The sequence below is a fragment of the Arctopsyche grandis genome, chromosome 1 (assembly GCF_051622035.1).
Source record: "Arctopsyche grandis isolate Sample6627 chromosome 1, ASM5162203v2, whole genome shotgun sequence".
Lineage (NCBI taxonomy): Eukaryota > Metazoa > Arthropoda > Insecta > Trichoptera > Hydropsychidae > Arctopsyche > Arctopsyche grandis.
In genome coordinates, this window is record NC_135355.1 from 39,429,262 (window position 1) to 39,573,440 (window position 144,179).

Consider the following 144,179-nt stretch of genomic DNA (forward strand, 5'->3'; position numbering starts at 1 on the left):
CAACGCGTACAACAAAATCAAATTGACGTTGTTGGTAAACAAACAACTGCGGACAAAACATATAGTGAAGCAGCTAAGTCCCAAGAAGACAAAAGAAAACAAGATATCGGGCAGAAAAATAAATTAACTGAACCTACCATCGGTGACATTATGCAGTTGCTATGTGACTTTCAAACTGAAATAAAACAACAATTCAACTGACTCATAACCAGAGTGGAAAAAATTGAAAATCATTCGAAATCACCAAGTAAACATAATAAAAATTCCCAACGCATATAACCAGCAGCGTGGTCTAGTGGTGAATGTTGAATTATTTCGTACTTGATGTTACGAGTTCGATTCCCCGCTAAGTCTCGTTGTTGGCCAGATCTTGATTTGTCTAGGTCGATCGTTTCTTATCAGAATTTTCCAATTTTTCTGATTTTCATTGAAACGATTCCTGTAAAATTGGCGTTTCCTTCCCAATTTTCTGTTGCGAACCTTTAGTTATTGTTATATCTTAGGTTTCGCCATATTGCTCACCATAGATGTCTCTGTGGTTGTTTATCGAATATAAAATTCGTATTGTTACATGAAAGTTATTCATCGTTATTTATCGTATTAATACGATGTTTGTAATATATGTATACTGACCATAGATGTCAGATATTTAGATTTACATGTATCTATGTAATAATTATGTGGACCAGGAAGGCGCATTTGGGGTTTACCTGTTAAGCCTTCCTGGTATATTTGTATATATGTATGTGAAAATATGTATGTAAATAAAAATAAAAAATAAAATCATGGAATGCAAACGGACTCAATCAGAGAGTCCATGATCTTGAAGTGTTTTTAAAGACAAACAACATTGATCTAGCACTAATATCAGAACCACACTTTTCACAAAAAAGTTATATAAAGATAAATGGATACTCGGCTTATTGGACAACAAAACCTAGTGAACGACCTTATCCACAAAATCAGCAAGTCACTACCTGGAAATTATTGCAAATTACTGGAATCATACTTATCCGGACGCAAATTCGGAGTTGCTCATGAGAGGGCATTCTCTAACTTTTTCACAGCCTCTGCAGGAGTACCACAGGGAAGCGTGATAGGGCCTATACTGTACCTGATATACACTCCCGACAAGCGAAGAGACATTCATTGGAACATTTGCCGATGACACAGTTATTATGTCATCGAGCGAGTCGCAAGTGGAAGCATTTGAATGCCTGCAGCGTGCACTGGATAAGATCAGTAAATGGACCAAGGATTGGAAGATGAAACTGAACGAGCTAAAATCAATGCAGATCACATTTTCACTGCGACGAAATAATATCAGCATTCAGACTTTCATAAACGGAATCTAAGTTCCACAAGTTTTGTCAGCCAAATATTTAGGACTGCATCTTGACTCAAGGCTTACATGGAGGCATCATATTAAAAAAATAGAACACATTCGTATGAAGCAGAGAGAAATGCACTGGTTAATAGGAAGACACTCCAAATTAGACCTAAACTGCAAAAAACTGATATACCAGGCAATCGTGAAGCCAATATGGACATATGGTATACGACTGTGGGGATGCAGTAAGCCATTCAACATCGAAAAAATGCAAATATGTCAAAATTAGTTTCTGAGGATTATCACCGATGCATATCGCTTCATCACAAATGAAGAGATCCACAAGGACCTTAAAATCCAAAAAGTAAAAGAAGTCATCCGAGAATGCGCTGGGAGGCACGAGTTGAGACTGCACCGTCACCCCAACATAGAAGCTTTGCAGCTACTGGACACAACTCACCAGCAGAGGCGTTTAAAGCGAAAAAAGCCTCATGAATTGGTGTTCTGAATGTGAGAGATTCAGTAGCCCAATTCACAATTTTGGGGACGGAGTGATGATTCCGTAGTGCCCGTACATGACCTGAAGAACAGCGATATCACTGGTGATGATTTATCGGGAATTGATAAGATGGCACCAAAAAAAAAAATGTATGCCAAGATTGAGACGAAAAGATTGCTCTTCATTCGATTAAACCAAAATAAAGCTTCGTCTCGATGATTACATACACTCAAAAGATGCAATTGTGAATGATGGGAATGCAGAAAATCATGGAAAGTTGGTGATTCTGCCATCAACATATACAGGAGGTCCGCGAAATATGCACAGGATGCTATCACTTACGTTCGATATGGAGGCAACCATCTTTATTTATTACGTATACGTTCAATCCAAACTGCGATAATTTGACTAACGGTCAATCGAGAACAATTTAGTTGCTAGAATTTTCCGACAGAAACTCATAAATTTTTTGAATGTTATGATCAAAGGCGAAATTTTTGGCTCGGTTAAATATCGGCTTTATTCCGTTGAGTGGCAAAAGAGAGGTCTTCCACATGCACATTTTTTGCTTTAGCTTACCAATGGACTAAGAACAAATCAAATCGACGATATCATCTTTGCTGAAATTCCCGACCCCAACATCGATAAGAAGCTTCATGACACCGTCATTAAACAAATGGTACGAGGTCCGTGTGGCAATTTTAATAGACAGTCTCCGTGCATGATGGATAATTTCTGCAGCAAAATGTTTCCGCGTCAATTTATCGAGGGCACGCAAATATTGACAAACGAATACCCTACCATGTGACGGTAGAAAATCTAGCGATGCTATTGGTCGCGTTTACCCAGTGGACATTAGAAACTTTGAATGCTACTACTTGAGGATGACTACTTGCACAAGTCAAAGGACCGACTTGCTTCAAAGATCTCCGAACAGTCGATGAAGTTGAACATGACACGTATCATGCAGCCTGCCTGGCATTGGGACTGCTAGAAAGCGACAATCAATGGAATGAAACATTGAAAGAAGCGAAAGAGTCGGACTCTCCATTAAACATTAGAACTCTCTTCGCAGTCATCCTGTCGTTTTGCGAGCCGTCATTCAAAAGCTCTTTGGGAGAGCTACAAAGATTGTATGTCTGAAAATCCGATGAAAGTCCGTTATAATTGGTTTCAAGGATTATCTCCAGACTAAGTGCAAGTAGGCTAAACAATGGCCACAGTGATTCCAAGAGGCACGATGGTTGACGAGATAAAAGCCTGCCTGAAATCGTCGCAGCTTTGGAAACATGTTAAAACTATGAAACTTACGACCAACATGAGAGTTCTTCAATCCGATAGCTCCAAACATTTTTGTGACTATTTGCTTAACATTGGCAATGGCAAAGAGGCAACAACTGCATCTGGAAAAATAAAACTCTCATTCGGGGAAATTTGTTCAACGGTTGAAGTTTTAATCGATAGAGTCTATCCAAACAAATCCAGAAAATGGCTTAAAAACCGTACAATTCTGACAACGCTTAACGTCAACGTTGAAGAAATCAACCATTTAATTCAGAATACGTTAACAACGCAATCTCGAACATTCTTCTCCATTGATAAATGCGTAAATGAAGACGAAGCGACGAGTTACCCGGTGGAATATTTGAATTCTTTAAATCCGAGTGGACTACCATCTCACAAATTGGATCATCCATCATGCTATTGAGAAATTTAGATCCACCAAAATTGTGTAACAGAACAAGACTGATAGTAAAGAATTTAAATACATATATAATATTATTGAGGCAACCGTTTTAACCGGAGTACATGAAGGGGAGCAAGTCTTCCTTCCAAGAATTCCTATACAAGCCATTTTCATTCAAAAGATTGCAATTCCCTGTACGGCCAGCGTTCGCCATGACAATAAATAAGTCACAAGGACAATCGCTCAAAGTCACGGGCTTGGATTTGACGGACGAATGCTTTTCACATGGAAAGCTACTGTATGTGGGAATGTCGAGAGCCAAGGATCCATCAGAACTATACATTAAAGCTGATAAAATAATATAAGCAGTTCAATAGAAAATGGCTTCAATAATATTAAAATTTATCCATGATAATAACTTATGCGATGTTATCGGAGAATTAACGAAGCTCTTAAAATTTTTGATTACCACTCCGATGACAACTGCATAACCTGAGCGATGCTTTTCTACATTAAATAGAATCAAAACTTACCTCAGAAACACAATGAGTCAAGAGACATTGACAGCTTTATCTATGCTTTCAATAGAGAAAATATGATGAGAAAAATAACAAATTTTAATGAAAAAAATTATAGACAAATTTGCCAATAGCAAATATAGACTGATGGATTTTGTTTTGAAATAGCTTTATCTCATTGTTGTTATTATTTTTAATAAAATATAAGTGATATGAACTTTTACTGATTTTTAATCTACCACAGCACCCCCAATTATCATATCCACGAGCCGCCACTGGATAAAAATAATCCGCCAACCGAGAAAATAAATGGATTGGCCACCAACGCCCATCACCACCATATACTCAAATTTTAAATAAATCTATATCAACATATCTATATCGCCCTTTTGAAGAACTTATATTGGAACCAATCTGCTGTTGTGAAGGTTGAAGACTTGGAAACTGAAAAAAGTAGAAATGAGTCCCATGAAGAATTGTCGCCCATGCTCTTCAATCTGTATTCGGAAATGGTGTTCAACCAGGCAGTCGATAGTCGAATAGGAGTAAAATTAGGCGGCGAAATTATAAATAATATCCGTTTCACAGATGATACGGCAATATTGACTGAGAGTGCCGAAGACCTGCAATCGTTATTGATCGCAATTGATCATTCACGTAACAAATGGGGTCTGTCTATTAATATCAACAAGACAAAATCAATGGTCATATGTAAAGAAAAAACGGATCCATTAAACCTGAGTGTGCGCGGACAAATGATTGAACAGGTCGAACAATACAAATACCTAGGAGCAATGATCAATACGGACGTCAGCTCCGAAATGGAGATAAGAAGAAGGATCGAAATAGCAAGAAATGCCTTCAGCAGTATGAAAAATGTTTTGTGTTGTCGAAGGTTGTCTATGAAATTGCGCTTAAGAGTCCTGCACTCCTATGTTTGGTCAGTTTTGCTGTACGGATGCGAAACGTGGACGCTGTTAGTGGCATCTATGAACAGGATAGTCCTTTGAAATGTGGTGTTACCGGAGGATGCTAAAGATCTCGTGGAAGGAGCATGTAAGAAACGAAACAGTCCTCCAGCTTCTTCATAAAAAGAGAGAGCTTCTTGACACGGTGAAGCGCCGTAAGATGGAATACTTTGGCCACATTATTCGCGGCCCCAAATATCGCCTTCTACAAACAATCATAGAAGGCAAACGGTGGCTTGGTAGAAAGAAGCACTCTTGGCTCCGGAACTGATCAGGTTGTAGGAATCTCGTCATCGTCATCGTCATCGAAACATTCGAGAATATTCCACAACAACAAACCACATTCCTCGCAGAACTCACCACACAACACGTGCACTTCTTGGAATCAATCGCCAGTTCCTTCGAGAATGTTCCACCCCTCACACTCGAGCGGAACGAAACCCAGACGACGCACACCTGCAGCCATTATATTAAACTCAAGCGGAACGGTGCCATATCCAACTCAAGCGGAACGGTGCCAAATCCTTCGAGAATTTTCCACCCCTCACACTCGAGCGGAACGAAACCCAGACGACGCACACCTGCAGCCATTATATTAAACTCAAGCGGAACGCCCCTACCAGTCGAGCGGAACCAAAACGGTTGAAACACGCCGCCACCATTAAACTACATCGAGCGGAACGGCGCCAATCATTCCAGAAAATTCTACCCCTCGACAAAAGCGCATTCCTCGCTTACGCATCAACAACCACCACCATTGGTCAGGTGATTCCAGAAACACTATAAAAGGAGGTACAACCCAAACAACGCCAGTCGACCCACAGCAGCAAGCGTCGACACACAGCAGCAGACCAGAGACCTTCTGAACATAGCCGAACGACGAGCCAACAACACACTGCCGCATCCAGAGACCTTCTGAACATTGCCGAACGACGAGCCAACAACACACTGCCGCATCCAGAGACCTTCTGAACATAAACGAATGCCGAGCCAGCGACACTCTACCATATCCAGAGACCGCTGAACGCCATACTTTTGCCCAAATATAATACCTTTGTACAACCATAGGCAAACAATAAAACTTTATAAAACAAGCACAACAGTGTTTCGTTAGGCTGGGATACGGTCAACACTCCAGTACCCCGCCTACAAGGTCATGGATGGGACTCGTTCTCGAAAAGTTATTTCGGCTTGCCCATGATAGGGAAGAATTCGCACGGGCCATAAACGATGTCTGCCCATGGTAGTCGCCTACGTCCGAATACGGATTCGGCATTAGAAGAAGAAGAGGATATCAAAATAAAACTTTAATTTCTGTAGTGAATATGTGATGACCCTGATTGTATTCCGTGCGCTTTAGCGTAGTTATGGAGACGTACCGCGGAATATTGACACAATTTATTTATTCGTAAAGCCACTTCTATTATTATAACATTTCTCTGATTGAACATGAGAGCACAAATAACATTAATTTTAATAAAATATCTTGTTAAAAGGGTTTACCAATGCGAAGTCCAGAAAAATTATTTTTTTTTACTTAAAAAAGACATCCTTATTATTTGGCTGTAAGAAAATAATATGAATATATGGGGGGCGCCTGAAATTCACTTGCTTGGTTGTCGGCATCTGCTTGTCTTGTTTATCTTAATCAAATCGGTCATTTTCATGTATGTTGATGCATCATGGTCCATTATAGAAATATTGGTAATTTCCTATGTCCGGGTCAGTCTGCGTTTGACATAAGATCCAACTACTGCAAAAAAAAAAAAACTGCTTAAATTTCTCGGAAATAATATTTTTTCATTGTTACGTATTTTACATGTATGTATATTATATATAAGCCAGCAGTATGGCTCGGTGGTTGCGTTTATGTTGAGCACCAAGCTGTTACCGGGTTTGATTCCGAGCTAATTTTTAATGCTGCTGGTCAGACTTGGATATTTGTGACTCCAAGTCGATCGTTTCCTATCCGAGTTTGCCAATTTATCTGATTTCATTGTTGAAACGGTTCCTCCATCAAAATGGCAAAAACCAACCTACCCGCTATGTCACAAATATCTGAATTTGATTTGTGTACAATATGTAAAAAATTATGTACAAGCCTAAATATACAGACGTCTCTCTATGGGTTAATTAATTGTTAACCGTTTGCCCGCGGCCGTCTTCTATGGAAGCGACAAGTTTGTAGCGCGGCTGTCTTCCATAGAATTTCTGAACTTTGCACGGGATTTTGAGCCTTATGTGCGCCTATTTCAACTGTTTTAAGGTTCAAAATTGGTTGAATATATTACTGAGAGTTGAATGCCGTCTATTCAATTTGCTTAAAATGAATATATACCAGTCAAAATTAGTTTTTTGTGGAACGATACTGAAACCTCGTTTATGTGACGTCACGCCTGTTGAACAATGTCGACGATACCCTAAAACTGGTCACGAGAAAACTAATTAACCGATTTTAGGGTGTGACCAGTTTTCTCTTTTTTTTTCAATATTCTGTGGTAACTTTAATATATTTTATTTTATTTTTTACATAGATATATACCAGGAATGCCTAACAGGTAGACCCCAATGTCCCATTCCTAGACAATAAATTACAAACATTGAAGCTTTTTATAACATAAATCGCCGTATTTCGAGGCTGAAGAGCCCGAAATCAACAATTAATTAATCCATAGACATATGTGTATTTAGACTTGTCCATAAATTTTTACATATTGTATATAAATCAAATTCGGATATTTGTAACATAGCGGGTTTTTGCCAATTCGATGGAGGAACCGTTTCAACAATAAAATCAGATAAATTGGCAAACTCAGATAGGAAACGATCGACTTGGAGTCACAAATATCCACGTCTGACCAGCAGCATTAAAGATTAGCTCGGAATCAAAGCCGGTAACCTCTCGGTGCTAAACATAAATGCAATCACCGAGTCATACTGCTGTCTAATATACGCTAAATACTAGTCCACGTGGTGTTAGTTGTACCTTATATTGTGTATTTATCTACAATAACCATCAGAAGCGATTCAAACAGATATCTGGAGGGTCGAATCTGGCTCCTAAATACGTAATCTTGCAAATGCAATGCAAATGATTCGCGACTTGAGCCGACGTGACGATTCATCTTCCGTTTGGCTCGCATCAACATCATCTCAATGTTTTGCGTGTGCAATTCCCGATTATTCGGGTCCACCAAGTTGTTTTCGGCACCCATAAACGAATGCGTGTATATTCCATTCGCAATGTGCGGAATGTTTCCGTACGCTGCCCAACCGTCCGAAATTATGTTTGAACCGGGCAATATATGTCGGAGTATTTCATCTTGCAGTGTATCCGCAGCGCAGTTCGGAACCGCAACCAAGAAACGCTTTCCAACAGCGCCGTTTTCCAGTCTCTCGATTCCGCCGAACACCCAGTGACCTTCGGGCTGCTGGCTCTGTCGGTGTTCACCGCGGAAGAAGTACGACTCGCCGATCTCTACAATCACCGGTTGAAAGTTCTCGTCTATCCCTCCGATTGCACCGGCACGTCTTTGATTCTTCTCGAACTCCTCCCGAATAACGTTGCATATATCAGCGGAATCCTCTTCGCTGACACCTAATTGAGTCACTGTTTCGTTTTGCAGATCTTCGCACCAATAATGCATTACAACTATGATTGTACGCAGCGGCAAATCCCTCCCGTCGAAAAATGACTCGGATCGGATGGACTTTCGAAAGTTGCACTCTTGCAAGTTGCATTCCCATCTGTAGCCGTCAATAATTTGAGCACATTCCAACAATGATGCGGGTTCACCGCATACGCTGCAGAGACGACTGTTCTTAATCAGTCCGCGTTTCGCCAACCACTCTATGCACATTCCACTTTCGCCTAAAACCACACATAATTCAGGCGATGACCACTTCTCGTACAATATGTCTTTCCTATCCATAAGCTTGTTCACTATTTTATTACAGAGTTTCCATACACTTGTCATGTTAATTCTTTTAGGTTATATTCAATTTCAAAAAGGGCCTGAGTCGAGAAATTCTAAAGCCTAGTCGCGAACAAGAAGGCCTCGAGGGTTTTCTTTTGGTTTATGTGTCAAAACAGCGTGTGCTTTGACGTAAGATTCAACGTATTTGACATATCAGTGTAGCCAGTGTTAAAAAAAAAACGGTTAAATTTCTCGAGAATAATAATTTGGTAATTGGATTGGAGCGCACATTGTGATCGCTCAAAAGACAATTTTTGGCCCTCGAGTTCTCGTTAGTATGATAGTTATTTGTTTTATCTTTTTTCAAGATCGCAAGTTTGTCTCAGCGCATAGGGGTTTCTGATTTGTTTTGTTTTATACTGAACGTTTGTTTTATACAAGATTGCTAATGGTATTGTAAGGCAGGGAAGGTATGTTGACCGTATCCCAGCCTAACGAAACACATGTTGTGTAGTTTGAAAGAGGATCGTTTATTTTCGTTAAATTGGTACAATGGTTATTGTGGTGACCATTGAAGTATAATGTATAAAATAGTCATTCCTAACAAAAGTATCGCTTAAAAGCGAACCATCGAAGAGAGAGACGGAAAGTCAGAAGAGAGACAAAAGAGTGAGGAAAAAAAATTCGTGGAAGTGATCGTCCCTTACAACAACTGGACAAAACAGCTGACATCTCCGGGCACACGGATTTTTTGTGGCAACATTTTTAGGGGCTGAGAGCAATTCTATGCATACTACTTCAATGTAGATAAAGTAATAATTAGTTTTAAAAAATAATACGGTGTACGGCTCTGTTTTTCAATGAGTGAGGCTGGTCCGAACATCTAGCACGTGCACATACAGATGTTCGGACTTTGTCGAACTAATACTACCACACAATTTCACTAGTAGAGCCTATTTCAAAGAGATCCTACTGCTACAGAGCTTAACAAACAACTGAGCAAAACAGCCGAAATCTCCGTCTGCACGGAGTTTTTGTAGCAACATTTTTGGAAGCTGAGAGTGCTTCTACCCATTCTACTTCAATGGTGGTGACACGACAACTCGTTCACAGATTTTCCATAAGCCGATGATGCGCTCCAGGCATTACGTAAACGGCCATCTCTTTCTCACCCCGTCTGTTCACCATGATCTCGTTTACTCTGCCATTACGTATGCAGCCATCTCTTTCACAGACCATTTTTTCACCGATAACAGACGGTCTGTGAAAGAGATGGCTGCATACGTAATGGCATAGTAAACAAGATCATGGTGAACAGACGGGGTGAGACAGAAATGGCCGTATACGTAATGCCTGGAGCGCATCATCGGTTTACGGAAAATCTGTGAACGAGTTGTCGGGTAACCGGTTATTGTATGTACGAAGAGGTTTCTTCGGAGATGTGATCTAGTTGAACTCCAGAGGTTCACTCTGGTGTTGGGACTGGCGTATCACTTTATATACCTTCTGGCTTGAAGCGTGTCGTGTGCATATCTTTTGTTCTTCGGTTCCCGGATACACGTGTTTGACCTTATGGAGAGCAGGCGATTGATTGAAACGCGGTGTTCGGCTTCGGAAAACAATGTTTATTGGTTCAGGTACAGCGAGTGTGGGAGACGAGAGAGGTGTTGTCGGTTGCGAGGTCCGAAGGGAAGAGATAGCTTCCCGTGACGCGCTGACCGCCCTCGGGGCGAAAACACCTCCGTTTACGGCCAGCCTTTGGGGTTGCCACAATACTCCCCCCTTAGCCTTGGCGATACCACTTAGCTGGTACCCCAGCGTTACAGACGAAATAATGTCTTACAGTCACAGAAGCAAAATAATATTACAGTTACTTCCGACCTCTCTCGTGTTCTTTCTCTTGGTATCATACAAGTGTATCAAAAAATGCATGTGGACCACGAATGTACACACATAAGTAAACTAAAATACACATCAGTACAACATAAGTAAATCGAATACACATCAGTACAACATAAGTAAACTAAAATACACATCAGTACAACATAAGTAAACTAAAATACACATCAGTACAACATAAGTAAACTAAAATACACATCAGTACAACATAAGTAAATCGAATACCCATACTTTCCACGGAAAGGTAAACATAGAACAGTAAGGAATGAAAGTTTTGGAATTTCGCTTCCCGGAGCTACAGCGTATGTGGAGGATCGTACAATTCATAACAGCCATCATTAGTTATAAAAACTGACAGTCTAATGTACACACGGAATGAGATCTAATAGCAGCGACTCCACGCTAGGCACACAAAAATAATAATATACTCATTACATATGGTAAGGAAAAAAATCGGGATACATAGATAGACGAGAACACAATCATCTAAGGCTATTGCAATTAAAGCATTAAACTATAACAATATTTGAATAACTGATTATTCTAGGTAGAAATGCATTCCTGAAACTTCCGTGAGGTTATGGGCATTTCATGAGAAGCTAACATGTCATCATAATTGGGGTAGATACTAATACATATGCGAGTGCTTAATTACTAGTCCCTAAATCGAGCAGGAATTTGCGTGGTTCTTCCAGTGCGGGTCGTTGATGATGTAGGCATTGGTACTGACGGTGGTAGAGATTGCTCTGGAGGTGATGGTGATTGCTCCGACGAGGTCGGGGGTGGTCCAGGTGATAGCGGGGGCCGGGGCGAGGGCGGAGGCTTGGTGTCGGGGGTCACCAGTATGGAAGATGAACGAATGAGACGACTGGCATGTTGAAATTGATCGAGGCTGCGTGGCTCGATGTCGGGGGTCACCAGTATGGAGGATGAACGAATGAGACGACTGGCATGTTAATGCACGTGTTTATTATATGACAGCTGAAGACAGAGTGAGTAGCAGCTATCCGAACCCAGCCGGGTTGGTCCCCACTCGCAGGAAGGCAACCAAACTCGACCATGTCGTATAAGCGAGCCGCCACAACCTATATTCGAGGCGCGTGCTCGGGGTCAGCGTGCCAGGACATCGTGGTTTTATGGGTTCATGCGCCAGGACGTGGTTCGTTTGAGCGTGTGCCATGCCTTAATGACTTTTCACGTGTATATTTGGGGCACGTGTATTTGATGCAAGCTATGACCTATTTACGAGGCGAGCGTGCTACACGTGCTGTTTATGGGGGGGAAGCGTGTTCTTCCTTTGTTCTTCGGGCACGGTCACAGGGGTCGTTGCCCTTGAGTTTATGCGTGTTTGGACAGGATCGATGATGAGATCGCTGGTGTTGATATAATATAGCATGAGTTGTACTATATTCCTACAGTATTGATAAAACAAATAACTATGGTAAATGGTATTGTTAATGGCCCTTGATGGGTGACCGTGAAAAAGTCGACATACATATAAAAACCGGCTAGTATATATTGTACGGACGCCAGGGGTTCTCAATCGAGATGCCACCTGATGTCGTGATGTTTGTATAGCTAGTGGTAAAGCGTCGGCGTGGTTTTCCCCCAATGGTGCCTGCTGATCGTCGTCTGTGGTCTGGTCTCTGCTAATGTCTGCTCTGCTCTCTGTCTCCCCCTCTCGTACCGTGTGCGTATGTAAACGTGATGTTGGGAGATGGAAATGGAAGGAGATTGTATACAATGACAACAGGTCGTAAATCTGTTTTTTATACAACTATATTTCAAGTTAAATGTACAGAGAGCAAGCAGGGGGGAAGGGGGGGGGGAGTTCGTGTACAAAGAACACGTGTTGTGTGGATTTAGGTTATGCACCAAGAACGCGTGTCTGAGTGGCCTGCCTTCGGGATGAAGACAGACCAGGCTTCCTCAATACACCCGGACGAATACTGGAGCTGGTCTCCAAGTATCGTCAAACATCACCAGTCTCGAACTGGTGATTCGGGATCGAGGAAACGCGCCGCTTAGAAGCAGTGTTCAAGCGGCGGCGGTTGGAGTGGGAGTGTGTGCGCTGGCTGACCAGGGCGGCCAGCACCAAAAAAACATAGGGCAGCTCGTGGGTCGTAAGGCCACGAAAGCCGACCAACAGACAATTGGTCTGAACATATATATTAGTGGCGTGCGGTAAAACTTTCTCTCCCCCCGTCGTACATACTTACTTAATTTGCACGAGCAGGATACAACAGGAATAGGCTTTTCCTCGTGTATCTGCGCGCGCACATTAAATAAGGCTGTATAACAAAAAGAGAGATAATTTCACCGCATGCCACTAATATATATTATATGCACATAGTACCGTTTACCATGCACCCTTTTTTTTGATCTTTCGATTTTCGATCTTTGCCTTCCAATATTTGCTTTTTCGGCCTTTTCACTTTCGGTCCCGTGAGGTAGACCCATTTGCTTCTTCACCTTAGCCCTAAAAGTACTGAAAGAGTCAGTAAAAAAGTCGGGACAAACATCCATACCATTTTAAAGACGCCATATACGCTCATTGTGACGGCATATACGTGCGATTGTACTATTGAAAGAATTGTTTTTATGACAAATTGGTGGATTAAAATGATTTTTAAATCTGGTTACACATTACGTTAAATTGTACCACCATACAAAAATTATTGTATTTCTAGTTATTACAAGAACCTTGCAAACAATCTGTCTTCGATTATATGTTTAAAATGCACGAAAAGCATTCGCTGAAGAAGAGCACGAAAAATTTTATTATACAATATTGACACACCCCTAATGGTAAGACATGCATATTAGGGATGCAAAATTGTATTTCAAATTAAAATAAAATAAAAATGGAAGATTAAGAACATTAGACTGAATATGAAAGAAATTGAAATTGTTTTCATTGTAATATTTTTTTAATGTTATTTAAGAAGAGGTTTATAATACAATGCAATTAATTTATATAGTATTTATATTTTACATTGCCATCATGTTCTATGATGGGTAAATTAATTTTCAGTAAGTGAACATTCTACTCTTCATTTTAATATCTTTTTCTCGGGTAGCTTATTTACATTTTAATCATTCATAAAAATTATTCAAGCTGATACAATTATTAAATACCCATATCTAATAAGTGTCGTTTCATATGTTTTCCTAGCAAATAATTATTTGAAAAGCATTTAGAGCACATTTCACATTTCGACGGCTTCTCACCAACGTGACGTTTCATGTGAGATCTTAATTCACTCTCGTTAACGAAACGCTTCAAGCATATTGGACATTCGAATGGTTTTTCTCCGGTGTGACGTTTCATATGCACAATTAAGTTTCTATTGTTTACAAAACATTTCGAGCAAGTTTCACACTCGAATGGTGTTTTCAAAGTGTGATGTTTCATGTGTCGTCTCAGCAAAAGATTGCTTGCAAAGCGTTCAGAGCATATTTTACAATTCAGTTCTGTTTCTGAGATGTGACGTTTCATATGCTGTTCTAATTCACTTTTCCTTACGAAACATTTCGAGCATATGTCACATTCGAATGATTTTTCTCCAATGTGACGCTTTAAATGAATTTTTAACTCAATGTCTCTTACGAAGCATTTCGTGCATATTTCGCATTTAAATGGCATTTTCCCAGTGTGACGTTGCATATGTTGTTTGAACCCACCATTAGTTAAAAAACATTTCGAGCACAATTCACATTTGAATAGAGTTTCCCCAGTGTGACGCTGCATGTGTTGTTGAAGTTCGCCATTGTTTAAGAAACATTTTGAGCATATTTCACACTTGAATGGTTTTTCTCCAATGTGACGTCTCACGTGGATTCTTAATTCACTCTTACTAACAAAACGTTTTGCACACATTGCACACTCGAATGGTTTTTCTCCGGTGTGACGCTTCATATGCACATTTAAGTTACGGTTGGTTACAAAACGTTTCGAGCAGATTTCACATTTGAACGGCGTTCTCAGAGTGTGTCGTTGCATATGTTCTTTAAGTTCGTAATTGCCTAAAAAACATTTGGAGCATATTTCACATTTGAACGGTTTTTCTCCAGTGTGACGTTTTAAATGTTTTCTTAAGGCGTCGTATATTACAAAACGTTTTGAGCATATTGTACATTCGAATGGTTTTTCTCCAGTGTGACGTTTCATATGTACCTTTAAGTTTCGATTGGTTACAAAACATTTCGAGCAGATTTCACATTTGAATCGGGTTTTCAATGTGTGACGTTTCATATGTTTTCGTAACAAAACATTGCTTGAAAAACGCTCCGAGCATATGTTACAATTCGATTCTGTTTCTACAGGGTGACATTTCATATGCTCTATTAATTCACTTTTCCTTACAAAACATTTCGAACATGTTTCACACTTGAACGGCTTTTCTCCAGTGTGACGCTTCAAATGTATTTTCAGCGCATCTTCAATTACAAAACATTTCGAACATATTGTACATTCGAATGGTTTTTCTCCAGTGTGACGTTTCATATGCACGTTCAAGTTTCGATTGGTTGTGAAACATTTAGAGCAGATTTCACATTTGAATCGTGTTTCCAAACTGTGACGTTTCATATGTTGTCTCAGCAGAAGATTGCTTGTAAAACGTTCCGGGCATATTTTACAATCCAATTCTGCTTCTTCTATGTGACGTTTTACATGCTCTCTCAATTCACTTTTCCTTACAAAACACTTTGAACATATATCACATTCATATGGCTTTTCTCCAGTGTGACGTTTTAAATGGATTTTCAACGCGTTTTCAATTACAAAACGTTTTGAACATAATGTACACTGAAACGGTTTCTCTCCGTTGTGACGTTGCATATGTACATTTAAGCTTCGATTAGTTGTAAAACATTTTAGGCACATTTTACATTTGAATCGTGTTTCCAAGCCGTGACTTCTCATATGTTGTCTCAGCAGAAGATTACTTGTAAAACGTTCCGAGCATATTTTACAATTCAATTCTGTTTCCTCAGTGTGGCGTTTCATATGCTCTCCCAATTCGATTTTCCTTAGAAAGCATTTCGAGCATGTCTCGCATTTGAACGGTTTTTCTCCGGAGTGACGTTTTAAATGGATTTTCAATGCATCTTCAATCACAAAACGTTTTGGGCAAATTGTACATTCAAATGGTTTTTCGCCTGTGTGACGTTTCATATGTACATTCAAGTTTCTATTCGTTGCAAAACACTTCAAACATATTTCACATTTGAATCGTGTCTTCAAAGTGTGACATTTCATATGTTCTCTCAATAAAAGATTGCTAGTGAAATGTTCCGAGCATATTTTACAATTCAACTGCTTTTCTCCAATGTGACGTTTCATATGCTCTCCTAGTTCAATTTTCCCTACAAAACATTTCAAACACAATTCACATTTGAATGGTTTTTCTCCAATGTGGCGTTTTAAATGTTTTCTAAGTGCGTCGTAGATTACAAAACGTTTTGAACATATTGTACATTCGAATGGTTTTTCTCCAGTATGCCGTTTCATATGTACATTTAAGTTTCGATTGGTCGCAAAACATTTAGAGCAGATTTCACACTTGAAACGTGTTTCCAAACTGTGACGTTTTATATGTGTTGATAATTTTGTATTATACAAGTAGCATCCGTCTGAAGTTTTACTTATGTGGTCAGTTTTTTTATTATCCAGCTGAAACATATAAAAAGCAGGACTTGATTATTTATTATAAACTAGTGTTGTGCCCGATGAAATATCATCGCATGGGTGTTGGTGTATTAAGATATTAAATAAAAAATAAAAAAGAAATGTGTCGGTCCTGTGTTTGATCTGCATGCGGTCGAAATTTTCTCAAATACCTTTTAAATATACTTAATTTAATATTTATATTTAATTGTTAATGGTAAAAACTACCTACCTATCTACATATAAACAATATAAAATAGAGAAATTAACCGTTTGCCCGCGGCCGTCTTCTATGGAAGCTTTGCGCGACAAGTCTGTAGCGCGGCTGTCTTCCATAGAATTTCTGAACTTTGCACGGGATTTTGAGCCTTATATGCGCCTATTTCAACTGTTTTAAGGTTCAAAATTCGTTGAATATATTACTGAGAGTTGAATGCCATCTATTCAATTTGCTTAAAATGAATATATACCAGTCAAAATTAGTTTTTTGTGGAACCATACTGAAACCTCGTTTGTGTGACGTCACGTCTGTTGAACAATGGCGACGATACGTCTCAATTATATGAAGAATGATTATTTGACAATTAAGCCAAAATTACGACATATATTATGTATTTTATTGTTTAAAATAATACTTTATGTGTTAATTAACATATCTGGTTACTTGAGTAAATATTAAAATCTGTATTTAAGGTCGAAAACTCGATTGCCAACTTCGCGAAAAAGATGCCGCGTACCGGGCTTGTTCGCTATATTTATTGCCGTGGGCAATGGGTTAATGAATGAATTAATTAAATGAATTTTCAATAAACGGCAGTAAATTCTCTGCCAAGAGGAAACATTGGTAGCAAATAGTATATATATATATATATAGAAGTTTTTTATTTTGTTATTGTATTCGTATATAAGTTTTGTCAGTGTTTTAGCCGTGAAGTACATATGTATGTGGAATCGAAACGAATATAATAGTACGGCGAGCTTTATCTCAGACAGACACAATAGCCATATAATATATATGATATGATGATGATGATGGGTCAAATCTTACAATTTCGAATGGGTACTTGCTGACGGATAAAAGGAAAGGATGATTTTTTTTGCCTAATATTACTTAAATATGTATGTATTACCGTTGAATCTTTCTCTTCTTCTAGTGAAAGCTTGTCGGTATCAATACTCCTTTTCTTTAGATTACAATTCATCGATCGCACTTCACTGTCTTCGCCGAATTTGTCCTCACAAACGAAATCGTCAAGTAAAACTTCCTCCACTTTAATATCCACACATTCGATAGATTTCCGTCTCATCTTTTCATCACTCTGTTTACAAATCTTTTTAAATTGAGCGAGCAATTTCAAGTTGCATTCACAGGATGAGCACATTGCATGGGGCAGTCCATCGTGTTTTCTCACCTAGAATGGAAATATACATAGATTTGATGCAAAGAATCTAATTGGAATTTATTTTAACACATTGAGCATCTGACTTGTAGTTGACAGCAGTGTGAGATGAGTCGCTGCGCTTCCAGAGACTCTGAATTGGAATGGAAGATGGAAATGGAAGATTCAACTGGAACTGAACATAGGCAAAGTCGACAAGTCTGCGTCTCGTCTGGAACAAACTCGGCCCAGGACATGCTTAATCTTTAGTGTCAGTGACAGAACTTTGACAGCTGACGATGGGTACCAATTGTCATGTAGGGATTGTGAAACCGCAGCTCGCGAACTGCGTGCGTTCTTGGGATAGGCGCATTGTGAAAAAGAAAAGATTATAATATTAGGCAAGAGAAGTACTATAGTTGTTTGCTAAATATACATAGTTTTAAGTAAAAAATTAGAACTTCGTGAGTAAATTACAACTGATTACTTTTTGTGCCGTCTAAGGTGCTTCTGTTCACTACTAACTGATGCAATATATTAATTTACCGTAATACATTATATATATTAAGCCAGCAATATATATTTAGCACCACTACGATCACTGGATCGATTCGCCAATAAACTGCTGGTTAGGTTTGGGGGTTTTGTGACTCCAAATCGATCGTTTCTCTATCAGAGTTTGCCAATTTTATCTGATCATTGTTGAAACGGTTCCTGAAAATTGGTAACGGATCATTTACTGTTGTCACAAAAATCTATGTGTATAATTTGTAGAAATTATGCACAGAAATCTGAAATCTATAATTTCGTGTTTATTATGTGTATAAAATTGTAACAATAATTGTGCACAAAAATCTAAAAATAATCCATAGATGTCTCTATAATTATTATTTCTATACTTAATTAATTATTGTATTCTACGTATTCTGATTGTATTATATGTATTATTGTATTCTGACCGTTCTTGTACACTCGTCGCATTGGAGAGATCTGTAATGACGAGTGTACATTGATTGATTGTGTTCAGACTATTTGTCTGATGGTCGGCTTTCATGGCCTTACGACCCACGATCTGGCCGATGTTTTTGCCTTGCTAACCACCCTGACAGCGGCTAGCCCATCGAGTTGCGCGCCAACGGCTGCTGCATAAACACGCAGTTCGCTCCTTGCCACCGAATCACCAGCTCGGCCACTGGTGATGTTTGACTATACTTGGAGACCAGCTCCAGTATCCGTCCGGTGTGCACCAGAGGAAGCCTGGTCTGTCTTCGTCCAGAAGGCAGACAAATCAGACACGCTTGGTGCATAATCTCAAGCCCACGTGTTGCCATTGTTTACTCCCCCCCCTTCCCCCCTACAAACAGACTTACAACCTGTTGTTATTATATAATCTCCCACCCTTTTTCCACATCACGCATCCCACGCACACTACGAAAGAGAAGGAGATAGAGCAGAGCAGCCATCATCAGCAGAGACCAGACCGCAGACGACGAGCCGCAGGTCCCGTGGAGGAAACCTCACCGCGCTTTACCACGAGCTCTACACTTCACAAACCGACATCAGGTGGCTCTCGATTGAGAACCCCTGGCGTCCGTACAGATTGTAATAAAAATAAAAATAAATAAAATATAAAGACGGTAATCTGTGTGTGTGTGTGTCCTAACGTTAGCCGAACATAATGGCTACGTCCACACTACCGATATCTACACCCGATATTTACGAAATTTTCCAAATCCAGTTGCCATATTGCAACCTGTGGTTGCTATTTAGGAACTGGTTATGGCAAATTTGGTACGAGAAAACTGGTCACACCCTAAAATCGGTCACGAGAAAACTGATTGAACAAAAGTCGAATTCTACGGACCGCTACACTCACGAACAATGTTGTATTTCTTGACCAAAATGCAATGCGAAACTGAAACGAAATGTAACTGGCCATCGCGGTTCGAGTGGGGGGGTGGATGTGATAGCATGTACATTTTATGTAAATCTCATGCTAATATCGGTTTGAATATATTATTAAAAAAATTCAATATACTTAAATAAATTCCACATTTAATCTATTTATTCCAATTGATTTGAATGATTTTTCACTCAAGTGTCATTGGATATGAGTTTTTATTGATCCACCATCAGGGGCGTCATTTGGGGGGCTGGGATGGGCAGCCGCCCCCCCTAGATTTGAACGAGACTATCCATGTTGTTTAATGTATTATTATGAATTTAAATTACAATACTAAATCAACAAAAATAGAATATTGAAATTCTTTAGAACACTGTCAGGTATTAACTGCCAAATATATTTTTTGTTTTGTTGTTTGTCTTGCTTTGAAAGATATTTGCAGAGATCTGGAGTGGAGCAACAAGTTTTTGCACGGAGTAGGAGCAAGAAAATTTGTGGTGCTCCACTGCTCCGATATTTTGCTTTTATGTATTAGAATTTAAAAATTAAATGAATGCTTTTTTTTAATTTTTCTTTCAATTTATGATTAATTAAATATTTGATGGTGTAGGCGGGGTAGCGATGTGTTGACCGTATCCCGGCCTAACGAAACATAGCCGAACAACGAGCCAGCAACACACTGCCGCATCCAGAGACCTTCTGAACATAGCTGAATGCCGAGCCAGCGACACTCTACCATATCCAGAGACCGCTGAACGACATACTTTTGCCCACAAATACCATACCTTTGTACAACCATAGGCAAACAATAAAACTTTATAAAACTAGCACAGCAGTGTTTCGTTAGGCCGGGATACGGTCAACACATCGCTACCCCGCCTACATTGGTGACCCCGACGTGATCTACGCAACCTTCTGATCATCCAACAGCGCTGTCAACACACATGTACCCCGCCTACATTGGTGACCCCATCTTAGAACTACGCAGCCTTCATAGCAGTCAACAGCGCAGTCAACACGGCAGCCCACAGTGCAGCCTCCACAACAACCAACAGCCGCCACGACAGCAGTCAACAGCGCAGCCTACATAGCAGCCCACAGTCGACCCACAGCAGCAAGCGTCGACATACAGCTCCTGACCAGCCACCACTACACTACGCGGACTTGGAAGATCAACCAGCCGGACGAGCCAGCAACACACTGCCGTATCCAGAGACCTTCCGAACATAGCCGAACAACGAGCCAGCAACACACTGCCGCATCCAGAGACCTTCTGCACATAGCCGAACAACGAGCCAGCAACACACTGCCGCATCCAGAGACCTTCTGAACATAGCTGAATGCCGAGCCAGCGACACTCTACCATATCCAGAGACCGCTGAACGACACACTTTTGCCCACAAATACCATACCTTTGTACAACCATAGGCAAACAATAAAACTTTATAAAACTAGCACAACAGTGTTTCGTTAGGCCGGGATACGGTCAACACATCGCTACCCCGCCTACAATGGTTTATTATCCTGGAATCATTTGACATGTGGCACCAGAGAAATGTTATATTAATAGAAGTGGCTTTAGGCGTCATAAACAAACAGTATGGTTATTATCCTTGGCTATATCCTAGTGCATTCCTATTAGAGGCGTTAGGTTTCAACTCATTGGAGTCTCGTCGGAATATGTTACTGGGAAGGCACTTTTTTAAGCTGTTGAACGGGATAATACACAATCCTCAGGTTCTTAATGAATTTAGGTTTTATGCACCTAGTAAATTCAGGGACTTGAGAAATCGTGATTTGTTTGTTCCTCCTGTGGCTCGCACAAATATGTTGACAACGGCTCCTATATCTAGGGCGATATATCTGCTCAACCGGATTTCTGGTGAAATTAACCTCTTCAATATAAAATATGCTCATCTGGTTGAGTGGTTGTTGAGGAATGCCAGTGGTTGATTTTGCCTATTATAAATATGAATGATTGTTATTTTTTTTATGATTTTAATGATGTTGTGTTAATATTGTTATTATTATAAGTTATTATTACTGTTATCATGTTATTATTATTGAATGACCGGCCACAGTGACGCGTTGGAGCTCTCTGAAATGTCACTGTGGCTAATATGTTAAATAAATAAATAAAAATAAATAAATAAATATTGTTGTCAAGTGACGATTGTCCACAGACAATCCTAAATAATTTTAGCGTCTGTCGTATTTGATGCATGGTGCTCGACGTATTTCCGATAAAAACTTCTCTGTTTGTTTATATTACTCGCAAGATGGGCAAGCATCGGTAAAAATTGCACAATGCATTCAAAAACACACAATAAACAACATGGGATACATTTTTATAAGCAAATTGATCCGATTGTATTCCGTGCGTTGTATCGTATTTATAGAGACGTACCGCGAATATTGACAACAATTATTTATTCGTAAGGGCCCTTCTATTATTATTACATTTCTCTGTGTGGCAACATCATGTAGTAAGGTTATATTATTATTTTAATATATAATGAATGTCTATGTGTGTCTCGAATAGGCTCCTAAATCACTGAACCGATTACGATGGAACTTTCAGGATTTGTTGTATGCATGTCCGGGAAGATTACTGTGAACAAAAAACGGGAAATAACGGGAACGGAAACGGGTGCCATTGCAACGTTATAATTTCAAATATTTTCGCGTCGCGACCAACGTGTTCGCTGCCTGCGTTTTTCCGACAAATGGGAACGGGATAGAGAACGGGAATTACATGCGTTATTTTATAAATATTTTGTTTTATATACTTTTTTCACTTATTGTTGTTTTGTACAAATGAATGTGTGCACCCGCTTTCTTTTTTATTTTTCCATCTTGATCAAATTATATTCTTGATTATTTTATTTATTCTTGTTACTATGGTAGTTGGGACAACCATGTGCACACCGTGTAGTATAGTATAGTATAGTTATGTCTACATATGTATGTATTTTCATGATATATATTAAATATTTTAATAATAAATAAATTGTCTATAAGTAAAATTTAATAATTTTTTATCATATGTACATGAATAAAATTAATAAATAAAGATGATAAATAGTATGATTCCTATTAAAACTAATCTTAACAATTTCTATGTTTGACTTATTTAATATTAATGCTATACAAGCTAGAGTAATTATTGCAAATTTGTTTTTCGATGATTAATTTTAATGAAAATTTACGATTGTGATTATGAATTTTTATTTTGATGTATTTATTTTGTCTTTTTGTTTTTTGTTATATATTATATTTTTTTTATTATTTCATAATTTTTATCATATTATTATTCTTATTATTTTGATATTTTTATTATACTGTTATTTCTATTTTTTTTTTCTTTTTTTGTTTTCTTTAACTATCTTACTCTATTATCATTTTTGTTTCTTATTTTAAATGTTTGAGCTTTTCTTTTTTTTTACCTATATGTGAAAATTATTAATGGTTTACTTAACATAATTATATTTTTTTTTACTATCAATCTATGTAACTTAATAAACTGTAAATTTTCCAAATAAATAAATAAATAAAAACTATTCAGAGCACGGAGCGGAGTTGGAGCGAGTATTGAAGTGTCGGAGCAGAACAACTCAAAAAAGTGGTTATTCTAGATCTCTGGATATTTTTAAAACTCGTTTATCCTTTAAAATTATTTTGCTATGAATTTTATTGATAAAAATATATAAATAAAAAAATGATTAAAATAAATAGTTAAAATTCATATATAATATGTACTAATTTTTTTAATATAATACCCCCCCCCCGCCCCTAGAAAGTCATTCCTTACTAGTCAAAAATTTTGCCACCCCCCTGGGAAAAGCCGAAATGACGTTCCTGTCCACCATGCTCAAAACATTTTAAGCAAATATCACATCATATATCTTTGTTATACTTCATATATTTTTGTTATACTTCATATATCTTTGTTATGAGGGGCTGCAGTCCCCCCCAGTACAGTACAAATGCATGTTATTTTTGTCGTTTACATAGGCTGCGGGCTGCAGACCTCCCAGTATAGTACATATGCATGCTATTTTTGTTTTCATTCGATCACCGGTCAAATGTAAGCCATTGTGGCGCATTAGGTTCTTCCTGTAACGACACAATGGTCCAAAACTATAAATATATGTACATATGTAGCATGTGAATTTGAGTTGCATGTGTTTTAACGCATATGAAGTTTCATGTGTTTTATTAAAATAGCATTTCTAGAAAAATATTTTGAGCATATTTCACACTTGAATGGTTTTTCCCCGGTATGGGATTTCGCATGGATTCCCAATTCACTATTGCTTACGAAACATTTCGAGCACATTTCACATTTGAACGGCTTCTCACCCGTGTGACGTCTCATGTGAATTATGAATTTATCATTTTGTACAAAGCGTTTCGAGCATACGTCACATTGGATTGGCTTTTCTTCGGTGTGGCGATTCATATGTTCAGTCAAGCTGCCGTTGCTTATGAAAGCCTTCGAACATATTTCGCAATTGAACGGTTTTTCGCCGGTGTGGCGTCTCATATGAATCACCAATTCACTATCGCTGACGAAGCATTTGGGGCATATTTTGCACTCGAACGGCTTTACATCGGTGTGATGTTTCGTATGTAGCATTAAGCCCCTCTTGGTGAAGAAGCGCTTGGGGCATATCTCACATTTGAACGGCTTTTCCCCAGTGTGGCGGCTCATGTGGGTTGTTAGTTCGTTATTGTTAATGAAACATTTGGAGCATACTTCACATTTGAATTCCGTTTCCCCAATGTGACGTTTCATGTGAAGTACTAATTCACTGTTCTTGACAAAGAACTTGGTGCATATTTCACATTTGAATCGTTTCTCGCCGATGTGGCGTTTCATATGTGCTTTGAAGTCACAATTGCTTACGAAGCACTTGGAGCATATCTCACATATGAATGGTTTTTCCCCAGTGTGGCGTCTCGTATGAATTTTTAAGTCACTTTTTCTCACAAAACATTTTGGACATATTTTACATTTGAATGGTTTGTCACCGTTGTGACGCATCATGTGAATTTTGAATTTATCATTTTGTACGAAACATTTAGAGCATACTTCACATTGGAACGGCTTCTCTGCAGTGTGGTGCTTCATGTGAACCAACAATTCGCCGGAGCTCGTGAAAAATTTGAAGCATATATCACATTTGAATGATTTAAGACCAGTATGGCGTTTCATATGGTTTCCCAATTCACTCTTGCTTGTGTGCATTTTTGAACAGACTTCACATTTGAATGGTTTTTCTCCGGAGTGACGTCTCATATGAATGGTCAACTCTCTCTTTTGTATAAAACCTCTTAAGCATATTTCGCATTTGAACGGTGTATTCCCAGTGTGACGTTTTATATGTTCAATCAAACTATTAGATCTAGCAAAACATTTTCCGCATATTTCACACTTGAATTGTTTCTCATCGGTGTGACGTCTGACGTGAGTTTTTAATTCACCTTTGGTTACAAAACGTTTTGAGCATTCTTCACATTCGAATGGTTTTTCTCCAGTGTGACGTTCCACATGTCGCATCAAGCCTTTGTTGGTTCTTAGACATTTGGAGCAGATTTCGCATTTGAATATTTTTTTTTCATCGTGACGTCTTACATGAAGTGCCATTTCTCTATTGTTTACAAAATAGTTGGAGCAAATTTCACATTTGAATGGTGATTCCTCAGTGTGACGTTCCTTGTGTACTTTAAGGTCGCTATTTTTCATAAAACATTTTGAGCATATTTCACATTTAAAAGGTTTATCCCCGGTATGACGTTTTCTATGAATCGCTAATTCATCATTGCTTAAAAAACACTTTGAGCACGTTTTACATTCGAATAGTATTTCATTAGTGTGACGTTTCATATGTATTTCTGATTTTCTATCACTTATGAAACATTTTGAAGATTTTTTCAATTTGTCCGATTTCAAATTCTGATGAACATTTATAAGATATTTCGCACATATGTCACGTTCATGGTCACTCAATTTATTGATATAATTTATGCCCTTAATCAGTCCACTATTGCACATCAAAATGTGTGATATCAATTCAGATTTATTGATGAAAACAATTCCACAATGGTCACATTCATATTTGGAATTATTAGAGTTGCAAACATCTAAATTTGTCTTTGTTAGAAAAAGTTTCGAAGGAATTTCATCTTTCTTTATGAAGTTTTCCAGCTGGAATATATAAAAATAAAAAGATTACTATGTGATTTAATAATGCGGTGACAATAGGAAACATTTAATGTGCTGTATAGTATTATAAAGTTGCTACTCCGCTAGATTGAGCATCATAACCAACTCAAAATACGTAAGAGAATCATGGAATTTCGAAAATTTATCCTAAATTAAGACAATTTTGAACTTATGTTTGTTATCAGTTGCATATTTTGTATAATAGGCTCATTTTCAGCATGTCCCGATGATAATATGACAATTTCTTAGCTCTTGGCTAAGCAAAAATGAAATATATGGCTACATTTTACAAAAGAGTATTGAAGTTGGATTTATCAAAATAAAAAAAAGGATATTTCTATTAAAAATCTTAAAAATTTTTAATCCAACAGTTGATACTATTTTGCCTCGAAGCATTTGTTATTTGATTATTAAATTCAATACATATTAGAAAGCTGCTACTCTGCTAGATTGGACATCATAATCAATTCAAAATACGGAAGAAAATCATGGAATTTCGAAAATTTATCCTGAATCAAGATAATTTTGAACTTATGTTTGTTATTAGTTGCATATTTTGTATAATAGGCTCATTTTCAGCATGCCCCGATGATATATAAGATAATATAACAATTTCTTAGCTCTTGGCTAAGCAAAAATGAAATATATGGCTATATTTTACAAAAGAATGTTGAAGTTGGATTTATCAATATAAAAAAAAAGGATATTTCTATTAAAAATCTTAAAAATTTTCAATCCAACAGTTGATACTATTTTGCCTCGAAGCATTTGTTATTTGATTATTAAATTCAATACATATTAGAAAGCTGCTACTCTGCTAGATTGGACATCATAATCAATTCAAAATACGGAAGAGAATCATGGAATTTCGAAAATTTATCCTGAATCAAGATAATTTTGAACTTATGTTTGTTATTAGTTGCATATTTTGTATAATAGGCTCATTTTCAACATGTCCTGATGATATATTAGATTATATATCCATTTCTTAGTTTTTCGGTAAGCAAAAATGAAATATATGGCTATATTAAACAAAAGGCTTTTCAACTTGGTTTTATCAAATTACAAAAAAAAGATATTTCTATTAAAAATCTTCAATATAATGGTCGATACTATTTTGCTTCGAAGCATTCGATATTTGATTATTAACTTCAATACACATTGGAAGATTTTGAGTTTGAGACAGCGTAGCACTAAAAAAGTTGTGCAATTTCAAACAAGCAAAAGAAAAGTGCTGTGCAAGAATACGATAAAAACAAATTGCATTACTGTCAATTCTTTTCTTTCTTGCATTGAAAACTTGTCGTGGTTCGGATGTTCCTCTGGGTTATAATTCTTTGGTATTATTTCATTCTCTTCATCGTTGGCGAGATTGCATAGCTGTGAATTAGAGTCACTCTTCCAATCTAAATCGTCCAGTATCACTTCCTCCACTTTAATACCATTAAAACAATCCATGGATCTCTGTCTCGCTTTTTCGTCACTCCGTCTAGAGGTATTTTTGAACTGAGCGAACAGTGCCAAGTTGCGTTCACAAGACGAACACATTGTATGGGACAGTCTGTCATGCTCTCTCACCTGTAATGAAAATATATATCCAGTAAAATATAGTGCAATTGGAGCTCATTTTGACACATTCACTGGGTAGGAGTTTCTGACTTGCAAGTGACAGCAGTTCAAGATAAGTTCCTGTAGATTCAGAGACTCGGAATTCCCATAAATGGGAACGGAGCATTCAGCTGGAACGGAACACAGGCAAAGACGGCACGTCATCATGTCATACAATGCTTAGTTTATCTCGACCCTGGAAATAGAGCTTTGACAGCTGACAGCGGTAACCAGACCGGCTAACACAACCAAGAATACAAAATGAACACAATACAAATTGTACATACAAATTTTTTTTTTTTGGGACAAAATTAGTTTAAAAATCTCTACGCGTTCGATATTTATTGTATATAATAAATGAAATTGATTTATTACAAAAAATAATTTTTGACTCCCTAAGCATTGACCATGGTAATTGGACTTGTTTAGACCAATTGTCTGATGGTCGGCTTTCGTGGCCTTACGACCCATGAGCTGGCCGATGTTTTTTGTACTGGTGTAGGCGGGGTAGGAAGTGTTGACCGTATCCCAGCCTAACGAAACACTGTTGTGCTTGTTTTAAGTTGTTTTATTGTTTGCCTAAATATTGTACAAGTGTATTAGAATATTTGAGGAAGTTTTCTCGAAGCGGCTATTGGCTGTTGACTTGGTGTCGTGATGGCCGCTGGATCTGCAATGTGTCGTTGCTCTGGATCCGGCTATGTTCAGATGTCTCTGGATATGGCAGTGTGTTGCTGGCTCGGCATTCGGCTATGTTCAGAAGGTCTCTAGATATGGTAGAGTGTCGCTGACTTGGCATTCGTCTATGTTCAGCAAGTCTCTGGATACGGAAGGGTGTTGCTGGCTCGTTCGGCTGGTCCGCTGCTGTGTGTCGAATCTTGTTGCTGTGGGTCGACTGGTCTGCTGCTGTGTGTCGACGCTTGTTGCTGTGGGTCGACTGAAGTTGTTTGGGGTGGACCTCCTTTTATATTGTTTTTGGGCATCACGTGACTCGTCGCAGATAGTGTTTATGTGTGCGAGGAATGTGGTTTGTCGATTAGGGTGGACGTTTCTCGAATGTTTGGCGCCGTTCCACTCGATTTAGTTTAATGGCTGCAGGTGTTCTTCGATTTCGTATCGTTCCGCTCGGCTTGTTGGGGCGGAATATGCTAGAATGTTTGGCGCCGTTCCACTCGATTTAGTTTAATGGCTGCAGGTGTTCTTCGACTTCGGGTGACGTCAATGGTTGAGCGTGAGAAATGTATTCTCCGTCGCAGTAGATGTCTTGATGACGGTGACGAGATTCCTACACTGGCAACACTGGTGTGGCCAACACCTCACTCCCGCTCCAACCGTCGCCGCTTGAACACTGCTTCTAAGCGGCGCGTTTCCTCGATCCCGAATCACCAGTTCGAGACTGGTGATGTTTGACGATACTTAGAGACCAGCTCCAGTATTCGTCCGGGGTGTATTGAGGAAGCCTGGTCTGTCTTCGCCCCGAAGGCAGACAACTCAGATACGCGTGCTTGGTGCAATGTTCCTTTCCCATTTATGAGAATTCCGAGTCTCTGGAAGTGCAGGAACTCATCCCGAGCTGATTATCTTGTCCTGTGGTTCTGTGCTTCTGATACTTTAGTTCCGAATTTTGCCTTATTAAACTCGCCAGAAAGATCCTACTCAATTTTAATAATTACCATTTTAATAATTGCATCTGTGCACATCGAAAGGTTACTCGTCATCTGATGTGCAATCTATCATTCGTGAAGTCGACAATTGCGTTTAAAGCATCCATCCAGTTAATCTGTGGTTCAGTCTGTCTGGCGCTTGTCGATCGTTTGCACCGAACCCTCTTAAATTATGTCACCGAGGGTTCGATTACATAATTTTTCCGTTTGGATCGCATCCATATATTCTCAACATTTTGCGTATGCAATTCACTATAATTTGGATCCACAAATTTGTCTTGGTGAACCACAAACGAATGCGCATATCTTCGTTTGTGAGCCGAAAAATTATTATTCTCGAGAAATTTAAGCGCTATTTTTTATTTAGCACTGGCAATACTGACATGTTGGGTCTTACATCAAAACGGAAACCGTTGTTCCGAAATTGGGATAACACAACTGACTGTATAACATATCACAATGACGTGTGACTTTGTCTGTGTTCCGTTCCAGCTGAATGTTCATTCCCCATTTATGGGAATTCCGAGTCTCTGGAAGTGCAGGAACTCATCTCGAGCTGCTGTCAAATACAAGTCAAATGCTTCTATACAGTCAATGTGATAAAATGAACTTCAATTGTGCTACATTTTACTCAGTTTACATTGTCATTGCAGGTGAGAAAGCATGACAGACTGTCTCATACAATATGCTCGTCTTGTGAAAGCAACTTGGTATTGTTCGCTCAATTCAAAAAGACCTCTACACAGAGTGACGAAAAAGTGAGACAGAAATCTACTGAATGTTTGAATATTATTAAAGTAGAGGAAGTTTTACTCGACGATTTGGTTTGGGACTCTGATGATGATTATCTGCCACTGTGTAATTCCCGTAATGATGACAAGGATAGTGAAATATGACTAAGGAATTGTAACCTGGAGAAAAAGAGTCAGGACTATCAGGACAAGCTATTATTGAGAGAAGGAGAAGATTCAACGGTAATATATATTTTTTTGCCCATCACACTTTTATGAAATTTGACCTTTTTTCATTTTTATTTAGCATTAAACTGTCTCAATCTCAAAAACTTTCTATTCTTGAAAAGTTGATATAATATCATATTTTATTTCAGCTGAATGACTTCACAAATAATAATGAAATTTCTTCGAAAGTATTTCTAGCAAAGAATAATTCATATGGCTGTTACTCCAATGATTCCAAATTTGATTGTGACTATTGTGGAATTACACTCAATGATAAATCTAAATTGATATTACACAAAATGATTAAACACATAAATCCTGTCAGTAGACAGATTGCTAATAGCAAAAAAATTAAGCAACACCCTGATTATAAAAAATCGAAAAGACTAATAAAACACGACATCAAAAGAATCTTCAAATTGGATATAACATATAACGAAAAATTGGGAATGACAAGAAAGTTGGTGCGTGGCTTTCCGTGATAGTAGAACCAGACTAATAATTTCGCGGAAATAACCATTAGAATTTTTAAGGATATTTGTTACAGAGATACAAATCCTACAATGCTGTATCACTTGTCGATTCTATTTGGACTGAAATGCAAAAATATTGTGTAGATAAATATACAGATTATGCTTACGGTAGAATCCATTTACAATTTGAATTTGATAAAGTAAAATATCCAAAGAAAAACACGATAGTAAAATTGGATGATGATAAATATCAAGTGAAACCAATCCGGAAAAAATGTATGAGGTTGATTTAACTCTCGGGCACCGTACATGTGAAAAGGGACATTTGGGAAAAATATGCAAACATCAGACCGGTGTTTATTCATTGTATTTGAATATATCGGAAGAAGATACCATAGATGAAAGATATTCATGGGCTGAATTAGCCTTGGGAAAAAATGTTTCCAAAAAAGATTTTTATAGACCAATAAGATCTATAAAACCTATTATATTGTAGATACAAGTCACCCATCTTCAAATATAAGTATAGTGGAAAGTACGGAAAATATTGAAAGCAAGATTGCCGGAATAAAAGTAGAAGGTGGTGAAGAAATAAATAAAAATTTATGTGAATCAGTTTACAAGAAATTAGAGCGGCGATATGATGTCGTGGGTTGTGGATCCCGAGCTCCTAATTATAGAGGTGGAGTCTCGTCCACTTTTATATGCAAAAGCATTGCCAGATTACTCAAATAAGATTATGAAGAATAATGCCTGGGAGGACATAACTAAAAAACTCTCAGAGGACTGGGAAACCCTCACCAATGGCGAAAAAAATAATCGATGTAAGTATATAATAACAAACTTTATTTATTTTTATCAAATATGTAGGTACATATGTAGTTATTTTGTCTTAGTCACCATTTTGTCTATTGATGACTTGATATTGCCACGGGATAGAACCTTGTGGCGATGTAAAATATCTAGCGAAATAATCACGTATTTCCAGACCAGTATGGTTACTTCTTAGACCTCTCGGTTGGAGACCTTGTATTGGACTGTCAAATAAAGTATTGTTGCGTAGGGGTGGGTGGAGGATCCAAGTAAAAGGCCAACAGTTGTTTCACAGCATTTATTGATGATTAAGGAGATACACGCACTGGCAGTGCTCAGTCCAGAATGACATGATATCGCCTACGTACCGCCTTATAAAGGGTAGATCTCTCAGGACGTCTAATCTGTTTACCTGTTGTATAGTCACGTAATCGGATATGTATTTCCACGACATTGGGTCTCCCCGTACCGATTCTGAGAAAGGACTAATAACGGTCATTGTTTAGCCTAAATGCACTTAGAGTCCAGATATTTATTTTTAATTTTCATACAAGGAAGGCATTACAGGTAAACCCCAATGCGCCTTCCTGGCCAATTACAAACAATACAGGATTTTTTATTATATAAGTCGCTAAATTACGAGACACTGACTTAAACTCGATAATTAACGAGATATCTATGAATTGTACATACATTTTTTATCATACTCAAATACTGGTGACATAGTGGGTAGGTAGCGCTGAGATAAGAGTGGTGATGAGTGAATCCGTGGTAAGTTTCACTCTATAAAATGTCACACAACACTATGACGGTCTCAGGTCAGCGGCGAGTAAGTGCCGCCGCTTAACAAAAGCACAACCCGGTTTTGAAAGGTACCGTAACACCTTTCATAGAGAAGGAAACTCCATAAAAAAATTCCCTGGCAGTGGGCAGCAGCTCTGTCAGTACCATCCACGGCGGAAGTATATGCAATATACTAAAACGGCAAAAGATGGAAGATTCAAAGCGACGTGGCAGCCACTCAATCGGTTTGAATTCTGCGGAGCAGAAGGTTTGGGGAAAACTACTGTGCTCTCATATCCCTAGTATAACCACCATGAAGAGAAAACCTAAAACCACGGCCCCGAGTCTCCGGCGTCCCTTCAATGGGACAGGGGTGCTAAGAATCCCCGGACTCAAAGTGGTGAACATACGAAAAATTGGTACATGGAACGTTAGGACCATGTATCAAGCAGGTAAAATTGAAAATCTGCAAATAGAAATGAAAAAAAACCAAATACAGATGCTCGGCATAAGCGAAGCTAGATGGCCTGGAGCAGGAAAAACGATGCATTGCAATGGATATACGACTTACTACTCGGGATCGCTTGACGGCACTCATAAGAATGGTGTTGCTGTGATTCTGGAAGACGACATCAGTAAAAGTGTGAGAAACTTTATTCCGTTATCTGAACGAGTCATGATGATACAATTAGCAGGAAAACCTATAAATGTTAACATAATACAAGTGTATGCCCCCACTTTTGATAAAGAAGAAAATGAGATTGAAGAATTTTATCAACAAATCAAAGAATTGATGACATATACGAAAAAACATGATGTTAACATTATAATGGGAGATTTCAACGCCAAAGTTGGAGACGAAGAAACAATGGGTATAACTGGTCGCTTCGGACTTGGAGAAAGAAATGAGAGAGGAGACAGACTAGTTCAGTTTTGCCAGGAAGAGCAGTATGTTATCTTGAATACTTTCTTTAAGCTACCTAAAAGAAGATTATACACATGGAAATCCCCAATGGACTGTCCTGATAATATTGTGCGAAACCAAATTGACTTTATTTTGATAAACAGTAGATTTAAAAATAGTATAAAATCGGTGAAAACCTACCCTGGTGCAGACGTGGCATCCGATCATAATCTACTTTGTGGGAAATTGAAGATAAGACTGAAAAAGATTTTAAGAGCATCAAAACCTAAACCAAGATTGGATTTAGAGCTGCTTAAAAATCTTACGATCCACGAACAATTTACAAAAGATCTCAATAAAAATTTTAAACAAAAATGTATTGAAGAAAATAGTAATGTAAACATAAAGTGGGAAGGTATGAAATCAGCAATGACCCAATCTGGGAAAAAGTTTCTTGAAACAAATCAAATAATTAATAAAAAACAACCTTGGATGACGGATGAAATTATACATTTAATGGAAGAACGTAGAAAACACAAACATAATAATCCAACACAATATAAAAATATTCACCGCCAAATTCAAAGGAAAATTAAAGAAATCAAAGAAAAATGGATGGAAAATAAATGTAACGAAATTGAAAAATTACAAGAAAAACACGACGAATTTAACGTACATAAAAAACTAAAAGAAGCAACAGGATCATTCAGAAAAAAAGATTTCATACTCCTTAGGAATAAAGATGGAAAAATCATTTTAAATATGGATGAGAAGAAATCAGAATGGACCGAGTACACAAAATTGCTCTTTAAAGACAATAGAGAAACCGGAGGGCATATTGAAGATCCAGAAACGGGACCATATATATTGAAATCCGAAGTGGAACATGCTATAAAACTAGCAAAGAGTCGGAAAGCTACTGGACCGGATCTGATTCCTGCCGAATTTCTCAAGTTATTGGACGACGATAACATAGAAAATCTAACAAAACTCTATAATAAAATATATTTATCAGGCGAAGTACCTAGCGATTGGTTACAATCCATATTTATCCCGTTGCCCAAAAAGAGTAACGCGAGGACGTGTAGCGACTTCAGAATAATTAGCCTAATGAGTCACACATTGAAGATCCTACTAAAGATAATACAGGGCAGAATTTACTCACGGTGTGAAGAGGCGATTAGCAGAGAGCAGTTTGGGTTCAGACAAGGCTTGGGTACCCGAGAGGCCCTTTTCTGTATGAAAACACTACTCCAAAGATGCAGAGAAGTCCGTAAACCTGTGTACATCTGCTTTATAGACTTTGAAAAGGCCTTTGACCGTGTCCAACACGCTCGCCTGATGGAAACATTAAAAAATATTGGCCTGGATGACAGAGATGTCAGATTGCTACGAAATATTTATTGGAATCAGACTGCAGTAGTACGTGTCGATGATCAATTCACTGATGAGATTCCTATAGAACGGGGCGTCAGGCAAGGATGCATCCTATCACCTACTCTTTTTAACACCTACACCGAATCCATCTTCCACGATGCTCTCCAAGAGGCGGAGGGCATCAAGGTGGGCGGCGAGACGATCACCAATATAAGATATGCTGATGACACGGCACTAGTCGCTGAAAATTTAGCAGACCTGCAAAGATCTCTAGACCGTGTACATCAAGAAAGCAATCGAAGAGGTCTGCGCATAAATCTAAAGAAAACAAAATTTATGATAGTAGATAGAATGCAAACAGACACCGGGAATCTAACCTTGGATGGAGAGGTGATAGAAAGAGTAAAAAGATTCAAATACCTGGGTACCTGGCTGAATGAAGAGATGGACCCAGATGAAGATCTAAAAATCCGCATCGAGATGGCTAGAACATCATTTGTACAAATGAAGGCGGCCCTTACAAACAAGCATCTCAATCTTCATACGCGGTTGAGATTCGCGAAGAGCTACGTCTGGACAGTATTACTACACGGATGTGAGACGTGGACTCTGAAAACCAAGATGATCAGCCGCATTGAAGCTTTTGAGATGTGGGTCTATAGGCGTATGCTGAAGATTCCGTGGACCAAAAAGATATCAAACGAAGCTGTCCTCGGCATGATGGGGAGAGGCAGGGAACTTGTTTCTGTCATCAAGCGGAGAAAGATGGAGTACCTCGGACACATGATACGGGGTCCAAAATACGAATTTCTCCGTTTGATAACCATGGGGAAAATAGAAGGAAAAAAATGGATTGGCAGGAAAAAGTTATCTTGGCTTCGAAACATGCGCATGTGGACCGATATGAGCGCCGAAGAGCTGTTCCGAGCCGCTGAAGACCGATGCGGATATATTCAAATAATCGACGAGGTGGTCGCCAACGTCCGGATGCGGACAAGGCATTAACAAGAAGAAGAAGTGGGTAGGAAGGATTTTTAGCCAATTTTTAATCAGGAATCGTTTCAACAATGAAATCAGAGAAAATTGACAAACTCTGATAGAAAATGATCGACCAGGAGTCACAAATCCTGGTCTGACCAGCAGCATTACAGATAGGAATCGAACCCGGCGCCTCTCAGTGTTAAGCAGAAGCTTAACGACCGAGCCACGCTACTGGCTATATAATAAGATATAATCCTGGAAGTAAGTGCAAGCACTTAGTTAATCCGATAACAGATATCCGTTGGTCTAAGTGCAAGAACTTAGTTAATCCGTTAACAGATAACCCTTGAACGGTCACATAGTCTCTGGGATTCTATTCGCTTAATCCGCGGCGTACGTAACAGTATCATCAAATTGGAATCCATCTTTGAATCTTTCAAAATTATGTAGAATGCAACATGCTTTAACCACCGATATCGTGCGAACGGGTTGAAGTTCTATAGCTCTCGTTAAAATCCTCCACTTGTTTGATAGAATACCAAAACTGCATTCAATCATTCTTCGTGCTCGCGTTAGTCGATAATTATAAATACGTTGTTGCACAGTCAAGTTGCGGTTCGGATATGGTCGTAAAACATGTCTAGATAGGGCAAAGGCTTCATCGCCAATTAATGGCACAAATGGCATATTTTTCCCATTTGGATCATTCGGTTAAGTTTTCGGTTCTGGTAAATCGATTTGGCCCGATTCTAATTGTCTGTTAAATGATGTATTTTCGAGTAAAGACGTTCGAGTCAGTAGAAACGCCGTAAGCTCCTACTTCAATGCAAGTAAAACAATAGTTTGCATTACAAATTGCCATTAAAATTATAGAAAAATAATTTTTACAATTATAGTACAGTGAACCGCTTTGATTGGGGTTTGTTATTTCAATGTGTTTGCCATCTACAGCCCCAATCACATTGGGGAAATTAGTGCGGTGGTAAAATTCTTCGGATATTTTCTTAAAGTCATCCTTTGTTTTTTCTGGCATATACATACATAGGCTTTAAACAATCCCATATTTCGTCACAGACTTGTTTAATAATGTAATGTATAGTAGATACTCCAAGTAAAAACTGGTAATGTGAATCATGAAAAGTGTTGCCTGATGCTAAAAATCTGTAACAAATGAATGGCTCATTAATACATATATTTTCTTTTTAGGCAAAGATGTACAATCAAAGTGGAAACACGTAAGGGACAACTTCCGACGAGAATATCAAGCCCAAAAAGATGTTACATTAGGCCAAGGTGCAAAAAAGAGAAAGAAATACAGATATTACGATTGTAACGCGACGTTCTCCCCATCGTCCCATAGGGCAACACTCGCCCTTTATTTCGAGTGGCCACACAGGAAAAAGCCTTATAGGCGCGCGCGCATGGAGAGCGAGTCTCTCACCCGGCATTCACCGAGGAAGAAAGATCTCTCCTGTGCACGTCTCCAGGGGGAGACGGGGCCCAGAGATCCACCATTTTGCTGAAGAACCGCTGTGAGGTCGAGTGCAGCATCACTCCCTCCCCTGAGTTCCAGCACAACGCCTCCGGTATTCCTCACGCCGTTTCCGGAGAAACATCAGTCGTGAGAGGACCCGACCACGAGGAAGCTGTTATCAACGAGACGATTTGCAGTCAGGAACCTCCCCGACTATATATATATATATATGTAACTGTATCCCAAGGTTAGTCCACGTTTCCCTATAACCCGACCCTTGGAAGAAGAACGACCTAAACGCCCTCTGCATCACCCATCCACTTCAAAAGATGGACGATGATAATAAAATGTTCAGTCAGCCTAACCAATCACCAAACATTGAACCATATTTCAGTTACCCAAATTCTATCCCTTCGCTTCAATCAACACCTATCTGTACTCAGATCACACAACAGCAGCACTCACAGCCAACATTCACTCAAGTCCATAATATGTATCAGCAGCACTCAGAGTCACACCCAACACTGTCCTTGCATCAATCTTCATCCGTTAATCCTGTACATCCATCTAAGGTAATTACGATTCTAGAGAATCGTCAATATCACCCCGCTAATTCAACGGCACGAAGTTCTAGGCCTCACTCCGTACAAAGCTTTTTTACCACTTTCAACCCAAATATTTGCCCATCTCCATCCAACACTGACCAATCAAGTTCAATAACTGTTCAGAGCCCCTTGACCAATATAAGTTCATCAGAAGAATTTTACTTATCTCCAGATGATTGTTAAATTTAATACCTAAGTTTTTAATAAATATAAATTGTTTTGTAATTTTTGTTTTATTTACCTCAGTGTAACAGCTAGTCGTTGTACAGGTGGTATCGCCAAACGCATGTTGGTATCTTGAAGTGTTATTCGAGGCCCCACTATCGTCAACAGTTGTAATAGACATTCGAAATATGTATTTTAAAATTAAATGTGTGCTATAAATTTCTTCCCAAAATGATTATGAAAAAATTCAAGTCCATCTATGTAACTGCTGTATGTATGTGCTGTCTGAGCATCTTGATATTTTCACTGGTGTTAATAGTATTGTAGCGTATGCTAAAAGGAGCCGCAGTTATAATTGGTTGTCGAGGATTGTCTCCAGACTAAGTGCAAGTAAGCTAAACAATGACCACCGAATTGGCTTAGTAACGGCACCCAGTCCCTTCTCAGAATTGACAGCGATAGCGTGGGATTGACGGTCGTGGGAATACATATCTAGTACGTGACTATAACAATAGGTAAAAAAATCGGACGTCGAAGATTCCCTGAGCGACCTTCATAAGGAGGTACTTAGTCGATATCAAGACATTCTGGACGGAGCACTGCCAGTGTGTGTATCTCCTGAATCACCAATAAATGCTGTGAAACGATTTTGGCCTTTTACTTGGATCCTCCACCCACCTCTACGCAACAGTATGTATTTACTTGATGAGGAAGTCATAGAAAAAAAAGAAAAATTTAAAAATCATGACTAACATCAAAATGAGAAAGCTAATTTTGATAATTTTTTATATGCTTTTTATTATTCATGAATTATTCTCACAATAAACTTAGGTCTATTGTAATAAATAATAGTAGTACTTATAGTGTGGATGCAAGAATTGTAAATAGGTTTTTGAGTTATTTTTCCGATTATGCTGTACATTAACATTAGAATAATATAAAACTATGATTACTAACAAAATTAAATTAAAATTGTAAAATAGAAAATGATCAATAGATCATTAGCTATTAAAAAAGATACAAGATGCATTGTGAACATAATTTAGTAATAATAAAAAACATTTTAAAATCAAATAGTGAGGATGCATGTGTAGGTTAGTAAGATAAAAGATCGGCTGAGAGCAGTAGATCGCATTTATTCAGGTATTTATTTATTTTTTAAAATCTATATAAAAAGGTATTACAGGAATACATATGTACATAGTTTATAGAACAGGGATTTATTTAAAATGTAATATTAAAAGATTACGGAGGGATCCGATTGGACATTGGAATGGGATCTTACTTAATAAATAAGGATTATCAATTATATGTATAATTCGAAAGATTAAACATAAATCGTTAATTTTTCTCTTAGATTGCAAGGAAATAAAACGACTACTGTGAAGAAAAATGTTTTTTTTTTTTTTATTTATTCGTTCTAGATTATAAATATTATTACTACTATAACCATCAACATAGCTCAGTGATCATCGTATTGTAATGCTTTCATGGTGATGGGTTCATTCCGTGGCTCGGTGTTGCTGGCCAGATCTTGGGCATGTGACTCTAGGTCGATCGTTTCCTATCAGAGTTCGCCAATTTATCTGATTTTCATTGAAACGGTTCCAAAAATTGGCAACCTTACACATTTTCTCGCAAATCTCGAGTTTTCATCAATCTCGAATTGTATAAAATGCTGTAAATTTACAAATTTGACCATAGATGTCTCTGTGGGTGTTAATTGATATGTATTTACTTTGTATAATACAAATAGGAGCAGTCGGATATTATACGCTGTCTAAAGTGCATTCGGAAGTGGACAATGGAGACCCTCGGATTAGGCCGAGCGGCACTTCCCGCTTTTATTTCAGAATCCAAATGGAGCGTGAGATTGTTTGTGCCTGAGAACGTGAGACTGTACGTGCCTAAACAATGGAGAAGTAAACGGATAGTGGAAGATGCAGTGAGCGATCTGCCCTCTATAAGGAGGTACTTAGACCAAATCAGATCATTCTGGGACGAGCGCTGGCTGCGCGTGGACCTCCTTAATCACCCAATAAATACTGTGAAGCGACTTTGGCCTTTCATTTGGATCCTCCACCCACCCCTACGCAACAATACTATTAATACTTGTATCAGATGTATAATGTTTCTGGCCAGGAAGGCGCATTGGGGTTACCTGTCGTTAGGGCCGGGCCGCACCGCTCAACTCGCGAACAACTTGGTTGACGCGACGTGTCGTTCTGAAGTTGCAAAATTACCGATCCCATACACATTGTATGGGTTCACATTTCATCGGGCCGCACCCTTATAATAAAGCCCGACGACGGTTGATATCAGTTGAAGCCGTTGGGTCTGGTCGCATGGATTTTATGACCTGAACGACCGACATGCAGGACCCATCAACAAAACTCCATACAAAAAAAACACGTCAACAACCGCAGGAGCAATCTACGACATGCCTCTATTGTATGAATGATCAATCTATGAGATAATTTCTCAATTAATTGCTCAATATATGAGGTAATTGAACTAAAATTTGATTAAGATATCATTTATTGCACGTAATAAGTTTGTTAAATCTATCGAGTATAATAAACATTAATTTGAAATAACAACAACATAACAATGGAATTTGCCGGAGATCGAGGAAGAAGAGACGAAATACAATTAGTTAGAGAAAATTAAAAAAAAAATGTGGTCTACAAATTATGTGGATAATGTAAATAACAGTGTCCTTGTGTATTTAACAATAGACAGCGGTTTTGGAGGAATTTCGACACGTGCAACATTTGCATAGAGCTGCTGCAATAAATCTTCTGAACAATGATTTCTAAACAGGCCCCGTACTGTATCGTCTTTACTCATTGTATCATATTGAAATCTCCAATATATATTATTTTAAATGGACAGGTAGTGCCTGTGTCGTGTAAAATTAACATTTGAAATAATAAAGATGTTGAAAACCCTAATAAATTACAATAGATAATACTGAACGGTAAGTAAGACTTTTTCGACTTGCTTACGACGACAATAAAGCATGAGTCCAACTTCTTCTACGTCCATCTTGAAAATGAGCGGAATCTTGGTCGCTTTTGCTCTCTATAGTGAGTCTACAAATTATGTGTATAATATAAATTATATGTATATGTATATTAAAGATCTTGGTGTAATACTCAATAATAAACTAGATTTCTCTGAACATATTTCTTTTATTACCAACAAAGCATTTAAATCTCTTGGATTCCTACTCCGCTCAACAAAACCCTTTAATGATCCTTATGTACTAAAATTACTTTATTTTTCCTTTGTAAGGTCTCACCTTGAATTTGCCTCAATTATCTGGTCACCTTTTTATTTATCCCATATTAATTGTATTGAGAAAGTTCAACTTAAATTTATTAAATCCTTACGCTACCTTTTTCCTACCTATACCCATTCTACTGTTTCCGACATTTTAAAAATCCTTTCTTTTAACAATCTTTCTGTCAGGCGACGACATACTGATGCTATATTCTTCTTTAAGCTCATAAATGGTTTCCTTGATTGTTCTGATTTACTGAATAAGGTTAATTTCAGAATCCCAGTTCGATACTCTAGACGCGTTGCACTCTTTTCACTTGATCCTTTCAATACTAATTCCCAAAAATATTTTTATCTGCAGCGCGTTTATCGTATGTTTAACGGAGAGCTGAATGAGGTTGATCTGTTTGGTATTTCCCTACATCAATTCAGGTCTAACATCAAGAGAATCTTGACCGATTGATTCATTTTTTCTCCTATTCTATTTTTCTAATATTTCCATTATTTTTATACTTTAGTTTATTTATGTAATGTGCTATTTAATCATATTATAGCTTTCATTCTTTTCCTTTTCATTTGTTTATTTTGTATTTACCTTTTTCATTTGTTTTATATTTGTAAATTTCAATTTCTTCTTATATTTTTCTTATAACCATTTCCAAATATTTTAATACTATAGTTTAATTATGCAATGTACTACATATTTTGTCATGCCTTTATTCTTTACTTTTTAATTTGTTTTCCTTATATTTATCTTTTTCATTTTTGTAAAAATCTATTATTGGACTCGGATGTTACATATATTATTTATTTACTTTTTGTTTTTTTTATACCTATCTCTGTACATCCTGTCTGTTGATTTTTCAATTAATAAAATAAATAAAAATAAATAAATAAATAATAGTATCCTTGTGTATTTAAAAATAGACAATATATCTAATACATATATGTATTTTATTATTATTTTTATATTATTTTAAATGGACAGGGTGTGTCGTGTAAAATTAACAATTGAAATAATAGAGATGTTGAAAATCCTAATAAATTACAATAGATGTAAAAAACTAGTAGCACGTGCGACCGTCTCAGGTCGTCCCCGAGTTGAAAGGAAGGCCGCACTCGCAGACTTTCCAGCAACAAAACTCGTCAACAAAGTTGTTCGCGAGTTGAGGCTTTGCTGCTATAAATTAAAATAAATATTCAAATGAATGAATGACTTCTTACAAATGAATTGAAAAGCAAAGCAACAGTACTATGGGATTTAAAAGGCTTGGGTAGTGTAGCCGGCTACGGATCTGGATGCCAAGACAAACGATCATTTAAAGCTATTTGTAGTGTGAAAGTTTCATATGTAAGCCCAAGCCGCAGATGCTTCCAAAATACTTATGACATATTTCACATTTGATTTTTGTTTCTACTTTGTAACATCTTACGTGATCTTTCAGCACACGATCGCTCTTGAAACATTTCGAGCACGTTTCACACTCAAACGGTCTCTCACTAATATGATATTTCATATGAACTTCTAATGCGTCGTTACTCGTAAAACGTTCCAGACACGTTTTACATTCAAACGAATTGGCATGCCTTTCCATGTGAATTTTGAACGCGCTATCTTTAATATAACACTTTGAGCATATTTCACATTTGTACGTTTGTCGTTCGACGTGCTGTTTCATATGAATTTCCAACTCATCATTGGTCACGAAGGATCTCGGGCATTTTTCACATTTGAAGTGGGTTTCTCCAGTGTGCCGTTTCATATGTAGATTCAAACCGCAATTGCTTTCGAAATATTTGGGACATATTTCGCATTTGATTGTTGTCTCTACCGAGTAGCATCTTAAGTGATCTTTTGATAAACGTTTGGTTACAAAGTATTTCGGGCATGTTTCACACTTGAACGGTGTTACATTCATTCTACAATCGCATGGAAAATGCTTCCAGTATATTTGGGTACTGCCTAAACATTTTGAGCACGGTTTGTTTTGTTTGCCCTCGTGAATAATCATATGCTTTTTTAATTCACTTCTAGTTACGAAACATTTTGCACACGTGTCGCATTTGAATGGTTTTTCACCAGTGTGAAGTTTCATGTGTAGATTTAATTCGGTGTTTCTGACGAAGCTCTTTGAGCATATTGTACACTTGAATGGTTTCTCACTAGAGTGGCGTTTCGTGTGTACCTTCAGCTCTTTAATGCATACAAAATATTTTGGACAGAGTTTACATTTGAATGGTTTCTCGCCCTTGTGACGCCTCATGTGAGTTTCTACTTCTTCACTTTTTACGAAATACTTTGGGCATATTTCACACTTGAACGGGGTTTCTCCGGTGTGACGTCTCATGTGCTCTTTTAAGCCACGTTTGGTTACTAAATGTTTCGAACACATGTCACATTTGAAAGGCTCGTCAGCTTTTTTCATATCCTGCTGAAACGCAAGCAAAAAATTTGTATAAATATTAACATCATTAGACTAAACATCCGACAATTCAATCTCCATTTTGGTCAAATAAAACTTAATACAACATAAAGTGGCAACTTCAATACGTAATATTTGTACATTATTATTATTTATTTAAGAACCCTTTGCCCGCGGCAATAAATATAGCGAACAAGCCCTGTACGCGGCGGCACCTTTTTCGCGAATTTGGCAATCGAGTTTTCGACCTTAAATACAGATTTTAATATTTACTCAAGTAACCAGATATGTTAATTAACACATAAAGTATTATTTTAAACAATAAAATACATAATATATCTCGTAGTTTTGGCTTAATTGTCAAATAATCATTCTTCATACAATTGAGACATATCGTCGACATTGTTCAACAGACGTGACGTCACATAAACGAGGTTTCAGTATGGTTCCACAAAAAACTAATTTTGACTGGTATATATCCATTTTAAGTAAATTGAATAGATGGCATTCAACTCTCAGTAATATATTCAACCAATTTTGAACCTTAAAACAGTTGAAATAGGCGCATATAAGACTCAAAGTCCCGTGCAAAGTTCAGAAATTCTATGGAAGACAGCCGCGCTACAGACTTATCGCGCAAAGCTTCCATAGAAGACGGCCGCGGGCAAACGGTTAAGTTTGGACCATTGTGGCATCACAAGTCTCTAATGCGCCACAATGTTCGAAAAAATACAGAAAGATGCATTTATACATAATCATAAAAAACAATATCATTATAATAATAGCAGATACAGTAAAAATATCAAATAATAAAATAAAAAGTGGTGAATATCTTGCATTTACGGCCAGCACCAATATATAAGAACTAGCCGCAAATACAAAACATCCCTGCGAGCACCAAATGGAAGAGAGAAGATCAAAATTCCACGAATACATCACATTAAATTATAAAAAGATAATGATGAGCGCAGGCTATCAGCCAAAAATAGGTTACATGTATTACCGTATCATTATTTTCTTCGTTCAATGAAGGCTCATCAACGTCTGCAGTCTTTTCCTCTGGATTACAATCACTCGCTAGCATTTTACTATCCCCGTCATCGTCGGAGAGGTTACATAGCTGTGAATCAGGTTCGTTCTCCCACATTAAGTCATCCAGTAAAACTTCCTCGGTTTTGATATCCAAACATTTAGATTTCTGTCTCGACTGTTCATCACTCTGTGTACAAATCTTTTTAAACTGAGCAAACAGTGTCAAGTTGTGTTCACAAGATGAGCACATTGTATGGGACAATCTGTCATGCTTTCTCACCTGCAATGGTAAATAAATCGGGAATAATATAATCTAATCGGAACATATTGTGACATTTCGACTTTATACGAGTGTCTCACTTGTAGTTGACAGCAGTCCGAGATGAGTTCCTGCAATTTCAGGGATTCAGAATACCCGTAGATGGGAATGGAAGATTTATCTGGTGTCGAACACAGGCAAAGTCGACACGTCATTGCACTATTGAATCTTTAGTTTATTGATTTCAGTTACTTTATACATCCTCGCGGGTTGGTTACAATATTAATATTTCGAATTGTACAAATGCAGAATATTTGAACGATGGGCGTACCCAAGTATCTGACAGAACGTTGACAACTGACATTCATATATACCAACTGAATGATTTCTTAATGGATATACCAAATTCTCGTCTTTAGAAACTGAATTATTATCCTTGTCGTTAACTTTCCACAACTGAAACTTTTACCACATAAACGTATTATGTATTTTATTATCATCATCATTTACAGCCATTCACCATCAACTCCTGGATGAAGGCCTCTCCAGCACGCTTCCAATCGTCTCTGTTTTGCGCAACTCTCATCCATCTCACCCTCACATTTTCCTAATTTCGTCTACCAATCTTCCCTGCGGTCTTACTTTTACCCTTTTGCATTCTCTCGGGTACCATTCAATCACTTCTTTAGTCCACCTTTCGTCCATTCTCCTAGCCACGTGGCCCGCCCATTGCCATTTCAATCTCTTTACTCTATCCACTATGTCTACTACCTTTGTCATGCTTCTCACCCACGTGTTCCGCTTCCCGTCTTTCCTCGTTATGCCAAGCATACATCGTTCCATACTTCTTTGAGTGCATTGTATTTTGTGTAGCATCTTGGCGTTCAGTGTCCACGTTTCACATCCATACGTCAATACTGGCAAAACGCGTTGATCGAAGATCTTTTTCTTCAGGCAGAGTGGCATTTTTGATTTAAAAGCAGCATTCATCCGTCCAAATGCACTCCATCCTAATTTCATACGTCTCTTTATCTATTCATCTTTACTACCAGACATGTCAATTATTTGACCTAAATAAAAATAATTATTTACTAATTCTACTGGTTTATCATCTAAAAGGATGCTATCAGGCATGCAATAACTATTGAACATTAGTTTGGTCTTATCTACGTTAATTTTTAATCCTACTTTTCTACTTTCCCTGTCCAGCTGTGTTAGTCTGTTAAGTAGGTCAGCTGAATCTCGAGCTATTAAAACTATATCGTCTGCGAACCGAAGGTGACTCAAGAAGCGACCGTTGATGCTTACATATTTTATTATAATGTGCAAATAATTCTTTCCGAGAAGCAAAGCTATTTTTTCGGTAAACGGATTATTTCGCACATTGTGATAGCGCACACGACAATCGTTGACATGGAAATCGCCAATATAGAATATCTGGAATTCGAATTATCGTTAGTATAATAGTTGGTGTGGGTAACTCTAAAATTAATGGAATTTTTGGGTGCCAGACGTTCCGTGATCGAAATTTTAGTGACGTGCGCGAGATCGCTTCGTGCCCAATAATCACCGAATCATTTGTAGGTGGGATTAACGGATGTTGACCGTATCCCGGCTTAACGAAACACGGTTGTGTTTTGTTGGAATAAATTGTTTTTATTATATAGTTTCGAGTATACAAGTGTATAAGAGGTTATGTTGATGAAGCGGGTATATTCTGGAAGTTCTCGAAGCGGCTGGATTCGGCTGTGTTCTGGAGCGGTTTTTCTGTGTTGGTTATTGCAGGTTGAGTGAGTCTGGCTCTGTTGCTGGTCGGCTGCTTCTAGCTGACTGGTTGTTGGTGTAGTTTCGTCTGCTGCTGACTGTTGAGCCCGCTGTGCTGGTTTATATAGTAGTCCGCTGTGTGCGGCTCGTGTGCAAGGAATGCGGTTCGTTCCGTTTAATTTGTTAGGGTGGAACATTCTCGAATACGTGGCGTCGTTCCACTCAATTTAGTTTTTATCACCCTTTGTTCCAGGGAGTCTGGATGTTTGTTCAATGGGTTACAATGTAGCCGTTGTTTGTTCAGCTGCGCTTTAATTGATGCAGGTGTTCTTCGACTTCGAGTCGTTCCGCTTGATTTGTTAGAGTGGAAGTTTCCCGACTCGAGATGACGTCAATGGTTGAGCGTGGGAAATGTATCCTCCGTCGGAATAGATGTTTCGATTGGGGTGACGGGATTCCTACACATTTTTCAATGCCTTTTTGATACCCTTGAATTTTTATTTTGATCGCGTGACTCTACGCTAATCGCGTATGCTCAGGGTCTGCTCTGTCAAAAGGTGAACAACCTTAAAATAAATACATATGTGACGAACCAGGTTTACGCCCGGGAATGTCTCCCACGTTGGGATGCGCATGTTGAACAGGTGTCCTCCAGGAACACGTTCTAAAGGGAAACCATGGCATGACCTGGACGTGTCGTAGGGTCTTAAGAGTTCTTCTGGTTCTATGCTTGCCGAAGCGCAGCCAGCTGTACGAGCTGGCGGGAGAAAGGCTGGAGACCCGGTCACGAGGTCCTTCCTCTACGTAGACGGCTTCTAACTGTTTCGCAAACAGCTGCGTATGAAGAGGGCGAGAGCTCCAGGAACTGTACAGCTACTACTGAGACTCAACCGCACGTGGATCGCTCGGCTCTCGGGATGCAGGGAGACACACGACTGTGTTTCTGAAGGTCTGGTGACAAGAAAAGGCGTCTGGGACGGGAGATCCGAGTTCGATCGTCTCCGAAGAAAGTCCGATGGCAAGAGAGCACTTCTGTGCTTGCACGTCTGGAAGCTACGTCTGGGGAGTGGGGGTAGAGGATGCCAACTTAACCCTTGGCATTGCTACCAACTGAAGGGACGATGTAGTGTTACAAATATTATGAATTTCAAAATCATAGGACTTTTGTAGAGTTTTGTATTATTTTATTTTATGTCGCCAACGATTTCCCTATGTTTCTAAGATACATTGAAAAGTGCGCAGTTGCAAAAAAATAAATATAGTGTAGGAATATAGCACAAAATGTGCTATCCCGAATCGAAATCAGTGATCTCAACAACACAAGTAGTACGATGGCATCATTGCAAACATGCAGAGCTAACCTCGCTCGGAATTGTCTTCGCTACCCAAGGGCAACGACCGAGCAACCTTGAGGCATAGCTGCACACTGACTCGACCTCCATGCCCGTGGATACTTCCAGAAGTATGATCTCGTCACCTGGACACAAAGCATAACTTAGAGCTCCCTAAAGCAGGATGACAGGATAACCAGTATATAATCCAGAGCAGCAGACTCAGATGCCAGTTCAGCCAGCCCTTCCACTGTAGTGGGCAGTTAGCCCACTTCCCCGCGAATATACTATACTTCATGTGGAAACTCAGTTGGGTTTTTACGAGGATCCTTTATTACAAGTTGATTCGGGATGGCACGAGTTGCGCTATATTCCTACAATTCCATAATAATAATTTAAATTGAACGCCAAAACAGAAAGATGATGGAGGTGAAGTTTTTTTTTATATACCTGTAGGCTATGTATGGAGTGGCATTACAACTTGTTACAATACAATATTATGAAGTGTTTCATCACCTTTGTAAATAAATATTTATTTGTTTTACCATTATTACATTTTTAATACTTCATAGAGATTTTTATACTTCTGCGGTTGTAAATCGATGTTCTGCAAGAAAAATCTCGATATTTTAAAATATTTTATTAATAATAAAACAAAAATAATACTCCCAATATTTTCAATAATAATAAATATAAGACAATTTATATTCCCAATAACAATTTTTGCCTTTATTTTGTCACAGCAATTAAAATTTAGTACTGGTCTCAGCATGGAATAAAAATGTTATTCGGAAAAATTTAAAAGGTTACGTCAACAAGAATAAATATCACGCTAAAAATGAGTAATACTTAAATAAGCTACAATTATCTTGTAATAATTAAACCAGCTTTAATAATTTATTACATTTAAAAAAAAAATGAAGATATTAGAATACGCATTTGGTATATGGAATACTCATTTAAAAAAATATGTTATATGTATGTATTGAAAGGGTAAAAAGGAGAATTACAAAGATTCTTTCTGAACTTAAATCACTTTCTTATAACGAAAGGTTGAAAAGAATGAATCTCACTACACTGGAGACGAGATGAATAAGAGGCGACTTAATCAAAGTCTTTGAAATAATAAACAATCATTATAATTGTCATGTCCAAACTTATTATGTTTAATGAAAACACTGATCTCAGAGATCACACTTTCAGACGCCAAAAAGAAAAATCTAATAAATTGATCAGAGATTTCTTCTTTTCAAACAGAGGGGTTTCAGCTTGGAAAAGTCTTCCCAACAAAGTAGTAAATTCTGAAAACTTTAATATTTTTTAAACAATGTAGATGTCTTTCTTAAATTTAAAGAATTTTTGTAATTTCTTCTTTTTCCAATACCTTTCTTTATCTTCGTTTTCTTTTAGTTATTATGTTACCATTTCATATATTTGATTTTTCTTTTTTTGGTATTTTATTTTATTTTATGTTTACTTTTTCTTCTATCTTATTATTGCTATGAATATTTGTGTTTTTATTTTATTATTTGTATAATTCAAACCCCGTGGGTCTATCGGCTTTACCCCCTTCCCCATCTATTTTACATATGTAAATAAATAGAAATATTGATATGATTAAATAAGCATTTATAATTTTGTTATAGTGAAATAAGTGTTCATAATTTTGTTATATAGAATAAGTGCATTTTTTATAAGTTCTGTGACCATCATTTTACAAATGTTTATCTTTTATAAAAAAATCATAACTTAGTGGTCTGAAAGGTTAAGTGACTTCTGCTTTAAATATTTTTATTACATATTTTTATTTTCATATTACATATTTTTCATTTTCATACACTCGTGTCATATATAAAATTTAATAAAAAAATATTTTAATCATACTCGAATTTTATAATCGACATTTAAATATCTCATATGTGGGAACAAATACTGTGTTCTATCGAATTTTTCGTATAGATTTTCGTGTTTTTATTACGGAGCCTAATAAAATATTCTTTTATTTTTATTTATTTCTTATAAGCCTGAAATATTTCACACTATTAAGTGTTCTGCGGCCCCAAAACGGTTAAGCGCCATTGATTTACATTGTCCAGAGCGAACCATATTCCAATTAAATGGGACGCCGGTTTATCAGGTCAGCTGACTACGTGGGATGAATTCCAAGGAGTGGAAACTACTGGTAGTAACTCTTCAACGTCGCTTATTAGAGCCAGCCATTAATTTCTGTTAGACAATCAATTGAAGAGTTTCATAGTCTTCTTTGATATATTTATGTTACTCGTTCCTGGTCCCTTTCTGCAGTATTATTTTCTTTACAATGCTGCTTCTCATGCTCCTCTTAGAGCTAGCTGTGATCTAAAACATACCGTGTTTGTTAAAAATATTTCACGACTCATTGAATATCAATCGTACCAATTTTCGGTTATTGCTCACAGATTAAGAGCTATCTTACTATCTTAGGGCTAGCTTACTCTATCTTATGTTTCTCCAGTGTGATTTTTCATATGAAAGTTCAAGCCACAGATGCTTCCAAAATATCTGGAGCATATTTCACATTTGATTTTTGTTTCTATTTTGTAAGATCTTATATGAGCTTTCAGCCCATGATCGCTTACGAAACATTTTGGGCACGTTTTACATTTGAATGGTCTTTCACCAACATGATGTTTCATATGAACTTCTAAGTCAACATTGCTCACAGAACACTCCGAGCACGATTTACACGAATCGACATGCCATTTCATATGCATTTTGAATGCGTCGTGTTTTATATAGCATTTTGAGCATAGCTTACATTTGTACGGTTTCTCTTCGATGTGACGCTTCATATGAATCTTTAATTCGTCATCGATTACGAAAGTTTTCGGGCATTTTTCACATTTGATGGGTGCTTCTCCGGTATGTCGTTTCATGTGTACCTTCAGCTCGTTAATGCATGCAAAATCTTTTGGACAGACTTTACACTTGAACGGTTTCTCACCCGTGTGACGCCTCATATGAATTTCTAATTCATCACTTTTTACGAAATATTTTGGACATATTTCGCATTTGAACGGTGTTTCTCCAGTGTGACGTCTCGTGTGTTCTTTCAAGCCGCGTTTGGTTGCTAAATGTTTCGAACATATTTCACATTTGAAAGGGGCAACAGTTATTCCTATATCCTGCTGAAACATAAACAAAAAAATAATTACATAAATATTCAATAATTAATATCGTTAAATCTGCATTTTAGTCAAAGTCAAACTGAATACAACATGAAGACTAGCCAGTGGTAACTTCAACACGTTATATCACATATGGCGCTCTAGCAGAAATGGATAGGATGTGAAATTATATTATAATAACACTGAGCAAGAAATAATTTGTATATAAAATTATTATTATGAATAAAAATACCAATAATTTTATTTTACTACCGCCATCTATGTTTAAAACTAAAAACTGGATAAACGTCAGTCACTTTTCAGAAATTCAAATTTCAAACGGGTCTTACACGATATTTTTGCACCATCGTAATGGCGGAGGATCAATTTATTTAAATAAAAATATAAATAATATTTAATTATTTTGAATAAAAATACCAATAATTTTATTTTACTACCGCCATCTATGTATAAAATTAATGACTACGAGACGTCACCGAGATTAAAAATTTTCGGACTTGAATCGCCTCTTAAACGATATGTTATCTCTATCGTAATGGCGGAGGATCCATTTACTTATATTGATGACCAAAATGAGCAATATGGCAAAGTATGAAAACGATCGGATAAGAGGCAAATTATTACCTGAATTGTAATCGTAAGTGAAACGTAAAGGAGGTATGTAATAAAAATCACGTTTTTTACTTACCGGAGTGGAGATTAATGAATCTTTACAAAGTTAAGCCCACTGAATTCGAATATGACAATGATTATTGTTGGTTTTCTCTTTCTCTTGGTTAGTTTTTCATATATCTTAACCCTTTGAATGCTGACCAACGCCGATCGGCGTTTTGCCAACAAGTCCATGGGCCTAAAAAACGCCGATACGCGTTATATTTTGAGCATGTACACAGTAAACATGAATACTATCCGCTAAGCCTTTCCAGGTAGCATTGAAAAAAATGCATTGAACATGGGTCGTGTAATCCATTTGTCAGCGTTTATAAAGACTGGTTTACAATAGAATTTCTGAATTTATAACCATAGCAGAATTTCCCAATGGAAATTCCTAACTGCTGTGTATTTTAGATTGTGGCTTGGCATTTAGACTGTGAGCGTTACATTTTAACAACAATGAAGAAGATGGAACTAGTTTTGGAAAAATACATTCATTAATAGACTTATTTTGTTTATTTTATATTGTTGCAAGATATATTAGAGAGTTTGGACACACCTTTACAAAACTCGAAATCCTCGGGGGTAGTTATCTAGGGTTTGTTTGGATTAACTTCAATTTTTATACCTGCTTTCTATTGGATTTCTAAATAATTCCAATTGGAAATGTTTGCGAAATTTTCAGCGTGGTGGGCTTTCAACAGGAAAGACGTCAGCACTCAAAGGGTTTAACGAGAGTATGCCAACAAAATCACTGTCATATTCGAAATCAGTGAGTCAAACTTAGTAAAGATTGATTAGTCTCCTCTCCGGTGATTTTTTGTTGTTGTTCAATGTAATCAACGATTCTGTGCAAATGCAGAGAGAGTTCTCGAATACAAGAGCATAAATTCTTTTTTTTTTATTTTATTAATATTAATATAGTCTAAATTGACGACAAAGAATTGTAAATTGGTTTTTGAGCTCTTTTTCCTATTACGCTGTACATATTAACATTATAATAATATAATACTATGATTACTAACAAAATTAATTTAAAATTGTAAAATAGAAAATGATCAGTAGATCAGTAGCTATTAAAATAGATATAAGATGTATTGTGAACATAATTTAGTAATAATAAAAAGCATTTAAAAATCAAATTCAAATTCACGACAAAACTAAAAAAAAAAAAAACAGTCCTCATTTAATTAAAGACAGAAAGTATTTGTACACATAAACAACTCGACACATACTATTTTCTAGTAATAAAACAAACGATTTTAATAAATATTTACGACATATATGTATGTACGTACATATGAATTTATTTATTTCAAAAATTAAAATCAGACCAGAGTGACTTAACAAGTTGCCTCAAAGCGCCATTGCACCCGGAAACATGTTAACAAGAGGCATTAAAAAAATCACAAAACATAATATATAATAATAATAAGTAAGTTTTGACAATGGTATACTAAATTTTCAACCGTTATTCACGAAACAAAAAGCACTTACATACAATGCAGCATATAAAATCACGATGCGGTGCAAACGATCGACAAGCGCCAGACAGACTGAACCACAGATTAACTGTACGTGTACCTTATGCGTGCGCACTGCTCGCACTTACACTAAGCGAAATCTACCCGAAGTCCCGACATACACCTACCCTGTATACGTTATGTTCTCCTGATACTTTAGTTCCGAATTTTGCCTTATTAAACTCGCCAGAAAGATCCAACTCAATTTTAATAATTGCATCTGTGCACATCGAAAGGTTACTCGTCATCTGATGTGCAATCTATCATTCGTGAAGTCGAGAATTGCGTTTAAAGCAGCCATCCAGTTAATCTGTAGTTCAGTCTGTCTGGCGCTTGTCGATCGTTTGCACCAAACCCATAAAATCAATACTATTTCATTTCATTGTAGATTAGCGAGATGTCGCAAATATAATAATTTATTTTCAGTCTGATGGTAAGCACTCACAACACTAGCAACTTCGTTTTTGAGTCTCTTATATTTTGTGCTTCTAGTTTCTAATTGAGCCGACTTCACGTTCGTGACTGTCAACTTATGGGAAGCGAGGTCGCGTTGTATCCCATCAAACAAATACCAAATGCTGGGGTTTCTGCAGTTAAATATAGCATTCAAAGTATTGTGGAACCATTCGCAGCAGTTTGACGTTTTGGGTGACATTTCACCGGCCACTGAATAATGATTCCACGATGTAGTCGGGAATTGTGGACTATTTCCCGCTACACCCTCAATGTACGTCGAGCAAAAGTATGTTACGACTTCTTCATAGCATTCTTCTTCAGGAAAAGTAGCAGTTAATTGTAAAAATACACTCTTCACGTCTTCGTCTGGCACGAATGCCAGAGCAGGCAGTGATTTCAGGTTTAATTTGACTTCTAAATCATTTTCAAAGGCAGATTTTAACCCTGCACTGTCTATTTTTCTTATGAGGCTTTGAGTCAAGTGGAAATAGGATCCTTTCACCTCGCTTTGAGGAAAGGCGCTTCGAGCTGCGTTCATCGCGGCCTTTTCAAAGTCTAGCAAAATATTTTCAGGAGCTAAATCTGGTACCAGCTGCTTCATTATATCAAACATTCGCTCGTAGGTCGCCGTTGTTTTGTTTGGCAACAAAAAATAGGCAAATGGTGGGTAGGAGTTTCCTACGCGAGCATGCCACGTGTATAATTGGAAAGATATTTGTGGTACTTTATCGAAGGTACCATCTCCGAATATCATGTCTTTACGTAGTTCTTTGACTATCTCCGCATCTCCCAGAGCTAAAATCCTGCACGGGTCATTTTTGCCCGTGTCGTGTAGTACAATTTCTTTGTAATTTTCGGAAATGTCAAAATTAAGCGACAAACGACTGAGTTGTTTGATTTTTAAAAGGGTCCTCGATAGGGAGGATTTTTTTGGCAGGTAGGCGAGCGCTTCGTTGCTCACTTCTGATAAGACACTCCCGATCACGTTCTGGGTATTGGCACCGATTACGCGCATGGCTTGGACCATCTTCCTCTTGGCGATGTTGGCTTCTATGGTCTGAGGGCAGGAGTCATGGCAATGGGGTCTCGGGTAGCATACGATCACGTTGTTTTCGTTTATCTTCATGCTTGAATGGCAGCGCAAGGTGCGACCTTGTCTACATCTCCACGTCGAAACTCCGTTTGAGACGCGGAAGTGGAGATATTCAAAGCCTGAGTAAATCAACATTTGTTTCCCCCGCTCGGTGGTTGAATATTTGAAGTCCTCGGCACGCTGAAAAATAGTGCATAAAATAAGAATTATTAAATCATAATGAATATTCCGTTTGTTACAGACATTACTAAGAAACTAACCAGTAGATTCTATGACAGAATCACTAATAACCATACTAACACACTTGTGAAGAGTCTCGGTGATTACAACAAAATGTCTATACCCTTAAGGTATAACACTCAGATTACCTAAACACAATCTGCTTTAGGTCATCGACTTTAAAGAGTCTTTAATTAATATTATGTATTAGATGTATTATGAGCATTTATAAGAATTGTAAATAGGTTTTTGAGCTCTTTTTCCTATTATGCTGTACATTAACATTAGAATAATATAATACTATGATTACTAACCAAATTAAATAAAATTGTAAAATAGAAAATGATCAGTAGATCAGTAACTATTAAAATAGATATAAGATGTATTGTGAACATAGATTCGTAATAATAAAAACATTTAAAAATTAAAAAAAATTAAAAACAAACCTTACGGTCGGTTCTTTAAATTCTAAACAAATTTATAAAATAATAATAAAATAAATTTATAAAAACACGAAAAATGTGAAAAAAGCTTTAAAAAAGAATGTACATAAGTACAATCTAATATATAATTTCGATTAAGAGACTTTGTATGTAAGTATCTTTGGTTGAGAACCTCGAAAACAAAACAAAATTTCCATGACGACAATTCAATTGGTTGAATGTTATATTTTTTTCGATTCAAATAAATTCAATAAAAAGCTAGAGGGCGACGAACAGCAAAAAGATTTTTCTAAGAAAAAATCCTACTCCGATTTATTAAATTTAATGATTTTTTTTGTTATTTTCATCACATTGATGTTTAAGGGGTCGAAAAAATCGAACAAGAGTAAACTGCCACTTAAACTTATAGATATGTAATTTTAGTTCAATTCACTCAAAGGTTTCTGAGAAAAACATAAAAACCTCGATTCTCCAGAGTAAAAGTACTACTTCCGGCTGAGGTAAAAATAATTAAAAAATATTAGGGTATAAAATTTATAATTTCTATTACATGTAAAAAAATTTCAGTCTGATTCGGTTAGCGGTTTGAGAAATAGTTGAATTCAAAAACTTAAAAAAAGAGGACACCTATTATATAAGGGGAGCTACCATTTCCGGTCAACTTAGAAAATTGAAAAAAATTAACTGCGTGTCGATAAAAATTTCACTAACCGATACTAAGTTTCAGTTCGATAGGACGAACGGTGTTCAAAAAAATCCCTAAAATACACATGAAAACGTGATCAGTGATCGATTCTGAGTTCGAATCAGTCAAAATCTCGAGTTCAAGTTTTCGCACGATCACAAAACTTCATCTATTGTTACTACATACATAGATAAAAATGGGATTAACCGTATCTCGATTATTCCAGTCCCACTTCTCCATCATTGGGATGAAAATTGAAAGTACGCTGTATTGAAAATCGTCATACAAAAATATTGAGACTTGTGGGGAAAATGTGGAATAAAATAATTTGAAATGTTCAATACCTTAGGAATTGGTTTTTGAGGATCGAGCGTAGCTGATGGTTTGGTGGTGTCCACTTGACTGCTGACGGCGACATTGCAAATTGGGCGACTCTGCAAATTTTTCCGAAAATTGGGTGTTTCTGTCAATCGTAGTATATACTAGCTTTCAGGTTTAAATTTAAAGGAAACTTAGGATGAAAGAAACATCCAATTTGTTGCATCTGATCAATACCTACAACAGTGAGCCACAGTGTAGCTCACTATTGCTTACCAGTAGAGAGGTCGTGGGTTCAAGTCCCAGCCAAATACGCTGCTGGCGAGATCTTGTGGTAATTAAAACACAGATCGACCGTCTCCTGCTGGGATTTTCCGATTTATCTAGCTTAATTGTTATGACGGATCCAATAAATCAGTATCTTCCCCCTCCCCCAGTTTCTAGCAAATTCCAGTTATTATCGTCTCGAATTTGTTGAATCTTATGAAATGCTACCTACATACTTGTATTTCGAGAGGCTGAACAATTAATTATTAGTGAATTAATACTGAAGCGTATATTTAAATGAGCCGCCGTTATAATTGGTTTCGAGGATTATCTCCAGGCTTAAGTACAAGTCGGCTAACAATGAGATACCTCCGAATGCACTTAGCGGGGGTAGCGGTAGCTCGGTCGCATTCCGGTAGAGTTCTCAGAACCCACAGCGATAGCGTGGGACTGACTTCCGTGGCACATATAGTACGTGACCATAACAATAGGTAAACAAACGTGGGTAAGATCATCCAACTACCAATTTTGTACCATTTTGTGAAAAAGTGATATTTTTGTTAATACGGTTACGTACACCGCCGAGTAAGTGCAATCGGATTAGGCCGAGTAGCATCCCAGAGACTGTGTGACCGTTATAATTGGTTTCAAGGATTATCTCTGGACTAAGTGCAAGTAGGTTAAACAATGGCCACCGAATTGGCCGCTATTGGTCCCTTCTCAGAAGTGACCGATACCGTGGGACTGAGTGTCGTGGGAATACATATCCGGGTACATGCCTAAACAATGGGGAAGTAACCGGACGTCGAAAATGCCCTGAGAGACCTTTCCTTTATAAGGAGGTACTTATGCGATATCAAGACATTCTGGACGGAGCACTGCCAGTGTGTGTATCTCCTTAATCACCAATAAATGCTAAGTAATAAAAATAAGTACTCATGTACAAACTAATCTAACCATATATGTGTCGCCTTGGGGTAATTTCTATCATGGCGCCTATGGTAATAAAATAAAATAACGAGTGAAGTTGTACGTGACATGTCATCACGTTGATCTGACAGCGAATTCCCGTATATCGGTCGAGTCTAGTGGTTCGAAATTGCCTCACTTATTTAAATCCGCGAGCGGTACTTCTTGGTTATAAGGGCGCATCCTAGCATCCAGTTTAGGTGAAATTCGTAGACATATAATATTTAGGTACGTATAGTAGAATTTTTCGGGAAATGTTTGATGTAACGTCAATCACTGGCTGCATATTTTCAGTTTATGTGTTATAGGGTAAGTAAGTCCACTCACGGACATTACAATCACAGATAAATCGCTCACGCGAAATTACGCTCACGGATTTATTAAAATAACGTACAAAAACGTTTTTTTTTTTTACACAAGATTTATTCCACAACTCAATTAAACGTATCGAGACGAATTAATACACTATCATATCACAGATAAATAAATAAAAAATATATCCAAACCAGTTTAATCTCAATTTATTCACAAAGTATAGAGTTTGTTATAAGATTTTTTTAATTCTTCGTAATTGATAAGGATTTTCGTTCAGTTGCAATTATTTTTTTAATTGGTGTTAATTATCAATTCTTTTACATGTAAAATAATCAATTACATATATAATATTATGTTTTTGTAGTTGATTTATGTTCAATTCATCATCCAAGACTTCGTTTTCTTTTTAATTATTGTATCAACAGTACTATTATAAAATGATTGTAAGGTTTTTGAAATATGTAAATAGAATACAATAAAATCTATGTTCGGAACGTTTTTAATAAGTTTTCGAATCCGATATCGAGACAGGTGTTGTCAACTGACATTTATTTGGTCAACTTACTACAGAAAAGCAAATTTAATAAAAAAAAACGTTGCCTTCACAACAGTAATTGATGACGCCTCTGATATTTTTACCGATATAAATGAATTAAAAATATTTTTTGAAGATTTTAGCATATGTGGTTTTCAAGGTAAGTGTATTGTTTAATTTCAAAACGTGAAACTAAAAAACAAAAAAAAATTAATGAGTGTTGAATTTCAAAGAAATACAATGGAATACAAAAAAAAGCAAAAATTTTGTTTTGAATCAGTTTTATTTATTCGAAAACAGAACAAAACTAAAAAAATATGTAAGCATTGTTGATAATAAAAAATACATAAATGTAAATGTCAAATTGTACATTTATTAATGAATTTTCAATTATTATTTTAATTATAAAATTTTAATCTAATCATATATATGTATAATATCACTATTCCGTCTGTCTGTCTGCCTGAGATAACGCTCTCCGTACTATAATAGTATTTTCGATTCGACGTATATGTACGTCACTTTTAAAACGTATACGAAGATATAATAACAAACTAAAAAAACTTCTATATATACTAATCGATGCCAATCTTTCCACTTGGCTGAAAATTCAGCACCATCTATTGAAAATTTATTTAACTAATTAATTAATTAATTAATAAATATTAAATCATATATATTTAAAAGGTATTTGAAAAAAATTCGACCGCGTTGGGATCGAACACATGACCGACGACACATTTCTTTTAATTTTTTTATTTAATAACTTAACACTATGACGGCCGCTGACTCATATTTGTATCATGTTGGGTGTACAACGCTTACTGGCCGCTAATACATATATAATTCACGGGTCTATCTCACAGGAAGGCAAAGATCGAAAAATCTTAAGTCGCAAGATCAAAAAAAAAGGGGGGACGGTAAAGGGTACTATGTATACATATATAATATATATATTAATGGTATGCGGTGAAATTATCTCTCTTTTTGTCATACAGCCTTGTTTAATGTGCGCACGCATGATTCGGGAGGAAAAGCCTGTTCCTCTTGTTCCTGTTGTATCCTGCTCGCGCAAATTAAGTGAGGATGTACGACGGGGGGAGAGAGACTTTTACCGCACGCCACTGATATACATATATACTAACCGTTTTTCATATGTATGCATGGTACACGACTGCGCGAACTGTTTCACTCCGCTGATATATGTTTGTATCAAGTTTTCGTCATAAACGAAAACGTGATACAAAATTGTATCATCGGCTACAAACGATTGACGAAATAGTTATATACAGTTCGCGCAGTCGTGAATCATATATGTGTCAGCGGCCAGTAAGCGTTGAGCACCCAACATGATACAAATATGAGTCAGCGGCCGTCATAGTGTTAATATGCCAACACCCATGCGATGATATATCATCAGGTATAACACCAATATACATTTAACATAACTATTTGACAACTTATTTATGTACTTATTAACTATTTTATAACTTAAAACTAAAAATTAAGACACAGGCCCCTTAGATACATTTCTAAATTTGGCCTGTACGCCCAATTGTCTGTCATTTTTATCACTGTTTCAGCCAAACGCACATATTCCGGCCGATGTTTTCGTTCGAAATATCCTCCGCCAATCGATTCCTCCACCAACTTTTCAGTTTCGGCTTGCAGGCCTTGCAAGGCCTTTAAGCACCTCCACAAATTTGTAGACTGTGTTCCAATTGTGTGCGACACCTTCATGTGAAATGCTTCGACCTCACAATCGGCCCGACCGTACTGTTCCAGCGTTCCATCTCGCACGTTCCACATTTTAATGTCTGCCACCCGAGGTTCTCGCCTCACGCCTTCTACGCTCTTTCCAATAAAGCTCTCTTCAAAGTACGAAAAAAAGTCTTCTATTCTAGGTTGGATCGCTTCCGTTTGTGCCGTAACCCACGGCTGCATGATCTGACGAAGCTCTTCCCAGCTTTCGACGACGTGTTCCACGGGAACCAAAGCCAAAGCCGACACCATTTTGAATTTAACGGCGTTTTCAGCACCCTCGACATACAACAGGGACAATCCCAATTCTTGGATTTTATCATTCAGATCCTGGCACAGTCTAAAGAAGCAACACGAGACCCGTGCATTCGGCCAGTGCGTTTGAACAGCACCGATGGCTGCTCTTTCGAAGTCGACCATTATTCTCACAGGTTCCCATCCCGGAAGAATTGATTTCAGCTGTTCAAAAACCCTCATATATGTCATTTGAGTTTTATCCGGAAGCAGAAAATAAACTAACGGTATGGCCTTTCCTGGTCTTTGATCGAGGCCTTCAAGCCTCGTGCCGTATATTGTATACAGCTGGGCGAAGAGTGGTGGAGACGTTTTAAAGGTACCGTCCATTAAAACTCCTTGGCAACCTCTTAGGAAGTCTACATTCTGTTGCGTGGCAAACATTAAAATTCTCTCTTCGCCGTTGTTCAACGCAGGGCCGGAATCCCACATCAAAAATTGCTCCGATCGATTCTGGTTGCCCGTGGTTAGATATTGTGCGGGTATATTGATCTCGTTCCTCGTTGTTGGTGGAGGAGCCTGAGCTTTACTTCTCTGCCTTTGTATGTTGCGTATTAAGCTTTCGATTTTGGGCAACCTAGCCTTGGCCACGTCGGATGTGGTTATCAACGATGCTTGCAAAACATCAGTAGTGACAGCGCCGACAGTGTTCGATGCTATTTCTCGCATATTGTTTTTAATTTGGCGCATCTCACACCTTAAAATATTCGGCAGATGATTATGCTCCCGCGACAGGTGTAATTCGCGTCTATTGTTTCTGGTAATTGCACGGCCGAAACACTTTGCTTTCTGATCGCACGTCCAATATTCTGTTTCACCGTTTGTAGCCGATCTGTGACGCAAATAACAATATCCATCTTCGCTCATTAATAGCACGCCATTCCGTTGGGTCTTTTCAAATTTTAAATTTTGCATTGTGTATTTCTGTAAAGAAAAAATAAATTGTATCAATGAATAAAGTACGTATGGTTTTATATACGGTTGTGGCTATTTGCAGGTACTATATCTGAAAATTATTGGCTATTTGCAGGTACTATATCTGCGACAGGCGCAAAGCCTTCTGCGCATGCGCGTGAACTGTCACTGTCAGCGTGTTTACTGTTATAAATTTTGTTTTAAATCTCTTAAAATTTAGTTCGAACTCGTTAAGTGACGTAGAGTAAAAAATATAATCCAAATTAGTTAATATTATTAATTGTTAGAAGACTATTATCATATACAACGTATAATACTTATGTACATACAAGTACAAGCCGCGAACTAGCTAAATGATATAAATCTATTATAATAACGTGCGAAATTTATTTGCCTCATGTATAATGAACGATTGATTAAACAAGTCTAGCATACATTAAATGTAAGAAATTATAATCGGATTATAAGTGCCCGTGTGCCCGTCACAGATATAGTACCTGCAAATAGCCAATAATTCGCAGAAATAGTACCTGCAAATAGCCAATAATTCGCAGATATAGTACTTGCAAATAGCCACAACCTTTATATAATAATAACTAGCTGAATCCGGCATGCCTTGCAATGCCACAATAACGCAAGCAATTCCCGTTCCCGTTCCCATTTGTCAGAAAAACGCAGACACATTTGAAATTATTCAATTGTTTATTTTAGCCTAACGAGGCAGGTCGCGATGCGAAAACATTTAAAATTATTGCATTGCATTCCCGTTTTTGGCGATTTTTTTTTACAGAAACCATCGCGGACATGCACACAATAACTCTCGTAAGTTTCATCGCAATCGGTTCAATGGTATAGGAACGGATTCGTGACTAACAGACAAACATTGATTGGTGCTAGTTTATGTAGTATGCGGTCTACTTGCACATATCCACTTTAGTATGCGATCTACCTTCACGTTTTTACTTTAATATGCGGTCTCACTGTCTAAGTTCTCGCGTGTGACACTGAGACTGAATAATACCGACCGTAACAACCTAATCTTATATGAAAAGGGCCAACCTTAACTTAACCTAACCTATCCTGACCCTAAAAATAAATAGGTGTTGGCTGCTAAGATATTTTTTTTTAAGTTTTATTACATCATTATTTTCACAAAAAAAAAAACATATCTTAGCAGCCAACACCTATTTATTTAAGGGTCAGGATAGGTTAGTTTGAGTTAAGGTTGGCCCTATTCATTTAAGATTTAGTTAAGTGATATGTATCGTCGTTGATGTATGTACAAATAAAGTTACACGTAAAAAAGGTAGATCGCTTTCTAAGGTAGACCGCATACTAAACTAGCACCCATTGATTTTTATATATGTCACAGTGAAATTATATTTCAAATGAAAATATAAATATTTTCACTGACGTTTCAGCGAAATCATAACCAGTTACATTTTCAGGGTTGGTTTTATTAATTTAAGATTAGATTGTTGGGGTTGGTATTATTTAAGGGTTAGGATAGGTTAGGTTAAGTAAGGGTTGGCCCCATTCAGTGCCGGTTTTAGGGGGGGGCTAGGTGGGGCGGCGCCCGAGGGCGCCAAATTATTTAGGGCGCCGCTCGATGCGTCAAAGGCGCTTTAAAATTTAAAATTAGAGCGCCAAAAGCCATACAAAAAATTTAGGCCATACAAAATAAAGGCGAATTTTGTTTTCTAAGGGTGTTTAGAAAAAATTGCCCGAGGGCGCCATTGGGTGTAAGGCCGGCACTGGCCCTATTCATTTAAGATTGGGTTGTTAGGGTTAAATTTATAAAGTTAAAAGTTGTAAATTCATTGTTTGATACATGAATTCACCGCTTGAATTGGTGAAAATATATTTTCACTTGAAATATGCTTTCACTGTAACATAAACATAGACTAGTGTTGTACCCGATGACATATCATCGATGAGATGCCTCTCATCTTCAAGAATTATCACATGATTTTGGCGGTTGATTGATCGTTGAAACGATCCGTTTTATTATGTAATTAACACTGTTTTATTGAATAATTCTTTTTTAATCGTTTTTCAGTTGTATTTTATTGAAATAAAATTTATGACGACTTATATCTATTTGTTTTATCAATATTCCACTTTGTATATTCTATATCGGTCTCCGTGACGAGCCAGAATGTTAAATTACAGAAAACACAAATATCGGAAGGCAAAGATCAAAAATCGAAAGATCTTAAGTCGAAAGATCAAAAAAAAAAGGGTGCATGGTAAACGGTACAACAGGAACAAGAGGAACAGGCTTTTCCTCCCGTATTAATCTGCGCGCGCAGAATACGGGAGGAAAAGCCTGTTCCTCTTGTTCCTGTTGTGCCCTACTCGCGCAAATTAAGTGAGTATGTACCGTTTACCATGCACCCTTTTTTTTTTGATCTTTCGACTTAAGATCTTTCGATTTTCGATCTTTGCCTTCCGATATTTGTGTTTTCTGTAATTTAACATTCTGGCTCGTCACGTAGACCCATTCTATATATGTACATATGTGCATGTTCAATTTATAGAGATCAAAACATATATTATCGAAATTTGACAATATAATATACTAGTGTTGTACCCGATGAAATATCATCGCATGGGTGTTAGCATATTAAGTTATTAAATAAAAAAAAATTAAAAGAAATGTGTCGTCGGTCATGTGTTCGATCCCCACGCGGTCAAACTTTTTTCAAATACCTTTTAAATATATTTAATTGTTTAATATGAAAAAAAAACCTACCTACCTACCTACATATAAACTATATATGTAAAACACTGATAGAAAAATTAATTAATTTTCAATAGATGGCGGCAAATTCTCTACCAAGAGGGAACACTGGCAGCAAATAGTATATATAGAAGTTTTTTCTTTTGCTATTGTATTCGTATATAAGTTTTGGCAGTGGTTTAGTCGTGACGTATGTATATATGTATGACGAATCGAAACGATTATTATAGTACGGCGAGCGTTATCTCAGACAGACAGACAGACACACACACAGACAGAATAGCGATATTATATATACACATATGATAAATTATTATATCGTGGATTAAAAAAAATATTATAAAAATGATTAATTGTGGAGATTAACTAATTTATTATAATAAAGAAAACATTGAATTTAATAATTTTAAATATTATTTTTTTCATTAGGACTTCAATTTTGCCGTAATTTAAAAAGCAATTTTTTAACTTAATTTAAAAAAATTTCGATTGTTATTTTTTTCTCTATGATATTCTATTTCAGCTGCAATATTAGTTTCAACTGCTAGGTTTATTTTTTTATCGATTTTTGGACATAATTTCAATTCGATTTCAAGTGCAAATCGCATCCGGTTTGGTACACATGCATCCGGAGTGATAAAATAAAGAGAGATAGAAGAAAAATTATAAAAAAGTGAACATTGGATAGTTTTTCATCGATGCAATGACACATGTATCTAATTATATAGAATTCAAATTAACTTGTAATGATAAATTTAAAATATTCTCAGATAAATTATGATCACTGCACTCGTTTGAAAAAGTCAGATGACTTATTTGGACAAATCTGCGGATTTTCAAAAGCTTTTATTTAGTTTGTACTACCGGTAGAGTACCAAAGGCTTATTTTCGGTCAAATACCGATACCACCGGTATCGGTACTTTCGGTATTGCAATCCCTAGTGACAACAACAGAGTGTATTTACATAAGTTTCTATAACACTATACACTCAATAAACTGAAAATAGAAAGCGATTAAATGAGTCTGCCACTCTTAATCGGATACCCAATGAATGAATTAATGTTGAGATTACACCACATCACCATAAAAAATCTCAAAATGATCAATTAAAAGAAAAATTATATACATACATACATTTATTTAAAAACTGCACTGTCTAAGATGAATCCAAGGGCGGTCCAGGTTGTAGATGTGTAGCGGAAAGTCAAGTAGATAAGTCGTGAAGTGATGAATCCAAGGACGGTCCAGATCGTAGTTATTATACGTAGCGGTCGGTGCAATAGTTAAGAGTCGCGAATCAATAAAAAAGCAGGCCAGATATATGTGAAATGAAATGAAGCAGACGACGGATGATGAATGTCTCAAGCGAAAGTAGAACTAAGACTGAATGCACTTTACCTATTTTATATACCCAATGTGGAATATAAAATTACATTTACATGTACGAAAGTCTCAATCCCGAAAACCAAACAATCAAAGGGATAAGCTCTTTATGTTCATTGACTTCGTATCAAATATTGTTAACTTTTGCATATCGAATTTTGTACTTCTTTGATTCAGATGCGGGCTGTTCGATTGAACATCGTTTATAATCTTTTTTGCTATAGAAAAATAATTTAAATATTTAAAAGTCAATTGACAACACCTGCCTCGATATTCGATTCGTTTGCGGAGCATTTTTTTAAGCATTACAACTTTTCTAGTTCGTAGAAAAATGTTTTTTAGTTGAAATTTTTTAGTTGAAAACACCTGCCTCGGTATCGGATTCGATAACTTATTAAAAACCTTCCGAACATAGATTTTATTGTATTCTATTTACATATTTCAAAAACCTTACGATCATTTCATAATATTACTGTCGATACAATAATTAAAAATAAAACGAAGTCTTGGGGATGATGAATTGAACATATGTATGTTATTAAATACAAAAACATAATATTATATAGTTGCGTTGGTTATTTTACATATAAAGGAATTTATAATTATCACCAATTTAAAAAAAATACTTGTAACTGAACGAAAATCCTTATTAATACGAAGAATTAAAAAATTCTTATAATAAACTCGGTACTTTGTGAATAAATTGAGATTAAACTGGTTTGTATATGTATTTTATTTATTTATCTGTGATAGGATAGTGTATTAATTCATCACGATACGCTTAATCGAGTTGTGGAATAATTCTTGTATAAAAAAATAACGTTTCTGTACGTTAAACCCTTAACCCTTTAAACCCTTTGCCTGCGGCAATAAATATAGCGAACAAGCCTAATAAATATAGAACTGTACGTGGCACCTTTTTCGTGAATTTGGCAATCGAGTTTTCAACCTTAAATACAGATTTTAATATTTACTCAAGTAACCAGATATGTTAATAAACACCTAAAGTATTATTTTAAACAATAAAATACATAATATATCTCGTAGTTTTGGCTTAATTGTCAAATAATCATTCTTCATACAATTGAGACGTATCGTCGCCATTGTTCAACAGACGTGACGTCACATAAACGAGGTTTCACTACGGTTCCACAAAAAACTAATTTTGACTGGTATATATTCATTTTAAGCAAATTGAATAGATGGCATTCAACTCTCAGTAATATATTCAACCAATTTTGAACCTTAAAATAGTTGAAATAGGCGCATATAAGGCTCAAAATCCCGTGCAAAGTTCAGAAATTCTATAGAAGACAGCCGCGCTACAGACTTGTCGCGCAAAGCTTCCATAGAAGACGGCCGCGGGCAAACGGTTAATAATTCCGTGAGCTTTGTCGCGTGAGCGATTTGTTGAGTGAGTGAAATGACGTTGAGTGTACGGTTCGCGAGCGATTTGTTGCGTGAGTGAAATGTCGCTGAGTGTAAGGTCCGTGAGCGATTTGTCGTGACACCATAACCAATAAGTACCTAATTTTTGTACAAAAAAAAGTGAGCAGTTTTCATGTTGGGAATTTCTCACGTTGGTGATTTTCTGTGCGAGATCGATCGTCATTCGAGAGGTAATATTACCGAACCAATAAAAAACATATGTATTACCGTATCATTATTTTCTTCGTTCAATAAAGGTTCACCAATGTCTGGAGTCGTCTCCTCTGGATTACAACTACTCGGTCGCATTATGCTATCTTCATCATCGACGGGGGGGTTACGTAGCTGCGACTCTGGTTCGTCCTCCCAAACTAAGTCATCCAGTAAAACTTCTTCCAATTTAATATTCAAACATTTAGACGATTTCTGTCTCGCCTTTACATCACTCTGTGTACAGATCTTTTTAAACTGAGTAAACAACGTCAAGTTGCGTTCACACGACAAGCACATTGTATGGGACAGTCCGTCGTGCTTTCTCACCTGCAACGGTAAATAAATCGGGAATAATAGAATCTAATCGGAACATATTATAACAGATTAGATTTAGGAGAGTGTCCGACTTTTAGCTGACAGCAGTTCGAGATGCGTTCCTGCAATTCCAGAGATTCAGAACTACCGTAGATGGGAATGCTAGATTCATCTGGTACCGGACACAGGCAAAGCCGGCACGTCATTTCGCTACTCCGAATCTTCACTTTAACGCTTCTAATTAGTTAAAGCATCCTGGTGGAAGGTGAAATATAGAACATCAATATGTCAAATTGCATAATATTTGAATGAGCTATATCGTACATGGCGATCGCTTCCACGAACTCCACGATTTTAGTGGAAGCAATCGCCACGGTATTTTAAGGTAGCTATTAGCGTCCTTGGTACACACACACATACACACTCACTCATTCGCAGTTTGAATCAGAGAAGTTATAAACGGGGCCTTTTACTTATCTACAAGGGCAAAGATACAATTCAACTCGCTCCATATTAACGATCGCGAGCCCGCAGGAATCCCCGAAAGCATGATCTCATCACACGGCTACACATTGCAGTGGCGTAGCGAAGGGGGGGGTCCGGGGGGTCTGGACCCCCCTTGGCGGAGCGCAGTCGGCGGCAAAATATCCCACTCCTGTTGCAATTGATCGGTTGATTGCATCATACACTTCAGTTAGCAGTTAGCTTTACTTTATGTTTATATGTTGTGATTTTATATTAATTAAATGTAAATTATCTTGCCTTTTTTCCTGTCAAAACCCCCCCCTTGACAAAATCTTGGCTACGCCACTGACACATTGTACAACCGACCAGCAAATACCAACCGCCAGCGAGCTTCTGGAGTTCAGCCAGCCTACTCCTTATTCGCCGTACATACAATAGTTCTTGTATACTGAACATAAATAAAGATCCTTTCAAAAACTCTATATGCCAGGACACGGTTGAAACATTAAGCTTCTTTACCCATAATAACATATAAGAGGTTTTTATTTATCATTTTATTTATATATATATATATATATATATATATATATATATATATATATATATATATATATATATATATATCACTATTCTGTGTGTCTGTCTGGGATAACGCTCGCCGTATTATTATTAAAAGTCGTTTTGATTTGACTTACATATGTACGTCACAGCTAAGCCACTGCTAAAACGTATATAAGAATACAATAACAAAATAAAGCAAACTTCTACATATATATACCAATGTTTCCTCTTGGCATTGATCTTTAAAAATTAATTAATTTTTCTATTGGTGTTTTATATTGTTTACATTTACATAGGTAGGTAAATAGTTTTTACTTATTTTTTCATATTAAACAATTAAATATAAATATATTTAAAAGGTATTTGAAAAAAAATCGACCTCGTGGGGATCGAACACATGACCGACGACAAATTTCTTTTAATTTTTTATTATTTAATAACTCAATATGCCAACACCCATGTGATGATATGTCATCGGGCACAACACTAGTAATATATTATATATAATATCACTATTCTGTATGTCTGTCTGTCTGAGATAACGCTCGCCGTACTATATTAGTCGTTTCGATTCGACATACATATGTACGTCACAGCTAAACCACTGCCAAAACGTATACGAATATGTGTATGTAATAACAAAAGAAAAAACTTCTATATATACTGTTTGTTACCAATGGTTTCTCTAGCCATATAGACAGCGCTAAGTCTCTGAGCGTTTACCGCCATCTATTAAAAATGTATTTAATTAATTAATTTTACTATTGGTGTTTTATATTGTTTATATGTAGATAATATATTTATCAGGCGAACTACCTAGCGATTGGTTACAATCCATATTTATCCCGTTGCCAAAAAAGAGTAACGCGAGGACGTGTAGCGACTTCAGAATAATTAGCCTAATGAGTCACACATTGGAGATCCTACTAAGGATAATACAGGGCAGAATTTACTCACGGTGTGAAGAGGCGATTAGCAGAGAGCAGTTTGGGTTCAGACAAGGCTTGGGTACCCGAGAGGCCCTTTTCTGTATGAAAACACTACTCCAAAGATGCAGAGAAGTCCGTAAACCTGTGTACATCTGCTTTATAGACTTTGAAAAGGCCTTTGACCGTGTCCAACACGCTCGCCTGATGGAAACATTAAAAAATATTGGCCTGGATGACAGAGATGTCAGATTGCTACGAAATATTTATTGGAATCAGACTGCAGTAGTACGTGTCGATGATCAATTCACTGATGAGATTCCTATCGAACGGGGCGTCAGGCAAGGATGCATCCTATCACCTACTCTTTTTAACACCTACACCGAATCCATCTTCCACGATGCTCTCCAAGAGGCGGAGGGCATCAAGGTGGGCGGCGAGACGATCACCAATATAAGATATGCTGATGATACGGCACTAGTCGCTGAAAATTTAGCAGACCTGCAAAGATCTCTAGATCGTGTACATCAAGAAAGCAATCAAAGAGGTCTGCGCATAAATCTAAAGAAGACAAAATTTATGATAGTAGATAGAATGCAAACAGACACCGGGAATCTAACCTTGGATGGAGAGGTGATAGAAATAGTAAAAAGATTCAAATACCTGGGTACCTGGCTGAATGAAGAGATGGACCCAGATGAAGATCTAAGAATCCGCATCGAGATGGCTAGAACAGCATTTGTAAAAATGGAGGCGGCGCTTACAAACAAGCATCTCAATCTTCATACGCGATTGAGATTCGCGAAGAGCTACGTCTGGACAGTATTACTACACGGATGTGAGACGTGGACTCTGAAGACCAAGATGATCAGCCGCATCGAAGCTTTTGAGATGTGGGTCTATAGGCGTATGTTGAAGATACAGTGGACCAAAAAGATATCAAACGAAGCTGTCCTCGGCATGATGGGGAGAGGCAGGGAACTTTTTTCTGTCATCAAGCGGAGAAAGATGGAGTACCTCGGACACATGATACGGGGTCCAAAATACGAATTTCTCCGTTTGATAACCATGGGGAAAATAGAAGGAAAAAAATGGATTGGCAGGAAAAAGTTATCTTGGCTTCGAAACATGCGCATGTGGACCGATATGAGCGCCGAAGAGTTGTTCCGAGCCGCTGAAGACCGATGCGGATATCTTAAAATAATCGACGAGGTGGTCGCCAACGTCCGGATGCGGACAAGGCATTAACAAGAAGATATGTAGATAGGTAGGTAGTTTTTACCATTTTTTTTTTCATACTTAACAATTAAATGTAAATATATTTAAAAGGTATTTGAAAAAAAAAAGGTATTCGAAAAAAGTGCGGGCGGAACACAGCCGACACATTTCTTTTAATTTAATAACTTGATATGCCGATACCCATGCGATGATATGTCATCGGGTACAACACTAGTATCATATATAGGTAATATCGCTATTCTGTGTGTCTGTCTACTATCTGCCATACTATAATATTCGTTTCGATTCGACATATGTACGCCACAGTTAAAACACTGCCAACAAAATGTACGAATATAATACGAACATAATAACATATCAAGAAAAAACTTCCGTATATACTGTTTGCTACCAATGTTTACTCTAGGAAAATAGTATCAGAGTATTTAGCGCCATCTATTGAAAATTAGTTAATTAATGACCCTGGTTTTATTCTGTGCGTGTATCTGTAGTTATAGAAACGTTAGGCGTATAATTGACACAGGAAATGTATTGTTAAATTAACATTTCTCTGGGTCTATGACTATAAAACAGGTCTGTTGCTTACGTCACGCCATATAAAAAATACATAGCGAAATTCGCGTTAGATTGGAGCAAGCAAGAGCTGCATTCTTAAAATTGAAAAATGTCCTAACTAGATGAAAAATATCCTATATATGTATATGCTAAATTCGTAAAATATGCGAATAGATGCTAAAATAACAAACAAAAGTGAAATTTATAAAAATAATTGACAAATTATGTGAAGAAATTGAGGGGATAAAACAGAGCTTGCAGTTTACCATAGACGGTGTTTTTCCTGTCGAAACCAAGCAACTGCTTTTGTCTACTACTGTAATCAAAAGAAGACAGTTGGAGCTGTGTATCCAAAAGGCTGCTCATAGACTCGCACTCAAGACTAAATGAGACAAATCTATTCCTCCGAACATTGAGTAAACTATTCAATCCATCTGTGTTAGGTTCAAAATCTAATATTAATGTTAAAGAAACAGTTTTGTTTTTTAGAAACCTGCCATTGTTTAATGTATTAACAGAGGCTCAATGTTTGGAAGGATATCAGCACTTTTTAGACAATTAATAGATAATATAAAAAGTGAATCCACGCCGGATATATTGCTATTATGTATTGATGGCAACAAAAATTAAATATGAAGAGTTTGGTTGTGCCGCTCTAAAGTCTATTTGGTGTCCCGTCAATAGTGTGGATGCTGAAAGGTATTTTAGTAAATACAATATAATTGTTACCGATCGTCGCACGAATCATAAAAAAATAAACTAGAAATTTTAATTGGTATTATATTTTTATATTCATATTTTTTGTCTTTGTATTTTTATATTGATGTTTTTTTCATTGTAATTTTAATTTCAAAACATTTTTGAATTTTTCTATTATTTTTTAATTGTTGTGTTGTCTTTAAATTGTATATAAATTTTATTAAAATTCATCGAAAATTTTTATTATTTAAAATTAAACTCTTCATAAAAATAGATGCTATATACATTTTTAATGCCCTAAAATGCTAAAATGCAAAATGAAAATGCCAAAATTGACAAAAATAGATGCCCAAAATATGGGTCTCTACTAATAATCCAGGGGAAAATCGTAGGCAGTCGGAGAATCTTCGGCAGTGGTACGGCCTCAGCACCCGAGCACTATTCCGAGCAGCCGTTGACAAAGTACGAATGGGACATCTACATAGTTGCCGATGTTCTGGGAGGACATGGCACGTGAAGAAGAAGGTTATTCGATATAGAGCGGTTTTGAACCATTCTTTTTATCATATTATACATACAATTAAATATAAAGGTAATTGAAAAAAATACGACCGCGATGCGGATCGAACACAGAGCCGACATGTTTCTTTTCATTTTTTTTTTGTATTTAATATGCCATCATAGCCGGTGGCCGTAACTGCAACGAAAGTGACTCGATTGAAAGTCGAAAAACCAAGATTTTTCGCGATTTTTATGACCAATATGTGAAATAGTCCGTTTACCATGCATATATGGGGACTGATTTAATCGTGAAGGTTTTCTACACAACCAGTCTCCATGGGTTTATAGACCGGTTCGTCTGTGTTTTAGTTGTTAAAATACGGCTTTATATGGGAATTAAGTCGTTTATTTGGTTATAATATTTGTATAAGTATGATTGCGGTAGATCACTGGATACTGCCAAGTGTCGTTGGCTCGGCATCCGGCTTTGTGGAGATGTCTCTGGATACTGCTGAGTGTTGCTGGCTCGGCATCCGCCTATGTTGAGATGTCTCTGGATCCCGAGCATAGATGGACATAGACGGATCCCGAGCCAGCAACACTCTGCAGTATCCAGAGACATTTCCACATAGCCGGATCCCAAGCCAACGACACTTGGCAGTATCCTGTGATCTACCGCAATCATACTTATACAAATATTGCTTAATTCCTATATACAGCCGTATTTTAACCGTTTGCCCGCGGCCGTCTTCTATGGAAGCTTTGGGCGACAAGTATGTAGCGCGTCTGTCTTCCATAGAATTTCTAAACTTTGCACGGGATTTTGAGCCTTATATGCGCCTATTTCAACTGTTTTAAGGTTCAAAATTGGTTGAATATATTACTGAGAGTTGAATGCCATCTATTCAATTTGCTTAAAATGAATATATATCAGTCGAAATTAGTTTTTTGTGGAACCATACTGAAATCTCGTTTATGTGACGTCACGTCTGTTGAACAATAGCGATGATAAGTCTCAATTGTATGAAGAATGATTATTTGACAATTAAGCCAAAACTACGAGATATATTATATATTTTATTGTTTAAAATAATACTTTATGTGTTAATTAACATATCTGGTTACTTGAGTAAATATTAAAATCTGTATTTAAGGTCGAAAACTCGATTGCCAAATTCGCGAAAAAGGTGCAGCCGGGCGTACAGAGCTTGTTCGCTATATTTATTGCCACGGGCAAAGCGTTAATTTCGTGTTGTTAATCCGTCTATGTTGAGATGTCTCATCTCACATCTCATGAGACATCTCAACATAGACGGATCCCGAGTCAGCAACACTCAGCACTATCCAGAGACATCTCCACATAGCCGGATCCCGAGCCAACGACACTTGGCAGTATCCAGTGATCTACCGCAATCATACTTATACAAATATTATAATCAAATAAACGACTAAATTCCCATATACAGCCATATTTTAACCCTTTGCCCGCGGTAATAAATATAGCGAACAAGCCCCGTACGCGGCATCCTTTTCGCGAATTTGGCAATCGAGTTTTCGACCTTAAATACAAATTTTAATATTTACTCAAGTAACCAGATATGTTAAGTAACACATAAAGTATTATTTTAAACAATAAAATACATAATATATCTCGTAGTTTTGGCTTAATTGTCAAATAATCATTCTTCATACAATTGAGACATATCGTCGGCATTGTTCAACAGACGTGACGTCACATAAACGAGGTTTCACTACGGTTCCACAAAAAAATAATTTTGACTGGTATATTTTCATTTTAAGCAAATTGAATAGATGGCATTCAACTCTCAGTAATATATTCAACCAATTTTGAACCTTAAAACAGTTGAAATAGGCGCATATAAGGCTCAAAATCCCGTGCAAAGTCCAGAAATTCTATGGAAGACAGCCACGCTACAGACTTGTCGCCCAAAGCTTCCATAGAAGACGGCCGCGGGCAAACGGTTAACAACTAAAACACAGACGAACCGGTCTATAGACCCATGGAGACTGGTTGTGTAGAAAACCTTCACGACTAAATCAGTCCCCATACATACATATGAAGAGCGGGTAGCATTACTATACATATATAGTACCGTTTACCATGCATACATTCTTTTCGACTTTCGATGCAATGACCCAGACCCCATCACATAATCCATGCGATGATATTTCATCAGGCATAACACTAGTTTTATTGATAATATTCTAACAGACTCGAATTGCTTAAATTAATACTGCTTTGGTGTGTGTGTGTGTGTGTATGTAACTTATGTATGTAACTTAATAATTTCGGACGCTAAGAGTCAAGATGGCATTTGGGAATGCACGACTGAGACAATCGGTTTATGTTTGCTTTGTATACAGTTAGGAGAGCATTTGGGAGAGAGATGATGATGACAGATGACCCAAATGCTCTCCATGTGATTGTATGCAAAGCAAAAATACAACGACTTGTCTCCATGTCTCCATGTCGTGACTTTTGTCTGGGTCACTGGGTTCCCAAATGCTACCTTTCCCTTTGCCAACAGTTTTCGATACGCATACGATCACTGAACCATTTTGAACGTACCCAAGCATCCGAGGAACTATGACAACTGACGTTTACTTATACCAACTGTGAAATCTCTTGTAACGGTGATACCATATCCTCGCCATTAGAATACTTCGCACATTGCGATTCAGCGCGCATGCATTTAAAAGCATACCAAAATTTAGCATATAGGCTAATAAATACAGTACACAGTGGATGCAGTGTAAAATGTACATATGGTTCTTTAGGAATCTAGCACATCTTGTGCTATTACGAATCAAAACCAGTGATTTCATCGTCGCTCCTGTAAAAACATGCATAACTCAAGGGCAACGTCCCCTTCGACAATTCCAGAAGAAAGAGTTCATCGCTCGATCGTAAAACGAACGAAACCCAACAGTGATGTCATCAGGAAACTGTAAAGGTCTGTTCATACTTAGCAGCACTGCACGACTCCGTTTCAAATATGTCATTTTATTACATTTCTATTCATATCTACCTACACGTCGCGGTCACGTCATGTTTACAGCAATTTGGCCGAGTGCAAGGCAAAATCGGCTTACTTATACATTAGAGGCCATGACGATACGGCGCAATATTGCTTACGTTGTATTGTCGAGTACTTGCAATATGAATGCATACACGTGCATTCGAAGCTACGCGTCAGAATACAAGTCAGCAAAAATGTTTCGACGTTTATCGAACGAAAAATTATGTATAATCGCGCTGTTGTTGGAAGAAGAAGCTCAAGAAGGCAATAAAAAAGCACGGAGGCGTTTTGATGTGCATCCCATGTTAAAAAATAGAAAAACCGAAGGAGAGTTTTGGACACTGTATAAGGAGCTTGTGGATGATTGGACAAAATTTTTTTGAATATTTCCGTAAAAAATTAAAATTTTTTTAAAATATTTGCGCCAAAACCATGTCGAAAGATTGAACAGCTGTCAACTATCACTATCGATAATTGGTTCAAAACAGCAAAGCGGCAGACTCATGGCACGTAATTCGCGTGTATATTTCCACGATGGCCAAAAAAACGGATACGATACGTTGACGGATGTTGCTGTAAGGTATGAACAGGAAATGTCGGGTACTGCTGTAAGCCTGCCGTGGCGTAAACGTGACGGTTGGTATGAATATACCCATTCAAAATGTACCAAAGAATACTTTTCGTACGGCCGGATACCTGCTGAAGTCGGTACGTGCTGACTAGGTATGAACAGACCTTAATATGTGTCCTAAAAAGTCGTTAACGCGTGGCACACGACCCCATTCTCATCCCAGCTATAAACCACACGTGTACCGAAGACACGTGCCTCGAAAACAGGTCAGCACACGGATAACACACGTGTCCTGGAAACGAAGACAAAGCATCTGCACGCTTCAAGCCAGAACGTATATAAAGCGACGCACCAGCTCCCAACACTAGAGTGAACCCCTGGAGTTCAACCAGATCACTTCTCCGAAGCTCAACCTCTTCGTACATACAATAACAATTGTAACAATTGAACAAAAATAAACGATCCTCTTCCAAACTACACAACATGTGTTTCATTAGGCCGGGATACGGTCAACATACCTTCCCTGCCTTACCGTTCGTTATTCAGTGTTGGAATAACCGAATAATACACCCCACCCCTCCCCCCACATAAAACTTATATTGTTCTGGATCTAAAAACATAATTGTTTCACAATACATATTCTTCTGATTCGGAAAGTCCACACAGAAGAAATACTCGCTCGAGAGTTGCATCATGCATCATGAAACAGTCAATATTACTTACAATATCATCCGTATCCAGCTCCCATATAACTATATGTGGTGGCTATATGAGATCTGGATAGTCTGGATATATGCGACCTAGTCCCTATGCGATGAATTTTAGTGTGACAGGAGACTCGCACGCGCGATTTTCGTAGCGGTGGTTATCCTGGTAGCGATTCACATTTGGAATGTAGCCCGTTTACTCTACCGTCTTTGATCTATGCGATGAATTTTCGTACGACAGGAGACTCGCACGCGCGATTTTCGTAGCGGTGGTTATCCTGGTAGCGATTCACATTTGGAATGTAGCCCGTTTACTCTACCGTCATTGATACAAACAACTTTACGGGGGCAGTTGGAGTGAAACGACAGAAAATCCGTTGTAAAAACGCCGCATCGGTCGTGAAAAACCGGCCTAAGCATGTTTCGCTGTTAAGTTTAATATATTTTCCTAGTGAATATGGATAATGATCACTCTACTTTTCTCTTTCTTCCGTCACTCAAAATCACCGCAGAAATAATTACGCTTTCTCGTATTCGTGTTTGGAGATACTCGTACTAAGCAACAAATTAAAAATCAGTACTGCTTTTATGACGATTATCGCTTTTTTTTTAATTTAAAACTACGTTTGCCCCCAATACAATGACTTTAGTGTTTCTCACAAGTCACAAGGTGTGTATTGTTTATTCGAATTGAGGTGGAAAAATTGAGTGCAAATGGAAAGAAGCTAATCTGGTTGAAAAAGCTGGTTCGGTGATATATGGCGGGTTAAGGTCTTGAAAGAGGATTGAGAGTTTGAAAGAGGATCGTTTATTTTTGTTCAATTGGTACAATGGTTATTGTATGTACGAAGAGGTTTCTTCGTAGATGTGATCTCTAAAGGCTCACTCTGCTGTTTGGGGCTGGCGCGTCGCTATTTATACGATTCCAGAACACGTGTTGTGTGCGTTTTCCTTTGTTTTTCGGGCATGTGTACTTGTGACACGTGTTCAGCGCAGATGCTTTGTTTTTGGTACACGCGCTAACCTAGTTACGCTGCGAGCGTGGTTTTATGGGTTCAGCGCCTGGACGTCGTTCGTGGGGTAATGGGGTCGTGCGCCGTGTGTCTACGGTGCACCGACCTCTTTATGAGGCGATCGAGGGACACGTGCGGTTTTATAATGTTTTACGACTTTTCTGGATATGTGTCGCATTGGCCTGATGAGATAAGTGTTCGTTTGATAATGCGAGCGTTTGCCATGCGTTAATGACTTTTCAGACACGTGTTGTTTATGGAGGAAGCGGATGTGGCGGCTCGCTATACGACATGGTCGAGTTTGGTCACCTTCCTGCGAGTGGGGACCAACTCGATTGTGTTCGGAGCTAGCTACTCACTCTGCCTTCAGCTGTCATAAATAAAACACGTGCATTAAGGTCTGTTCATACCTAGTCAGCACGTACCGACTTCAGCAGGTATCCGGCCGTACGAAAAGTATTCTTTGGTACATTTTGTATGGGTATATTCATACCAACCGTCACGTTTACGCCACGGCAGGCTTACAGCAGTACCCGACATTTCCTGTTCATACTGTAGGAATCTCGTCATAGTCATCGTCATCGAAACATTCGAGAATATTCCGCAACAACAAACCACATTCCTTGCGGAACTCACATTCATCAAAGCAGTTACTGCGACGCAGAATACATTCCCGAAAACCAGACGTCGCACACCTGCAACCATTATATTAAACTCAAGCGGAACGCCCCTACCAGTCGAGTGGAACCAAAACGGTCGAAACACGCCGCCACCATTAAACTACATCGAGCGGAACGGCGCCAATCATTCCAGAAAATTCTACGCCTCGACAAAAGCAAATTCCTCGTTTACGCATCAACAAACACATGCGCTTACGCATCAACAACCACATCCATCAATCATTCCAGAAAATTCTACGCCTCGACAAAAGCAAATTCCTCTCTTACGCATCAACCAACCACCACCATCGATCAGGTGATTCCAGAAACACTATAAAAGGAGGTACAACCCAAACAACGCCAGTCTCCAAACGGTCCATACCCGTTAACCACCCACTAACACACTAACCCCGACAGTATCCCACAGATGTTGCACTAATTTTGCTTAGTGTTCCAGATCGACAAACACTCCACAAGCGAGCAGCCGCCAGCCCGCACCACAAACATCACCGAGAGTCCGATCCCATACAACTCGTTCGATAGATAGGTTAAGGGAGTGTCACTACCCTATAAACTATCGTTAAAACGCAGCCACAAAGTAAGCAACGCCAGTCGACCCACAGCAGCAAGCGTCGACACACAGCAGCAGACCAGTCAACATACAGCTCCTGACCAGCCACCACTACACTACGCGGACTTGGAAGATCAACCAGCCGGACGAGCCAGCAACACACTGCCGTATCCAGAGACCTTCCGAACATAGCCGAACAACGAGCCAGCAACACACTGCCGCATCCAGAGACCTTCTGAACATAGCTGAATGCCGAGCCAGCGACACTCTACCATATCCAGAGACCGCTGAACGACATACTTTTGCCCACAAATACCATACCTTTGTACAACCATAGGCAAACAATAAAACTTTATAAAACTAGCACAACAGTGTTTCGTTAGGCCGGGATACGGTCAACACACATGTACCCCGCCTACAATACCTTACAGCAACATCCGTCAACGTATCGTATCCGTTTTTTGGCCAACGTGGAAATATAAACGCGAATTACGTGCCATGAGTCTGCCGCTTTGCTGTTTTGGACCAATTATCGATAGTGACAGTTGACAGCTGTTCAATCTTTCGACATGGTTTTGGCGTAAATATTTAAAAAAAAATTAAATTTTTTATGGAAATATTTAAAAAAATTTGTCCATCATCCACAAGCTCTTTATACAGTGTCCAAAACTCTCCTTCGGTTTTTCTATTTTTTAACATGGGATGCACATCAAAACGCCTCCGTGATTTTTTATTGCCTTCTTGAGATTCTTCTTCCAACAACAACGCGATTATATATAATTTTTCGTTCGATAAACGCCGAAAAATTTTTGCTGACTTGTATTCTGACGCGTAGCTACGAATGCACGTGTATGCATTCATATTGTAAGTACTCGACAATACGACGTAAGCAATATTGCACCGTATCGTCATGGCCTGTAATGTATAAGTAAGCCGATTTTGCCTTGCACTCGGCCAAATTGCTGTAAACGTGACGTGAGCGCGACGTGTAGGCAGATATGAATAGAAATGTAATAAAATGACATATTTGAAACGGAGTCGTGCAGTGCTGAAGCTCTGCAGTGCTGTTAAGTATGAACAGACCTTTAACATGCCAGTCGTCTCATTCGTTCATCCCCCATACGTGTATGGTCGCAGGAGTCGTTGCCCTTGAGTTTATGCGTGTTTGGACAGGATCGATGATGAGATTGCTGGTGTTGTACTAGATTCCTACATATCCCTACAGTGATTATTCTGCAAAAAGCGATCTCGCGTACGTCACTAAAATATCGACCGTGGAACATCTGGCACCCAAAAATATCGATATTCTGCATTTGCGATTTTTGCGGCAAAGATTGTCGGCAATTTGCGCAATAATTCGTTTCAAGAAGCTAGTTTGAAGAGAATTTTCGTTAGTCTGATGGTAGGTTGGTAGCAGTGCGCCATCTGTCAGGTGTCAACCGGTATCTAACGTGGACCTCACTGACGTCTGACAGTTGGAGTGACGTCGAAGGGTGAAGAGAGCTGAAGTCCAGCTCAGTAGCAGCCTTGAAGTAGGTGAATCAGTTTCGGTGAAGGATGCTGGAGATTTCGGACACGCAGAAGATCGGCGCGGGGCTGGCGGGCTTCGGGCTGACGTTCCTCTTCCTGGGAGTGCTGCTGCTCTTCGACAAGGGTCTGCTGGCCATCGGCAACATCCTCTTCATCTGCGGCCTGGCGTGCGTCATCGGCCTCGAGCGTACCTTCCGCTTCTTCTTCCAGCGGCACAAACTGCGCGGCTCCGTCGCCTTCTTCGGGGGCATCACCGTCGTCCTCTTCGGCTGGCCCATCGTCGGCATGATCCTCGAGACTTACGGCTTCATCTTGCTCTTCAGCGGCTTCTTCCCCGTGGCCGTCAACTTCATGAGGCGACTGCCGCTCGTCGGCAACCTCCTAAACTTGCCGCTCATCAGTGGACTCGTCGACCGGATAGCCGGCGACTCCAGCAGAACTATGGTTTAGAAGTGACTATCGAATGTACAGAGTTTATGTGGCTTTCGAACACGAGTGTTTCATCAATTTTTCATTCTATTTAATCCATATTGTATTATACTATGTAATGTAAACACCAATTTTGAAACTTTCATATTACTTATGTGCGAGCTAAAACTGTCCAACTTTGAATGTTATATAGGTGTATATTCAGTGCTGTCATCTAGCAGTTTTACTAAGGCCATTGTTCCCATTGTTCAAATTTTAATTTAATTTATATATATATTTTTTAATGATTGAGCTATACAGTCGTATGCTTTTGGGTCTCAATGAAGGTTCTGAATCTTAATACTAAATTTTTCATTAATTAGACCTGAAAAATTTAATTTGTAGCCATTTTTATACAGCATAATGATCATATTTAAATTTACGACATATATAAATGTACCTGCGGTATGTATTTGAACAGTTTTTTGTTGGACATCCAATGTTACGGAAATTGGATGACACAACTGTATATACATACATACATATGTAGGTTACAAACACTTTTTTTAATTTAAATTTTTGAGTCGTATTATATCCATACCAACAATTATATATACATGTATAAAATATGAAGGTTTAAACCTATGATAATCTCAACTTGGGCAACATATATTTCAACATATATGTAAGTACAATGTACGCTTAAAATCTTTCGATATCATGATGGATCCATTTATGTATTACATATGTATGTATATTGTTTAATATACTGGTATTAACTGTTTGCCCGCGGCCGTCTTCTATGGAAGCTTTGCGCGACAAGTCTATAGTGCGGCTGTCTTCCATAGAATTTCTGAACTTTGCACGGGATTTTGAACCTTATATGCGCCTATTTCAACTGTTTTAAGGTTCAAAATTGGTTGAATATATTACTGAGAGTTGAATGCCATCTATTCAATTTGCTTAAAATGAATATATACCAGTCAAAATTAGTTTTTTGTGGAACCATAGTGAAACCTCGTTTATGTGACGTCACGTCTGTTGAACAATGGCGGCGATACGTCTCAACTGTATGAAGAATGATTATTTGACAATTAAGCCAAAACTACGAGATATATTATGTATTTTATTGTTTAAAATAATACTTTATGTGTTACTTAACATATCTGGTTACTTGAGTAAATATTAAAATCTGTATTTAAGGTTGAAAACTCGATTGCCAAATTCGCAAAAAAGGTGCCGCCGCGTACAGGGCTTGTTCGCTATATTTATTGTCGCGGGCAAACGGTTAAAACAAGTCATTGACTTGGGTTACGCCGAGTATATCTGTTGGTTGATGAGGCCAAAAATTAAATTACTATGTACTGCTCATTATCGAGTAATGATTTTGTATGTAATTTATACTCCTCTGCTCAACGGCCAGGATATGCCGAGGCATGTTTTGTATTATATATCGTCCCCCATACTGGATTGGAATCACTGTTTGAAATTGAATAACGCAATTTACTGCATACATATAAAGGTCTGTTTACACTGGCGACTGCAAGTAAACAGCAGTTCGAAAAGTATTCTGTATGGACTCATTCATATGTACATAGCGTAGACATAACAGCACTAGCCGACACGATCTATTCATATTAAACAGTAGTACATGTCACCGTAACGTATCAAGCAAAACCGGTTTTCTTTGACTACTGTGGAAATATTCTGTGACGTCATAGTAGTGAGTGCACGCGTACTAAGTACTAATATTTTCGGAAACGTCATATTGTGACAATATTGATTGGATGCAAGCAATATTGCGCCGTGTTGTCGCTCTCTGTATTGTATATGTAAGTCGATTTTGCCTTGCACTCGGCCAAAACAAGTCTGAATGTTCCGAAACGTGTGCTGCTGTATAGTATGAATAGAAGTAGTCTTTTCCGTGCACTGCTGTGCTGGGGATGTTGTTTTGCAGTGCTGGATAGAATGACTAAATCTTAATGCGTATAAAGCTGTTTGGTCAGTAGCTTTGAAAGAATTAGGTCAGTTATTGTAATAAATGGTCTGTAAATAAATTAAGCAATACATTTACAGATTTAGTAGACAAACGATCAGTAACTATCATAAATGGTCAACTATTACCAGTGCTGGATAAAGTAAATATACCTTAAAACTTCATACCAATCTCCAGTCGATATGTATTGAAAACATTCTTATGAGTGGTCATATTTTTCATATCACAATGAACAATATTTAATTTTTTAATATCATATTATATGTAGGTTTGTTTGTGATTTTCTTAAATAATTTATTCTTAATTAAATCTATATCCACATTCCCTTATTTCGCAGCTCATCACAATCTCCGATCCAATAATGCGGGTCCTATTTACATATGTATATGAGTGATTTTATCGCATTTGCTTGCCCGAAGTCATGAAATGCATATTCATAGCAATAATAAATAGATTTTATTCATAGAGCTATGTATTCATCGACAGTATGTACTTATTGTGTCATTTGACAGTTTCGTATCTGATGTTTACGACAGAAGATCGCCCGGATCTACTGGCATTTCAAATACTGATTGAATTGGCAGTACGTACTGTCTGTGATTGCATTCCGTTATCCTTATATAAGTGAAGTTCAACAAATAAAACAAATCTCGATATTTTGTATAGTTTTTTTTACTAAAATAAATAATATAATATAATTAAAATTTATAAAAGTAAGGTTGTTGTCATTTTTTTTGTAATTGTTGTTATTTTTTGATAAAGGTAGTTAGTTTTGGGAATTATGCATTTATTTCCACATTTTTATTATACATTCTGCAATAGTGGTGTGACTCTTGAATGTGTAACCTTTTCATTAATTTAATTTTTGTTGTCTTATTGTATCGTTCCATAGTTGACTCAGTTCTATAAAGATATATCTGTAAATAAATAATAAAAAAAATCATTATTTGACTATCAAAGATACTTTTTTTTTTATTCAAAACTTAAATTACATATATGACCTACCTAAAAACATTTTTTATATGCTGTTTAGCAGTCGGTAGAGTAATTGAGCTTCGACCTGTTTCTATAGCATTCAAAATGGCCGCAGCTGAATCGGCAACATCTTCTTCATCACTTCGCCTCTTTGTTCTACGCATAGCTCGAATGATATGCACATTGTTCCCTCTGTAAAGTACGTTAAACATTTATCAATATAACTCATAGTTACTGTGCGACAACAATTTGTACGGAAGATCTGTTTTATGCTTTCTCTATACATAATCTACGTAAGTATGTAATACATCTTTCTTCTTGTACAACATTAGTTTTCAATGATTGTTAGAAATTGGAATCTACATATATCTACATTTACACAGACTGAATGACCGCATTGATGTATGAAAAGATAGGTAATGTAGCATATACTAAAAAGAGCCGCCGGTTAAGTGAAATCGGATTAGGCCGAGGCGCATCCCTGACACTGTGCGACCGTTATAATTGGTTTCAAGAATTACTAAGTGCATGTAGGCTAAACAATGGCCACCGAGTTGGCCGTTGTTGGTCCCTTCTCAGAAGTGACCGAGTGGGAGTGAGTGTCGTGGGAATACATATCCGGGTACATGCCTAAACAATAGGGAAGTAACCGGACGTCGAAGATGCCCTGAGCGACTGATCCGTTATAAGGCGGTACATAGGCGATATCAACACATTCTGGACGGAGCACTGCCAGTGCGTGTATCTCCTTAATCACCAATAAATGCTGTGAAACGACTATGGCCTTTTACTTGGATCCTCCACCCACCCCTACGCAACAGTAAGATCATCCGACTACCAATTTTGGACCATTTTGTGAAAAAGCGATATTTTTGATAATACGGTTACGTACACCGCCGAGTAAGTGCAATCGGATTAGGCCGAGTAGCATCCCAGAGACTGTGTGACCGTTATAATTGGTTTCAAGGATTATCTCTAGACTAAGTGCATGTAAGCTAAACAATGGTCACCGAATTGGCCGCTATTGGTCCCTTCTCAGAAGTGACTGATACCGTGGGACTGGGTGTCGTGGGAATACATATCCGGGTACATGCCTAAACAATAGGGAAGTAACCGGACGTCGAAGATGCCCTAAGCGACCGTTATAAGGCGGTACTTAGGCGATATCAAGACATTCTGGACGGAGCACTGCCAGTGCGTGTATCTCCATAATCACCAATAAATGCCGTGAAACGACTATGGCCTTTTACTTGGATCCTCCACCCACCCCTACGCAACAATACTTTTGATTATCAGGATTCTGAACGTCTCTATTTAGTCCGCATAATCGATATTCTACTATACCAATCTTAACATTGGGCATCAATGGTGTGTGGAGTTGTCATAAGATAGATCTTGATTCAAAAATTTTCACCGCTTATGATTAGTGATGGGTTTGGGGCAAACGATCGACAAGCGCCAGACAGGCTGAACCACAGATTAACTGGATGGCTGCTTTAAACGCAATTCTCGACTTCACGAATGATAGATTGCACATCAGATGACGAGTAACCTTTCGATGTGCATAGATGCAATTATTAAAATGGTAATTATTAAAATTGAGTTGGATCTTTCTGGCGAGTTTAATAAGGCAAAATTCGGAACTAAAGTATCAGAAGCACGGAACGTATTCAGGGTAGGTATGTCGGGACTTCGGGTAGATTTCGCTTAGTGTAAGTGCGAGCAGTGCGCACGCATAAGGTACACGTGTCGTTAATCTGTGGTTCAGTCTGTCTGGCGATTGTCGATCGTTTGCACCGCATCACTTAGTGATACATACAATTGTTGAGTTATCGAGTCCGAAAGGGACATTATCGCAGATTTAGTGGCAGAGAAAGCTCCAGACACGGATACAGAAGGTTGTATCGCCACGAAGCATCCAGAACGACGTGCCAAATCCGGAACAAACTGCGATACCACCTGAAATCAAAACGTTCGCATTGTAATACTTGTGCAATGTTAATAATAATAATAAAAAAAACAAAAGTACAATCAGTACGTGAAAGTGTTCCATCAGATTGTTTTCTACAATGTTTACTACTTCATCGACAGGTTCTAAACAGGAAGTCTGCGCAATGTCAGTCGCATATACGACTATGTCAAGTTTGCCAAACTCGTCGTCGATTCTCTTGGCAAGTTTAGCTAATTGATTGGGTTTCGCTGGATTGCACGGGTAAAATGTCTCCGAAGTGTTGTTATTTATGCTCAGCAAACCAGCTCGGACCACGTGACAGCCACGTAGGGTGAACTGGTTGGACAATTCACGTTGCAGCACATCGTCTGCACCTATTATCTGGTTGTAAATTGAAGGTTACATACTCTTGATGGTGAATGTGAATGTAATTTTCAAACTTTATACAAAAACAAATTTATAGATTTTCTTTTTTAATTTTGTTCACATGAATCCGAATCTCACTTAGGGCCGGGCCGCACCATGCAACTTTGTCGGCCGACTAGTTGCGCGACACGAAAAAATGTATGGAAATGTGTGCGACGAACAAGTTGACGGGTGTGGCATGTCCCATCTACCTGCATGCATTGGTCTGCTCGCTCTCAACCAAGTCGCTCACAAGTCGCACGGTACGGCCCGGCCCTTATTATACTTTCGTCAGCATTATGACAATAATAGGGTTTACGGGCGTCCCGATTAATTAAGATTGTCACTGGTTTTAAGCCTCGAGTCCTAGTACTTCGAACGAACCTTGTAGGACACCCAAAAGTCCCAGTTTTCAAATTTCTACTATGCATACTTTTTAAGCAATTACAAAGGGACAAATTGATGGATTTAATAAATAAGTAGCAAAGTTTTATGAAACATTGACAGATTATTTGAAACAATAGACAATACCATTAAAAATAATCTGTGTTTTCCTGGATGAGCTTGGAAAAAATTACAGAATGGCTAGATAATTAAAAAATAGTTGAATATTTAAATACGAAAAATATTATAACAAATGACACACATTTGTTCAATCAATATGTTGCATTAAAATATATATTAAAAAGAGAATTACAATATCCAAATTGGAATGGAAAAAATAGCTACAGAAAGATGGGTAGTTATATTTTCGAGGTGCATGCGAGCCTTTAAGGTCTGACCGCACTATACGGCCGTCGACTGCTGCAGCACGACACAACACGGCAAAGTTGATACAAAGGCAAAAGACAAAAGTCACGTGACGCGCATTACTGGTTAAAAATTTTGTACCCCTTGGGAAAAGCTGAAATGATGCTGTGGCGGCTCGCTAAATGACATGGTCGAGTCACCTTCCTGCGAGTTGGGACCAACTCTGCCGTGTTCAGAGTTGCTACCTCACTCCGTCTTCGGCTGCCATAATAAAAACACGTGCATCAACGTTTCATTCGTTTCATCCTCTATAACCCATATAACGCCTAATATTTAAAAAAAAATTTATTCCTATGTCTACATTTTCGTTCATTTTTTACTATTTCTGTTCCAATTAATAAATAATTCATATTGAAATTTGATATTATTTTATAAATTAAAAATTAGTAATGAAGTAGAAGCTATGTACATGGCAGCCCAAGCGAGCCAAGCGGGGAGAGGGAAAAAACGAAGTGGTCTAATATTTTTAATTTTTTCGGGTGGGGGTCCTGGTTTGACTGAGAAGACATCTGGCAACCCTAGTCATTAAGTTATTTTTTTAAGACAATATCACTCGGGTGATTACAATATAAATATGTACTACTGGATGCAATAATATGCAAATATCAAACGTTTGTTTTGGAGTCTCAAAGGCAAACTTATAGTGGGATTCAGATTTATGTATGTGTTTTATAAATTTTTTAACCAACCAAAACTCGATTATCGACGAGTGATTGAGTGTAAGAGTAGGGTTTGTAGCAAATTCGTTGGGCTGCTGCTCTGACAGCTAGCCCTGCCGTGATCAATACTGCTCCAGCTAGTTCCAGGGCTCCTAAGAGCCTCTGTCCACTCTCCATTATGAGATCATTCCTGCAAACAAAAAAGGCAAACTTAAAATTGCATTAAATTTATATAAGTTTTAAAAGAGATAAACATGTAGCATTTCCTTGTCTTTGTTACTAAACAGTGTCAACAGAGTTGTATGACTTAAATTATAAAACGCAATCCATTTAAATAGTTGCAAAATCATCATCAAAGTACATACATATCTACTTTCAAAGTACAAACAGTCTTCCTAGTGGATGCTTTGATGTGTTGCCACGTTGCGTCATCTTTGTAATTTTAAGATTGTTACAACTCAATTTTATGCTCATCAAATACAAACACGAAATATCAGATAATTTTTTTTTATAAATTGCATACATTTTGTAAAAAACTTAGGCAACGTTCAATCAATGCAATTATCTTTCTAAAATTGTAACAATGTGATTTCAATATGAGATATTTCACCTTTTTTTCCGGAAACAAATTATTCTGTTTCGGTATAAATTTGGATTTTGTAACTACAAATGAAGAATTTAGAGTATGGCAAACTTTTTTTGAATATTTCAGCTTGATTAGTTTATAATATAGAGTTCGACGAGCTTTATATTGTAACGTGGGAACACTATGAGGATTATCCACTGTCAAAGTGCATTCGGGGGGTTAGCAATGGAGACCCCCGAATTGGCCTAACGGGACGCAGTAAGTGGCTGGCAGAATTCTCAGAACCTGAGAGCGTGAGACTCACTTAAACTGTACGTGGCTAAACAATGGATCGGGGAAGCTGTGGTGGGCAACTTGCCTTTTAAAAGGAGGTACACTTTGGACCCTCAACTCATCCCTATGTAACAATATTATATTTTGGCGAATTTACATATCCGGTTGGTAAAGTGTTAAATTAATCAATAAAGATATACAAGAATAATTTCCAAGATGGATAATTATATGATAGTGCAGAGTGTAAATCAACTGATTGTGTATACCAAGGATTTAAAAAAAATACAATATCATCTTCATAAGATGTCCCCCCCATGGTTGATAAAATGTTATTTTATTGCATGTTGCATTTTCGAACACGCAACGCATCGTTGCATTTTCTTTTTAAGTGATTAAGAATGAAATTTATTTATTTTTATTTTTCTATTAAACATTCTCACGATAAATAGAAAATCCATTCACGTCCTAAGATATTTGAAATGCATATCATTTCTGTATTACATATCATATTGATGAACTATGGATATACATAGCTTGGGTCGAACAAAACTGCATTGGTACAATGATATACAGTGCGATAGTAAGAGTGGACAAGTCTCTCGATAAGAGGAGAAAGTGTCTAGGTTTTCGATATCTTCCTGGTTCAGCATGGAAATGAAAAGCAGAGTTATGTAAAAGGTATGGCTATCAGGAACACATTGCAGTGGCTTTGCTCCGAATACTTCTGGTTGTTTTGCTCATATATTTGTAAGTGTGGTTGTTTTACAGCAGTGTTTGCAAAACTATATAGTAATTGCTAGGCGAATTGTCTGGTGTAGTTCGATTGGGTGAATGTTGAAAATGAAAGTAAAAATGGAACTATTTCAGAAAATCTTATAGTCTGACATAACAAATTTGGTGGTTTTAAATTTTAACATGTACATTCATATTTAAATAGTAGATTTTCTTTACATAGCATAATACATAATAAATAGCGATATATGAATAGCCATATATAATAGCCCGGGATCGAAGGACTCTCATACAAAAACGCCCTATCAATGCGTTTGTCCACTATGCAATTCCATAGTAAATATATTGTTGCGTAAGGGTGGGTGGAGGATCCAAGTAAAAGGCCAAAGTCACAGCATTTATTGATGATTAAGGAGATGCACACACTGGCAGTGCTCAGTCCAGAATGTCTTGATATCGCCTAAGTATCGCCTTATAAGGGATAGATCTCTCAGGACATCTTCGACTTCTAATTCGTTTACCTATTGTTATGGTCACGTACTCGGATGTGCAGCCCCACGCTTTGGCGTTATTAGTTCTAAGAACTCCACGGGAATGCGACCGAGTATCGCTATCGCCGCTAAGTGCAATCATTGTTTAGCCGACAGCATTTAGTGTAGATATAATCCTTGAAACCAATTATCACGGTCACACAGTCTCTGGGATGCTACCCGGCCTAATCTGATTGCGGTGCTGGAAATTTCCGATCCCGGGATCCCGGTGCTAGCACCGGGATTTCAAATGTATAAGAAAAAAAAGTTCAATTGCATGTTTTCATATTTCAAAAACGTTAAATTGCATTTTGCAAACTCTCCCAATGTTTCACGCAAAAAATATTCCCATATTGGCGTACTAATTTTGAGAGTTTGGCTACATTCTTTAAATTTTCGGTTCGCATCCATAAATTTCTAAGATTAAATAAAACACACCCAAAAATGTAATTAAATAAATAAAAAAACATCGCTTTGATTCATTGATTTGTTTTTTACAAATAGTTGAAATAATCCACCCAATATAAAAAAAACTCCAATTAAATTTACTTTATGTAAAAAATTCGGATGTGACCAACCTACGACTTTATCTATGTATTTGAGGAATATAAGAAGTATAAAATACAAAATTCGATAATCGAACATATGTGTACATACACGTTCACACATACCGGCTATGAGCATTTTCAATACAAATTGAACACAAATGTAGGAAAACTTACAGACTAAAGTTCTATTTCAGTCCGATTTGATGAGTGGTTTGGAAGATATAATTTAAATCAAAAACTTGAAAAGAAAGAGAACACCTATAAGGGGAGGTACCATTTCCGGTCAACTTAAAAATTTGAAAAAAAATAACGGTCTATCGATAAAAATTTCAGTAACCAATACTAAGTTTCAGTTCGATAGGACGAACAGTGTTCAAAAAATCCCCAAAATACACTGACACACAATAAACATACAGACACTCACACGTTTTTTCTAGATCACGAAAACGTGATCAGTGGTCGATTCTGAGTTCGAATCAGTTAAAATATACTTCAAATATCATTGCGGTTGAGTACAATATCTGCGACAAAATACAGGCCGTTCATACCATTTCGTGGAAACGGCAAGCCGGCGTCGAAACGGGTGGCAAACAAATGGACTATGACTTTGGTTCAAATGGACTATGACTATGGTTTATTATATAATGGTTCATTATTTAATGTAAAAAATAATATGTTTTTTCCATATTATTTTTGTAAAAATAATATTTTTAAAGAAATTTCTGTCAGCACCGTAATCCCGGTTTTCAGACTAGTTTCAGCACCGGGATTCACGGTGCCAGAAAACACCGGGATTCCGGGATCCCGGTGCTCGGGATCCCGGGATTGGAAGCCTTAGTAACAATATTATACATAGCTTTATCTATTGCATTTTGGAAGGTTTTTTTAGTTGTGCAATGCCCATTTAATGTTTTGCACCTACTCAATGTTCCGTCTCTGACCCAGACCCACTCAAATTACCGAAGCAATTTAAAAAATTACATAACTAGCAAACGGTACAAATTTTTCCAATTCAACTTAACAGCCATTGAGGAACATGTACATAGAAAGCTGGCGTTACGATATTGACATTGAACGGTGTCAAAATAACGCATGGCGTTATTAGAGGCATCTCAACGGCTCACCTTGACAGCTAGAACACATGGAAGTGTCTCGGAACGAGCTGTCATGATATATTACATGATTTCATTATGCAAATTCGCCATTTTTTATTGCTAATATTGTCGTAATAAAGCCGTGCGTAAACAGCGACACAAGCCGAATGCTAAAACACGATCGTAAATGTGAGCCATCGAAGTTTTGTATGAAATTAAAATTGTGCGGACACTTCCTAGTGAAATTTGATGATAACATTATTGATTGGGTGATACATCAATATTAATTACAAGGCTGACAATCGTCGGAATTTTCTTGACATTTTCTCCCATTTCTACCTGTTGCGTTGTTTTTGAACGGTTATATTATTTCCTGGTGAATAAATTAAATACGGATATTAAATACATATACAATGTATCGTAAAATATCTAATTTGTGGTATAAAATTTATAAAAAAATACTACATATACAATGCAAATACATTAAATGACAATATAATTTCGTGAAATTGAGTCGTGAATGTCAGTCATTGCAATGAGTTGTGATTTACATATGTTTGTACATATAATACAATATGTATTTACATATGTAATATTGTAGTTACATAGCGAATTGCTTGCCATTATTTAGAATGAACAAATCTTACCAAGAGATTTAAACTCATCTATAATCTATTTTGTTTATCAAATTTAGTAGTCGTATATGAAAAACTGTTGATTTGTATAGTGTGCAAACAAACAAGCACTCAACTTGAAAAGTAAATATATAAATATATATTTGTACATATTTAATTACATATAACAAAGGAGGTATGTAAAAAAAGGGCAATATTTAATTTCCCGAATAATGAAATTTTTTGTTCCTTTATATGCTAAATTTCGTATTATCGGGGTTTCTTAAGATGGCCGTACTGGAGCTCATCATTAATAATATACTAGTTGTTTTACCCGGCTTCGCTCAGTATTTGTAATATAAACAGCTTAAACATAGCAAATCTAATAGTAAATATTCATTTGTTTTTTTATTAAATTTATTTGAGTCGAAAAAAAATAATATTCCATCAATTGAATCCACGTCATAGAAACTTTTTACTTGTTTTCGATTTCCAACCAAAAATACTTACAAACTTATATACAAAGTCTCTTTCGAAATTATATACATATATGTATATTATATTATTTAATTTTTATTTACATATATTTATCATGTTTTTCTGCTTTTGCTTTTTTCTTTTTATTTTATGTATTTTATTTTTTATTTTTCTTCTCTTTTCAAATGTAGGCCATTGTGGCGCATTAGGTTCTTCCTGTAAAGCCACAATGGTTCAAAACTATACATAAATAAATAAATAAATATATTAAATTACGAGAATGATTTGATTTTTTCTGACAGTCCTGACAGGTAATAATTAATTAATTAATTAATCCATCGAGATATTTATGGATTTAGAATTTTTCACATATTGTACATAAATCAAATTCAGATATTTGTGACAGCGGGTAGGAAGATTTTTGCCAATTTGAGGAACCGTTTGAACAATGAAAATCAGATAAATTGGCAAACTCTGATAAGAAACGATCAACTTGGAGCCACAAATATCCAAGTCTAACCAGCAGTATTAAAGATTAGCACGGGATCGAACCCAGAAATCTTTTGGATGCCAAACATAAACGCAACCAGCGATCCAGACTGCTGGCTAATGTCGAATTCAGGCGTCAACTGTTAATATTCGTTTGGAATTCATCGAATATTAGAAAACTTTACACATACGAAGTGTATTAGGAATTTTAGCACACGATATACATTAGAGTAGTTGACGAACTACATATGATCGGATGATTTACAGCCTGTCTACTTTAAAAAATACTATACAGAATAAGTCTACAGACACAGTATACATATGTATTGTAAAGACGTATTTAAGTTATCTTGGGTACCTCTGATCTAATGCCTACTCGAGGTCATGAAGTACCATTTCAATTATTACTATAAAACAAAGGTACGTGTCTGCGAATCTGTACAAACTCCACAATTAAATTTCCCTTCTATAATATAATTTAATGTCTATTGCACAATCGGATAATATCCTCTAAGAAGGGACATAGTCAAAGTTTAGCAATCGTCGAACATTCTAAAACTTTTGAAACGATTATGAAACGCGAGTAATTTTTTGACAACTTGAAAAATTCGATAATAACAGTAAATGCAATGTCAGTACTGTTTCAATGAGATGGTTCGTTTTTAGCTGATTTTATTTTAAACGAGTTCATAGTCGCGTGCGCACACATATTATTAATCGTAATAAAAAATGCGCACATTACACGCTCACCTATCCAACCCATTCGAAATGATGAATGAATGTGTGTGTGTGTGTGTATGTGTATATGTCACTCGTCGCTCGGCCTGACGTTGCACATGCATGTCGTGGCTCGGCCTGACGTTGCACATGCATGTCGTGGCTCGGCCTGACGTCACATAACGTTCCACCCCCCCCCCTCACTTCTCCACTACCATGCTTCCCCGCATCTCCTCGACCAATTGACTCTGATTGGCTGTGTGTCCACGGTCTGGCACATACCCATATACCCACATCGCATCCGTTTTTACAAGTCTCTTCTACACATATTTCACTTCGCTAATATAATATATAATTTCGAAAGAGACTTCGTGTGTATGTAAGGTTTGTTGGTAATCGAAAAACAAATCAAAGTTTTTAAATTTCAAATTTCCTAGTCCCCGGTTGCTCTAGGATTTGGGGAAAGTTTTGTGAGTTTTTTTAAAGGGGTTCATTGATTTCCTTCCAAAAACCACCTAAAATTTAAGTTTGAGTACCGTGAGATATGTAGCATATCAAATTTGGTAATTGTAAATTTAAAACTGTAAATTTTCATACTAGACGAACAAAAATCCATTTTTTATATATGTATGTATGTACATAAGTAGTGTTGTGCCCGTTGACATTTCAATGACTGATTTTGGAAAATCATTGTTTAAATGAACCACACCCGAGGCTATTGTCGCTAGCACTTTCGACATGCATAGCCCGCATGCACTGCCATCTGTGTACAAATGAACATTTGTATATACATGTTCCACAGCACGATCTCTCGCATTCTTATGGTTAGACACCGGACAGTCACAGTGCTATCCATTGTTCCATTGTTGTAAATCCTTTGTAAAAAAGGTTCGGCAAAACTTTAACAATGCATTTACAACCTTTGAACAATACGCAGCACTTTGGCTATCCTACCTCTACTTATGGTCTTCTGAAAAATATTTATTTTTACATACCTCCTTTACGTTTCACTTACGATTATTTGAAATCTCCATAATTGTCCATGCAAAAAAATACATACACGTATACATATGTGTGTATGTACATCTTTTCCGTTTTATATGTATTATATATTATTATTATAGGAATAAAAATTGCCCGGCGTTGCTCGAATGGATGAAATTTTTATTTTTGTATGAAGGTTCTTTAATCATCTACCGTCTCAAGTTATCGTAAGAATACACTGAATCGTACGGCATGGACGTGCTCATAGTTTCCAGCTGTGATGGAAATCTTCATGTCCCTATTAATTCGTACGATCTTATTATTTCGAAAAGTTTCTCCTACATTTCATCAAATATGGGAATCGATGTCAAGCTTTTGTCAATATAAGGATAAAATATCACCGAAAACACTCCAGGAAGTGGGTTTTGCAAAGGATCGCGACATTATAGATTAGGCGTGCTTGTGGTAAAACTAGCGTGTCGCTTACCACTCTGTGTGTCTGCCCCTTTAGAGTACCATGACATTGCATACCAAATTCATTGGTTTTATGTAAATTGAAAACTACAGATTTGAATCCGACTGATTGTGGTTATTTTTGAGGTCTTGCTATTGCTTAGTATTCGTATTAAGCAAGTTCGACGAAATGCTATGGAAATTCAATACCATAAAAAACTTAAATCAGGAAGAATTGTTGTCGAAACGTTTTCGATGCTTTTTTAATAATAAGAAAAGTCTTTATATAATATAATATAAAACGAAAAAGAAATTAAATTGCATTTTTGTCACATCACCTTCTTGTTGGTCAATGGCGACCCATTTTAGTGTCTCTAACGTTTTGAAACAGTTTGTTGTCAAAGTGACTTTGTTGTTCAAAGAGAGGATAGGCAGTTTCCGCAATTGCAAAACCCACATTGTGTCTTAAACTCACAATTGCGCACACGCACCATTTCGCAATGTTTTCCTTCCATTATTATTAATGCACAATTGAAATTTGTCACGGTTTTTTTCTGATCATTAACATACAATGTCTCGCAAAGAATGGTATGGAAATAATTTGCAACAAAATAAAAACCCGTTTAGTCATTGTTAATTTTTTCAATAATGTTTTAAGAATGGACGCCTACTCATATAAGCAAGGATTTTATAATAGTATATTATAAAATCAACGGCGAGTTGGCACAGGCTCATTTGCAAATAATAGTGTAGGTCGTGTGATTCGTTTGCAATTAGTCGGGCAATTTATCAAGATGATTTGCCGCATCGACTAACTATTGGGTAGTAGGTTTATCAAGGGCTTAAAATATTATCAAACAATTATCATTTTAGTTTGATTTCAGTCTGGTTGATAAGAACTACATAATGGTAGCTAATGGTATCTACCTATTGGTTAAACAGGCGGGAAATTCATCAACAAGAAAATATGTAGAAGGTAGAAGATCTATCAAATGGATAATTTTCTCACACGCGGAATAGACAACATCAGAATAGAAAGACTATAAAGAAATACAAAAATCTACTCACATTCACAAAACTAGGTTGCTATCAATATTGCAATAAAACGCATTCTAAAGCTATTTGAAACTTTGAAAGCTTTTTTTTAGCTGAAGAAAAATCACAAAAACCATAATAGATTTTTTCATAAACCTCTCAGTGAAGTCTATCTTTGGTTTCTTCATTGTAATTGTAGCACTTTTCATTTACAAATATTAAAAAAAATCAATTATAAATATTCTAAATATTACCACTTCAATTGAAAATATACCTATATAAAAGTCAAAGATCTGATTTTTTTTGTGTCCCGGTTTGACTGGAATGAAATCTGACAACCCTACGTAAACAGATACAATACAATCAATCAATATATGTACATAAGGATTTTATACAATGCGAATTCATATAAACATCCACAGTGACATCTATGGAGAAATTTTTGCAGCATTTTATAATAAAATTGACGAACTTCAAGACACTAAATAGCTTGAGATTGGCAAGAGAGATAGGAAAGGAGATGCTAATTTTTATAGGAACCTTTGCAATGAAAATTAGAAAAATTGGCAAACTCTGATAAGAAACGACCGACCTGGTTACAAACCAAGGTCTGGCCAGCAGCAAGCAGTGAGACTCGAACTCATAACCACACTGACCATATGTTGATATGCTGACCACTAGTCCACAATGTCTCCGACATGAGGCTAGAGGGGTTCAATCATTAACGAACTGATTAAAATTTACATCGGAATGTTGAAGCGTTGACAGCTAGCTATCCAAACACGTCTTTCTACGGCCCCTTCACAATTCACGGGTTAAATAGTTATATATTTATTTTTTTACAATTTCGCCATAGTGACATTAAAGATTAGCTCCAGGTCGTCACTATGGCTAATTTATTACAAGACATTAAAAAATCTTAATTAACTAGACATCTAAATACATAATTATTACATACATACATACACATGTAAATCGAAACAATACCTGACATCTATGGTCAGATATTACAAACATTGTATAAATACGATTAATAACATTTTTCATGTAACAATACGAATTTTTACATTCGATAAACAACCACAGAGACATCTATGGTGAGAAACCTGGCGAAACCTGAGATATAACAATAACTCAAGGGTTGCAACAGAAAATTGGGAAGGAAAAGCCAATTTTATAGGAACCGTTTCAATGAAAATCAGAAAAATTAGCAAATTCTGATAAGAAACGATCGACCTCGACAAACCAAGGTCAAGCCAACAACGACACTCTTAGTGGGAATCGAACCCGTGACATCAAGCACGAAGGAATTCAATACTCACCACTAGACCACGCTGCTGGTTAACAGTTACTTTTTTCACTCTCATTTATTTGATTATGGTTTTAATTTAAAAAAAAAAATGAATGTATGAGGCTTATATGAAAGTTAGGGTATTGTTATGCATTATATGTAAAAGTAAAAAATAATTTTATAATAAATTTGGCATTATATGCAAGAAGTTGTGCAGAAGTTTGTTTTCACAAGCAGAGATAAATATAATAATAGAAAAAACACATTTTTTAAGTTTTAAACACGGACCTAACGATGACATGTTCTACAGGGGTAAATATTTAAAATGTACACTATTCGAATCTGCTAATTTCTCTCGATCGACTTCACCAACTAATGCAAACATTATAAAAACAGAGTTTATTGGCAATTTTACCTTGAAGAGTGGTCGAAAATTATACGCTTGAATGTTTACACGATAAAATAAAAATAAAATACGTTTTCGAACAAAGAAATAAAAATCGCAAAGGTGCGTGATTCCGTTCAAAGAGGATACTTCCGCCAAAATTAATCCAATAAACAAACGCCTTCAAAGATTTTTGTTAATTGCTCGTACATATTTAATTTTATTACATACATGCATCATATGTGCCATGACGGGAACTGCCCCAAGGTGAAACACATGGTTAGACTATATTTTACATAATTACTAACAACTCTTTACATATAATACATTAGCCAGCAGTATGGTTCGGTGATTGCGTTTATGTTTAGCACCGAGAGATTATCGGGTTTGATCCCGTGCTCAAATGCTTTAATGCTGCTGGTCAGACTTGGTTATTTGGACTCCAAGTCGATCGTTTCTTATCAGTAGAGGTCGGAATCTGAAGGGGCCGGAAACGTGCCGCCTATTGTTCAATTGTTGAAAATGCTTTGTAAAAAAGTTTCGGCAAACCTTTAACAATGCATTTACAATCTTTGAACAATAAACAGCCCCTTCAGATTCCGGCCTTTACTTATCAGAGTTTGCCAATTTATCTGATTTCATTGTTGAAACGGTTCCTCCATCGAATTGGCAAAAATCAACCTAATCGCTGTCACAAATATCTGAATTTGATTTATGTACAATATGTAAAAATGTATGTACCAGTCTAAATCCATAGATGTCTCAATGGATTAATTAATTAATTATTTAATTGTTAATTTCGTATTCTTCAGCCTCTCAAAATACAGTGATTTATGTAATAAAAGTGCTGAAATGTATATATATATATATATATATATATATATATATATATATATATATATATATATATATATATAAATCAATGTTTTTCTGTCTATCACGTATGCATTCCTATATTTTACTATAATTTAATTTGAAACTGAAACATTCACTTATCGAAACGCATCGAGAAACGAGAACGGGAACGGTAATTGCATGCGTTATTGTACGATGGAACGATGAAACTTTCAGGATATATTGTATGCATGTCCTGGAAGCTTACTGTGAAAAAAATCGGCCAAAAACGGGAACGGAAGCGGGAAAAACGGGAATGACTGGCATTGCAACGCAATAATTTCAAATGTTTTCGCGTCGCGACATGCGTTGTTAGGGTAAAATTAACAAATAATTGAATAATTTCAAATGTGTTCGCTGCCTGTGTTATTCCGACAAATGGGAACGGGAACGAGAACGAGAACGAGAACGGGAATGGGAACGGAAACGGGAATTGCATGCGTTATTGTGGCATTGCCGGGTTCAGCCAGTCTATATATATATAACGAGAACCTATAGAGCTAATTTTATAAAATATAGAGTGAATTATAGGCGTTTAAACAATTAAAATCTGATATGGCCAATTCATGGCGAAAAGGTTGGAAGACACGGGACGAACGTTTACGGGCCCCGTTTTTAAAACGCGTTGTATACGATATTTTATCTCCAACGTAATGGCAGACGATGCATTAACGTATATTGATGACCAAAATGAGCAATATGGCAAAGTATGAAAACGATCGGATAAGAGATAAGAGATATAAAAAATGACCACTAACACAAAAGCCATGTGAAATGCAAAGGAGGTATGTAAAAATATAACTTTATTTTAATTCGTGTATCAATTCCTTTCCGAAGTCACCCGTTTAAAATCAGCGGGCACAACACTAGTACCTATATACATATAAACCTCCGATTCGATTGTACATAAAATGATTAAGTTGCGTCAAGGTTTCGGATTATGTTCAGTCATCTGAAATAATACGCTCGACCGCTCCACACATCCGTGACGGAATTTCAGTTAACAAAACCAGCTCTTACGGTCTTTCGGAGCTAAACCTTGAATCAGGATTCTATTTTTAAAGAAAAAGTGTCCCTGTCGTCCTTGCAGTTGCAATTCCAGTGGCGAACCCCAGTCTTTAATCGCGCCAGAAGTGGCACGTGACCGTGAAAGCAAGGAAAGTGTCTCAAGTGCGTGCCACAGCAAACCAGTTGGAGGTTCATATTGTGAATGTGTGCTGGTGAGATGCAGACGATGGCAAAGTTGAGTGTCAAGGGCAGTTTCTCAACGATCACTCGAAACCAAACGAGTATTTTCATTCTATAATGGTGCTTACGGACTAAACCAACGACGATTTTGGGCCAACTTTTTAACTAGCAGTAGCGTACAAAATATCGAAATAAAAATTAAATTTTAAAATTGAAATTAAATATCAAAATCAAGCTAAAGAGCGAGATTGAGCTAAAATTAGATCATCGTTGACGTTTTGAATTACAACAATATTTTGAATTACGACGATACCGCATTTAAAACCAGAGAAATATTATAATTTCTCTGCGTACGAGCGAAAAAAAATATTGTTAAAGTCGTCACGAGATGTTACTGTATTTCCACTTGGATGATCGATAAAAAAAACAATTCATAAAAAAACGCGGTGTCGGATGTCGGTGATTTGTCAAAGGGTTTTTTTTCTTTCGTCGAAATAAAATTAATAATCACACATTATCCGATAAATTTTACCTCTGCAATGATTTAATTACTTGATTTATTTCGACGAGAGAAACAATTGAAGAATAAAAAAATCCGTTTGATGTGACCGACAACACCCCGGGCTAGCAAAAATCGTTGGATCACCCATACTAATACATGATATATTCTCAGTAACTGCGCATTACGGGGAAGTAAAAATAATAATTCTTTGATTTTTTTTCGATCTTAGTGCGTATCTTCGTAAGTCAAATCATCTTCGACAAACAAAAGTCGAGGATTACCTGTATGTGATTGTTGATGATCTAATTTTAGGTCAATCTCGAAAATTTATTTAAATTGTGCATGTTCTGTTTTAACTTTCAATATATAATTTTAATTTTAATATAATGATTATAATTTTATTTTGATACTTGAATTCAATTTTAATATAATAATAATAGTTTTAATTTTGATATTTAATTTCAATTTTTAAATTTAATTTTTATTTCGATATTTTGTACGCTACTGGTTTTTAAAGTTGGCCTGTGGGCCGTTCGTTGGTCTGGTGCGTACGCACCATAATACGAGTACATATTATAATACATACATACATACACAATCTGGTTGCTAAAATATCAAACTTTGAATAAAATATTCTGAAAATTAGTGGCGACTCATGGAAACTATTTGTTTAGGTAATACATGTATTCATTATTCATGTATCATTTTTCCACTAAATGGATTGTACTGTTCCGTTTGTTTTATTTATTGAACATAATATAAATAAAAACTGTGTATGTGCCAGACCGTGGAAACACAGCCAATCAAGTGGTTGAGGAGACGCGGGAAGGGGGGGGGGGGGGCGTGGAGCGCCATGTGACGTCAGGTCGAGCGACAAATTGAACGACAGATTAAGCTCGTACTAGTGTTTACACGTATTTACACGAATCCGAATTTAATTAATAGGGATAATATATTAAATTATCTTTATATGAGAATTAAATAAAATTCCACTTAGAAAAATCATATTTCGACTATTCTTGTGGATTAATAACAAAAATTCTTTTAATTTTCAGTTATCAATAGAATTTTTCTCATATAAAGATAATTTAATATATTATCCCTATTAATTCAATTCAGATTCGTGTACATACGAGTAAACACTAGTACGAGCTTTTTGGTCGCAATTTTACCGTTTTAAAATTCATCACACATCCAATTAACCCTTTTAAACGAAATCAAAAAATAGTGTGGCCAGAACATTATCCTAATAAACATGTTTCAATAGAAAATACTCAATATAATATAGTATTAACAGTGGGAAAAAATCCCAAGTGGAAATACGTCATTTTGAATTTTGATTTGAACTGGACGACTACTTAGAGAGATTTTAAAGCTGAAAAGTACTACAAATGAAAGATAAAACACTCGACTGTAGATTCCAATATTCATTTTGAACAGGAAATTAGCAGATTTTGAGAAATCGACCGAACAACACCAAGATATAGAAAAATCACGCGATTTAAAAAACACATATATCTCCGAATCTCGAGCCAATCAACACTTTTTATTACCAGATTCGTGTTCACTGGGCATAGATCTATAAGAAAAGTCATATCTCGTCTCTGTAACATTTTAAAAGTCGTCATTTGTCGAACAGTGTTATTAAAATGGTAATTATTAAAATTGAGTTGGATCTTTCAGGCGAGTTTAATAAGGCAATATTCGATAAGTTCCGAATATTGCCTTATTAAACTCGCCAGAAAGATCCAACTCAATTTTAATAATTGCATCTGTGCACATCGAAAGGTTACTCGTCATCTGATGTGCAATCTATCATTCGAGAAAACGAGAATTACGTTTAAAGCTACCGTTCTGTTAATCTGGCGGTTTTAGAGCGAATGCACCAAACCCACGACAGGCATGTGCGACGTCAGGCCGAGCGACGGGTGACACACACACACACACACACACACACACACATACACACACATTAATTCATCATTTCGAACGGGTTGAATTGGTGAGCGTGTACCTTACTTTGGATCAATTTCTTTCCGAAACAACCCGTTGAAATCATCAGGCACAACACTAGTTTATTATAATAGTTGAGCATTTGTAGTATGTAGTTACTGATCGTTTGTCTACTAAATGGAATGTAATGATTAAAGTGCGGACCCAGAGCGCGCCGTCTATTGTTCAATTATTGTAAATGCTTTGTAAAAAAGGTTCGGCAAACCTTTAACAATGCATTTGCAACACGTGAATAATGAACGGCTCGCTCTGGGTCCGCTCTTTAGTAATGATTGCTTATTTTATTTACAGACCATTTATTACAATAACTGACCTAATTATTTTAAAGCTACTGACCAAACAGTTTTATACGCTTTGAGATGTATTCATACTATTCAGCAGTGCACGTTTCGGCACATTCAGACATATTTGGCCAAGGGCAAGGCAAAATCGGCTTACATATACATTACGGAGCGCGACGATACGGCGCAATATTGCTTGCGTCGTATCAATATTGTCACAACATGACGTTCTGAAAATATTCATATGCGGATGTGCACCGGAATAATATTGTTGCGTAGGGGTGGGTGGAGGATCCAAGTAAAAGGCCAACAGTCGTGTCACAACATTTATTGATGATTAAGGAGATACACACACTGGCAGTGCTCCGTCCAGAATGTCTTGATATCGCCTAAGTACCGCCTTATAAGGGTCAGGTCTCTCAGGGCATCCGATTACTTCCCTATTGTTTAGGCATGTACCCGGATATGTATTCCCACGACACCCAGTCCCACGGTATCGGTCACTTCTGCGAAGGGTTACTTTGGTGGCCATTGTTTAGCTTACATGCACTTAGAGTCTAGAGATAATCCTTGAAACCAATTATAACGGTCACACAGTATCTGGGATGCGCCTCGGCCTAATCCGATTGCAACTACTCGGCGCTGTACGTAACAATAATATGAATAGATTGTATCAGCTCCTGCTGTTACGTCTACGCCACGCACTTACATACTACGGAGCATGTCAATGCGTCCATGTACATAGAATGTAACAAATAATATTTTACCTTTCGTACTGCTGTTTAAACATCAGTATAAACAGACCTTTAATGTTTAAAGACGTTTTTAAATAAATTATTGCATATGCGCAGTATTATTGGATATAAGAATATTTATTTTTGAATACAAGTAGGTACATGTTGAAATCGACTAAAATATGACCTTTGAATCGACTGTTTTATTACCACTGGCGTCCCTTGAAATTGAGAGCAATTTAAATTCGGAATTTCCTATAATTAAAGGGCCAAATACATAAAAGTATAATTAGCAATAAATATATACAAAAAATAGTGTTATTGAATTTTATGAATGTTTCATACACATTCGAATAAATTAAACATAAATTTCTGTTTGGCTTTTTGTGGTTTTTTTTTAATGAAAAATATTATATTTCATGGTGATTGCATTATTGTAATATGCTTTATAACAATAGAAAGTGTACATTGAAATATTGCTAAAAATATTTTATCAAAATAACAAATTATTCAAATATATTCAGTTTATATATTATACCAATTTTCAACTGTCATCTTCATTTAAAAAAAATTGTTTTTAGTTTGCAATATTTGAATGTACGTAAGTTGCAACAAAAAATGTAATGCGCAGTCGGTTTTATGCTTTTAGTTTTTTTCGATCAAATTGCCATACATTAAAATAATTATATTGATAGCTAAAATGAATACGATGAAGAATATTCTGTTTATTTTTCCAGTTGATTAGCACGAATATGTGAAAAAATATCTTGTGCATAAATGAAGCTTCATTTTTCAGAATTGGTGATGAATTTGTCCGGAGAACCAGACAATTTATAATTGAAAGTCAACCGAATACCCTTGCGATGATTTATGTATCGTCTGAGGCTAATCATTATGTCAGCATTAGTCACGACGCTTATATTGAAATAAAAACATATTCCATTATTGTTTTCAATACTTATTTAACATCCGGATGAATATAATAGAATGAATGAACTGACGTTCAATGTCACAGACAAATGTCAACTAACTTCCATTATAATCAACCACTGTTTTGAATAACATTTTCAAAAGTTAATTTATCATCAGCCTTTTATAAGATTTTTTTAAAATTGAATATTCACAAGTATTCACACACAGGATATATCGATGGCTTGGTGTACAGATATTGTATGTCAATTTTTGAATTTGTATCGAATTTCAAGTTCAAATAATTTATGTTGTATACGTAAATTACCTTGAAAGGAAAAACCTGAATTATTCCAGCATATACAAACTCAAAATTCGATACAAACTCAAAAATGGACTTACAATATCTGTGCACTATCGATATGTTGTATGTACATTAAGGCGCCCACTCACGAAGAGATTTGGCAGATTAGTGTGAAAACACATTGAAAGCACGTGTAAAAAAAACGCTAGCATGCATAATCTTTCCTGCGGCACCCTGTCCTCAAAATCTTTAAGATACTTTATTTTATTTTATTTTTATTTTTTTTATTTTATTTATTGAAAAATCAACAGACAGGATGTACATAGATATGTATAAAAAAACAAATAGTAAATAAATACTATATGTAACATCCGAGTCCAATAATACTTTATCCTTATACTGCTGCATAGTATGAATATATGTACTGCCGCATAGTATGAATAGATTTTGTCGGCTACTGCTGGTATTTGCTGTTACGTCTACTATACGTTAGACGTGAATGTGTCCATAAAAATTGTACCAAAGAATACACTTCGTATTGTTGGTTACGTTCTTGAACGTTCTGCGCTGGTATGAATAGACTTTATATCGTAAACTGAATGCATTGAATAATTCCACGAAATTCAATAAAAAAATTGCTAATATTTTTAATGCAAATTAGTTACGTTAAAAATTCTATAATTTGCTATTTAAAATCAAAAATAAAATTTTTGAAAGTGAATAAGTAATTACGCAAAATTACAGAATATCCGCTTATTTACTAATAAATTTAGCAATATTAACACCAGCATGAATTTTGCTTAACCAAATTATTGGCTGTTAATTTTTTTTAATATCATTTTTCCGATCTATTGATAAAGTCATAATATAGTGTCCTCAATATTAAAATATTTAAATACATGGTATTTGAAAAAGATGGACCTGATTTGAAATCGTTATAGCTAAAGGGTGGATAGAGAGCGTGTTTTTTCCAGAAATCGGGGTGGTTTGGCTCTATTAACAATGCTAGGGTGCAAAAAAAAATGGTTCGGCGAACCTTTAACAAAGCACGGCGAACAATTGAACAATGAACGGCGCACTTTGGGTCCACTCACTAGTTATAACTAGACATCGGATGGTCATCGGGGCAATTAAAAATAAGACCGTCCCATCAGTGTTCAAAGCAAAGGAGCAAAAAAGCTTTAAAAAAATTGTTTTCCTACCAAATAAAAAATAGCAAAACCCTTTGCCTCGATCCCTAGCTTGAGCTTTATAACTCTGCAAACAAGAAACGATTATGAATGAAACATTTGAAATGGTGAAGTATCGATTATCAAATTATTACCACTAGATGTCTCTCCCAGCGCAAATCAGCCCCTAGCCTCGGTCATTCTCAAGATGACGACTATACAACACAAATAGTACATAACATACTATTTTTGACTTTTTTTCAAGTGATTGAGGCAAAGGGCTGTTTGTGCGATGGGAAAGACATCTAGCGGTGAACATTTGATGCTTTCATTTTGAAAGAGTAAGGGCGCTGACACACAGAGTGGTATGCAGCACGTGTTTTTTTTAAAGATAATTTTGCACATGTGAAAAAAAAGCTAGTACACCTGATCTACGCCAGGCCAAAACTCACCCCTTGAAGCATTTTCAGTGATACATTTTCATTGTGTTGACATAGGATTGATAGTGATCGATAACGGCGATAATTTGAAGAAATGTGGGAGATAAAATAAGATCTTAAGGTTTGTAGTTTGGGATATAGTGATTTTAAATTAGTTCCATCTATTTAACATAAAATACACATATTTCATTTGAATTAACGACTTGTTCGACATTTGGGTTATTGCTAAAAGGGTTCAGAATGAAAAATTGCAGTCCTTAGGTGTCGATTGCCCAACGGATCAGAAGGCTAACTGGATACAATCTATGTATGTATGTCTACTATGTATACTCATCGGTTAAGGTATGTCATGGAAATGTTGGATTGGATAGTGAAAACGAGTTTCGTGTCACTATATTTATGTATAATCAATGCGAATTTTGAAACATTGAATTATATACATATATATCCGTAGATGAAATACATATTTGATGTTGAATAAACTTACATAAGAATATTACAACGAATTTGAAGGATTTTGATGCATATTTATTCAGTTGCATGAAACTACATAATTATGAAATTGGAGCATAAAGTTGTCATGTCATGTTTGTTGCAGTGAAATGTTCCGTTTCATAGTTTTGAATAGTCATCATAAAATATATAGATAAATCATTGAAATAGAGTTATGCTTAAATTGACGCTTGATCAGTGTTGTTCGCTGGCGATTTTAACTAAGTAAACTCAGGTCTCTTTTTATGCGGCATCGAGGAAGGTGGACGGTAAGCTCTACCGGCCTTGTTTTGTGCAAACCCGGCCACGGCTTGTACAATGCGGCCCAAACCAGACGAAATTCCCCCTCCTTTCCAAAACGTAATAACTAGCACATTGGGAAACATACTAATTTTTCATAAAAATTATGTAAAACGCATCTCTAATTTTTCTAGGTAAGCCAATTTTTTTTTATATGGAACGAATCTATCGCATAAAAAGAGACTTGAATGCATGCGAATGTTTCTAAAATCATGAACAGACACCAGCGTTGGATGGATGCCTTTCAAATAACAATAGACCGCTCCATTAGTGTTCAAAGCATGATTTTTGTACGAAATTGACAAAGGTGAACCATTTTTTGTGCGAAAACCATCCATCGAACGCCAATCTCAATCTCTGACCATGAACTCTTTTGAACCCTGAAAACGAATCGCTCTGTGTTTTCGTAGCAGTTTTCGAATCACCTTATTGCCAAAGAATTGTACACTTCAACCAAGTGATATAATACAAAGTATGATAGTTTACGCATGTTTGTATCTTATGATATACAATGTATAATATGTACATACCTATGGAATCCGGTTTTCTAAAATTCGAATTCAACGCACGATTGTCCATTTTGTTTGAATGTTACGCATTTTATACTGATTAATGAAATACGAAAACTTCACCTTGACATTTCCTTTTAATATAATACAATTGTAGACATTCCCGTGTTTGTGTCACCTGTATAAAATAATTGATCGTACGGTATTGAAATTTAAGGAATACGGTCGTATTTTAACCTCATGAAAACCGGTCTTCAGTTGTGTACCTATATTTTGAGGCCCTGTAAAAGTCACATGTTTTAATGTCCGTTCATCAATTAACACGTAAACTTGATAATTTGAAGTTTAAACATCGTGTTTATTTATATATATGAATGTACATATAAACTTGTACGTTTTCAAGGGAAGTTGTTGTGAAATTGAGTTTAATTGCACGATTTTATATGTATGTACATTGCAGCATCGAAAGCGTATATTTTTATTTTTCAACTTTTGTATAAAGCATTTTATTAATTCATTCGAAGTCAATCGCGAAATATAAGGTCGAGTTTTGCAACTTTAAATTGTGTGATTTTTTTTTGATTATAATATTTCATGAGAATTTATGATTGTGGTCACGAAATCAAATGGAAAACTTCAAAAAATATGTCTGTAGTAATCATTTCCCTAAACCGCAAATTAAATGTTGCTGAATATCTTGTGTATTGTATTTTTTGTAATGATTGTTCAAGCGAAGTCAATCGCAAATTTGAAAAAAAATTCTTCCAAAGTATGCACATGTATTTATGTGTTGATATTAAAAAAAATGGAATGATTCAAATAAAAAATCTGCATATCGTTGATATACAATGTAAATCCATTAACTGAATGAACCATTGTTTTTTATGTATATCATTAGCAGTGCCACAATAACGCATGCAATTCCCGTTCACGTTCCCGTTTTTGGGCAATTTTTTAAACAGAAACCATCTCGGGCATGCACACAGTAACTCATGTAAGTTTCATCGCAATCGGTTGAACGGTTGCTACAATAATACATTCTAAAGAATAGTTAAATTCCTCTAGCACCGGAGAAAAGGTAACAAAAGCCTTTAAAAAGTTTTTTAAAAACATCTATAATTTGTATATAAAATTATTATTTTGAATAAAAATACCAATAATTTAATTTTACTACCGCCATCTATGTTTAAAACTAAAAACTGGATAAACGTCAGGCACTTTTCAGAAATTCAAATTTCAAACGTGTCTTACACGATATTTTTGCACCATCGTAATGGCGGAGGATCCATTTACTTATATTGATGACCAAAATGAGCAATGCAAATTTTTTCCTGAATTGTAATCGTAAGTGAAACGTAAAGGAGGTATGTAAAAATTACATTCATAGCCTGTATAATGCATATTGGCAGTTAATGGATTTTCGCTGTTAATCGATTTATTAAATTACTAATTTTTATGCATTATTGAATCTTTTATACGATGCATGTGTTAGAATTTAATATCCAACAATAGCAAGTGTGTATTTTTTGACTTTTTTTAAATAGGAAATAGTATAATCTTTCGAAAACATGGCCACTGTAGAAATCGAAGAAATTTATATGTACATATTATATGTATGTATCATGAGATGAGAATGATGAGAATGAGTCATGAGAAATTTAATGACGTAGTACATAAATACATACATACATATATTGTATCTTCTTGCTTTGTTTCGAAATTTTGAATGAAATATTGTCGCACTTATAGAATATTATGTATGTAATTATTTTTTAAACATATATACATAAATAAATGCTAAGGAATATCCTTGAAAATACAATTGAACAAACTGTATATTTATAGTACATATATGTATGGTTAACGATAATATCAAAAAATATTAATGATACTTTAATTTTATCCTAAAAAAAATTTATTACTACAAGAAATAACTATATAAAATAACATACGATATGGAAAAATATATTTTTCGCATATGGAAAAAATACAATAAAATAACACCAATGAATAATGTAAGTAATTGGCAACGTATTATTTATGTATATATGTAAATATATAAATTCATAAATTATAACGTACATACAGTCGTAGTCATAAAAAATGCCACATGACTGCATAGTACATTCAATTTGGGTTTTTTCTTATCGATTGTTTTAATTTTTTTGTTTTTGGGTATGGCAAATTGGCAAAACGACGTATGTACATCAAATATCATAGAATTGCGTAAAAATATAACGGAAATTTGGGAGAATGATATTACGATGGAATGTTTAAATTCACTGTACGAAATCAACGCATATTGACTATTATTCTAAATCGAGGCGGCAGTACTAAATATTAAAATATAATAAGTATAACATTATCCAAAAGTAGTTTTATTCACAAAATATCTTTTCAATACCTCACAAGGAATATTAGCTTTAGAAATCTAACAACAAAAATGGTGTAAGGATAGTCTCATATATTAAATGAACTCAACTTCGGCGCAAGTACCGTTAATGACCGCTTTCCATTTCTGCATCAATTCCAAGAATATCCTGTTAACTATTTCCATTTTTTTTTTGCTTAAATTGAAGTTTACTGATAAACCTTCAAACCCCCTTTCAAGAATTGTTTGAAAATTACAATATGCATAATTTAAAAAAATGTAAAAATAGTCGAGTGCGGCATTTTTTATGTCTACAACTATACAAATGTATATATGTATGTATGTGTTGTAATAAAAAAAGGAATAAAATATATTAGACATTATTTTTTTAGATCAAAAGTAAGAAAAGATGCACACATTGACGTAAACTAAAAAAAAAAAATGAAAACTAGTCAGACATGTCCTCATATAAATTTGAATTATTAAAATAATATACAAGTAAAACGAGAATTGAGAAGGATAATTACATCAAATTATTCGTTTTTTACAGTATCTTAATTCTTTTTCCAATTTGAATACCATATTACGATAGCGCAATATTCGTATTTTGTAACAAAATTTATTCATATTTTTACATTTGTATATAAAATGTCAATGTAAATTTTAGTACTGGAGCGATAAACATGGTAACGGCAAAGTATTTTTGCTAATTTTGTCGCCAATTTTCAAATATTTACAGACAGAAATCTTGGGCAAATGTTTCGAGGTTGCCAGGGCGTTAATTACTCCACATGTGACGTCACTCATAAACAAACTGTATCCAATCCATTAATACATTGTACAAATGCGAAAAATCAATAGCAAATAATTAGAAAGTGCATACATGCTTCGAACCGGGGTTTTTTTTGTCAACTTTGAACCGAAATAAAAGTGTCCGCTTAACACAGATAACTGGTAAACACGTTTATGAATATATTTATATCATATACTCTTTTATACCAGGTAGGCTTGACAGGAAGACCCCAATGCGCCTTCCTGGACAATCAATTACAAACAATGTAGCACTTTATTATTACATAAATCACTGTATTTCCAGAAGTTGAAGAAGAACACGAAATAACAATTAATTAATTAATTATTTACTGAATTAATCCATTGAGACATCTATGGATTTAGATTTTGTTCATAATTTTTACAAATCATACACATAATAAATACAGAAGATTTGCGACAGCGGGAAAGATGATTTTTTGCCAATTTTGAGGAACCGTTTCAACAATTTTTAATATAAACCGCTTAAACATGACTAATCTAATAGTAAACATTTTATTAAATTTATTTGAATAGTATTATTTTACGAACAAACAAACATATGTATATAGTAAGTCTCTTATAAAAAAATATATATGTACACCCCCGGCGTCTGCGCCCCCTAGGGCTCCACCTCCGACGTTCCCTAGGGCTCCAACCCCGACGTCTGCACCCCCTAGGAGGCGGAGCCCTAGGGCTTCATCCCACTGGGTTCCGCCCCTGGCGGCTGCACCCCCTAGGGCTTCGCCCTCGGTGCCTACGCCCCCGAGACCTTTTTTAATTTTTAAAAAAGCGAATTATTTGTTCGATGACGTCACGGATTTCTACGAACGAAGGATACATACATCTCTTTCCAAATTATATATTAGATAATAAATAACTCTATCATTTTCAGCTAAATTGTGTCCTTGGGTTCGAGGTTGAAATTGCAGTGTTGAGTCGCAGAATGTATGTTTGCATCTTCAGAATCAGCTAATGATGATACAACAATAGACATTTCCACGTAATTTGTGTTCTTTTCACAAATTGTTCAATTAATAATGGTCAGTTGGTTTCGTCACGTTAGATTAACTTCGAAACATACATTCAACCTTGACCCTTGAGACTTTGGATAATTCGTGGTTATAAAACAATTCGAGATAAATTTCAATAGTAAGGTCGTTAAAATAATGTTCCACTGACTGGTTGAGAAGCTGTTTTGCTATCATGAGAAATATGTAAAGGCGATTTAATGGAGTTTTTGAATCTACTACTCAGTTGGAATTTCAGTAGAATAGAAAGTTTCATTGAAACTTTTCTTCTTGCAAAACTTTTTGGTGCGATTTGAACAAATGTTTTGTAAAAAACCGCAACACAGACGGTAGTTTGTATTTTCTTTGGACATTCATATGGAAATTGAGGAAAAATTCATTTTAAATCTTTGAGTGAAGTCCGTTTTACTAGATTTTATGCAAAATTAGTTCCTATATAAAGTAGTCCACACTCTATAAATATATATATATTTTTTAAATTTATATTTTACCATGATGCTATATATTATAATTTATATATTATAAATTTAAAATTATATTCAAATAGTAGGTAGGATGGCTTTGCCAATTTAACGAGGAACCGTTCCAACAATGAAATCTGAAAAATTGGCAAACTCCGAGAGGAAACGATCGACTTGGAGTAACAAATATCCAAGTCTGACCAGCAGCACTGCAGAAATACTCTGAATAATTTTTTTTCATTCGGAGCCAACCCAGGGCTCGAACTCGGAAACCTCTCGGTGGTTAGCATTATCGCAAACAACCAGCTATACTACTAGCTAAATAAGATTTTAATTTAAATAAGAATTAAGAAGGCATAATTACTATTTGCAGTAGACAAATACTAAATTTCGATTTCTATTGGTCCACTAGTGATTTTACCCGGCTTCGCTCTGTATTTGTAATGTAAACCGTTTAAACATGACTAATCTAATAGTAATATAAATTTATTTGAATACTCATATGTTTTTTTTTTTATTAAATTAACTGTCACGAACAAACAAACATATATACCAAGTCTCTTTCGAAATTATATGTATACCAGAATCCGGCGCCTTCGCCCCCAGGGACTTCGAATCATTCGAATCGAAAAAAATCGAATCGGAGCCTATGAATCGAAAAAAATAAATCGAATGTGTTGTCTACGAACTAAACAACCAAGGTTACATACATACCTACATATATATGCAAAATCTCTTTCGAAATTATATATTAGATTATGTTTGAAGTTTATATAAATTGATTATACATATAGTAGCATGACGCATTATAACAAGCAAGGGCCAATCAGATACAGCAAGTAAAGGCCAATGCCTTTGTTGATGCACCATTATAATGAAACAAGCATCACATTCATCATCAGCATCACAATTGAAACAAGTTCTTTGCAGGCAAGTACTACATACATACGTACATACACATGTGCATCAAATTCTACACATTAAATTAAATATCATTATAATACAAATATACATTTCATCAAACTTACACCGATGATATGTAATACAGAAGGACATACAAAAAATAAAATAAAATAAATCCAAACAATGACAAACTTACTGTACTTAGATGGATGCATCGAATCACTCTCAAACACCGATCAGAATAATCTGAACCAATTTGCTGTAGATGGTCATATTGAAGCACAATGTATTCAAATCACTGCTGTAATATATTTCGGTATTATCGGTATTATATATACGTATATATCACTGTTTTTAGCGTTTCGAACGGTCGCTGGTGTGAACGTGCACGCAAGTCCTCGGTCCGGACAGAACTGGCGTGGAATCGTCATAAACTTGAACAGTTAGATGAGTAACCAATCAGCCAACAACGTAACTGGAAATTAATATGTTCACGATCTAGTAAAAATATTAAAATTCAATAATAATAAACCATATAGGTTGCTTAATTTTAATTTGTATTTAAATAGTTTTCATAATGGGGCTAGTTTTTAAATGGGTTCGATTGAAAGCCAGTTTTGTTTTACCCGGCTTCGCTCATTATTTGTAATATAAACCAGGAGCAGAAAAAAAAATTGGGTGTGACCAACCCATGACTTTATCTATGTATGTATTTGAGGAATATAAGAAAGTCACAAACAAATAATATACTAATAGCGATGACAGCATTTTCGATACAAATTGAGCGCAAATGTATGGAAACTTGCACAACACAAAAAAGTTCTACTTCCGGTTGTCGGATTTTTTTTTTATTACTTAAAATCATTATCGGTATTATACACAATAAATATCAAAAAGATTAAAATAATTTAAAAGTTCAAAATAAAATAATGAAATATTGTTTTTAAAAAAATTCCGGTTTATAAATTGTATCCAAAACTGTATCAGCTATAAGTTAGTACCTAAAAAATACAAATATAAAGTTTTAGATTAATACGTTCAGGGGCGTGGACAGAGTATTGGCGACAATATTTTTGACCTTTCTAGGAAGGAAAAATACCACTTCCGGTTTATAAAATTTAATCATTTTTTTTTATTTTCATCAAATTAATACAAGAATTACACTTCAATTTTTTCGTGAAGATCACACATGTTTAAGGGCGGTCTCCGTGACGAGACAGAATGTTAAATGACAGAAAACGCAAATATCGGAAGGCAAAGATCGAAAATCGAAAGATCTTAAGTTGAAAGATCAAAAAAAATGGTGCATGGTAAACGGTACATACTCACGTACATACTCACTTAATTTGTGCGAGCAGGATACAACAGGAACAAGAGGAACAGGCTTTTCCTCCCGTATAAATGTGCGCGTGCAGAATACGGGAGGAAAAGCATGTTCCTCTTGTTCCTGTTGTATCCTGCTTGCGCAAATTAAGTGAGTATGTACCGTTTACAATGCACCTTTTTTTTTCGATCTTTCGACTTAAGATCTTTCGATTTTCAATCTTTGCCTTCCGATATTTGCGTTTTCTGTCATTTAACATTATCTCTCGTCACGTAGACCCGTTTAAGGGGTCGAAAAAAATAGTGGAAAAAAATCGAACAAGATAACTGCCACTTCCGGTTGACGGATGCTTACCAAATTTTATAAATAACTTAAGTATTAAGCTTAAACAAACAGATATGAAATTTCAGTTCATTAAACTAAAAGATTTCTGAGAAAAACATAAAAAACCTCGATTCTCCAGAGTAAAAGTACTACTTCCGGTTCAGATAAAAATATTCAAAAAACATAAGGTTATAGAAATTATAATTTCTATTACATGTAAAAATAATTCAGTCCGATTCAGTTATTGGTTTGGGAGATAAATTAATTTAAAAACTTAAAAAAAAGGACACGTATAAGGGGAGGTACAATTTCCGGTCAACTTAAAAATTTGAAAAAAAATTACGTCGTGTCGATAAAAATTTCAGAAACCAATACCTAGTTTTAGTTCGATAGGACTAACGGTGTTCAAAAAAAAACCGTCTTTGACTTCAAGATGTTCACACTATGACCTGCATGCACATTGTCGAAATGTTCTTACAACTTTGATGGTTTAAGATTGGAGTTTGAAAACATCTTGGAACAAAGATGCATTGAGAGATTTTTTTTTCTGTTGTACAAGTGAATCTGTAACCAACATAATTGTCTTTCCATTGGCGTTTTTGGACATGACGGGGCTTAAGCCCCGGATATGCCTTCGGAAACAACTGCTTTAGAGTAAGAAGTTGAAAGATATATTGAAAATTATAATGCTGACGATGAAATAAAGTACTCTTTGTTATAGAGTTGACATAATTCTAAATTACTCAGTTCTCTCACGAATAGTTGTATATAATATGTAAAAACGTAAAGGAGGTTAGTAATAAAAAATAGAAATCGATTGAAGATGTTGCCATCAATGTAGAAAAGGGCCACTGAAAGGCCCGAGGGCACCATGTGGATAACATTGAATTTATTGGTAATATAGTCGGATGTAAGAATGTTAAATAATTTTTGATGTATTCAATATTATTTTAACTTTGATGATCAGTTTATATGTTCAAGTTAACATGCCAGTGTTTGGAATTTAAATGAATTGGACAATATGAGTTTAGATGCTACAATATTAAAAGCTTTATAATGAAATGATTTTTGTATGCAATTTTTGGAAAGACTTTTAATGCGTGAGAGACTTGAATGAGCGAGCAAAATCAAAACCCATTTATTATCATTTTCATTCAAAACTAGCTGAACCCGGCATGCGTTGCAATGCCACAATAACACGTGCAATTCCCGTTCCCGTTCCAATTCTCGTTCCCAATCCACAGACATTTAATTTTATATATAGGTATACATACATATACATTTGTGGGTTTCCATGAAAAACGCTTGGTATACGATGCTGTGTTTGCGAACTCTTTGACGTATGCATCTAGCATTTGGGGTCATCGTGTCGAATTAAAGACGGTCCGTCGTACATTAAATAGTGGTCAGCGTTTTCCTCTGATCGCTCTTACCCAGGCTTATCGCACTGCGTCTATAGACTCACTACAGATTCTTGCGGGTACATTGCCACTTGACTTGGTCGTCCAAATAAGAGCTGCTCGAGAAAAACTTCGTGGTGGGTTAGATACTTCCGTCTCAGGCGTCCTTTTCCGTGCTCCTAATCAGTCACAGTGCGATGATCCTCGATTCTGGCAAAGTTTGAAGTCTGTTATTTTAAATTGTGCTATTTCGGCTTGACAACTTAGATGGGATTGTTCCTCTAAAGGTAGACAAACCTATTTGTTTTTTCCGAGGGTCACTTCGCGCCTTGAGCGTGGTTGGCTGTCGCCTAGTTTTTGGACTAGTCAATTTTTAACTGGTCATGGCCACTTTAACGGCAAGCTCGCATCTATGGGCTTGGTATCTGAATCCTTTTGTCCGTGTTCTTTTCCGGAGCAGGATGCAGATCATATTCTTTTCCGGAGCAGGATGCAGATCATATTCTGTGGTCCTGTCCTGGGATGGAGGCTGAGAGGAGGGTTCTGCTGGACAGCGTCAGGGGTTCTCTCATTGGCCCCCTACATCATGGAGATCTAATAATGAGTAAAGCATCGTTTAGAGCTTTCGAAAAGTTCGCGGAATGCTTTGGGAAGCTGTGTTCCTCTGGATGCTACTACTCCACTTAATTGCAAAAGCATTTATGTGTTGATTTATTATTATTATTATTATTATTTTTTTATATTATATTCTGTGAATGTGTGTGTGTGTGTGAGTGTGCGTTTGCTTTTTAGGTGAGTGTATGTATTTGTGGTTTATGTGTGTGTATGTGTGTGTATGTGTGTGTGTATATATATGTGTGTGTGTGTGTGTGTATGTGTGTGTGTGTGTGTGTGTGTGTGTGTGTGTGCTTGCGTGCTTATGCACGCATAATCATGCGTACATGTTTGTTTACTTGAGGTGTGCGTGCATTCGCACGGCACATCTCAGGTTTTGTTTCCTACCGCATGCGCGCTTTATGTGTTCATGCGTTGTTGTTAATTTTGTACTTGGTTATGTACAGTGTGGTTTTTTTATTAGAACAGTGATGTGCGGTTGTTCTTGTGCAATATTCATGAACAACCGTCTCGCTCTCCGACGAAAGGGTCTCTTGGACTGTATTCGTCGGGGGGGTGGTGGCCTCATGTTGAGGGCTTTAAGGGTCAAATTCCGTGACCTTTAAAGCGGGCTTAGATAGGTATATATATCTATATATAAAATGTTGACATGGGCCATCCGCTGTATGTGTGTGGTACATCCCTGAATGGTTAGTACATTCGAGTGCGAGGTAGGCGTGGCGCGATTATTGTTACTTTCGCGTCAGTAAAATCATAATTACGAATATTATTATTAAGAGGTTTTTTCCCGTTATTTTACCCCTAGATATATTTTGATACTACGTAAAAATATATGTACATATATATTACCTTGTAAAATAGTGGTATTTTTGGTACCTTAAATGACTTATTTCACTTTAATAATAAACTGCACAATTATAAAGAAAATTGTAAATAAACATTTTTTTGTTAAATGTTCTCTTTTTTTGTCAATGATACTTGGCAATCCTATCCTTGTCTTCAACTATTATTATATACATACATATTTTGCGACTACTTCTATTGTTTGAACTTTCTCTGCTATTTTTTGTGTATTGTATGTATAAATGTATTTTATTTCTGCACTTGCTGAACCCGGCATGCGTTGTAATGCCAGAATAAGAGTGCGAGGTAGGCGTGGCGCGATTCTTGTTACACTCGCGGCGTGATAGCTTTACTTTCGCGTCAGTAAAATCGTAATTACGAATACTATTATTAAGAGGTTTTTTCACAGTTATCTTCCCGGACATGCATTCAACAAATCCTGACAGTTCCATCGTAATCGGTTCAGTGGTTTAGGAGTCTATTCGAAACACACACAGACAATCAATTTTATATATGTATATAGAAGATGACTTTGCTATTTTTTATACATATAAACGAACATAAACAGGTTTAAAAGGCCTTTGATTGTAACATCTACAGAATGCAACATATTTCTAAAGCCAACAAAAATCATAAAAAATGACGAAATACATTTAGGGTCTTTTGGAATTAGACACACTTTATACGAACGCTCACACAGATACGTGTACGTACGCATCACACGTGTAAATTGAGGTAAATACTGGTTTCTGAGAAATAACAAATTATCAGAATTGTATGCACGTAAATATGTACATATTTCTTGATTCAACGATTTCATAATACATAGATAACTGAACGAGCAGAGGTCGTGCATATTTTATTTAAAATATTATTCCGTTGTGTTAATTATATACATGTCCTCTAAATGCAATTGGGCGAGTGTTCATTATTTTGCGCATCTAACTCACATTTTTTTCATATACGAAATTTAATGAGTGTCTGATTATCGAATTAACGGCGAAATATAAATGACAATTGTGTCGTTGATTTTTTTATACAATTTCAAACTGGGAGTCTAGATCGAAACGCAGTGTTTCCAAATTGACCTTTTCTAAAACTTTACCTACGCCTTTCGATCCGGTTTTTCTGGTTTTCGTCGATTATTAAAAATGGTCAGCCCTTACTTCGCAATAGTTGCGCTTGAACCTTTTTTAGATTGCATTTGCTTACTGCTTATAAACTTTTAGGCCAAATTGCAACATTACTCGGCGTGAGTATTAATTTAGCGAGTTTCGTGATCAAAATTAACCTATCAATTTTGCGCAACTTTGATTATTTTTCTCTGGTTTGAATAAATAGTCTAATTACTTAAAATTGAATGATTTTGCGTATATTTTCAAAATTATTCTACTTTTGACTCACAATTTCTTGTTAATAAGTCAGGCCCAAATGAACACATGTATGTAAGTCGTAGCATGTGATTAAAACATTTGTCCAGTTTTTAATTTATTATAATTAATTTAAAATCCAACATATTATATTATATTGGATGATTTCAGAAGCTAAAAAAGTCTTATTCTAAATATATGAAAAATTGGGCACGAATGTATGAATAGGCCGGAGCGAAAAATTCGAATTTTGGATTTTATTCTTTCGATGTATCAAAAGAACATTAAATAAAAAAAATATATTAATTTTATACAATCTACTGAGCCTCCAATTGATTTACTTGAATTTTTAAATAATATATACGTTTAATATGAAAAGTTTTGACTGATTAACGAGAATTCAAAGTCACCGTTTCCCTTAAAAGTCACAATGGGTGTTTGTATGGGGGAAGCATTATTTTCAGAAAATTTACATTTTTTTCATATTTCCGCGATCATTTTGAAAATAAAAGTCGTTCAGAGCTTTTTACATACCTCCTTTTTATTACATACCTTCTTTTAGCTTCACTTACGATTACAATTCAGGAAAAAATTTGCCTCTTATCCGATCATTTTCATACTTTGCCATATTGCTCGTTTTGGTCATCAATATAAGTAAATGTATCCTCCGCTATTACGATGGAGAAAAAAAATCGTTTTAGACGCGTTTGAAATTTGAATTTCTTAAAAGTGCCTGAAGTTTATCCAGTTTTTAGTTTTAAACATAGATGGCGGTAGTGAAATAAAATTATTGGTATTTTTATTCAAAACTGAGGTATCTTTACCAGTTACCAATATAAAGATGCCAAAATGAAATATTTTGATGTAAAAATGTTTTCAAAACTATTGTTACTCAATAATCAAGAATGAAAAGCTTTATACATAGATTATTATTTCACATAATACGAATCAAAGCGGATCTCTCCATTAAAAAAAATGAGCCAAGCCATTTTCATTGGAGGATTCTAAAATGATAGACCACTTGTGTTTTGAAAAAAATATCAAACGCGTTTATAATTTTTTATGCAGTTCAATGTATCGATATAAAAACTGTATGCCATTGAAATTTTTAGTTGCGTGCAATGATAATGATTTTTCATGGTTTTTAAAAATTGAACATTGCCGAAAATAACACGAAGTACTCGTTAGCCCAAATTTTCATCGACCAAATCAATTATATGATAAATAGATATAAATACAAAAGCGTTTCGCAAATATTGATACACTTACCACAAATGTTTCAGTCCAAAGAGTCACGATTGCCCAATTGCGTTCTACTTTCATTCATTTTTTCTATTTGACATTTTGTAAGAAAGTTCGCGCCGAAAGCATGCAAATAAAAAAAAAGACAAACAACAACGCTTCAACAAGCCTAAAATAGCAATCGATTTGTTTTGGCAGTGATGACGAAATTGTGGCGTATTGAAACTGCTAAAAAAATGTATAGGATTATGATAGTTTCGCGTGTTTCAATTTTCAACTGATTTTTCGACGATTAGTGAAAATTATTCTACGATTATTGCGGTTAGACATTATAATAATTAGGTGTTTCCGTAAACATTTCAGCGGTGCAAAAAATCAAGCGAAATTAACAATAGAACGAAACGTTTGAACCGAATTGGATCGTTGAATATTAATCAAGGCTAAATGTAATTTTTATATAATATATATCCGTTGTTTGGATGTTGAAAAAAAATTTGTAAATTTAAAAAGTTTAATACCGAAATGAAAAAAATCTACATATGTGCATTTGTGTGTTCGTTTTCGTCTAATATACTAGTAACCAGGTGTACGAATTCCTGCACTTGATAAAAAGTGTTTAAAAACTGCGTTTGTACAAGCAATCATTATGATATCAGTAGATATTGCAATTTACCCTCAAATTTCATTTACCGGTAAACGGTAAATATTTTCTCCCATTACCGGTATTCAGGTTTTTATAACTAAGTGAAAAAAAAAGTGAATTAACGCAGATTGGAGAGCTGTATGTCGTTATTTTTTCTAAAAACGTTAACCTAGATTGAAATCCCAGGTGAATAATGTCATATAAATACATAAAATCAATTCATAATAATTAATAATCATAATAATGTAATAAAATATGCTGCCGTGCTCTATTTGGGATTGCAGTGTTTTGCAGATGTTTTTGGAAGGGCACGTGCCTCAATTTGAGGCCATTCTCAGGACGAGAGTGGCCTCCCTACGTTATCGTGTCTCTGTATCGTCAATGTAGATTCTTGCTATAACACTATATAGATGAATAACCAGCGGTGTGGAATAGCGGTTAGCATATTATGCTTTTGAGCAGTGGTCGTAGGTTCGAGTCCTACTAGAGTCCTGCTGCTAGCCAGACCCCGGTTTGTAACTCCAGGTTGATCGTTTCTTATCAGAGTTTGCCAAATTTTCTGATTTTTATTGAAACGGTTCCTATTTAAAATTGTCATCTCCTTTACAATCTCTCTTGCTAATCTCAAGTTATTCAGCGTTTTGAGGCTCGTCAGTTTGATTTTGAATTCTGAAAAATTTCTCCAAAAAAATTCTGTATAAGTGCACTCGTTGCTTTGGAACGATCTGTAAAGGTGAGTGTTCATGTTCTATGAAATAAAATAAAATAAAAACAATAATCATTCCATGAATGGAACTACATATGTACTTCACCGACCATCATAAATTATTTGTCAATTGATTGATTAATTATTTAATTTATTTATTTGTTAAGTATTATATGCATATTATTATTATTAGAGCCCGGAATCTGAGGGGGCTGTTTATTGTTCAAAGATTGTAAATGCATTGTTAAAGGTTTCCCGAACCTTTTTTACAAAGGATTTACAACAATTGAACAATAGGCTACACGTTTCCGGCCCCTTCAGATTCCGACCTCTAATTATTATATTTACTTTATCATTTGTATTGTATATGTATATATTTTTTAAATGTACAATTGGGGTCGCACTATTCTCCCTATCGCCTGGAATAAAAATTATAATTATTACCTTTATTGAAGGAACTGCCTTATTGCATTTATTACGACTTGGTTGGTCTGTGTTGCCACTGTTAAGCATGCATCAGTGTAGCCACTGTTAAGCATGCATCAGTGTAGCCACTCTTAAGCATGCATCAGTTTAGCCACTCCTACGAATGCATCACCGGTGCTACAAGAGAACTGTCTAACAGAGAAGACAACTTGCTACTCGCTACAACTTATCTCACTTAGTTAATTTTACGTTGCAATATATAATATTCGTATTAGAGCAAGTAGCGGGAATCAGGAAAGCGGTGCTGTCAGTCGTAAAAACTGCTGTTTAGACTAAAAACCTCATCCAGCTCAAATTTTTGGTAGCTTTGGATATTCAATACAGAAAATAAACAAATTGCAGACTACTTATCCACAATACGCCATTTTCATTGATTTTTAATGCAATAATACTTATGTATGTATATGTCTAATGAATAATTAGAATAATTAGCCTAATGAGTCACACATTGAAGATCATACTAAAGATAATACAGGGCAGAATTTACTCACGGTGTGAAGAGGCGATTAGCAGAGAGCAGTTTGGGTTCAGACAAGGCTTGGGTACCCGAGAGGCCCTTTTCTGTATGAAAACACTACTCCAAAGATGCAGAGAAGTCCGTAAACCTGTGTACATGTGCTTTATAGACTTTGAAAAGGCCTTTGAAGGCCCGTGTCCAACACGCTCGCCTGATGGAAACATTAAAAAATATTGGCCTGGATGACAGAGATGTCAGATTGCTACGAAATATTTATTGGAATCAGACTGCAGTAGTACGTGTCGATGATCAATTCACTGATGAGATTCCTATAGAACGGGGCGTCAGGCAAGGATGCATCCTATCACCTACTCTTTTTAACACCTACACCGAATCCATCTTCCACGATGCTCTCCAAGAGGCGGAGGGCATCAAGGTGGGCGGCGAGACGATCACCAATATAAGATATGCTGATGACACGGCACTAGTCGCTGAAAATTTAGCAGACCTGCAAAGATCTCTAGACCGTGTACATCAAGAAAGCAATCAAAGAGGTCTGCGCATAAATCTAAAGAAGACAAAATTTATGATAGTAGATAGAATGCAAACAGACACCGGGAATCTAACCTTGGATGGAGAGGTGATAGAAAGAGTAAAAAGATTCAAATACCTGAATACCTGGCTGAATGAAGAGATGGACCCAGATGAAGATTAAGAATCCGCATCGAGATGGCTAGAACAGCATTTGTAAAAATGAAGGCGGCGCTTACAAACAAGCATCTCAATCTTCACACTCGGTTGAGATTCGCGAAGAGCTACGTCTGGACAGTATTACTACATGGACTCTGAAAACCAAGATGATCAGCCGCATTGAAGCTTTTGAGATGTGGGTCTATAGGCGTATGCTGAAGATTCCGTGGACCAAAAAGATATCAAACGAAGTTGTCCTCGGCATGATGGGGAGAGGCAGGGAACTTGTTTCTGTCATCAAGCGGAGAAAGATGGAGTACCTCGGACACATGATACGGGGTCCAAAATACGAATTTCTCCGTTTGATAACCATGGGGAAAATAGAAGGAAAAAAATGGATTGGCAGGAAAAAGTTATCTTGGCTTCGAAACATGCGCATGTGGACCGATATGAGCGCCGAAGAGTTGTTCCGAGCCGCTGAAGACCGATGCGGATATATTCAAATAATCGACGAGGTGGTCGCCAACGTCCGGATGCGGACAAGGCATTAACAAGAAGAAGAATGTATATGTACCGAATTCACAATAATACGATTTCCGGTAATTACCAATGGCGAAATTTTACCGGTAAATTGGTGAACCGATAACGCAATCCCTTGATGTCAGTTGACATACTGCGCATTCTCATTGCTGGTGTAACGTCTGTACAAATATTCATCAGTCTTATAGATATGATAGATAGATAGATAGATCCCAGAAAAATGTTTAGTAAAAAACCGTTTCTGAAATTATTCTGCAACATATTATTGTTGAAATTTTGCAATTATATACTAATACATACATATATTATAAATACATCATGTATAATATAAATTGTCGGCACACTTAGATTCCATTGATCGACTGACATATTTTGTTAAAATAAGGTAAGGATGCAATTTTTCATGTTTTAAATTCAAGTACATCCCGCTTTGATACAAATCATTTCATTAAAATGTTTGAAAATAAATCAACACCGGGCTAGTCGTGCATAAATATTAAATACAAACAATCTGAATATTCATGTATATGGTCTATTATAATGAATATCCGCAATTCACGGTCATAGTTTTTTTTACTTTTAATCACTAATTCTGGTATACTATCTCAACTTAACGGGGTTCAGAAGGGCTCGGAGCCCTGGATTCAAGGACTTCCATACAAAAACACCCAACTAATATGTTTGCCTGTTATTTATTTATTTTATTTCAGACCACCAAACTCAGTATATGTGGATTAGTGGCTAGCGGCGTGGACTAGTTGTTAGCATATTATGCTTTCGAGCAGAGTGGTCACTGGTTCGAGTCCCACTAAAGTCTCGCTGCTGGCTAGACCTTGGTTTGTGACTCCAGGTCAATCGTTTCTCACCAGAATTTGAAAATGTTTCATTGAAATGGTTCCTGTAAACATTATAGTGTCCTCATAAAAGCGATGCCAGGTAATTCGTTTACTATTTAATTATTTATTTTAAGTTTGGACCACTGTGGCATTACAGGAATCCCCAATGCGCTACAATGGTCGAAAATATAACACAAACAAAATATATTGATTATATATATAATAAATTATTATTTTGAATAAAAATACCAATACTTTTATTTTACTACCGCCATCTATGTATAAAACTAAAGATTACATAGACGTCACCCAGATTTAAAATTTTCAAACTATAAACGCGTCTTAAACGATATTGTATCTTTATAGTAATGGCGGAAGATACATTTACTTATATTTATGACCAAAATGAGCAATATGGCAAAGTATGAAAACGATCGGATAAGAGGCAAATCTTTTCCTGAATTGTAATCGTAAGTGAAACGTAAAAGAGGTTTGTAAAAATGAATATCTGTCTGTCTGTGTGTCTCGAATAGGCTCCTAAACCACCGAACCTGTTGCATGTCCGGGAAGATTACTGTGAAAAAAAACCTCTTAATAATAATAATATTCGTAATTACGATTTTACTGACGCGAAAGTAAAGTTATCCTCCCGCCTTCAACGCATCACGCCGCTAGTGTGACAAAAATCGCGCCACGCCTACATCGCACTCTTATTGCGGCATTGCAACGCATGCCGGGTTCAGCCAGTACAGAAATAAAATACATTTATACATACTGTTACGTACGCAGCGGATTGAGCGAATTGCACTTAGACCAACGGATATCTGTTATCGGGTTAACTAAGTGCTCGCACTTACTTCCAAAGATTATATCTGGACTCTAAGTGCATTTAGGCTAAACAATACAACAGGTAAACAGATTAGGCGTCCTGAGAGATCTACCCTTTATAAGGCGGTACGTAGGCGATATCATGTCATTCTGGACTGAGCAGTGAGAGTGCGTGTGACTCCTTAATCATCAATAAATGCTGTGAAACGACTGTTGGTCTTTTACTTGGATCCTCCACCCACCCCTACGCAACAATACAATACACAAAAAAAAAACAGAGAAAGTTCAAACAATAGAAGTAGTCACAAAATATGTATATAATATTATAATTAGAGCCGGAAGCGTGCTTTTTCCAGGAAACAGGGCGAACTACAAAGCAAGAGTGCAAAAAAAAAAGGTTCATCATAAAAAATGAACAATGCACGGTGAACAATGAACAAAGAACGGTGCAAACGTGGTCCGCTCTTTAATAATAATAGTTGAAGACAAGGATAGGGTTGCCAAGTATCATTGACAACAAAAGAGAACATTTAACAAAAAAATGTTTATTTTTATATTTTTTTTTATAATTGTGCAGTTTATTATTAAAGTGAAATAAGTTATTTAAGGTACCAAAAATACCATTATTTTACAAGGTAATATATTATATACATATATTTTTTCGTAGTATCAAAATAATTTTATACTGTGCGAGCAGGAGGTACGATCATCAAATGATGATTTCTATTTATTTATTTATTTATATATATTTTAGCTATCAAGCTAATTTAAAAATACATCTTAATTATTATACTTAATTATTAACTCTAAAATTTATAATTAACTTATATGTACTGTCCCTCACAGAGGTGTCTCCGCACCTCGCAGGAATGCATCCATGTTTTTAGCAGACCTGACGCACTCAGGGAGGGCATTATACATGAGCACACCCCTGTGAAAAACACCCCCAGCCGTCTTATTCTTTCTTACTCTACTTACAACTAGTTTGTCCTTATTTCTAGTATAAAAACTATGTTTATCTCTATTCCTTATTATATAATCATCAAAATACTTAGGTAATAACTTATGATCTAACTTATAAGCAAAAGACAATGTACTAATATTTAGACTAATTCTAATACTCATCCATCCTAATTCATCTAACATACTTCCAATACTCTTAAATCTACTCACATTCAAAATAGCTCTCATAGCTTTATTCTGTATTTTTTGCATTTTTTCTAAATCTTGGCCACTAAACAAATTAAGCACAGTGGCACAATAAACCATATGTGGCAAGACAATTAAATTAAACACTAAAATTTTACTTTTTTTACTTAAAATATTTCTTAATCTACATAATACACCAACTTTTCTAGCCATTTTTTTTATTATATAGTCAGCGTGCATTTTAAAATTTAGTCCTGAATCTATGTATACACCTAAGTATTTTATATTTTCAACTTTTTCAATTAACTTATCATCAATTCTAATCTCATTCAATATATTTTTATTTTTACCATTCAACCACATCATTTTTGTTTTATTTACATTCAACTTTAATTTATTTTCACACAACCAGTCATTCACATAATTTAATTCTATATTTAAAATCTCAGACATTACATCAACATTCTTTCCAATTATATATATCAATGTATCATCTACAAACAAATGTATTTTACACCTCTTAATTACCTTAACAATATCATTTATATATAATATAAATAATAAGGGTCCCAATTTGGACCCTTGCGGCACTCCATGAGGTGTTACAAATTCAGAGGATAACACCTTATCAATTTTTACTATTTGCCTTCTATTATTTAAGTATGATTGAAGCCACTTTAATACTATACCATTTATTCCTAACTTATATAATTTTTGTAATAAAATATTCCTATCTACTGTCTCGAACGCTCGCTTAAAATCTAGAAAAACTGCTCCAACAACCATGCTAGATTCATCCATCGCCTCCATCCAATCAGAAACCACCAATTGGATAGCGGTTTCTGTTGAATGTTTCACTCTAAATCCAGACTGTTCCACAACCAAACAATCATTTATACTAATGAACTCTTTCAATTGAATCATAACGATTTCCTCCAGCATCTTCTCAACAATTGGTAACATATTGATGGGCCTCATTTCACTGGCTTTATGTGTGCCAGTAACCTTTGGTACCGGTACAATAGTAGACACCTTCCATGCATCCGGGACGGATCCCACTTCTAACGATTCATTTATTAATTTCAGTAACTGAGGTCCAACCATGTCCCAAGTGTTGATTAAAATATCTAGAGTCAATCCATCCATACTAGAAACTGATTTCATACCCTTCAATATACCATTTAATCCCCCCATTTCCACTAATTTAAACCTATCAAACTTATTTAAACCCAAATTAATATCATCATTCACACTATTATGCCTTGTTTGAATTGAATTAACTATATCATTCACACTATTGATGTAAAACTCATTCAATCTTTCAACCATATCCTCTTTATCATTATATACTACCCCCTCGACTTCTAATTCATTCAAAGAAAGATTTTTTCCCCCGGAAATCAAAGTTTTAATTATTCGCCACATTTTTGTGGGATCTTTTTTTGCACCATCTATATTTCTTTCATGCCAATCCCTCTTCGCATTACGCAAAACATTCACACATTTATTCCTCTTTCTTTTATACTCTAACCAAGCATTTACCACGAGCACTTTCTTAATCACTAGTAATATATATTAAAACAGACGCGATGTATGTGGGTATGTTTGTGGCGAACGCGTGGACAAGTATAGAGGATTAAAAAAAATAGAGTACCTGGAGTATACGTTATGCATATGTGGCGTGATGACCGACCAATTCCCCGAGGATACGGGGAATTGGAGGGAAGGGGTGAGGAGCGTCTGACATGTACTCCTGATATTGACGGGTGACGTCAGTGTCAGATGCGCCGCGCGGGAGGGTATACACATCCACAAAGAGACACAACCACATTCATCCATCATTTCGAACGGGTGAACGGGTTGGATCGGCGAGCGTGTAATGTGCGCACTCAACTTTTTACGATTAATAGTAACTTTATTTTAATTCGTGTATCGATTCCTTTACGAAGCCACTCGTTGAAATCGGCGGGCTAGTTAAGACTAGTTTTAAATAATTGTAATATTTTTAAAAACCAATTAAACATTCAGCAATTTCAATGACGATGAATTATTTTTCATTGAAATTAAATGTAAATCAATATTATTTTAGATTGTTTCTTCAAAAATAGGTCAATGAAGAGGCGAAATAATTTACTATACACACGGAAATTCAATTTGGTATACGCTCTATTAAAATATTGCGATTATTATTGTCTTCACGCATCGTTTGACAGCACTAATAAAAAACACATTAAATTAGTATAACAACTCGGATATTTCCTAGTCAATTAACAAATAGATAGCTTAATGACATTACTTTTGAAATTACGTCCGAAGAACTCGGTATTGTAGTGGGTTTCATTCCAAAATTGAAAATGATGTTATGTAATCACTTGATGGTAATTAATCGTTGACATTATACATGTATTACTTGTGTGACAGGAAGTAATCGAAAGCGTTTAATTTTTATTGCTAGAAAATTCGCGATGAAATCATTTACGGTGTCGAAGCGTTTCGAGAAAACAATGAAATTGACAGATAATAATTTTCCGCATTACAACATTGTGCATTTAGCAATGTTTACGCGAGCAAGATGGACTATGCCAAGGTTATATTTGTTGTCGTGTCTAAATGGACGCATTCAATATTGAAGGTTTAATAAGACTTTAATTTGAACTAGCGATACTGTGCTAAATAAACAACAAAAGTGTAAACGTTTTAAAATGAAATTTACATTTGATTTTGATGTTTTTTGACTCGCGTCAAAACGGAGGAAATTGCTCGAAACCGATTAGATACAAAAAATACATGCCCTAACAGTTCGTTTTGGCGCATAGCAGAATAACTATGGTTTAAAGCCAGAAAGAGTCCCACTGACCACCCGAACCACGTGTCTCTTCATATATTAAATCCTACACTGCCTATATTTATTTTAGTCGAACAATCATGCACACTCTTTTAACAGATTGCTGCAACGCGACGAGTGTACTAATAATATACAGATTTAGAAGAATTAAGTGGAATTTTATTTAATTCTCATATAAAGACAATTTAATATATTATCCCTATAAATTCAATTCCAATTTGTGTAAATACGAGTAAATACTAGTACGAGTCTTTACCTCGCAATTTTACCGATTTAAAATTCAGCACACTTCCAATTAACCCTTTTAAATGAAAATAAAAAATAGTGTGGCCAGAACACTATTCCAATAAACATGTTTCAATAGAAAATACTCAATATAAAATAGTATTAACAGTGGGAAAAAATCCCAAGTGAAAATACGTACTGTTGACTTTTGATTACTATGTACTTAGATTTGAAAGCTGAAAAGTACTAAGAATGAAATATAAAATACCCCACCATTGATTCCAATATTCATTTTGAACAGGAAATTGACAGATTTTGAGACATCGACCGAACAACACCAAGATAAAGAAAAATCGCACGATTTAAAAACACATATATCTCCGAATCTCGAACCAATCTGCATTTTTTATTACCAAATTCGTGTCTACTGGGCATAGATCTATAAGAAAAGTCATATCTCGTCTCTGAACCATTTTTCGTGTCGAACAGTGTTACTAGTGGTACTACCCGGCTTCGCTCGGTTCCACTTTTGACGATCTCTTCCGTTTTAGCACGGATAAAATAAAAGTAACTAGAAATCGAAATGCAGTCTAATAGTGAGTCCTGTCGAACCATGAAAAAAATCTTCATTTGTTTTTTAATTATATTTATTTGAATGAAAAAAAAATTATTTAACGACCGACCAATCAAAAACGACTTTGACCAATCCAGTCAATCAGAAACGATTTTGAAGACAGCCAATCAGAAACGAATTACAAATGCCGTTTCGGTTTTATTTGTAAGGCTTTACAGGTAAACTCCAATGTGCCTTCCTGGCCAATGCAGCATTTTTTTTATATAAGTCACTGAATAACGAGACATTGAAAAACTAGCAAATCAATGAGAAATCTATCAAATTGTACACAAACTTATTTATTGCACATTAATCAATCACAAATTATAGGTGACATATTTTATAGGAAGGATTTTAGCCAATTTTTTCCGGGAACCATTTCAACAATGAAATCAGAGAAAATTGGCAAACTCTGATAAGAAACGATCAACCTGGAGTCACAAATCCAGGTCTGATCAACAGCATACTCTGAAAAATTCATTTTCATTCGAGGCCCGGCCCTGGGATCAAACCCGGCGCCTCTCAACGCTAAGTAGAAGCTTAACGACCGAGCTATGCTGCCAGCTACATATATGTAGGTATACCCCATTTTATTGTAAGATATACACCCATTTATTTACATTAAACACAATATTGTCAAAAAGTATTGTAAGTATTACATAAGGCAAATACAAACATCTATTGTCAAATTTGCAGAATTTATTTAAATCACTGAAAATCGAGATGCTGAATAACTCGGATTTTTGCGAAAGAAATAGGACAGGGTTGCTGATTTGTTGGAACTGTTTCTGCTGTTGGAACTGTGTGCTAGACTTTGATATGTGTGACTCCAAGTCGATCATTTCCTATCAGAGTTTGCCAATTTATCTGATTTCATTGTTGAAGCATTTCCTCCATCAAATTGGAAAAAAACATCCTACGCACTGTCACCACTATTTGAATATGATTTCAAAGATGTCATTTCATTATCTATAACATACGTAGATGTCTCGCTAATTTTCTTATGTATATAGTATTTGTATTATGATTATATGTCTGGTCACAGTGACGCGTTAGAGTATTCTGTAATGTCACTGTGACGAATATGTAAATAATTAAAATAAAATAATACATTTTTTTCATATATTATATTAAACTGAAGATTATTTAAAGCCGAAGAAGAAAATTTAGTCGACGACCTGAAGAAAATACCATGATATCATACTGTATGATTTAATTTTTTGAAACACAATTTAAAGTATTTTATTTTAATTTTTTGTCAAACGTTTAGGGTTGTCCGCATCCCGTCATCAAATGTCAAAACGGTCAAGTTATCGTACCAGTCTCCGTCACCTGCATAATTGTGAAACACATATACAAATTCAATATCCGTATTGGTAAAGATCTTTGGATTTTAGCTGAAGACTATTTTTAAAATCTATCAGATCGGCGGTGATATTTTAACGGCTTTAAAGTGTTAATTTGGGTAAACGCCTTGTTTTGCTTGAGGTTAAATGTTAAAGGAAATTCCTCAGACACAAACTGCAACCTTGTATAATAATGACGGATCACAACCAGTGTCAAGTATACATACATAATATAATCTGTATCACATTATACAATATATGTATAATACATTAGCATTCATAATATACAATACAACTTTGAATAGAAGTATTGTACGCCCATTAGTACACACTACCAATTACAGTTTCCGTATACATGTGTATTTAGGTACAATTTTGTAATATAAATTTAGAGTTTTGTTATTGCCAAATGTATGCATATCATTTTGGAGTCATGTTCGAAAATTTACATTACTTATTTATAGGCATTAATGATCTTAAGTGCGCTCGTATAATTACATGTGTATGTATGTCAGTAGCAGTTCTATTTCCTATTAACATTACATATGTATAAATCTGAAGAAAAAGATCTTCGATCACTGCATTTAGCCAGTGATAACGTATACATGTGAAACTTGGACGTTGAACGCCAAAATGTTACAAAAATTCCAATGCACTCTACGAAGTGTGGGAAATTTGCGAAACTCAAGACGTTGAATAATTTGCTGATGCCAATTTTACAGGAATTGTTTCAATGAAAATCAAGATTAGTGTTAGGCTAATCTCGAGTCTAACTTTACTCTACCGCCTATGTCTCCTGACAACCATATCCTACATTTTGGGGGCTCGTCCAGGATGAATATGGGGTAATAAGGATCACAATGAGACATGGAGGTACATTGAGGAGTTTGGGGCAGAGACCAAACTCGTTGCAGAAAACGTTTGAGGTTTGGCATACAGAAGAGAGATAAGAAGGAGAATACGTAGGTGAGGAGTATGACAAGGGTAGTGGAGAGAGTGAAAATATTGAAATGGCATTGGATAGGTCACGTAGCTAGAAGAATGGTCGAAAAGTGGACAATGGAAGCGTGTTCGAGAGGTCTTCACCCAGCAGTGGATGGTGAACGGCTGATAAGTGATAATGATGATTACATATAAATATTCTATTTGAGTCACCGGCTGATTACAATTGTAATGAGTGAGTTTGTTGAGCGACATAGAACGAGTTGATTTATAGTACAAAATAGGCAATGAAAGTCAATGTGATGAGAAATTCGGTGAGGAAGAAATAATAAGAAGACTAGATTAATTGGACATCTTCGATATGATTTATAATTTCCCCCAGACTTAATACATTTCTTAATACTCTTAATAATTCTGGAACAAAAATGGCTAAACCAGCCATTTTTGTTGATCGCTTCCTATCAGAGTTTGCCAATTTATCTGATTTCATTGTTGAAACGGTTCTACTGAATAGGCAATCACCTCTATAGTACAGACTTATGTACAATTTTGACCATAGGTGTCACCTTGGGAAACCTATAATGGCACCATGGTAATATATGTATATGTGTGGGTATATAAAATCTGCGATTTCATTGTGTGGTATTATTTGAACGAGAACGTGTATTATGATCTTAGCGAAAATTTGATAAATTTAATATGTCAAGGAAAGTAATGGATACTGTGTTGAATTGAGTGACATAATTTTCAAAGGATTAATTTGTGGCATGATGTTATAACTACTATGTATGTATTTATGTAGTTTGCTCTTATTTATTTTACAGTTTAAGTGATCATTTTCAAAATACTAATCGTTTAATTTCCCCACTGCGTATAAGTTATCTATAAAATATACCGATTTAAAATTAAATCCCATGGCTCTTTTCCTGTTCATTACATAATGTGAGTATTATAGAATTGAATAAATACAGGTTTGTCGCCTTTTTCATGATATCTCAGACTAGGTTCAGGAGAAAGCTTTCAATTTATGTATGTACATATGTTGATAACTAACAGCAGAGGTATTGTTCGAGTATATTGTATAATTAAATGTCGATAATATTATATAATATTTTTCAATTGAGTATACCTTAAAAATTGTATGAAACCTTTACAAATTCATTGATGATTAGGGTTTCCAAGCCCGCTAAAACCGAAACCAAAAAAATGACTTTTTGCTCATTGTCAAAAAAACCGAAAACTGGCTTTTTTGCTCGAACAACTGGCTTTTTAAGATTTTTTTTCTCAATATTCAAATTTCTATGAAAGAACGTAATTAAAAGGCATATACATCAGTGGCGGCTCGTGATAATTTTGAGTGGCGGGGCTGCACTGAAAAGATGTCTAAAAAATGTCACCATAATTATTCTATCATGTCATAACAGGACAAAATAAGCACAATTTTTGGCGTACGACCACTTACATGTGGATTTAAGTATTATTGAAAAAAAAACTAGCAAAATTCACCACCCATTAAAGGGGTGCGTCCAAACGCGATGAAGATTTCGAAAAATACGCTGGTACTTCAGTAAGATTGCTAAAAAAATTCGTTCTTGCTGGTTTCGCGACGCGGATTAAAAAAAACCCCAAAAACTTAACCCCCTAATTCGTAACGAAAAACATTAACCTGTTGAAAATGCATCGATACATCGGTTGTTTCATCTGCCATAACAGCTAGATAAGTTGTTTTTTTTTTATTTCAGCACTTATTTGTTCCCTACAAACGTTCAAAATACAATCTAAAAGTTAATTTTGAATAGTTTTTGATGTCCCTTTAAAAACCGAAGAAGTTTGAAAATGTTTTTTTAAAGAATCGTCGAAATTTTGTGAATATTCTAGAAGCCCCCGAAAAACTCCTGGATTTTTTGAATTATCTGTTTCATCGTGTCCCCTCATTGGCATTTCAAATTTACCGCAAAATTTAACGCAATCAATAATTTTAAATAAAACATCCCGATTTTTTTTTGACGTTTTCGTTATGCTTATCTATTTCCCGCCGACAAGCTTCCCAAAATCGTGAGATTACACAAATTTGTTCGACACTTCCCTCGTGTTTTTAAATTTATCGTTTAAATGTTTTAAGTCAATAACTCCTGTTTTCGTCCAAGATGCTTCGACTGGCGACTCGCCTCCAAACAAAAGACACGGATAACAAAATAACGTGTTTTTTTTATAAATGTCTGGATTAAATTTTCGCGAGTAACTAAAAGATCTACTAGTTGCAGGCTGTGAAATAATTAAATTGGGCGTGAGGCAGCCTAATGCTTTTATAGCGACTTTTTCGGTAAATTCTAGTCGCGAAAAGTGCAAATTTTGTAAATATTTTACTGAATTCTTTTGTTCTTCCATTTTTAAAAGAAAAAAAATCTTAATATATTTAAATAAAAAATTACGAGAAAAAGTTAAACAGATTTGAAAAAAGTTTGCTGTTATCAAAATGAAAACGACTCACCGAAGATTTGATGAGGGCTCGTACACAACCAATTAAGAGTAACGAAAACGAATAAAGCTGTGATCGTGCGATTCAACTAATCAAATGTAAGATCAAGCGCGCGAAATCTTAAACAAACTGACAGAAGAATGTCAAAGGCGAAGACTGCCGACTGTAGACGGCAGACAGGCGAAGGCTGCCGACTGTCCAGCCCAAAATGGCAGAGTGAGTGAAAGAGAAAGAGCTATCTGCAGTTGCAAATAGCTCTTTCTCTTTCTCGTTCCGAAACTCCGGGCTGCGCAGCGTTCAGCTCGGCGCTGTAACACTTTACAGCCAGTACAGCAACATTTTAATTCATCTGTCACCATACAAGTTAGTGGGGTCTTCAAAACGGTCAACATTACTTACAATATCACCCTTTTGGATATGGGTGATATTGTAAGTAATATTTACTCTGTCGAAGGCCCCAATAGTTAAGTCCATCCAACTAATAAAAAAAATATCATTAATAAATAAAATATTAAATGTATTATTAAATATATATCTTAGAATTTTATAGGAGGGGCTGCAGCCCGGCAGCCCATTAGGACGAGCCGCCACTGATATACATATATATAATAAGTTATTATTAATAACATACATAGATGTGGCATTAGAATCTAATGCCTACGCTATTTACCATTCATTTTAACATTATATAACCCACGACTGAAGTAAAAGTATATGCGAGAGATAAAGAGAGCCTATAATGCAAATTATATAAGATATAGTGTGAATTATAGGCATTTGAACAAATAAAGTGTGACAAAGCGAGAGGGCGGTGAAAAGGCAAATAAATACGGCAACTTACCATTACACGTAAAGATGGTCAAAATTTTAGCATATTTTAAATGTATCTATTACAATTATTTTTCACCATCGAACTATCAGAAACGATTTAAATTTCCATCGTTGACCAAAGGCACAAAATGGCAAAGTATCAAAACGATCGGAAGACTGTAGGGTAAAAGGTATAACCGTCCGAAATTATATGCGAACCAGGCAGTACATATATGTCGGAGTATTTCATCAGGTAAAAGTCGAGTTTATTCACGGCACGGCAATACTCGAGTACTCGCAAAGAGCAGCCAATCACAGGAAGGAGCGGGTCGACCGAGCCTAGCGGTTCCACCTCATCAATAAACCCGACTTTTACCGAATAAATAGCAAAAACCAAAAAATGATCATATAACAGGAAACATAGTATGGAATGAAAAAAAAAATTAAACAATCATAATAAAAAAAAACAATAAAGCATTTAAGTATTAGTATGGCATTATATTATATTAATATATGTACATATTAGTAATAGAATACTAGCATACTATACATAAAAGCATATTAATATAGAACATACATCAAAAATAAAAGCATATTAATATCCTCGAAAAAGGTTTGTTAAACAAATGCCTTTTCGAAGAACATTTACTTTTTCAAAGAACGTTTATTTTTCAATTTCTTAATAATATCGTGCAACGAAGAGTTTTTCTTAATTAATCTATTATTACGTTTTTGTAACGCTTTTATCTTCAATATATGTTTTTTACATAACATTTTTCTTTTATATAGTTCATTTTTTAAAACTAATATTCGTGGTGTATCTAAAAATTTAATTAGGTTAAGATCCGAAATATCACTTTGATTATTTTCATGTGTAGGAACTTCTATAGAAACTACTGTAGGAACTTCCATGGGAACTTCCGTTGGAAATTCCGTTTTAACTTCCGTTGGAAATTCCATTTTAACTTCCGTTGGAAATTCCGTTTTAACTTCCGTTGGAAATTCCGTTTTAACTTCCGTTGGAAATTCCGTTTTAACATCCGTCGGAAGTTCCGATGGAAGTTCGATAGGAACTTCCGCAGGTGGTTTATGCAACTGTGAAGATTCCTAAAATACCAATAATTATTAATTTGTACACATAAATATCAAATATATTTTTCAGTTTATTTTGAAAGAATTATATACGAACTTCAAATATGGGCAAAGATTCCTTTTTTATTCGCCTACACCCACTTTTGGTAATAATCATATCATTTTTATCAAAATGATTTGAACATATGTAACTAAATTTTGTTACGGCCCAGTCATCTTCACATCTCTGTTTTCGTAGTAATGCAACCCATTTTTCCCTACATATAGGATCTTGAGGAAACCTTTAATAAATAAATCGATGCTGTTTAATATATTATTCCAATGTTGGATAACCTTAAAAGATCTTGTGACAAAGTTAAATAGTTAATATTAATAATTGACATCCAGTGCGGCCCTCGATTGGACGAACAACTGCGGCAGTGGTCGGCAACCCTCATACACAGAACCTTTATTATATTTATAACTTTATTTTATTGGACACTCTGCGTGCCACTAAATCAAACTAATATTAAGCCATACTACGAAAAAAACTATTTGGCTATACACGCTATATTAAGAGGGCTGTACACCCAAAACCTTAATTTTGTTGCCGTTCCTTTCTTCGATATATATATTGAGTGAATGTATATATTGAGTGAATGCGACAATATATTTATATATATATATATATATATATATATATATATATATATATATATATATATATATATATATATATATGTATATATATATATATATATATATATATATATATATATATATATATATATGTATATATATATATATATATATATATATATATATATATATATATATATGTATATATATATATATATATATACATATATATATATATATATATATATATATATATATATATATATATATATATATATATATGTATATATATATTTATATATTTATATATATATATATACACCCGAAACCTTAATTTTGTTACCGTTTCTTTCTTCGATATATATATTGAGTGTATGTATATATTGAGTGAATGCGACAATATATATCAATATATATATTGAGTGAATGCGACAGTTGCGCTTCGACCAGATAAAACGTATTTTAAATTGACAAAATCGAGGTTTCGTATTCTACTATTTTCTCCTCCAAAACTGGACCAATTTTTAAAAAGATTTCATCATCGGTATGAGAAAAATACTTTCTGTGCATCTATCGGCGTATTTTTTTTTAAATCGACCGTTAAATAAGCACGCTGGACTCGTTTCGTGGTTGTAAAAAAGAGGCAATTTTATAGATGTTTGGCGGCTCCTAGCTTCTATAAAAAATAATTAATAAATAATTAAAAAAATAAAACGATAGATGCACCCCAATGGTCGATATCCATATCATATTAAAAAATAATTTATCTAGTGCCATAATTGAGGAAGGGAGAAGTATAGTACGTTTGTATGGATAAGGCGCTGGTGTCCAGCCCTCTTAAACTACAAATGTATGCTACTATAGTCTATAATTTATTTATTTAAAGTTGGGACCATTGTAGCATTTCAGGAATTCCTAATGCGCCACAATGGTCAAAAATATAACAGAAAAGAAACAAAAACAAAATAATAACTAAATAAATTAAACAAAAACAAAACAAATACATATGTATATACACAAACACCTAATAATAATAATAATAATTACAAATTATAAAAAACAACAAAAAAGGGAATGTCTTATAAAAGAAAAGAAAGAAAGAAAAATAAATATAGAAATATGTACATATTTTATTTTATTTTTTTATTTAATTTACACCAAGAAGGACTAACAGGTAAACCCAATGCGCCTTCCTGGCCAAAGACAATTATATAAACATATATACACAAATACTTCCACGTATACACAAATACACATTCATACATACATAAATATAAAAATACACATATATACATATACATACATACACACCTACACATATATATATATATATATTCACATATACATACATATATATATATATATATATATATATATATATATATATATATATATATATATATACATATACACATACACATACAATACATACATTCATATACATACAATTATGGCCAAAGACAATTATATAAACATATATGTACACCATTCATATATACACAAATACACATTCATACATACATAAATATAAAAATACACATATATACATATACATACATACACACCTACACATATATATATATTCACATATACATACATATATATATATATATATATATATATATATATATATATATATATATATATATATATATATATATATATATATATATACATATACATATACACATACACATACAATACATACATCCATATACATACAATACATACATCCATATACATACAAACATTATACATGCATATACACATAAACACATAAATCATTACAATTAGTTATTGAGTTCAATTGACTCATATCAAATAGTTCTGACATAAAAATTAATTCATAGGAACAAAATTCAAACTCCTAGGATTAAAATCACCCAAGATCATGACTTAACTGCCAGCCAAAACATTAAAATTATTTTGCAAATTTGAAAAAAAATTCATTTATAATTCGGAGATGCATTCGGAGGAAAATACAGTACACATATTAAAATAGAAAAATTCTTTAAGCGAAGTTCAACCCAAATATGTTCACCGATGGTATTGAGCTGATCAAAAAGGCGAACAGATTGAAAACTAGCAGCTCGTACAGCGAGAAGTATTCCCCCGCCTCTGCTGCAACGATCCCTCCGAAAAACTAAATAGCGGTCATCGAAAAGTTCGCCATTTAAGACAGAATCGCAAATCCAAGTTTCAGAAAAAGCAATTAAGTCATGATCTTGAGCAAGAACAGCAGATAAACAAATGTCGGTCTTTGAATTAAGTCCCCTTACATTTTGGTAGTAAACATTTAAGGACTCACAAAGGCGCGCCCGTTCCTTTCGGGTCTTATTAAATTGCGGCCTTTGTCTTCCGAAAAAGCCACCGACGCAACCCGACTCCCCGCGGCCAAAAAGCAGGATCAAAAACCACATAAAAGTCAGCTGTGCAGACTCCTATTTTGAATGAAGCATAACTGCCCCTAGCTGATAGTGATTGAACTGTGAAGTTCTGATCAATTCGTCCCAACTTCCTACATATATAATCCCTTATTTGAGTTTCTGTAGACTCACGTTTCAGATAGAATAAATGAATAAAACGTTTATCGGAGACAGCTTTTAGATGCTCATCTTCAATACCCGAGCAACAGATGAAAGACTGCCTCTGAGACCGTTGAGACTGAATTGGAGACTTAGAAACTGCATCTATCAGAGAAGCCTTCCGTGGTGCAGGAGTTGGCGCAGGTGATGGAGAAAGTAATGGAAAGCTGGAATGCGACGCTCCATTGTGAACGGCGGCAGGAACAGCAGTCTTAGGAGAAGCGGCAGCAAGAGAAGCAGAAGTCTGGACGGGACAACAAAGCGCTCTTTGACACATTGTTACGGCGTTTACGTTTGCTTATGCCCTGATCGGCCGGCCGCGCCGCTGCAGGTGGAGCACGGGTCGGAGACAAAGTAGAAACCATCCTTACAGCCTCCATTTGAGCAGTCAGGGCACGTAAGAAATCTGCGAAGAATATCTTGAACTCACGCGAATCCTCCACCAGACCATCAATTGCTAGCTTGAGGTCATTCAGTCGCTGAGAGTTATGCGCTTCCTCTTCCTCACGTGCGACCGTGACAATTTGAGAGGTGGCAACCAATATATCAGAAATCCTGGAATTGGAAAGGAGATTTCCCCCAGATAGAACGTCTTTGATTGAGTCACACAGTCTGTAAATGCACTCAAAACGAGACATTGTGAAACTATTGATAACCGAAATTATTGAAATCAAACAAAAAACACAACACAAGCACTTTTTCACTATGAATATATGTATATATGTATACACATATATTCTTATATTTTTATATGTATATATGTATACACAGACGATAATACATTTATACATAATCATAAAAAAAATATCAATTATAATTGCACATACGTAAAAATATAAAATATAACATAAGGAATGCCTTGCACCTACAGCCAGTTCCAATAAATAAGAACCAACTGCAAATACAAAACATCCCTGTGAGGCCCAAATGGAAGAGATTTAATAAAACAATAATAAAAGCAACATTACTATTACAATATTTAAACATGAGTAACTTCCTCAACGATCAACTTTAAAGCTGACACTTAATATTCAGTTAATTGTTTGTAGTTTTAAACTTAATGTTGATTTACTTCAGTGCCAAGAAGACATTACGCATGCATTTAGTGAAACCTGTGGCAAAGGTTGTCGACCGCTGTTCCATCAGTGCATAGAATCGCGCCGATATTTCATTATATGTACATATGTTAAAATATTACTATAATTGAAGACATTATATATTAATTCTTACCTATGATATGTGATCCCTTCCGCCTTTTTATGTTTTCTTGAGTAATTGTAACACAATTTCACTGAACACGTAGGCATTTTCGAAAAATGTCAGTCGACCTTCCTACTTAGAAGCCAGGTAGCTACTGAGGGTATGCACCCTTTTTTTGTGTGTGCAACCCTCAACAAGGTGACAAGCTTAGAGCGTCAGACCCTTTGATGTATAATATACTAGATCCGCCCTCACGTGTTATACTTGTCTCCCTTTTGGCGCATGCAAAATACATGGCGCATGTACAGTTTCTCTTAGTAGGTAGGTAGGTAGAGTCTGTTCAAGAAACGAGCGACCTGGTTGACAGTATTCGTAACTACCGGTTGACTGCAAAGTATGCGTTACGCATATATATATATATATATATATATATATATATATATATATATATATATATATATATATATATATATATATATATATATATATATATATATATATATATATATATATATATATATTTATATATATATATATATATATATATATATTTATTTATTCTAAACAGACCATTGTGGCATAACAGGAATTCCTAAAGCGCCACAATGGTCAAAAAATATGACAAAAAAAAAAAAAAAATAACAATTAAACATAAACATAAATACATCCATACATAAACATAAAAAATAGCATTTAATAATAACAGATAAAGTAAAAATATCAAATAAAATATAGCATAAGGAATGCCTTGCACCTACAGCCAGTTTCAATAAATATGTAAGAAACAACTACAAATACAAAACATCCCTGTAAGGCCCAAATGGAAGAGAGTTAATTTTTTAAAGTTTTTCTCAAAAATGAAACAAAAGGAACTTTTTTGTTATCTAAATTTATTTGTATCTATATTACGTAATATAAAAAAAGTACAAACACAAATACAAATAAAAATACAAAATATTTTTTATTTAGACTTATTATACGATATACAATCGAGCGCGGTGATGTAGTTAGTGGTAAGCTCAAAAGTAGTGATTTTGTCAATTATTGAAATAAGTAATTTTTCTTGAATTTTGAAACGGAATTGACGGGTTTTTTTGGATTATTATCTGGTTTTGGCGGAGGGAAATTCCGGAGCGCACATGCCGCACCACTACATCATGCACGACTGTATTATACCTATACTTTTACATTGTTGAAAAAAATAACTAACAATTTTTTTATATTACTTATGTGTTGGGAACTTTGTAACCACCGTATATGAAAAAAGCGAAGATATGTCCTCCTACGTCGAACGCTGAAGTGAAACTAATGACTAGAGGTCGGAATCTGAAGGGGCCGAAAACGTGCCGCCTATTGTTCAATTGTTGTAAATGCTTTGTAAAAAAGGTTCGGCAAACCTTTAACAATGCATTTACAATCTTTGAACAATAAACAGCCCCTTCAGATTCCGGGCTCTACTAATGACCACTGCATGTATATATGTACACTAATACTGTCACCCAGGTCGCTCGTTTCTTGAACAGACTCTACCGCTGCGTCGTAGGGAAAAAAACCCAACTTCCCCGGTAGTTAAACCCCCCGCACCCCTCAGTTAGTGAAGACAAGATCTCCGACCAAAATAACACGTCTGGGCCCATATAGTGTATTATACATCAATGGTCAGGCCCATAGATGTAGAAAAACCTAGATATACCATTACATCAGCGGTTTCCAAACTTTATGCTACTACGCCTACATAAAAAAAAATATTTTACCTTTTATTTTTTAATAGATATAATAATATAGACACGTTTTAAATAATAAACCTTTATTTAAAAAAAAATACTGAACACTGCAATAGACAGCTAGATTAGACAGATAATAGACTGCCATAACCTAAATTTATACGAGCACGTATATTTATTTTTATATTAAATTACATCTAACACATCAAAATTTAATGCGAAGGATGTTGTTGTTTATTGGCACAAAGTTTATCAAATCTTGGGGGCAATATGGAGAGTGCCACTCGTAACTCCTTTTCGACTATTTACCTGGCTCGATATTTGGTTTTCATTGCAGCTAGTGCCGAAAAGCCCGTTTCTCATAAATGAGACGTTACAAACGGTAGAAGCACTTGCATTGCTTTGCAATACAAAGAATCATACTCTCCACTAAGATTCATCCAAAATTTAATTATGGTTTCATTTTGAAACTTTTGTTTCAGTGAGCTATCACATGATCGCATCAATTTTTCTTTTTCGATGGTTGTCAACTCGAATTCGTCTTCTTCATTGTAGTTAAATAGATTCTGTATCCACAAAAACTTTGAAAGTTCAAGGTCTTTTTTTTTGAAAAATGCAGCACTAAACCATCCAAGTGGTCAGTAAAAAGATTTTTATTTGCTTCAATGTTGGTCGTGGCCCAGAAATCTTTGGAAAGTGAAAACATATCCAACTCATTCTTTTGTAAATTTGATTTCCATAACTTCAACTTTTTAATCAAAGCTTTTACTTTGTCTTTTTGAACAAGTGGATGTATTTGTGATCCCTGCATTGATTTATTTAAACTGTTCAATTTTCCAAAAATTTCAACCAAATAGGCAAGTTTAACAATAAAATTATCGTTCGTCCA

The 144,179-nt window shown here is 36.0% G+C and overlaps 11 protein-coding genes and 1 long non-coding RNA gene across 14 annotated transcripts; 5 read left to right on the forward strand and 7 right to left on the reverse strand.

The window, feature by feature from the left end:
- Positions 1-3,042: 3,042 nt before the first annotated feature.
- LOC143917883 (uncharacterized) lies at positions 3,043-3,537 on the forward strand. The gene has a single exon (XM_077439502.1). The coding sequence runs from the start codon at positions 3,043-3,045 to the stop codon at positions 3,535-3,537; it is 495 nt and encodes a 164-aa protein (XP_077295628.1).
- A 2,483-nt stretch (positions 3,538-6,020) lies between these two features.
- LOC143920202 (uncharacterized) lies at positions 6,021-9,134 on the reverse strand. The gene is made up of 2 exons (XM_077442955.1): positions 7,989-9,134; positions 6,021-6,755 (listed from the first exon to the last, which is right to left on the reverse strand). Exon 1 carries the CDS (start codon positions 8,977-8,979, stop codon positions 7,990-7,992), a length of 990 nt encoding a protein of 329 aa, XP_077299081.1. The 5' UTR covers positions 8,980-9,134; the 3' UTR covers positions 6,021-6,755; position 7,989.
- Positions 9,135-13,733: 4,599 nt separating this feature from the next.
- On the reverse strand, positions 13,734-18,216 carry LOC143909190 (uncharacterized). The gene is made up of 3 exons (XM_077427095.1): positions 17,976-18,216; positions 17,620-17,901; positions 13,734-16,495 (listed from the first exon to the last, which is right to left on the reverse strand). The coding sequence occupies exons 1-3, from the start codon at positions 18,123-18,125 to the stop codon at positions 13,949-13,951; spliced, it is 2,979 nt and encodes a 992-aa protein (XP_077283221.1). The 5' UTR covers positions 18,126-18,216; the 3' UTR covers positions 13,734-13,948.
- Positions 18,217-23,960: 5,744 nt separating this feature from the next.
- Positions 23,961-24,871, reverse strand: LOC143917893 (uncharacterized). Its single transcript, XM_077439510.1, has one exon. It carries the CDS (start codon positions 24,819-24,821, stop codon positions 23,961-23,963), a length of 861 nt encoding a protein of 286 aa, XP_077295636.1. The 5' UTR covers positions 24,822-24,871.
- A 30-nt stretch (positions 24,872-24,901) lies between these two features.
- LOC143917899 (uncharacterized) lies at positions 24,902-27,864 on the reverse strand. Its single transcript, XM_077439521.1, has 4 exons — positions 27,660-27,864; positions 27,270-27,578; positions 24,974-25,982; positions 24,902-24,927 (listed from the first exon to the last, which is right to left on the reverse strand). The coding sequence occupies exons 1-4, from the start codon at positions 27,774-27,776 to the stop codon at positions 24,902-24,904; spliced, it is 1,461 nt and encodes a 486-aa protein (XP_077295647.1). The 5' UTR covers positions 27,777-27,864.
- Positions 27,865-29,640: 1,776 nt separating this feature from the next.
- LOC143913770 (uncharacterized) lies at positions 29,641-37,863 on the forward strand. The gene is made up of 4 exons (XM_077433761.1): positions 29,641-29,844; positions 29,926-30,246; positions 30,381-31,528; positions 36,769-37,863. The coding sequence occupies exons 3-4, from the start codon at positions 31,345-31,347 to the stop codon at positions 37,083-37,085; spliced, it is 501 nt and encodes a 166-aa protein (XP_077289887.1). The 5' UTR covers positions 29,641-29,844; positions 29,926-30,246; positions 30,381-31,344; the 3' UTR covers positions 37,086-37,863.
- Positions 37,864-38,923: 1,060 nt separating this feature from the next.
- Positions 38,924-43,212, forward strand: LOC143920208 (uncharacterized). The gene is made up of 2 exons (XM_077442968.1): positions 38,924-40,932; positions 41,996-43,212. Exon 1 carries the CDS (start codon positions 39,611-39,613, stop codon positions 40,100-40,102), a length of 492 nt encoding a protein of 163 aa, XP_077299094.1. The 5' UTR covers positions 38,924-39,610; the 3' UTR covers positions 40,103-40,932; positions 41,996-43,212.
- LOC143920175 (uncharacterized) lies at positions 42,028-44,820 on the reverse strand. The gene is made up of 2 exons (XM_077442902.1): positions 44,518-44,820; positions 42,028-43,520 (listed from the first exon to the last, which is right to left on the reverse strand). Exons 1-2 carry the CDS (start codon positions 44,794-44,796, stop codon positions 42,417-42,419), a joined length of 1,383 nt encoding a protein of 460 aa, XP_077299028.1. The 5' UTR covers positions 44,797-44,820; the 3' UTR covers positions 42,028-42,416.
- Positions 44,821-52,985: 8,165 nt separating this feature from the next.
- Positions 52,986-75,182, reverse strand: LOC143920141 (uncharacterized). 2 transcript variants are annotated; one of them, XM_077442860.1, is made up of 6 exons: positions 75,134-75,176; positions 68,360-68,510; positions 67,690-68,252; positions 67,298-67,609; positions 56,485-56,574; positions 52,992-54,973 (listed from the first exon to the last, which is right to left on the reverse strand). In XM_077442860.1, the coding sequence occupies exons 3-6, from the start codon at positions 67,801-67,803 to the stop codon at positions 53,624-53,626; spliced, it is 1,866 nt and encodes a 621-aa protein (XP_077298986.1). In that variant the 5' UTR covers positions 67,804-68,252; positions 68,360-68,510; positions 75,134-75,176; the 3' UTR covers positions 52,992-53,623. The 2 variants fall into 2 exon arrangements, with proteins under 2 accessions (XP_077298993.1, XP_077298986.1); XM_077442867.1 differs by lacking the exon at positions 68,360-68,510 and having other exon boundaries at positions 52,986-54,973; positions 67,690-67,852; positions 75,134-75,182.
- Positions 72,226-75,182, forward strand: LOC143920214 (uncharacterized). The gene is made up of 2 exons (XR_013261316.1): positions 72,226-72,895; positions 74,561-75,182. It is a non-coding gene; the product is annotated as an uncharacterized LOC143920214 (long non-coding RNA).
- A 5,480-nt stretch (positions 75,183-80,662) lies between these two features.
- On the forward strand, positions 80,663-81,172 carry LOC143918031 (vesicle transport protein GOT1B). The gene has a single exon (XM_077439730.1). It carries the CDS (start codon positions 80,663-80,665, stop codon positions 81,083-81,085), a length of 423 nt encoding a protein of 140 aa, XP_077295856.1. The 3' UTR covers positions 81,086-81,172.
- Positions 81,173-83,713: 2,541 nt separating this feature from the next.
- Positions 83,714-113,799, reverse strand: LOC143918108 (uncharacterized). 2 transcript variants are annotated; one of them, XM_077439941.1, is made up of 6 exons: positions 113,555-113,774; positions 87,870-88,029; positions 86,053-86,346; positions 85,834-85,973; positions 84,045-84,206; positions 83,714-83,956 (listed from the first exon to the last, which is right to left on the reverse strand). In XM_077439941.1, the coding sequence occupies exons 2-6, from the start codon at positions 88,014-88,016 to the stop codon at positions 83,893-83,895; spliced, it is 807 nt and encodes a 268-aa protein (XP_077296067.1). In that variant the 5' UTR covers positions 88,017-88,029; positions 113,555-113,774; the 3' UTR covers positions 83,714-83,892. The 2 variants fall into 2 exon arrangements, with proteins under 2 accessions (XP_077296067.1, XP_077295983.1); XM_077439857.1 differs by having other exon boundaries at positions 83,764-83,956; positions 86,044-86,346; positions 113,555-113,799.
- Between the last annotated feature and the right edge of the window lie 30,380 nt (positions 113,800-144,179).

What these genes read in the sequence shown, in the direction of transcription:
- LOC143920175 (XM_077442902.1), bottom strand. Translation starts at nt 44,796, where the DNA reads ATGTGCTCATCTTGTGAACACAACTTGACACTGTTTGCTCAGTTTAAA. An exon ending in ACGAAGAAAATAATGATACG is followed by an intron (nt 43,521 to 44,517) that starts GTAATACATGTA and finishes GCGTTTCAGCAG; the next exon opens with GATATGAAAAAAGCTGACGA.
- LOC143913770 (XM_077433761.1), top strand. Translation starts at nt 31,345, where the DNA reads ATGATGTCGTGGGTTGTGGATCCCGAGCTCCTAATTATAGAGGTGGAG. An exon ending in TGGCGAAAAAAATAATCGAT is followed by an intron (nt 31,529 to 36,768) that starts GTAAGTATATAA and finishes TTTTCTTTTTAG; the next exon opens with GCAAAGATGTACAATCAAAG.
- LOC143917893 (XM_077439510.1), bottom strand. Translation starts at nt 24,821, where the DNA reads ATGATGCGTCACAACGGTGACAAACCATTCAAATGTAAAATATGTCCA.
- LOC143920202 (XM_077442955.1), bottom strand. Translation starts at nt 8,979, where the DNA reads ATGACAAGTGTATGGAAACTCTGTAATAAAATAGTGAACAAGCTTATG.
- LOC143920141 (XM_077442867.1), bottom strand. Translation starts at nt 67,803, where the DNA reads ATGACGTGCCGGCTTTGCCTGTGTCCGGTACCAGATGAATCTAGCATT. An exon ending in ACGAAGAAAATAATGATACG is followed by an intron (nt 56,575 to 67,297) that starts GTAATACATATG and finishes AAAAATTTGCAG; the next exon opens with AGTCGCCCAATTTGCAATGT. An exon ending in CTCAAAAACCAATTCCTAAG is followed by an intron (nt 54,974 to 56,484) that starts GTATTGAACATT and finishes ACTATTTTTCAG; the next exon opens with CGTGCCGAGGACTTCAAATA.
- LOC143918031 (XM_077439730.1), top strand. Translation starts at nt 80,663, where the DNA reads ATGCTGGAGATTTCGGACACGCAGAAGATCGGCGCGGGGCTGGCGGGC.
- LOC143918108 (XM_077439857.1), bottom strand. Translation starts at nt 88,016, where the DNA reads ATGGAGAGTGGACAGAGGCTCTTAGGAGCCCTGGAACTAGCTGGAGCA. An exon ending in TCGTCGATAATCGAGTTTTG is followed by an intron (nt 86,347 to 87,869) that starts GTTGGTTAAAAA and finishes ATTTACAACCAG; the next exon opens with ATAATAGGTGCAGACGATGT. An exon ending in GACTCGATAACTCAACAATT is followed by an intron (nt 84,207 to 85,833) that starts GTATGTATCACT and finishes CGTACTTTACAG; the next exon opens with AGGGAACAATGTGCATATCA.
- LOC143917883 (XM_077439502.1), top strand. Translation starts at nt 3,043, where the DNA reads ATGGCCACAGTGATTCCAAGAGGCACGATGGTTGACGAGATAAAAGCC.
- LOC143917899 (XM_077439521.1), bottom strand. Translation starts at nt 27,776, where the DNA reads ATGATGACGTGCCGTCTTTGCCTGTGTTCCGTTCCAGCTGAATGCTCC. An exon ending in TGAACTGCTGTCACTTGCAA is followed by an intron (nt 27,579 to 27,659) that starts GTCAGAAACTCC and finishes TTTTCATTACAG; the next exon opens with GTGAGAGAGCATGACAGACT. An exon ending in CCATATGAAACGCCATACTG is followed by an intron (nt 24,928 to 24,973) that starts GTCTTAAATCAT and finishes ATTTTTCACGAG; the next exon opens with CTCCGGCGAATTGTTGGTTC.
- LOC143909190 (XM_077427095.1), bottom strand. Translation starts at nt 18,125, where the DNA reads ATGTCCTGGGCCGAGTTTGTTCCAGACGAGACGCAGACTTGTCGACTT. An exon ending in CACACTGCTGTCAACTACAA is followed by an intron (nt 17,902 to 17,975) that starts GTCAGATGCTCA and finishes TTTCCATTCTAG; the next exon opens with GTGAGAAAACACGATGGACT. An exon ending in AAGAAGAGAAAGATTCAACG is followed by an intron (nt 16,496 to 17,619) that starts GTAATACATACA and finishes TATATGTTTCAG; the next exon opens with CTGGATAATAAAAAAACTGA.
- LOC143920208 (XM_077442968.1), top strand. Translation starts at nt 39,611, where the DNA reads ATGGAGACCCTCGGATTAGGCCGAGCGGCACTTCCCGCTTTTATTTCA.